Source organism: Oncorhynchus keta, chromosome 25 (genome assembly GCF_023373465.1).
Source record: "Oncorhynchus keta strain PuntledgeMale-10-30-2019 chromosome 25, Oket_V2, whole genome shotgun sequence".
Lineage (NCBI taxonomy): Eukaryota > Metazoa > Chordata > Actinopteri > Salmoniformes > Salmonidae > Oncorhynchus > Oncorhynchus keta.
Window position 1 is genome coordinate 33,587,850 of NC_068445.1, and position 134,963 is coordinate 33,722,812.

The window sequence follows — 134,963 nt, forward strand, 5'->3', positions numbered from 1 at the left end:
TGGCACTTGTTTTTTTATTCACCGAATATTTTTGGGGCAATTTAGCAATTATGATTCGTTATCTGTAATGGTTATGATAAATTAGACATTGTTGCACACTGTTGGCATATGGATATATCAGCACATATCTTTTCCCCAGCACGGGCCTTGCGTTAAAAAAAATGAAAACCAGCAGCCTAACTCTAATCCAGAGATAAGGACACTTGTCCCTAGACCTACAAGACAATTGTAAATAATTCACCTTGCCCACTTTCCTTTTTAACAAGGTGAAATCAATGCTTTAATCTGGTCCTACATTTCTCATTAGAAAAGATATCGAGCTATTAAATTTGATTTCTCCACACAGTTGGGGAGAGAAACCCCAGTGAGATAATGAGAGTCTTCTACGGAGAGGAGAGAGGGAAGTTTCCCTGGCCTTCTTAATAGAAGGCCAAATTAATGACAATATCAGGCCAACACAATGAGTGCGGCTAGACATAACAACTCCTAAAAATATTCACAACCCACTTCTCTCTGGCACAATATAAAGAGGAAGCCAGAAAACCTTCCAGCAGTCTAATGTCTGAAAAATGACTGTCTGAAATTGATCCCGCAACATTAGAAATATTATTAGCGCCGAAATTAATCTCTCACCTCACTATAATACCTATTTTCATTACTATTATGGTGATGAATGAGATTTTAACCAACTGAGCTACTGTTAAACAACTTTAAGTGGAACTAATTAATCAAGAGCATAACCAACCTGAGAGGAGAGAGAATATTTAGAGGAAAGGAAGGCAAATGCATTAGGTTAGAGAATAATGAGGATTATGATGCAATGCTGCAAGACCTAGATAGACTTGGAAACAGAAGTCAATTGCACATCTCAATACATACAGTACATATCCAGGAAAGCTTTGCATGGAACTGCCAAATGTAGCGGATTCTAGCCGGCCACTGAGGCTTAGTTAAAATCATTTTAAAAATGATCTGACCCATGTATCAAGCCTCTCACAGAGTAAGACCTGTTGACTGTCCGCGTCCAGTAGTGGAGTAACTGTGTCCTCCAGTGGTGGAGGAGAGACAGTGTCAGGGATATTTCAGAAATTACACTGCATGACTGCCGAGTGCCAAGGCAACATGTAAAACTGGGTAGGCTATAACAGTCCTCAAGTGTTCCAGTCGTTCCTAGTCTTTTTGATAGCCTACTTTGGGAAAGAAGTGGACATAAACTTAAAATGGGGCCAGAGATTCAGGAAGTCAGGATGTCCAAATCCCCTGCAGAACAGGAACACAACCTCGACACTTGCAGAGTAATGGTGTCTAATGAAAGTGACCAAGACCCCACCACAACACAACCAGCTAACACGGGAAGCTAGAGATCACAGAGTGTGTGTGTGTGTGTGTGTGTGTGTGTGTGTGTGTGTGTGTGTGTGTGTGTGTGTGTGTGTGTGTGTGTGTGTGTGTGTGTGTGTGTGTGTGTGTGTGTGTGTGTGTGTGTGTGCGTGCGCGTGCGTGCGTGTGCGTGTGCGCGTGCGTGCGTGCGTGCGTGCGCGTGTGTGTGTGTGCGCGCGCACTAGGAGATGAATGTAAAATCACAACAGTGGATCCGGGGGGTATTCATTATAAAGCCTGCATTGTCAGCTGGCCTGGCACACAACCCCAGGGTGTTGAATATTCATCTTTACTTGTTGTGTTTATACAGACCCCCCACCCCCTGTCATCACACTGCACTCTAACAGGGACTGTCCCCAAAACACCCTGAAAGCACCAGCCCAAACACACAGCAACAATCATACACACATTTAGTCATGGCCAAAAGTGTAGAGAACGACACAAGTATTAATTTTCACAAAGTCTGCTGCCTCAGTTTGTATGACGGAAATTTGCATATACTCCAGAATGTTATGAAGAGTGATCAGATTAATTGCAATTAATTGCAAAGTCCCTCTTTGTCATGCAAATTAACTGAATCCCCACAAAAACATTCCCACTGCATTTCAGCCCTGACACAAATCAAATCAAAATCAAATCAAATCAAATGTATTTATATAGCCCTTCGTACATCAGCTGATATCTCAAAGTGCTGTACAGAAACCCAGCCTAAAACCCCAAATAGCAAGCAATGCAGGTGTAGAAGCACGGTGGCTAGGAAAAACTCCCTAGAAAGGCCAAAACCTAGGAAGAAACCTAGAGAGGAACCAGGCTATGTGGGGTGGCCAGTCCTCTTCTGGCTGTGCCGGGTGGAGATTATAACAGAACATGGCCAAGATGTTCAAATGTTCATAAATGACCAGCATGGTCGTATAATAATAAGGCAGAACAGTTGAAACTGGAGCAGCAGCACAGTCAGGTGGACTGGGGACAGCAAGGAGTCATCATGTCAGGTAGTCCTGGGGCATGGTCCTAGGGCTCAGGTCCTCCGAGAGAGAGAAAGAAAGAGAGAATTAGAGAGAGCATATGTGGGGTGGTCAGTCCTCTTCTGGCTGTGCCGGGTGGAGATTATAACAGAACATGGCCAAGATGTTCAAATGATCACAGGAGCAGCTGACATCATGTCAGTGATTATCTCATTAACACAGGTGTGAGTGTTGACGAGGACAAGGCTGGAGATCACTCTGTCATGCTGATTGAGTTTGAATAACAGACTGGAAGCTTCAAAGGGAGGCTGGTGCTTGGAATCATTGTTCTTCCTCTGTCAACCATGGTTACCTGCAAGGAAACACGTGCCGTCATCATTGCATAAAAAGGGCTTCACGGGCAAGGATATTGCTGCCAGTAACATTGCACCTAAATCAACCATTCATCGGATCATCAAGAACTTCAAGGAGAGCGGTTCAATTGTTGTGAGCAAGGCTTCAGGGCACCCAAGAAAGTCCAGCAAGCGCCAGGACCGTCTCCTAAAGTTGATTCAGCTGCGGGATCGGGGCACCACCAGTACAGAGCTTGCTCAGGAATGGCAGCAGACAAGTGTGAGTGCATCTGCACGCCCAGTGAGGCGAAGACTTTTGGAGGATGGCCTGGTGTCAAGAAGGGCAGCAAAGAAGCCACTTCTCTCTAGGAAAAACATGAGGGACAGACTGATATTCTGCTAAATGTTCAGGGATTGGACTGCTGAGGACTGGGGTCAAGTCATTTTCTCTGATGAATCCCCTTTCCGATTGTTTGGGTCATTTGGAAAAAAGCTTGTCTGGAGAAGACAAGGTGAGCGCTACCATCAGTCCTGTGTCATGCCAACGGTAAAGCATCCTGAGACCATTCATGTGTGGGGTTGCTTCTCAGCCAAGGGAGTGGGCTCACTCACAATTTTGCCTAAGAACACAGCCATGAATAAAGAATGGTACCAACACATCCTCCGAGAGCAACTTCTCCCAACCATCCAGGGACAGTTTGGTGACGAACAGTGCCTTTTCCAGCATGATGGAGTACCTTTCCATAAGGAAAAAGTGATAACTAAGTGGCTCGGGGAACAAAACATCGATATTTTGGGTCCATGGCCATGAAACTCCCCATACCTTAATCCCATTGAGAACTTGTGGTCAATCCTCAAGAGGTGGGTGGACAAACAAAACCCCACAAATTCTGACGAACTCCAAGCATTGATTATGCAAGAATGGGCTGCCATCAGTCAGGATGTGGCCCAGAAGGTCTTGAGAAAGAAGGGTCAACACTGTAAATATTGAGTCTTTGCATCAACTTCATGTAATTGTCAATAAAAGCCTTTGACACTTATGAAATGCTTGTAATTATACTTCAGTATTCCATAGTAACATCTGACAAAAATATCTAGACACTGGAACAGCAAACTTTGTGGAAATTAATATTTGTGTCATTCTCAAAACTTTTGGCTACGACTGTACATGTCATCCAAAATGCACACAGTGCTCTCCCTTAGCCTGTGCTTCTTTGCATGTTTTCAACAGATTTTGTTTTGAGTTTGGGATTTGCGTTCCATTTGAAACAGATGTACCACGATCCCAACAGCAAAAATACCCCACCAACCCACACACAGTAAACACACATCCCAAATGAAGCTGCTACACGACACGGAGACACCACTCAAAGTTTATCGAGCCTTTGGGACCTTCCAGAACATTTCCTATCCCTTTCATGGGTTAAAATTCAAATGTGAAGGCAACGTTTCCCCTACCACTACAGAGACAGAGCGTTGATCTGCCAAGTTCTGCAGGCCAACTGGTGTCAACTGAACACTGATGTTCTGGTAAGGGAACTCACCATTTTGTTCTCCTGCATGTAGATTCTCTGTAGCTTGGGACATCCCTTGGCCAGAGACACCATCCCCTCATCAGTTATACTGTAGCACTGGCCGAGGTGGATATCCTTCAGCTCTGAACCGTGCTCTCCCATCTTGTGCCACGAGAGAGGGAGGGGAGGAGGAAGAGAAAAAGAGGGAAAGTAACACTTGTTAGCAACACTTGTTGCAAAACTTGGTTGATCGATTGAGTGGAGAGCGAGAGAGAGGAAATAAGGAGGAGGAGAGAGAACCTTTGAGTGCTTCGTCCATCAGTTTGTCCTGGTTGCCCACATGGACCTTGGCCAGCAGAGGGCAGTGTGAGGCCAGGGTGCTGAGAGACAGGTCACTCAGCTGTTTACAGTGTACCTCTGAAGGCTGGAGCAGTGGGTTGCCAAGGAACACACACCGCGGTCCTGCACGCCACAACAGTCTGAGATGGTCAACTCCGTCACATTTCACCAGGAGGTCATCATTTACCTGAGGGTGAGCAAGAGAGAGATATTATAGCTCAAGGTAAGGTTTGATGAGAAAGTGTTCCTTATATTTAAATAATACACTTTTTATAAAATACATGAACATTACAAAAGAAGAGGTTTACAAACATTGTCTTGAAAATTCAATGTCACCTTGAAAAAATGCTCAAATATTCTACTCACTCGTTGTAGGCCACTGATAACGATTTGCTTCCAGAACTGGAAGCCTAAGCAGAGGTCCCCACCAGTACTTACAGACCAGCGAGGCACACAGACAATGCTCCTTCACCGACAGGTGGGAGAACAGCTGTGATGAACAGAACACACAATAACATTTACAGATTGTGCATCCACCCACATCCAACCCATTTCAATTGTGTTTTTAGACTAAAAGGATTTTGAAAGCATCTAATCAGGCCTCCAAAAAGAAACTGCACCCTAATGGTAACATCCTACTTTGAGCAGCATGGAGGAGGGGAGGCGGTTGACGCTGGATGTGTCAATCATGTCGCAGCCCGTTCCCTGGTAGTCGTCACAGTCATGTGGGCAGAAGGTTGAGGAGTCTGAAGCGAATCGCCATCGAGAGCCATTCCAGAGCAGCCCTCGGTAGTCGAGGAGGAGGAGGGCAGGGGACAGAAGTGGAGTGAGCAGTGGCCATTCCCAGGGTTAGAGGAGGCATCCCCACCTCATCCTCTGTTCTCCAGCCCTCCCTCAGGGACGGGGAAGGCACATCGCGGCCGCTTACAGAAAGCACATCCGCACCTCCGAACACTTCCTCTTACACACCTAGGAGAGAAAGAAGGACCAGACACAGACCAACGAGAACCACATGAAGAGGGATTAGACAGATGATATTAGAAGCGACACCAGGACGTATTATGGTACTGGAGCAAACTGCTCAGACAGTGCCGGGTGATTTTCATCCTTCATCTCTAATCAGGGACTGATTTAAACCTGGGACATCAAGTCAATGGATACTCTGGCCAATCAATGACATAATTAAACAATTAACTAATTCAGCAGCACTATGAATAAACCCTTTGTAGTTTCTCACCATCTCAGCGTAGTCACTGTCACTACTAGCCACATACATGGGCACAGCTACAGCTTGATCTGCAACGCCTGCACTCTGGAACAGCGCTGGTGGTGGAATCAGCTTAGCCAGCACAGCCGACAGTAGACTCCTCCCCTAGCCCGGCCCTCCCAGATAGCTAGTTCCCGTGGCGACAGCATGAATTTGGCACAGTCCTCAGGGGAAGTGAGAGCAGTGTATCGCCCGGTGAGCTCCGAGGCGGCTGCCGCTCCAAATACATTATTTCCGATTCCTCCGCTTACGGTACCACTTGTGTTACTATGACAACGTCCTCCAATTCCGATGCCACTGTTGACGCCCGCTGTTGTTGTGGACGATGAAGCAGAGCATGCACAGCCCCTGGAGGAAGCAGTTCCTCCTCTTCTTCTTGTGGTGCAGCTTGCACATACTCTTCTTCAGGCGGTAACCATTTTTCGAGAGAAGATGGCCCATATAGATGAGACTCTGGGTCGGGAAAGAGAGAAGGGCATAAATGAACATAATTTAACACAACACTTTATATTAAACTGTACATATGATAGATATGTCTTGTGTGGAAGAGATCTAACACAGCTAAACACTGCAGCGCCACATAGGTATGAAAAAAAAACACTTTAAAAGTGTTACCAAAGACTGTTACGAATGTTGCTAAACCAAAATGTCTGCCTTTGAAATGTGACCCAGATGAATTTGGGCTATTCAGAGCCGGAACACCATCTACGGGGATAGAGAAGTGTGATTCCAGTGAGTCTAACTCGAGACCCAGAAACAGAATGCGTTGAGATGGAGTCAGGCAGCTCTTGTTCTATTTCCTATGAAGCCTAGAGACTGAGTATGGGAGACCAGAATGTATGCGTGTAACACTGCTTGCCCCCAGCCCGTCGAATATAATAGCCGGTAGCTTGTGGGCATTCTGAATTCATAGACTTGGACGTGTTTGCTGAGGACACATAAATATAGAACAGGGTGTCCAAGTCCAGACCCCTTCTCGGAACCAGGAAATACTGGCTGTACCAGCCATTCCGGATCCGACATAGACACCACTCGGATTGGCCTCGTCTGGAGACTAGAGGTCGACCGATTATGATTTTTCAGCGCAGATACTGATACCGATTATTGGAGGATCAAAAAAGCCGATAGTGACTAATCGGATGATTTTTTTGTTTTTTTGTAATAATAACAATTACAACAATACCGAATGAACACTTATTTTAACTTAATATAATACATCAATAAATCAATTTAGCCTCAAATAAATAATGAAACATGTCCAATTTGGTTTAAATAATGCAAAACAAAGTGTTGAAGAAGAAATTAAAAGTGCAATATGTGCCATGTAAGAAAGCTAATGTTTAAGTTCATTGCTCAGAACATATGAAAGCTGGTGGTTCCTTTTAACATGAGTCTTCAATATTCCCAGGTAATAAGTTTTAGGTTGTAGTTATTATAGGAATTATAGGACTATTTCTCTCTATACCATTTGTATTTCATTAACCTTTTACTATTGGATTTTCTTAGGGCCACTTTAGTATTGCCAGTGTAACAGTATAGCTTCCGTCCCTCTCCTCGCCACTACCTGGGCTCAAACCAGGAACACATCAACAACAGCCACCCTCAAAGCAGCATTACCCATGCAGAGCAAGGGGAACAACTACTCCAGGTCTCAGAGCCAGTGACGTTTGAAACGCTATTAGCGCGCACCCCGCTAACTAGCTAGCCATTTCACATCGGTTACACCAGCCTAATCTCGGGAGTTGATAGGCTTGAAGCCATAAACAGCGCAATGCTTGAAGCACAGCGAGGAGCTGCTGGCAAAATGCACAAAAGTGCTGTTTGAATGAATGCTTAAGAGCCTGCTCCTGCCTACCACCGCTCAATAAAATCCCAGACTTAATTATAACATAATAACACACAGAAATATGAGCCTTGGGTCATTAATATGGTCGAATCCGGAAACTATCACCTCGAAAACAAGACGTTTATTCTTTCAGTGAAATACCGTTCCGTATTTTATCTAAAGGGTGGCATCCATAAGTCTAAATATTCCTGTTACATTGCACAACCTTCAATGTTTTGTCATAATTACGTAAAATTCTGGCAAATTAGGCGGCCCAAACTGTTGCATATTCACTGACTCTGCGTGCAATGAACGCAAGAGAAGTGACACAATTTCACCTGGTTAATATTGCCTGCTAACCTGGATTTCTTTTAGCTAAATATACAGGTTTAAAAATATATACTTATGTGTATTGATTTTAAGAAAGGCATTGATGTTTATGGTTAGGTACACATTGGAGCAACAACAGTCCTTTTTCACAAATACGCACCACATCGATTATATGCAACGCAGGACACACTAGATAAACTAGTAATATCATCAACCATGTGCAGTTAACTAGTGATTATGATTGATTGATTGATTGTTTTTTATAAGATAAGTTTAATGCTAGCTAGCAACTTACCTTGGCTTACTGCATTCTCCTCATGGAGTGCATTATAATCAGGTGGTTAGAGCGTTGGACAAGTTAACTGTAAGGTTGCAAGATTGAATCCCCGAGCTGACAAGGTAAAAATATGTCGTTCTGCCCCTGAACAAGGCAGTTAATCCACCGTTCCTAGGCAGTCATTGAAAATAAGAATGTGTTCTTAACTGACTTGCCTAGTTAAATAAAGATTCAATAAAGGTGTAAAAAAAAAAAATCTGTGCACAAAATACCGATTTCTGATTGTAATGAAAACTTGAAATCGGCTCTTATTAATCGGCCATTCCGATTAATCGGTCGACCTCTACTGGAGACAGGAGGATATTCCTTCTCTCAAAATGGGCACTGAGGCCTTGGTAACAGTTGACGTGAGGACACAGCAGAAGTGTGGGTGAAGCGCAACAAACTGTAGCCTGTACCCCAAAGAAATTCAAAGAAACAGTGCGCATGTGTGCCATTGGTTGGAGCAGACACCGAGCCTCCAGTCAAGTGCCATCTGAAGATGTGTGACGCTATGTTGTGGACTGGGGGAGATTGGTTCTTTTTCCCATTCCACCACGTGTCTGAATGTGGAGAAGAGACACTTGACACTGTGGAACTTTGTTTTGACACAAGTGTGTTTATGCACCAAGGTTTGCCTAAAAAAAAGACCCATGAAAAGACTGCTATCATGAAGGTTATCATACCCAAAAGGCATAGGTACCGGTGCCACAACACCTTGCAACAATCAATCAATCAATCAATCAATGTATTTATAAAACCCTTTTTACATTAGCAGATGTGACAAAGTGCTGTACAGAAACCCAGCCTAAAACCCCAAACCCCAAAACCACAAACAGCAAGCATTGCAGATGTAGAAGCACGGTGGCTATGCACAGTGGCCTAGGCAGGAACCTAGGAAGAAACCTAGAGAGGAACTTCTAGGCTTCTGGCTGTGCCGGGTGGAGATTGTAAGAGTACACGGCCATTAAGGCCCGATTGTTCTTCAAGATGTTCAAATGTTCAAAGATGACCAGCAGGGTCAAATAACAATCACAGTGGTTGTAGAGGAGTAAATGTCAGTTGGCTTTTCATAGCCGAGCATTCAGAGGTCGAGACAGCAGGTGAGATAGAGAGAGAGAGTCCAGGACAAGGTAGCACGTCCGGTGAACAGGTCAGAGTTCCATAGCTACAGGCAGAACAGTTGAAACTGGAGCAGCAGCACGACCAGGTGGACAGGGGGCAGCCAGGAGTCATCAGGCCAGATAGTCCTGAGGCATGGTCCTATGGCTCTGGTCCTCTGGGAGGGGATGGAGAGGTAGAGAGGGAGAGAGAGTCAATTACAGGGAGCATACTTAAATTCACACAGGACACCAGATAAGACTGGTGAATAACACCAGATATACCAGAGTGACCCTAGCCCCTGGCACATAGACTATTGCAGCATACATACTGGAGGCTGAGACAGGGGGACGAGGTCAGGGGACACTGTGGCCCCGTCCGACGATACCCCTGGACAGGGCCAACCAGAATAAAACCCCACCCACTTTGCCAAAGCACAGCCCCCACACCACTGGAGGGATATCAACAGACCACTAACTTACTACCCTGAGACAAGGCTGAGTATAGCCCATGGAGATCTCCTCCACCGCACAAGCCCAATGGGGTGCAAAACCGGACTTGAAGATCACGTCTGTGACTCAACCCACTCTTGTGACGCACCCCTCTGAGGGACGGCATTGAAGAGCACGAGTAAGCAAGTGACTCAGCCCCCGTAACAGGGTCAGAGGCAGGGAATCCCAGTGGACAGGGGAGCCGGCCAGGCAGAGACAGCAAGGGCGGTTTGTCGCTCCAGTGCCTTGCTGTTCACCTTCACACACCTGGGCCAGACTACACTCAATCATAGAACCTACTGAAGCGATGAGTCTTCAAAATATATCATCCAGGAGGATCCTCTTGATGGGGCTGTCCATATCAGCAGTCTGTGATATGGCCATTTCTTGGAAAGTTTGACAGTCCCCCTCCAGGAGACTGTCAAACATGACAACACCTCCCCAACGTGTGTTGCTGGAAAGCTTCAATGCCGTGCTCTTATTCGTATCACTTTGCTTGGTGAGGTAGATTGCTGCTATAACTTGATGACCCTTCACATACCTAACCATTTCCTTGGCTCTCTTGTAGAGTGCATCCATTGTTTTCAGTGCCATGATGTCCTTGAGGAGCAGATTCAATGCATGAGCAGCACAGCCAATGGGTGTGATGTGAGTGTAGGACTCCTCCACTTTAGTCCAAGCAGCCTTCATGTTCGCAGCATTGTCTGTCACCAGTGCAAATACCTTCTGTGGTCCAAGGTAATTGATGACTGCCTTCAGATCATCTGCAATGTAGAGACCGGTGTGTCTGTGGTCCCTTGTGTCTGTGCTTTTGTAGAATATTGGTTAAGGGATGGAGATGATGTAGTTAATTATTCCTTGCCCACAAACATTCGACCACCCATCAGAGATTATTGCAATACAGTCTGCTTTCTCTATGAATTGCTTAACCTTCACTTGACCTCTGTTGAACTCTGCATCCAGCAAATGAGTAGATAAAGCATGTCTGGTTGGAGGCGTGTATACTGGGTGAAGAACATTCAGAAATCTCTTCCAATACACATTGCCTGTGAGCATCAGAGGTGAACCAGTTGCATACACAGCTTGAGCGATACATTCATCAGCATTTCTCTGGCTATGTTCCTCCATTGAGTCAAAACAAATTCGGATTCCAGGAGGACCATGAGCTGTTGCTATCGATAAGTTCTCTGATTCATCGTTTTCACCTCAAATGGAAGTAGAGGGACTTTTGTCAGAGGTTGCTTGTTGTGAGCACTGAGGGAACTTTATGCACTTGGCCAGATGATTCTGCAATCTTTGTTCTTTGTTGCATTCTTCACATATTATTTGGCACAGTATTTGAAAATGTACACAGATTTTCCTTCTACATTTGCTGCATTGAAACGTCTCCACACATCATATAGTGCCCGTGGCATTTTCCTGTAAAGATTCAACAAAAAAATAGAAAAACAATATTTAAAAAATACAATTCCATGTACAGATAAATAGTTAAGAAGTTAGAATAAACAACTCCTTTGTAAGATAAATGGTTTCAAATGAAACATGTATGGAAACAGGTAAATTAACAATTAGCAGGCTCAAGCAAGCTAAAACCCACACAGTAGCAAAAACTAACTAGCAGAAATGATTAACAACTAAGAAATGATTCAAACACAATTTGCTGTAGGCTACAATTTATTAATTAACAAAATATGATGTATGTCATCAAATATATTCACCCCACCCAGTATTGTAATCAAAACTTACCAGAAAGCATGTAGTCCTCAGACAGTGTAGTGGTGTGGGCTCAATAGCATCTCATTAGTGTGCAAGATCTTGAGAATCAGCTGTACATGTGATGGAAGTGTGGGCTCAATAGCATGTGTGATGGAAAATGCACTGTGCATGCAGAGGGTTGCAATTCCATTGAATTGGGGATAGTTTAACAAAAATATGCCACAAGACCTAGAATTGCCTTATGTATCCCACAAAAAAAAGGGTCACAAAGGTTCACTATTATAAGCTAACTTTTTTGGATGAATTTAAGCAACATTTCCCAAATTCCTGGACTTCCCATAGAAAATTACCGGAAAGTTTCCAACCCTTTTGCAATAGGCTACATGGTAAGATTGACTGATAGTAGACCGAGGTAAAGACAGTTTCAGGTTGGATATTCGATGGATATTCGCCTGTATTTTTCCTTACGCCCACCAACAGCAGCAGTGACAAATCAAATCTTTCTAATTTCAATAGCTCTTTAACCATTACTCCTAACACTTTCAAAACTGGTTGGAGCTAACCCGATGGCATAGACACACATTGCACACTCTTTAGTTTGTCCATTTTCATCTCACATGATTTTACATTAATTTTTCAAAATGTAGAATTTTAATAGCTCCTTGGTCATTTGACCTAGTGACTTCAAACAAGGTTCAGAATATCCACTCAGTGGGCCGACACATTGCACACCCTTTAGTTTGTCTAATTTCATCTCACATGATTTTACATTAATTTTTCTAAATGTAACATTTCAATAGCTCCTTGGTCATCTATGACAATAGAGAATGAATTGTAAGCACCAAAGTGTGTTTGTCAAAATAATATCTGAAAATGTCAGTTGTTGAACATAATACTTTGCCAGTTGAGAACAAGTTCTCATTTACAACTGCGGCCTGGCCAAGATAAAGCAAAGCAGTGAGACACAAACAACAACACAGAGTTACACATGGAAAAAACAAACATACAGTCAATAACACAATACAAACGTCTATATATAGTGTGTGCAAATTAAGTAAGATTAGGGAGGTAAGGCAATAAATGAGCCATAGTTGCGAAATAATTACAATTTCGCAAAAAAACTCTGGAGTGGGATGTGCAGAAGATGAATGTGCAAGAAGAGATACTGTGGTGCAAAGGAGCAAAAAATATATATGTATATACAGTGCCTTGCGAAAGTATTCGGCCCCCTTGAACTTTGCGACCTTTTGCCACATTTCAGGCTTCAAACATAAAGATATAAAACTGTATTTTTTGTGAAGAATCAACAACAAGTGGGACACAATCATAAAGTGGAACAACATTTATTGGATATTTCAAACTTTTTTAACAAATCAAAAACTGAAAAATTGGGCGTGCAAAATTATTCAGCCCCTTTACTTTCAGTGCAGCAAACTCTCTCCAGAATTTCAGTGAGGATCTCTGAATGATCCAATGTTGACCTAAATGACTAATGATGATAAATACAATCCACCTGTGTGTAATCAAGTCTCCGTATAAATGCACCTGCACTGTGATAGTCTCAGAGGTCCGTTAAAAGCGCAGAGAGCATCATGAAGAACAAGGAACACACCAGGCAGGTCCGAGATACTGTTGTGAAGAAGTTTACAGCTGGATTTGGATACAAAAAGATTTCCCAAGCTTTAAACATCCCAATGAGCACTGTGCAAGCGATAATATTGAAATGGAAGGAGTATCAGACCACTGCAAATCTACCAAGACCTGGCCGTCCCTCTAAACTTTCAGCTCATACAAGGAGAAGACTGATCAGAGATGCCGCCAAGAGGCCCATGATCACTCTGGATGAACTGCAGAGATCTACAGCTGAGGTGGGAGACTCTGTCCATAGGACAACAATCAGTCGTATATTGCACAAATCTGCCCTCTATGGAAGAGTGGCAAGGAGAAAGCCATTTCTTCAAGATATCCATAAAAAGTGTTGTTTAAAGTTTGCCACAAGCCACCTGGGAGACACACCAAACATGTGGAAGAAGGTGCTCTGGTCAGATGAAACCAAAATTGAACTTTTTGGCAACAATGCAGAACGTTATGTTTGGCGTAAAAGCAACACAGCTCATCACCCTGAACACACCATCCCCACTGTCAAACATGGTGGTGGCAGCATCATGGTTTGGGCCTGCTTTTCTTCAGCGGGGACAGGGAAGATGGTTAAAATTGATGGGAAGATGGATGGGGCCAAATACAGGACCATTCTGGAAGAAAACCTGATGGAGTCTGCAAAAGACCTGAGACTGGGACGGAGATTTGTCTTCCAACAAGACAATGATCCAAAACATAAAGCAAAATCTACAATGGAATGGTTCAAAAATAAACATATCCATGTGTTAGAATGGCCAAGTCAAAATCCAGACCTGAATCCAATCGAGAATCTGTGGAAAGAACTGAAAACTCCTGTTCACAAATGCTCTCCATCCAACCTCCCTGAGCTCGAGCTGTTTTTCAAAAAGGTTTGAAATATCCAATAAATGTTGTTCCACTTTATGATTGTGTCCCACTTGTTGTTGATTCTTCACAAAAAATACAGTTTATATATCTTTATGTTTGAAGCCTGAAATGTGGCAAAAGGTCGCAAAGTTCAAGGGGGCCGAATACTTTCGCAAGGCACTGTATATAAATTAAATAAAAAACAATATGGGGATGGGGTAGTTGGAGGGGCTATTTACAGATGGGCTACGTACAGATGCAGTGATCTGTAAGCTGCTGTGGGTGGGTGCTGCTATGGTGACCAGTGAGCTGAGATAAGGCGGGGCTTTACCTAGCAAGGACTTATAGATGACCTGGAGCCAGTGGGTTTGGCGACGAATATGAAGTGAGGGCCAGCCAATGAGTGCATACAGGTCGCAGTGGCGGGTAGTATATGGGGCTTTGGTGACGAAACGGATGGCCCTCTGATAGACTGAATCCAGTTTGCTGAGTAGAGTGTTGGAGGCTATTTTGTAAATGACATCGCCGAAGTCAAGGATCGGTAGGATTGTCAGTTTTACGCGGGTATGTTTGGCAGCATGAGTGAAGGATGCTTTGTTGCGAAATAGGAAGCCGATTCTAGATTAAATTTACGACTGGAGATGCTTAATATGAGTCTGGAAGGAGAGTTTACAGTCTCCTTCCAGACTCATATTAAGCTTGGCCAGGTCAATGGATACGGCGGCATAGTTTTGTCTTTTGTTGATGGCGATTATGATATCGTTTAGGACCTTGAGCGTGGCTGAGGTGCACCCATGCCCAGCTCGGAAACCAGATTGCATAGCGGAGAAGGTACGGTGGGATTAAAAATGGTCGGTGATCTGTTTGTTTACTTGGCTTTCGAATACCTTAGAAAGGCAGGCTAGGATAGATGGGGGGTGCAGAGCTGTTGACCGGGGTAGCGGTAGCCAGGTTAAAACCAAGCCAACCGTAGACAAATGCTTATTTAAGTTCTTGATTATCGTGATCTATCGGTGGTGACAGTGTTTCATAGCCTCAGTGCAGTGGGCAGCTGGTAGGAGGTGCTTTTATTCTCCATGGACTTTACAGTGTCCCAAATCTTTTGGGAGTTTGTGCTACAGGATACTGTTTGGAAAATTGAAAAAGCTAGCCTTTGCTTTCCTAACTACCTGTGTATATTGATTCCTAACTTCCCAGAAAAGTTACATATCGCAGGGGCTATTCGATGTTAATGCAGTACACCACAAGATGTTTTTGTGCAGGTCAAGGGCTGTCAGGTCTGGAATGAACCAAGGGCTATATCTGATCCTGGTTCTACATTTTTTGAATGGGGCATGCTTATTTAAGATAGTGAGGAAAGCACTTTTAAAGAATAACCAGGCATCCTCTACTGACGGAATGAGGTCAATATCTTTCCAGGGTACCTGGGCCAGGTCGATTAGAAAGGCCTGCTCGCTGAAGTGTTTTAGGGAGCGTTTGACTGTGATGAGGGTTGGTCATTTGACCGCGGACCCATTACTGACGCAGGCAATGAGGCAGTGATCGCTGAGATCCTGCTTGAAGACAGTAGAGGTGTATTTAGAGGACAGGTTGGTCAGGATGATATCTATGTGGGTGCCCGAGTTTACGGATTTGGGGTTGTACCTGGTAGGTTCCATGATAATTTGGGTGAGATTGAGGGCATCTAGCTTAGATTGTAGGACGGCCGGGGTGCATATCCCAGTTTAGGTCACCTAACAGTACAAACTCTGAAGATAAATGGGGGGCAATTAATTCACATATGGTGTCCAGGGCGCAGCTGGGGGCTGATGGGGGTCTGTAACAAGTGGCAACAGTGAGAGACTTATTTTTGGAAAGATGGATTTTTAAAAGCAGAAGCTTGAACTGTCTGGGCACAGACCTGGACAGCATGACATAACTCTGCAGGCTGTCTCAGCAGTAGATTGCAACTCCACCCCCTTTGACAGTTCTGTCTTGGGGGAAAATGTACACACATACTGTACATGAAGGCATTTTTCAGCTATGATTTTACCACTCAGAATCCAGAATGGATATGACAATGGGGCAGCACAGGATGTAATACACCCTGACAACAATCTACTTTTTGTTCTTCTTCACTTGTTATCTGGTAAACTGCTACTATGTGTCAAGAAAAGAGCCCCAACTAGTGGTTAGTGTACTCCAGTAAAAAAAGTGCTGGTTTAGATTATAAACTATTGCCCTGTGTCCCCGTTCATAGGGGCATGAGTGACTAGTCAGTGGTAGAATTGAGTTGGCACTTTATTGGCCCAAACACCCACAAACCCACGAGGTTGAGGTTACTCATGGACAGTAATTAGTAATAAATAAATAAAATTGCATTGATGCATTGTGTCTTCTAACTGTCCAAGAATAGGATCCAAAGTGTTTACAGAGAACCCCTGTCGTTCAAGTCTGCTCTGCACATGTCTGAAAGTGACAGAGCAAGCAGCCAAAAGAGTTTTTCACAGTATGTCATAAAAAAGTATTACACTAATGAATGTATGGAAAATGCTAATATGTATTAGATCCAGTACAATGGAATAACTAAGACCTGAATTTGATTGCAGCGTGTTCCGATTCCTCCTTCTATTTCTGTCCAGCTGAATACTTTCGCAAGGCACTGTAAATGACCCATATCACAACCTTCATACCTCTTCACAAAAATGTACCTAAATCAATTTTGGAAAAAGGATTTTACTCACAAAAGACGTAGGAATTTATTTTCCCAGTTAGAAAATAACTATTTTCATCAGAATAACGAACCCTCAAATGCAATATTGCATTTTGTAAGTTGTCTGCGGGTGACTTGTTGTGAATGCACTCAAATATCAAGTCATTATCAGGTTATGTAAACTGCGTTCTAATTCTCAACGTAGAAGGATTTGTCTTAATGTCAGTATATAAAAGTGATGCTATGAAAAGGATTCTTTCACGTTATCAAGCTCACTGTGACTGACAAATCACTGCCTATTACTGTGATTAAAAAGAGCATATGAAACAGTTTTTCATGAGGCCTACCTGTGACTGCTTGTTCAGCTTGCTAGCTAAGATTTTGAAGGTATGATATTGACATCAGTCCAATCAAAGCTGCGGTAGATATAACGTGATTTGACATTATTTTGTCTGTGGCCAATGGCCTTACCTTCTTGGATGGCCTTCTTCTTCTAGTGTATCTCCATGGCAGCACCCAAGGGGTGTGAATTTTCAAGCTCTCCCCATAGATTTTGCAGTGACGTAGTGTAGCCATGAGTGACAAAATACTGAGCCAATCACAGCGCAGCTAGAGAACATTACCAACCCTACGCTCTGTATTTTCTGCTGGCTGCCCCACCACCACAGAAAGCACTGAGCTAGGCTGAAACACCTGCATTTTGGAGCTGATTTACTCAAGAAAGCAAAAAAGAGACTATGTTTGTATGCAGTTTATTTTTGTATTTTTTTACATTGTTTGCAAACTTATATGTGACACGTATTGATGCCAAAATAACATGCAAAACAGTTTTTATTTTTTAGCTAAACAGGTGGGGCTCACCACCTTCCCTGAATGACGGGTCACCACTGTTTTATATTATGATGTATTTATTTTGTATATCACATTTCGCCAACAAGTGTTATTAAATTGGAAATTGGCATATAAACACAGCTTCACTCCACTTAACACACCGATATGGAATAATAATCATATTCATTTATTTAACTAGGCAAGTCGGTTAAGAACAAATTAGGTCCTCTGTGAGGGGCCAAACCCGTACGACACTGGGCCAATTATGTGCCGCACGATGGGACTCCCAATCACGGCCGGATGTGATACAGCCTGGATTCCATCCAGGGACTGTAGTAACACCTCTTGCACTGAGATGCAGTGCCTTAGACTGCTGCGCCACTCAGGAGCATTTGAATGAACAAAAATATGTGGTCTGTTTTTTTTACCTTTATTTAACTAGACAAGTCAGTTTAGAACAAATTCTTATTTACAATGACGGCCTACATCGGCCAAACCCGGACAACGCTGGGCCAATTATGTGCCAAAAAAATATATATTCAGATGTGTCTCCTTTTCTACCATCTTTATATAGTGAACAGAAATATAAACCCAACATGTAAAGTGTTGGTCCCATGTTTCATGAGCTGAAATAAAAGATCCCAGAAATGTTCTATACACACAACAAGCTAATTTTCTAAATTGTTGTGCACAAATTTGTTTCCCTCCCTGTTAGTCAGCATTTTTCCTTAGCCAATATAATACATCCACCTGACAGGTGTGGCATATCATGAAGCTGATTAAACATCATGATCATTACACAGGTGCACCTTGTACTTTGTCACACCACACAATGCCACAGATGTCTCAAGTTTTGAAGGAGCGTTCAATTGACGTGCTGACTGCAGGAATGTCCAACAGAGCTGTTGCCAGAGAATTTAATGTTCATTTCTCTTCCATAAGCCGCCTCCAGTGTTGTTTTAGAGCAGTACGTCCAACCAGCCTCATAACTGCAGAACACGTGTAACCATGCCATCCCGGGACTTCCATATCCAGCTTCTTCACCTGCTGGATCGTCTGAGTCCAGCCACCCGGACTGCTGGTGAAAACTGACACATTGATGAAAATAATCATGGCCTCTAAACCTTCAAGCTGCATACTGGACCCTATTCCAACTAAACTACTGAAAGAGCTGCTTCCTGTGCTTGGCCCTCCTATGTTGAACATAATAAACGGCTCTCTATCCACCGGATGTGTATCAAACTCACTAAAAGTGGCCGTAATAAAGCCTCTCTTGAAAAAGCCTAGCCTTGACCCAGAAAATATTTTTTAAACTATCGGCCTATATCGAATCTCCCATTCCTCTCAAAAAAAATTGGAAAACTATTGCGCAGCAACTCACTGCCTTCCTGAAGACAAACAATGTATACGAAAAGCTTCAATCTGATTTTAGACCCCATCATATCGCTGAGACTGCACTCATGAAGGTGGTAAAATATATTTTAATGGCGTCAGACCAAGGCTTTACATCTGACCTCGTGCTCCTAGACCTTGGTGCTGCTTTTGACACCATCGATCACCACATTCTTTTGGAGAGATTGGAAATCCAAATTGGTCTACATGGACAAGTTCTGGCCTGGTTAAGATCTTATCTGTCGGAAAGATATCAGTTTGTCTCTGTGGATGGTTTGTCTTCTGACAAATCAACTATAAGTTTCGGTGTTCCTCAAGGTTCCATTTTAGGACAACTATTGTTTTCACTATATATTTCATCTCCTGGTAATGTTATTCGGAAACACCATGTTAACATTCACTGCTATACGGACGATACACAGCTGGACATTTCGCTGGAACATGAGGTGCTAGTTCTAGGTCCCAAGAAACAAAGTGATCTTTTGGTTGTACAGTCGTCTCAAATAACACTGTTAAGGATCTCGACACTACTCTGGACCCTGATCTCTCTTTTGAAAAACTTATCAAGACTATTTCAATTACAGCTTTTTTCCATCTATGTATCATTGCAAAAATCAGAAACTTCTGCCCAAATATGTGGCAGAAAAGTTCATCCATGCTTTTGTCACTTCTAGATTAGACAACTGCAATGCTCTACTTTCCGGCTACCCAGATAAAGCACTAAATAAACCTCAATTAGTGCTAAACACGGCTGCTAGAATCTTGACTAGAACCCTAAAATTGTATCATATTACCTCAGTGCTAGCCTCTCTACACTGGCTTCCTGTTAAGGCTAGGGCTGATTTCAATGTTTTACTGCTAAAGCATTACATGTGCTTGCTCCTACCTATCTCTCCAATTTGATCCTGCCGGTTCCCCTCTCTCCACCGGGATTCTCTGCCTCTAACCCTATTATGGGGGCTGAGTCACAAGCTTACTGGCGCTCTTCCATGTCGTCCATAGGAGGGGTGCATCACTTGAGTGGGTTGAGTCACTGACGTGATCTTCCTGTCCGGATTGGCACGCCCCTCGGGTTTGTGCCGTAGGTGAGATATTTGTGGGCTATACTCCTTGTTTCAGGGTAGTAAGTTGGTGGTTTGAAGATATCACTCCAGTGGTGTGGGGGCTGTGCTTTGGCAAAGTGGGTGGGGTTATATCCTTCCTGGTTGGCCCTGTCCAGGGACATCGTCGGACTGGGCCACAGTGTCTCCCGACCCCTCCTCTCTCAGCCTCCAGTATCTATGCTGCAATAGTTTGTGTCGGGGGGCTAGGGTCAGTCTGTTATATATGGAGTATTTCTCCTTCTCCAGTCTCCTGTGTGAATTTAAGTATTCTTCCTCTAATTCTCTCTCTCTCCCTCTCCCTCTCCCTCCCCTCACAGAGGACCTGAACCCTGGGACCTTGCTTCAGGACTACCTGGCCTGATGACTCTTTGCTGTCCCCAGTCCACCTGGCCGTGCTGCTGCTCCAGTTTCAACTGTTCTACCTACGGCTATGTAACACTGACCTGTTCACCGGACGTGCTACCTTGTCCCTGACCTGCTGTTTTTGACTCTCTCTCTACCGCACCTGCTGTCTCTAACTCTGAATGCTCGGCTATGAAAAGCCAACTGACATTTCCTTCTGAGGTGCTGACCTGTTGCACCCTCTACAACCACTGTGATTGTTATTATTATTTGACCCTGCTGGTCATCTATGAACGTTTGAACATCTTGGACATGTACTGTTATAATTTCAACCCGGCACAGCCAGAAGAGGACTGCCCACCCCTCAGAGCCTGGTTCCTCTCTAGGTTCCTTCCTAGGTTCCTGCCTTTCTAGGGAGTTTTTTCTAGCCACCGTGCTTCTACATCTGCATTGCTTGATGTTTGGGGTTTAAGGTTGAGTTTTTGTATAGCACTTTGTGACATCTGCTGATGTAAAAGGGTTTTATAAATACATTTGATTGATTGATTGATTGATTGATTGATATTATTGATTGATTGATTGATTGATTGATTGATTGATTGATTGATTGATTGATTGATTGGGTTTATGCAGACGAATAATTTCTGCACAAACTGTCAGAAACTTCTCAGGGAAGCTCATCTGCATGCTTGTTGTCCTCACTAGGGTCTTGATTTGACTACAGTTCGGCGTCGTAACCGACTTCTGTGTGCAAATACTCACCTTCAATGGACACTGGTACACTGGAGAAGTGTCTTCTTCATGGATGAATCCCAGTTTCAACTGTACTGGGCAGATGGCAGATGTCGTATGGCGTCGTGTGGGCGAGAGGTTTGCTGATGTCAACGTTGCGAACAGAATGCCCCATGGTGATGATGGGGTAATGGTATGAGCAGGCATAAACTACGGACAATGAACACAATTGCATTTTATTGATGGTAATTTGAATGCACCGAGATACCGTGACGGGATCCTGAAGCCCATTGTCGTGCCATTCCTCCCCGACCATCACCTCATGTTTCAACATGATAATACACGGCCCCATGTCGCAAGGATCTGTACACAATTCCTGTAAGCTGAAAATGTCCCAGTTCTTCCATGGCCTGCATACTCACCAGACATGTCACCCTTTGAGCATGTTTGAGATGCTCTGAATCGACTTGTACGACAGCGTGTTCCAGCTCCGCCAATATCTAGCAAATTCGCACAGCTATTAAATAGGAGTGGGACAACATTCCACAGGCCACAATCAACAGCCTGATCAACTCTATGTGAATGAGATGTCACTCTGCATGAGGCAAATGGTGGTCCCACCAGATCTTGACTGGTTTTCTGATCCACGCCTGTGCCTTTTTTTAAAGGTATCTGTGAACAACAGATACATATTTGTATTCCTAGTCATGTGAAATCCATAGATTAGGTGTCACGTTCTGACCTTTGTTTTGTCTTTGTTTTAGTATGGTCAGGGCATGAGTTGGGGTGGGCAGTCTATGTTTGTTTTTCTAGGTTGGTTTTTGAGTTTGGCCTGGTATGGTTCTCAATCAGAGGCAAGTGTCATTAGTTGTCTCTGATTGAGAATCATACTTAGGTAGCCTTTTTCCACCTGTGTTTCATGGGTGTTTATTTTCTGTTTTGTGTGTCATCACTAGACAGGACTGTTTCGTTTGTTCGTTCTTCCTAGTTGTTATTTTGTTTAGTGTTCATTTTTTATTATATTAAAAATCATGAACACTTACCACGCTGCACCTTGTTCCTCACCTTCTTCCACCGACGACGGCCGTTACATTAGGTCTTAATGTTTTTTATTTAAATTGACTGATTTCCTTTTAAAAAACTGTAACACAGTAAAATCTTTGAAGTTGCTGCATCTTGCATTTATAATTTTGTTCAGTGTACATAATGACTGTTGTTTAGGGGATAAGAAGTATAACAAACATGTCAGACAAGTTATTTCCAAATAATTATTCCTACAACCGTTAATTCAAAAGGAATTATATCTGTCAAATGTTTGATGCATCTGTAACCAAGAAAACAAGAACAACATATTTGTCCTATACCACTGATGGCCAAAGAGAACCATTTTAAAATTCGACATATTTATTCATCAAATTAATTTTAAAGATTGAAATTCAATGTAGAGTGTAATGACTGTACATTTTGTGGGAATGACATTGAAACTACTGAACATATTCTATTTTGCTGTGATCGATCATATCACCTGTTTCTGGGTGGAGATATTTTCAAAGAATATGAATTTTGCCAATTTCACAGACAATGATGTCAAATTTGATTTATTCTAAGATGTCAATTATTTACATTTTATAGACAGTAATGTCATAGTATTAGCCAAATTTGTATATTCAAATGTAGATATTTGAAGACTATCTTATTATTGATAAGAGAGCTTTATATTTTTTTGCAATCATTAAGATTTGTTCAAAACAAACATGCCCTGAAACGCAGTGCTGCCTTTGATACATACAAGCTGATATGATATATAATATATAATAATAATAATATATGCCATTTAGCAGACGCTTTTATCCAAAGAGACTTACAGTCATGTGTGCATACATTCTACGTATGGGTGGTCCCGGGAATCGAACCCACTACCCTGGCGTTACAAGCGCCATGCTCTACCAACTGAGCTACAGAAGGACCACAATATATATTATATATATATATATATATTATATATATATAATGGTATGTATAGTATACAGTATAAGACCCCTGTGACGTTTGTAATATATATTATTATTTTTATTAAACCTGTGTTCTTGGTTATGTTATTTTCTAACATAACCAATGCATTTTGAATGTATAATTAAACTTCCGTATATGTTTGTACAGATTGACAAGTTTAATACAAATGAATCAAATGTGCCCAAATGTAGTATGGCTGACGCGCGACCAACTTCGAGCTGCTGGTGTGAGCCAGACGTGCCTAAATGAATATCTCCCCTAGACTTTGCACACAGCGGTCATAGGATGAAACCCCGGTCACAGTTGTTTTCTCTCCTTCTATATGCTAGAAATTACACACAGAGAGACACAGGTAGGCCTATTCTTTTCGCCTTTCGGGTTGCCCAAATTGGTCCATATGCCTGCTTTGTTAAAAGTGGCCTATAAAATGAACGTGTGTGGTGAAAGTCTAGCCTATGGGCAAATAAGAGACATTCGAGGCAAGACTGCACACGAAAATGGGCGTGAATAGTGTTCAGTAGCCTACTCCTGAACTGAAGCCAGATAACGCTTCAACCGCAAGTCCCAAAATAGCATGGGCAGGGCGGCCTTGGAAAAATGAAGCTACCATGAACTGCTGTGATGGCGACAGATCCACCTATAACGCAACAAATAACGAAGGATCATCGAGAGATCAAGAGACCACCCGTAAATGTTCGTCTTGAGGATGTAGAGGACTGTTTGATTTATGACCGACATGGAGTCTCAACTTTCTTCAAAGAGTTATACCAAGACAGGAAATCAGTCGTTATTTTTGTTCGGGTAGGGAATAGTAGGCTATTTTACGGTATATTCACATTACACTTTACAAAACATTTAGACTATCCTACATAGCCTACACTCAGAGGTATTTATGCCGTTGGGGCTAGGTTTCTAAACCTTATATATTGATCTAATAGTTGAAAAGGCTAAATGCTTCTGGCAGCACTGCGCAGGCAACAAAGTAGCCTAGCTAGCGTACTGTTCAGCGCAGTCAGACTAGACAGATTTTGAGGACACGACATGCACAGGTGTTCACTGTTCAAAGAGGGGGAGACTATTAGAACGAATAACAGCAGACACGCTTCAAATTCCTAAAGAAACTCTGTATTTCGACAGAATTTCTTGTGCCACACCTGCAAAGAATATGTGGATGATTTGAGCAGAATACCCGCGGAAGTTCTAAAGGTGAGTGGTGAAGAGTTGTTTTTTCTTTGACGTTTTCAATTTCTAATAGGGACACGTTTCCAATTGCTACTTTCTTCAGTCTATAACTGTCTTTAATGAAAAACATTTGTAGTATTAGATAAACTATCATTTTAATCTAGATACTTTAATAATGTTTACATACTGTTTACCCACTATTCCCTACTCTGACATTTCACGTTCTGACATTTCTTAATTTCTTTCTTTTTACTTTTTGGATTATGTGCGTATTGTTTTTTATTGCTAGGTATTAGGCCTATTACTTCACTGTTGGAGCTAGAAAAACAATAATTTCGCTGCACATGCGATAACATCTCTGAATGTAACTAATAAACTTGGATTTGGTTTCAGTGACAAATGTGACATAGCCAACAATATAGGCTATAACTTGTTATGTCTAACTTGATTAATATTTTCATATATTCAATGCAGGAAGCTGGTCTCAGACTGGTTGTTATTGGACAATCATCTCATCATCATATTGAGGTAGGCATATTCAATGTGTCATTCTGCAATTATGTCAATAATACTTGTAAGCGTCTTGTTTGTTGTGTTGTCGTGCAGTGTCTGACGTGTGTTTTCTCTGTGTGATGTAGTCATTCTGCTCACTGACTGGCTACCCTCATGACATATACGTCGACCCAGAGAGATGCATATACAAAAGACTGGGGATGAGGAGAGGAGAGATGTCTGTGGAATCAGGTGAGACATTCATTCTGTCTTTTGCTGTATTCCTGAAATTGCAATAGTCTACTCTACATAAAAGCTGTAATAAAATTCAATGTAAAATAATGTCTGTCTGTCTGTCTAGCCAAACCTAGCCCTCATGTGAAGTCAGGTATGCTGGTGGGCCATATGAAGAGCATGTGGAGGGCCATGACCAGCCCTATATTTGACTTCCAGGGAGATCCTCGACAGCAGGGTGGAGCCATAATCGTTGGCCCAGGTAACTGCATTGTGCTATTACAGTGTTGTTGATAGTATTAGCTATAGCTTACAAATAGCCTACTGTAGTACATGTGATTCACATCTTGGGCTATTCTGTAGGTTTTATGCACAGTGGTATATCCCTTTAAAAAAATGTATTTGTCTAAAATTGAGTTTGGTCAGTATCCAATATGGCATATGTTGTGAAGATTTTGCTCTGTCTAATAGTGTGCAAATCTGTCATTCTGCCCAGGCTCTGAGGTCCATTTTGCCCATTTTGATATGAACCGGCTGGACCACATGCCCATCAACTGGTTGCTACAGCTGTCCGGAGTACAACACACACTGGACCTCAGTGATAAGCCAAAGATCATTGTTGTGTAGCCCACTTGTGTATCCTGCTTTGTTTTTGTGCCATGATGAAAAACATTAATCTCATGTCAATAGTAAAAAAAAATGTTTTGAATACAAAAAACAGTCAGCCACCCAGGCTTGACACTGTGTTGGAGATGCATGCTTAATTGTCTGATTATAATCATTTACATAAAAATACTTTCTTTTTCACTGCTGCATCTTAGTCATAATTGTCATAATTCAATGGCTGACCAATAGGCTTAGGCTATATATCACCCCATCAGACATCAAGTCCTCTACACATTAATTCTACATCATTCTCTAAAACACCATCAGATGACACCTTCTCGATAAAAGATTGTTATTACATTGTAATAACGTATCAGCCTATTCTATTTAGGCTATGCCAACCTTTATGTGTATTTTTGTTTTTTTATAGTAGCCCAACTTCATTGTGTAGCACTAGTGACTAGTGAGGGGCTGGCAACCTCTTACGTCACAGAAGTCGGATTTAGAAACTGGCCCCGTTCACAGACGTCACCAGAGGAAAAATTGAGGGAGAACGAACAACTGTGTTTCGGATGACACTAGCTAAAGAGCAAAAGAGAGCATCAAATAAAGCACCGTAAACTAGGACAACCCCACTGCAGACAGGATATCTTATTGCGCGATTTGGAGATGCTGGCAGTGCATGCTTAAAAGCGAGAATGAAGCGCAAAAGCGAGAAGAGGCGACCCGAGTCAAGGAAAAAGCGTTTTGCAGCTCAAAGAGAGGAGGCGGAGCCAAAGTCAGATATTTACATTAGTATAATATCAGGTAAGAGACTGGGGGAATGGATCTCGTCGTAGGCTACTTACTCTGTTTAGAGCAAGCTTTGTGCAAATACAATAGGCTACCTGGCCTTGCGGTGTCTACATGCAGATATTAAGATGTGGCTGACTGTTAGACGTACAATTGATTTTCCTGCAGCTGTTTTGACCTAAAATGGCGACACCATCGGTTCCAAATCGCTAACGCATTGAAGTACAGTATTGACTACATATTATCGTTGGGACACTACGTTGTCCGCCTTTTGATGGCATGTCAGACATGACAGCCTGAATGAAAAACAACTCATTTAGAGCTTCTATGATGCAGGCTATATTCCTCTTGTGACTTTTCCTAATCTACATTTGGATGCATTTTTATGCTGCTGCGTAAATGCAGTGACCAATGCTGCAGTCAGATCACATATACCCCAATTTATTCATTTTCGTCTAGGCCTATTTCTATATTGACCATGAGCATCAGAAAAACCCAGAAACCTTTATGACCCCGAAATGAGAATAGGCTCAAATAAATCTGAATCAAAAGGCTGATAATTAGGCTGTTTTTATAAACCGAGCAGCACTAAATTAAGTTGTCTCACTTGTTATTTTTCATTGAGTTTCTTGCACACAGAAACAATACGTCAATTGTAGGCTATTTGTTAGGCTACCTCCTGCATGATAGGCTACAGTCCTGTAGAACCAACCAAACATTATTGTTCTGTTATAGCTTGGTAAGAAAAATTGTTGCAATCAATTCAACACATCGCTTGATCTAACGTGCCCATTCCTCACTTGAGGACTACGTTGGAAGTGTTCCGTCAAAGTAGGAAATATATTTCTATTGGCCAAGCGAAACTAATCTCCTAGCAACGGCTTGGGCAGCGTTCCAATTAGAATCTCAAATGAACTTTAAAAATCCTCAAGCTAGACTGTAGGATGATTGGCCTGCCAACCATGCAACTGTGTAGCGGGTTTACCGTTTCCTTGAACCAATAACGTTACGCGAGAGCGTTACATTGTTGCAGAGGGGGCGTTTATGAGTTTCCTTCGTAACTCGGTTTGAGCAGAGTACGTAGCACCTCTCCTATGCGGGCATTTATTTTTTCGTCGCTAAATCAGTTCACGTTTTATTTGTCATATCAGTATATATTGAGAGATTTCGTTAACTGAGACGGACGGCAGACACATTTATAGCCCTTGCCCAGCAAAGCATTTATGTTAGGCTATTTTTTTTAAATTGTCACACTTTCTATGGTTTCTGAGTGGTAGTCTATACCACATGCAGTTCGCTTCAGTGGAGCGTTTTCATTTCACGAGATATAGAAAATATATTTTGTTTAACCTACAGAGTGTGTATGTTATTGTGCTGGTCTGTGCCTATGACAGACGTTTAAGTTATTATTTAGGTGCGTCTATAAAGTAAAGACAGCAAGCAATTGCCGTTGAACTTGATTTGGTAACTTATTGTTGGCTCAAGTCGCTATCAGAATGACCGAGGACAATGTCACAAGTAAAAGCATTGAAATCGTCAAAGGTAAGTGCTTTTCTGAAAGGAAACAAAACCTGCAGATTGCAGACATTAGTCCGTCGAGGCATTTCCGGGGGAATTTCAAATTCAAACTGACACGTGTGACGTGTAGGATGTGTTACATTTGTTTTGACCATACATTGTCCCAATTAACATACATTCAGTCGTAGCTACGTTGTACGTCTGTTTGACTGTCCATATGCCAAGCAAAGATTTTTAAACCCACTTTCTTGTTGTATATTTTTTTTTTCTCAAGATCAACTGTATTTCGCCATACTGCAGCAGAAGATTAAAAGCACAGCTGACAGACATTTCTTCTGCATAGATGAAGAGCTGTCATATGAGAAGTGGGTACTTTATATTACAGGATGTTTGTAGACCATATCCAAAAGACTGCCATTTGCAGTTCACTAGTATATTGTTTTGAAATCTGCTCAGTCAGTTTTATAAGTCATTTCAGATGCATTATATATTAATATTTTTGATGTGTCTGTATTCTGTAATTCAGAGGTCATCTATAAAAGAGACCTTGGTCTCAGTATGGCTCCCTGATGAAAAGGTTACATAAAACAAAGATGTATTTATTTTTCAATCATGAAAGGGAGTTCATGTTGTCAATTGTATCTTACCTTGGTCCCACTAATAGTAGGCATACTGTATTGTTTTTATGAGCTCTAATAAAACTTCACTATAAAAAGTTTAGAACACTGTCTGATAGAAGGTGTGGTGTATGACTGTTCATCAGCTAAGAGTGAAGTTCACATAGTGAAACAGGCTCTGAAATATGGTTATTGTCAATAAATGTCTCCACCCATAGGTCTTCATCTGGGGCTTAATTTTGGGTAGTGGATTAATTGGTTAAATCAGTTGGTTTAAAAGACCGGTGCAACATTACAGAACACTCTCATATTAATATATAATGTAGATAAGGTATTGTCAAAGAGAATAGGTGGTCATTCAAAAAATAACAATTTTTCTATCCGTAACGTTTTCAATGTTTGACTTTTCTGAATAGTCTCTAATGAAACTTGCCTTTAACAGTCAACCTAACCTGTCTGTGCCTTGTTCTCTCTATCTCTCCCAGCTTCTATGCAGACTTTGGCCCGCTCAACCTGGCCATGTTCTATCGCTTTTGTTGCAAACTCACTAAAAAGCTCAAGGTAAAGAAACTCAACCTCAACACACACACTGACAGAGAACTGACAGTTAATAGTCAACAGTTCTCTCAGCCTAACCAAATAGAAGTTATGTCACACTAGTCAGAGAAGGGGTTAATGCTTGTATATTCTGAAGAGAATGTTGGCAGGGTTTTAGATGTCCAGGCCAAGTAGTGATAGTGATGTGTGTCGTGATGTGCAGAATTCTAAGCATGGCTAACATTGTTATTTTGTTTTCGTTTCACCACATCTGGAGCAGTCATTCACACTAGCAAAGAAGAAGATAGTCTTCTATACCTGTGGAGATAATAAGAAACAAGCCAATGCTGCCTATCTTATTGGTTCATATGCAGTAAGTATTTCTCACTCAGCAGAGAAGTCATACCCGTTGATAGCCCTGAGTCATATTACATGTTACCGTACACTAAAAGTGCTTGTGTATCTTCTTTTAAAATGTTGCTATCCATTAGTAGTTTCTCCATAATACTGGCCTGTTTGTTTCAAGGTGATGCATTTGCAGAAGACGCCAGAGGAAGCCTACAGTCTACTGGTGTCCAGGAACTCTACCTATCTGTCCTTCAGGTACACACACACTGAAGGAGAACTTCACAGAGTGAGGAACTTCTCAAGAGCACATGTTAGAAAGTAGTGTCTATGACAATTGATCAATGTCATTAAGTTTTTATCATGCTGTGTGGAGCTGTAATTTGATATGTATTTGTACCTTATAAATAGTGATGCTCCGATATTTTCCTTGTTTAAAAAACGATGCCGATAACCGAAATTTACAATTTTATTGGCCTTTGAAGCATTCTAGTACAGTTAAATAGTTAAAAATCACACATGGACCACCGGTTTAAAGCACTGCATCTCAGTGCAAGAGGCATCACTACAGTCACTGGTTCAAATCCAGGCTGTATCACATCCGGCCGTGATTGGGAGTCCCATAGGGCGGCGCGCAATTGGCCCAGCATGGTCCGGGTTTGACCAGGGTAGTCCGTCATTGTAAATAAGAGTTTGTTCTTAACTGACTTGCCTAGTTAAATAAAGGTTACACACACCACACTGACCAAAAAGTTATTTTGTTGGCATTTATGTATGTTCCCATTACCAGTAAAACATAATCAAAACCTATTTCTTTCACTTACTTGCTGTGCTGTTTCATTGTTCATTTGTTCAGTCGTTTCATTTTCAACCAGGATTTCTATGGAACGCTGTTTAGGTCTTTGCTATGGAACGCCGTTGGGTCTTTACGTGTCAAAAAATACTATTTAACACAATTTGACGTGTCAAATAAGCTTGTTGACCAATCAGGACCTGAATATAACTGCACGTCACATTATAATTTTAACGGGTTCATACATTTTTTACGTAGTTATTACACATTGATCACACTATCACTCGTATTTCATATGTCACAACGATTCATCGATACATATCGTCATTAAAAAAAAGCTAGCTTGCTTATGGATGCAAACAATGTTCTTCCCCAAAAAACATAGCAAAACGACAATCTGTTTCCGTAGCTATAGTTGACTAGCTAACTATATAGCTAGGTGTCATCTGAAATAACCCTAATTTATAAGACAGTTATTATTTGATTAATGGTGGTCGGACCCATCTATGTGAAGCTAGCCACAATAAGGATTAGCCACAATAGTAGCTAATCCGATCCAAAATTAAATCTAGAATCGGCTTCCTATTTCGCAACACAGCCTCCTTCACTCACGCCGCCAAACATACCTTCTTAAAACTGACTATTCTACCGATCCTCAACTTCGGCGACGTCATTTACAAATTAGCCTCCAACACTCTACTCAGCAAACTGGATGCATTCTTATCACAGTGACATCCGTTTTGTCACCAAAGCCCCATATACCACCCACCACTGCGACCTGTATGCTCTTGTCTGCTGGCCCTTGCTACATATTCATCGCCAGACCCACTGGCTCCAGGTCATCTATAAGTCTTTGCTAGGTAAGCTCCGCCTTATCTCAGCTCACTGGTCACGATAACAACATCCACCCATAACACGCGCTCCATATCTCACTGGTCATCCCCAAAGCCAACACCTGCTTTGGCTTCCTTTCCTTCCAGTTCTCTGCTGCCAATGAATGGAATGAATTGCAAAAATTGCTGAAGTTGGAGACTTATCTCCCTCACCAACTTTAAACATCAGCTATCTGAGCAGCTAACCGATCGCTGCAGCTGTACACAGCCCATCTGTAAATAGCCCATCCAATCTACCTACCTCATCCCCATATTGTTTTTATTTACTTTTTTTGCACACCACTATTTCTACTTGCACATCATCTGCACATCTATCACTCCAGTGTAAATTTGCTAAATTGTAATTATTTCGCTACCATGGCCTATTTATTGCCTTACCTCCTCATGCCATTTGCACAAACTGTATATAGACTTTTTTTCTGTTGTGTTATTGACTGTAGGCTTGTTTATTCCATGTGTTACTCTGTGTTGTTTGTGTCGCACTGCTTTGCTTTATCTTGGCCAGGTCACAGTTGTAAATGAGAACTTGTTCTCAACTGGCCTACCTGGTTAAATAAAAGTGGAAAAAAATAGAAATTGTGGCCTTTGCGGTTAGCCTTAAAAATAAAAGTAGGGCATAATTCTACTATATGTAATAATTTGCATTACTGTTAATTACATACTTTTATTTTGAAAGCAAACCGCAAAATCCACTTGTGCCTAATCCTTATTGTGGATATTTTCACAACACATAGCCTGGTGCGGTCAAGCCTCACTAGCCCGATGAAGCTAGCTGGCTGCTTATAACGTTATCTTTGGCCAACAGAGTTAAGTAGCTGGCTACATATTAATTTTAATGAACTCAAGTTCAATTTCAATAGGTGAACAACAAGTGGCAACCTAGCTAATACTTCCTCACAACGGTTCCTAAATCATTGCTAAGAATAATGAAAATGACTGCAGGTTCTACTGATCATTGTTTTCAGGTTGGTTGTATTTGTGCTAACTAGGTACCAAGCTAAAGCGAGCTTCCCCAGAAGTTGCGGTCGAACAAGTTATACTTTATTACCAACGCGGTATTGTAAACACATGGTTTGTGTCCGGTGTTTGCTTGTTTGCAGACTTTTTTTGTACAGCTTTGACAGTGCTGCTGTATCTTTTTTGACATGCAAAGACCCAAACGGTGTTCCATGGTATGCATGTCGTGAAGCTAATAGCAGTGACGCTATTACTGTGTTAACTCCGGTAGGGCAACATCTGAAAAATAGAGCACTTGGTAGTGTGTACCGGTGCTTGACCAGCCGGTGAAAGCCAACATCTCCCACAACAGAGAATGGTTGATTGTCAAGGGCAATGAAATCCATTATCTTGGCTTTAATGGATTTAGCCTTTGAGTTGTCTCGTTGAAATTGTGTTACTCTTTCAAATGACTGCTTGACTGCTCGATCCACACAGCAGACATTGTGGGCTAGGTTAGGAATGCTGTGTTGCACGTGAAGCGCATCATTTTCCGTGGCGTCATTACGTCATGTATGTACGTTATATAGGTCTGCACGTCAGCTTTGACATCGGTTTTGCACATCAGGGTGTTAAACTAGACATCGGCCAATACCGATTGGAATTTTTAGATAATATCGTCCGATTCCGATATGTTCACTGATATATCGTGCATCTCTACTTATAAATGTGGTATGAATGCTTTAAAAATATGGAGTTGATTTGGATTGTTTCTGGTTTGCTTTAAACAGAGATGCCTCTTTTGGAACATGTATGTACAATCTGAACATTCTAGACTGCCTGCGCGCCATATACAAGGTACACTGCTTCAGTCAGTCTGATGTTAGACTAACAAGTTAATTTGCAGCAGCACAGTTATGACATTTAAGAAATATTGCGTTATTTTATTTGGAGCATTGAACTCTTAACTTCCATTAATTTTCTCTTCAGGCTCTGCAGTTTGGCTGGCTTGATTTCTCCCAGTTTGATGTGGAGGAATACGAGCATTATGAGGTACGTTTTCATTATCATACTTCAGAATGCAAGTTGATGAAACATCAATAAGTGATTCATAATTCTGTCCACATCTCTTTTTTGCAGAGAGCAGAAAATGGAGATTTCAACTGGATTATTCCTGGGAAGTTCCTAGCCTTCAGCGGCCCTCATCCAAAAAGCAAAATAGAGAACGGTATGTGAAACCCTCCACATTAGCTTTCTGCAATCTGAGATGTAAGGACATGCTGCCAAATTGGGATATTTTCCCTACTGAGAATGACTGGGAAATGACCTCCCTTATACTGTGTAGAAGCCTATACTTGCAAAGTGGATATCGAATAACATGCAATATTTCAGTCACAGACCGTAATCAAATAATTGTTTGTTTTACAAGTATACACTGTGCGTACACTTCAGCTACACATCTGTGCACAAATATGTTACTTCAGGTGTACAGATTTTTTTGTATGTATTTTTTTTCAATTACATCTTTCTACAAAACCCTTGTTCTCTCTTCAGGTTACCCTCTCCATGCCCCCGAGGCCTACTTTCCTTATTTCAGGAAACACAACATCACAGCCATCGTCCGTCTCAACAAGAAGATGTACGATGCCAAGCGCTTCACTGACATGGGCTTTGAGCACCACGACCTCTTCTTCGTGGACGGAAGCACGCCAAATGATGCCATCGTCCGGAAGTTCCTCAACATCTGTGAGAATGCAGATGGAGCTATCGCTGTTCACTGCAAAGGTACAAGACCTCATTATGTTATCCTTTTATACCATCTGGAGTTGAGTGGAGGCCATATTTCCCCAAAAATGTATAGGCCTCTGTCCCAAACGAATGGGAAAGATTTGCACGAAAAGTCTGATCAATAACTATGTATTTAACCAACGCCAACATTTTTCAGCGGGTCTGGGACGAACAGGCACTCTGATAGGCTGTTACATGATGAAGCACTACCGCCTGACTGCGTCTGAGGCCATCGCCTGGATGAGGATCTGCCGGCCAGGATCAGTCATCGGACCACAACAAAACTTTGTGGAAGAGTATGTGTCTGATTTTTATCTAGATTCAATCCATTGTTGTGATGGATTTTACTGGATTTTTTATAGATCAGTGGTCACCAGGGGAGCCACAGGCATGCTTTTGTTCCAACCCAGCACTAACGCGCCAGATTCAACTCAAGTGTTTCAGTTCTGGGAGCTCTTTGATTGAGTTGGGGGTCAATTGTTGATCAGTAACCAATTTGTTTGTAGGGAGATGTACAACTTGATTGCTGTTTTTTCTCACGATGCTGCAGTAAGCAGATCAGCTTGTGGTCGGAGGGAGATGTTTTCCGGGAGAAGATGAACGAGCAGGAGAACGGCAAGCTGGCCGTCACCAGAATCCTGTCGGGGGTTGATGATATCACTATCAACGGCAGCAACAAAAGCAGGATGTCCATAAAGGAAGAGGCAGAACTGGTGAGAATTTTAACTGGTTTTATTGGATATGCAGAAATTGAATATACCTTCACATAAAGAACGGAGGGAATGGTAAGCAAATGTATTCGTCTCCTTTTCTTTTTTTACACATTCTTTGAATGTTTATCTCCCTCTTCTATCTTCCTCAGTATAGTGACGATGAGGAGAGGAATGGCATCACCCAGGGTGATAAACTGCGAGCCCTGAAGAGCAAGAGGCAGGCGAGAACAACTACAGGTTCCCTTTCGTAAGTCTCCGATCTGCCTACAACTCCCACCATGCATCACACTGACTTGTTTCGGGGGGATAGGAGCAGCCTGTGTAGTCAGTTTAGCCAAGTCATTTTGATGATTAGAGGAAGTTGAGGTTTCATCTGGATTATGACTTGAGATCCTTTGATATTGTTGTAGGGTGTCCTTTTCTCAGGTCATTTCATGCCCCACCATGCATTCTTGGGTGACAAGTATTTGATTTTTGCCTCAAGATAGCTGGCCCATTATACCCATCTACTATGGGTTTCTACACTGGTTTGGGATGAATGGAGTTTAGCTTAGTTTTACAGCTTTAATTACCTTAATATAACAGTCAGATTGTTCTGTTTGTACCATGTATTTGGTCTAGTAATCATGGCTTATTTTCCACTGACTGCCTCAGAACCATATCATATAGCTGCCACTCAGGATCCTAACACGAATTGATTGTTGATTATACTGGCTATGTTGAATGACTGAAAGTAGTCATTCAAAGTATGCCTAGTAAAGTATGCATAGCCCATGTGGGCTAGGCATACTTTACTATTTTAATGAGTGCCATATTTGCAATTTAAAGGGTCCCATGTTGGCACATCCAATGAGAATCCAAATGAGAATGTTGTTGTTGTGGAACATTTGGTGCCAACATGGACAGTTTGCAGGCAACTGTGTACACCTATGGCTGTGGGTTTTGTTATCCCGTGGCAGGCAAGCAGTAGTACATTGCTGGAGCCTCTTAGGCATCGTGTGGCCAGAGTGCTGTCTGGAGTGTCTGCATTTTAAAATGTAGCAGAGAGACAGAGGGTTGGAAAAAACACAGAGAGAGAGGAAGTGAGGTTTTGTATAATGGAGGTAAGTGCATGTCACTTCCTGTCTGACTAGCTTCCTCTTCCTGTATAAATTGTGCCATGCCAATGGATGTGTGGCTTTTGGGTGACCGCAGTAAGATAAAATAGGCAGTGGATGGATGCATAATGTGATTAATGATTTTGGCCACCTGTTCTGGCACGTGCTGCTTTGATCTGCACAGGCTAGCAAGAGTGAGAATCCACTGTAGGACTACTTGTACTATTGATGTGAGACAGAATGTGGTTTCTCCATCATGGACACACCAATATGCTCTGAGATGCTGTGAATCGCAGGCCAAACCTTACACTCCTAATAAACTGAATCATAATCTAGCTACCTATTTTTTTATTTATTTTTTTCTCACCTCTGTGAAAGGGACTAAAATGCACATTGCAACATTGACTGTGGGCACGTGTGATCTGTTTTTTTTACCAATGCACGACTAAAAGCATGATGTAACCTTTGACATGCATGGCCTCTGTATTGTATGTGTGTAATATGTATTAAGTGTTGGGCCGGGTTGAATATAAAATGCTGCAAATGTATATTTTTCCATTGTGTTTGTGACTGGGCACTGACGGGGGAACTGTTCAAGCCTGGCTTCCTCCTGCTTAAAAGTCCTCTATTGAACCAAGCTCACATCTGTCTTGGAAGAATCCCTCGGACTCTTGTGGTAGTAAAGGTTCGAGCACCAAAGGCTACTTCTGTCCCTTGTACTCTTGTACTCTTGTCTTTTGAATTATATTGCTCTTATTGCCAGTAAGTCTCAATTTATATCCTTAATTGACCACTATCTGCCACAGGCACCTTTACAGACTTATGAGAGTAGCCTACATGTGATTGTGACATGCCCTTGGTGTTCTCTGTGGGACAACATTTGGCAGATTTTTATTTATTACTTTAATAAAAAAGAATTAGGTGATTTGTATTCTCACACACATTGAAGTCAATCTTCAGGTGTGTAGGCCTATATATATCTCAGCAAAAAAAGAAACGTCCTCACTGTCAACTGTGTTTATTTTCAGAAAACGTAACATGTGTAAATATTTGTAAGAACATAACAAGATTCAACAACTGAGACATAAACTGAACAAGTTTCACAGACATGTGACTAACAGAAATGGAATAATGTGTCCCTGAACAAAGGGGGGTCGAAAGCAACATCTCAAGAGATCAGTCAGGAAGTTAAAGCTTGGTCACAAATGGGTCTTCCAAATGGACAATGACCCCAGGCATACTTCCAAAGTTGTGGCAAAATGGCTTAAGGAGAACAAAGTCATGGTATTGGAGTGGCCATCACAAAGCCCTGACCTTAATACTATAGAAAATTTGTGGGCAGAACTGAAAAAGCATATGCGAGCAAGGAGGCCCACAAACCTGACTCAGTTACACCAGCTCTGTCAGGAGGAATGGGCCAAAATGCACCCAACTTATTGTGGAAGGCTACCTGAAATGTTTGACCCAAGTTAAACAATTTAAAGGCAATGCTACCAAAAACTATTTGAGTGTATGTAAACTTCTGACCCACTGGGAATGTGATGAAAGTAATAAAAGCTGAAATAAATCATTCTCTCCACTGTTCTGACATTTCACATTCTTAAAATAGGTGGTAATCCTAACTGACCTATGACAGGGAATTTTTGCTAGAATTAAATGTCAGGAATTGTGAAAAACTGAGTTTTTAAATATATTTGGCTACGGTGTATGTAAACCTCTGACTTCAACTGTGTGTGTGTGTGTGTGTGTATGAAGCTATGACTAGGCTTATATATGCATCGTGTCTTTGAATTCAGTCTTACAGAACTAGAAGCAAGCTTTCATGTTTCCCCAGTTTTAAACCACTCTTAGGCCTATACCTCTGCAATTATAGAAGATGGTAGACTCTGAAAGGTGCTATTATCACTGCATAGTGTCAAAGGCCCAGTCCACCGTTTGGGAAACACTTTTAGCATGCTGTGGAAAACAAGTTGTCTAAAATCAATGCCAGAACTTAGGTGAGGCTTGAGTAGTTAGTGAAAACCTTGCAGGTACCCCTTTCTGCTGTGGTGTAATGTGAAAAGGCTTTACTTGTTAGCCTGGTTCTGCTATTGAATATGTAGCCTGGGTGCCTAACAGTTTCAGCATGTAATAATACCACTTTCTTACTTTTGTCAAGCAAGACAATCAGATGGCTTTAGTAGAAAGGGTCTGTCACCCAGGCTAGTGGATGTGTAGGACTCATGACGGGGCGTTTCTGTTGGCTGTGCCTGACCCAGTCCGTGGGGAGGAGAAAAAGTGAGATTCTCTGTCTATCCTTCCTTTCTCTCTGTCATGTTTTTGTTTCTGTTCTGTTTGTTGGATGTTTTCCCCCTCCTCCTTTTAGATGGTTGGTAGCCATGCTGCTCTCGTCCCTGTGTAGCCTTGCCCTGTGGTGGATTGTGTATGGCTTCCCTTCTTCCATCCTGCATTTCTGTATAGACGGGTTAGGATTTCACTGAGCTCTCCTGCCAGTCTGTCCCCCAAACCCTTCCCCCTTCTGGAGTCTAACTGAGAATGCTGTAAGTGTATCCCTTCCTTTATTTACCCCCTCCTCAACACCAGTTTATGTGCCTGGCCCTGTCTCCCGCCCACCATCCTCACCTAACTTTACACTTCTAAACCGGCTACATGTTTGTCACCCCCCGGTTGCAAAGGAAGTTTATGTTTTTGAAAATGAGGAGGGCAGGAATCACGTTTCGATCTGTTATTTTTAACGCTGTGTCCTCCTTGGCTGACAATGGTTGTCCTGAGGTTTAACTTTAGGTACCACAAGTAATAACCATAGCCTTTACATTTCACTCCTTGAATCTCTGTTTTGGAATAATGGTTCCCTTCGCTGCAAAGCCAATGCAAATCCCTTACACACACCACTAAATGTTGCACTTCAATTAATTTATCAAAGGAGATATTTATGAAATGAATAATTAATTGCCCTAATGAATCAACTAGCTAATATTTTACCTCTCAGGCCTCCAGAACCTGAGCAAACAACAATGCTATTATTGCCTCACATTCCACTTGCTTTGCGTCAAACTTTTAAAGTTGGGGATAACTAATTTGAACCTCTCAGAGCCTTAGGTTAATGAATGAGGGTCCATTGCATTACAAGAATAATTAAATGTACATGGATCAATGATCTTAGAATTCTGGAATATTCTGCAGTTGCTGCCTGTTTGCTCTCTCCCTCCCACCTTCAGTCTTGGCATCTCCTCCTGTCTTTCCCCCTCGCTTGCTGTTGGTGTTGAAATATTGTGTGTGTTTGTGTTTATTTACAGACAAGAAGAGAACAAGATTCACACCAGGTCCTCATCGCAGTCTTTAAGGTACTTAAACACATCCTGAATGTCTCACACACTCACTTTTTAAATACATGCCCGTTGAGCATCACCATTAAAGTGTGAGTTGTGTGTCTGCTTCAGGATTCTCCTGCAGTCTAGTGGGCCTGATGCCTCAGACAATAGGAAGAGAACCAGAACCTCGCTGCCTGCCAACAGTGTGGGGGGCAGGTTAGTGGCAATGTCTCCAATGAGCCGTCCTAGAGAATTCAAACTACTACTTTCATTGACATGATTTATGTGAAAGTTTATATTGGGGGTGTGTAACTTAAGTTTTGGCTCGGGCACTATTTCTCATATTTACTAGCTGTATATTCATATTAAATGGCTTGCATTGCAACTCTTTGTTTACTCAGTCATACAGAAAAGAGTTGACACGTGTGTAAAGTAAACTGGACAGAACCAGCCATAGCCATTCATGGTTCCAATAACCCATTCCCTCCTCTCCGCCAGCTCCCCATGCAGCTCCAGACTAGCCAGGTCTCTAGGCAGCATGCATGTAGTGGCCAGCGACAGAGAGCCAGTGTGCTGTGAGTCCAGTGGCTGCCATAGAGACACAGCCAGCAACACAGGCAGCACAGGCAACCTACCCAACCTAAACATGCTGCAGGCCCCTCAGAAGGCAAGCCCACCTAGCCTCTCCTCAATCTCTTTCTCTGGGCTCAACCTCATTCTCTCCTACTCCGTTGGTCCTCCACATACCAAGGTCTGCTTAACTGAGTCTTTTGCATTTCACATGACCTTCCAAAAACGTTCAAGCTCTCAACGCTCCAGCTCAAACACTTGGAATACTCTCTGCAGCGCTTCACACTCCCTATGGCTCCGTGCATGTTCTATTAGAATTGCTGATCCAGAAGTATGACTGGCTATAGCTTCTTCTGGACTTTACTGCTCACACGGTCTCCTTGCTTTCAGACACTGGCATCCTGTCATAAGCTGTTTGGGATTCTGCTGACATGAATCATTGTTCTACAAGGGGAATCACGTGTCCCTTTCCTTTCCCTTGTTTTCTTCTTTGTAATTTCCCTCTTAACAGACGCACTGTGTCCAGAGGACGGAAAACTCGATGTTCTTTACAATCAATGCGCTTTACGAGACTATGGTATCTATTTCCTTTTTCTATCCTCGTCTCACTGCTCTGTTCTATGCTATTGTTAGTGTGCAAAATGTCTCCAGTCAACCTCTTCTCCTTTTCATTTAGTCCTTTATTACTATTATAATGGAAAGACTGCATGCATAGTCAAATCTGGCACATTTTTGTTTACCCCTAGGGTCTAATGAATAGAAGCTAATGTAGTGTTATTGAGCATTTTGAGGTGTATGATTTGTATGTCCCATTTCTCTCTTCCTGGGTGTAATTGTGTGCTTTCTGTCCCTTCAGTCACTCCATACCCAAAGCTAGAGCTCCTCTACTGCGCTGAGCATGAGGTTCTGGAATTCTAAGGGAGTACAGTCTACCTGCAGCTCCTGCAAATGGAGATTTTTGTTTTCATTTCTTAAGAGGGACTGGGTTTATTTTACTTGAACCAGTCCAGTCAATTGCTGATTTTAAGGGATGTTGATGAGGAAATGTTTTTCTTCCCATTCAATCAGATGTAAACCATGTTCAGTTAGTTTGGAATTAATTTGCCATCCCTTTTTATTACTATATATGTATGTATGTATGTATGTATGTATGTATATATTTCACTGTTTATATCATGAAACAAAACTGTGTCCTGGCCATAAGTAGTGGGAATAGTGCCATTTCAAATGTAACTGCCAAAATAAAGGAAACCTTAAGTAACTGAGGGATTCAAAGTATATTGAAAGGGGGGCAGCTAGCTTCTGTTTGCTTCACATTCCAGCTCACAGGCTGACTACAATGCTTGCGTGGCAAAATAAATGTAGAAATCTATATTATTCAATTATTGCACCCACACTGCTCAGGAGCATCTGTGTTGCCATGGGCTAAAATAGAAGTCAGTTCTATTTGTGACGCAGATCGCGCTGCAAGTCCTGCCTCTCCCATCTCCTATCTCCTGATTGGTTTATAGAAGCAGGTACCCATGTACCATCTCATTGGATATACCCACGTGACTGAAAGACGAACGAGGTCAGTGGCATTAATGCACCTAATTTATGAACGTTGCCAATCGCAATATAAAGTCAAAAAAAGCCTAGGATGAGAGATGACTAGAAACTATTCAGTTGACCGTTTTGTGTGGATTAATTGTCGGAGGAGTGGACCTTGTGCATTTCAGGTAGAATTAGGACAAATTAGCTAGCTAATAAATAGGACAAATTAGCTAGCAAGCTAAATTGCCATAAATGTTTAATGCTTTTGACCTGTCCCCAAATTTTATGTAATTGGTTCAGTGTTTTGATATTTTAACCTGTGTGTCGTGATCGCGTTTGGTGTGGGGCGACAAAATACATTTATGCACGATGGCGCAGGCGCGCATCCGGTTTGGGTTCCGTGTTAGCCGTGCAGGAGCGTGCGTGGGTAAATTCACTGAGGAAGCCAAGCCAGGGGAAAAAAGCCATATTACAACCTATGTTGTGATAAGTGTTTGCTTTTAACCTATTCGTTCACTAGGCTACCCTGGGGCGGCAGGGTAGCCTAGTGGTTAGAGCGTTGGACCCCAGAGTTCAAACCCCCGAGCTGACAAGGTACAAATCTGTTGTTCTGCCCCTAAACAGGCAGTTAACCCACTGTTCCTAGGCAGTCATTGAAAATAAGAATTTGTTCTTAACTGACTTGCCTAGTTAAATATATTTTTTTAAATACACCGTGATACAGTGCATTCGGAAATAATTAAGACCCCTTCACTTTATCCACATTTCATTAGGCTTATTCAAATCTACACCCAATACCCCATAATGTATTAATTACATAAGTATTCAGACCCTTTACTGTGAGACTAAAAATTGAGCTCTGGTGCATCCGGTTTCACTAATCCTTTTATAACAAACATTTATCAAGGGAGGCCAAATGCTTGCTGGCATCAAATTATAAAAATACATGAAATAAATTATTTTTGGGGGGGTCAAATATTTGGGGAAGCCTGGCATTAAATATAAAGGTGATGACACAATGTTTGAGGGAGGGAATCTATTTCATTGGTCCTAAACTTAAGGCTCAGACAAGTATTAGTGGAGTTGAGTCATTCATTGCAGCATAGTGCCTGGCTAAAAGATGAGCCACTTCTGGTTATCCCGAGTTGGAAGTTACCTCCTCAAACCAGGCACGTAGTATACGCCTCAGGTTTGAGTTAATTAGGCAATTTAAATACCCAGTGATTTTGAAAGAGGGGTCTCAGCGGGTGTGCGTGTCTGTCACCAGGTCCACTCTTGTAGAATCTATGCCCAGGCACATTGACACCATTTGGGTGGTCCTATAAAACACTTGAGGTTCCTTTATTTTGGAAGTTACCAGTACATAAGCGTTGCCTGCTTGTTTACGTTGAATGTTGCCAGACTAACATCTTATTTGCTTGTTGACAAAGGTCCGTCAGCACTAGGCACCGCTCAGATTTAACCTTTAATGAGAAGTTGTGAAAAACCTAGCTCAAGTCAATTCTTGTTCAAGAGGGCTGTCTAGTCTAGGCGGTATCTTTCTGAATGTTGCATATAGGAATGTAACTAGTGCCACCCTGAATATCTGATTTGCCTGAATTTCTATGCCCTTTTACCCAGTGAAGCATTTCATCTGTATTTTTGTTGAGATGCTGTACTTAACTGTAAATAAGTCACATTTGATACCCTGAAAACATTTGATTTGTACTTTGTAAATATTTTTGTACTTGTGAACCATACAATCAGAAGTATTACAGAAAAATAAGTCCTAAAGGGACACCTCATTCGTGATTATCATGCACATGGCGTATACCAGCTTTGAAATAAAATCCCACCACTTGTACTCACCATTGTCTTATTCTAAAAATTACATGTGACAAACTGAACTCTATTGGACACATGACTAGTGCCAGTCATGGTTTTCCAAGCTTTGTACTTAAATCTTACACTTAATTGTGCTAGACAAAAGCAGAGAACAGGTGTAGATAGTTTATCACAGGAGAGAATTGTTCAGTGTCTGCAGATCATAAAGTCACCACAGAACACCCTTAACTGGTAAGATGCAAGTGTGTAAAGCACAAGACAGATTAACAGGAACAGCCTGCCGTTCACAGTAGGTCACACCTGGGTGTCGAACAGTAGCTATTGAAAATGTAGAATCATTGGAAAATTGTAAGAAAATGGACTGCCAATATTCTGTCTGGGGCAGGACACCCTTACTGTTGGGCTGTTGTGTCCTTAAGAGGAACAGAGTAAGACAAGACACAAGCCATCAGTGCATTCACAGGTCTTATTGAACATTGCTTCAGTCAGAATCCAAGCCAGGAGAAAAAAAACAAATGTACACAAGACCAGTGTGTTGTCATAGCAACAAACCAAACAGTGCTTATTAGAGAGCAACCCATTTCACAATCTCAAGGATTAATTGTATTACAAGGAATTCCCTATATATAAAAAGGCACACTAAATTCCCAAAATTGTGTTAGATTATATAGTGAGTAACCTATCTCCCCACAGTCAATGCAGGGAAGTCATCAGGGTCTTCTGGGTTTGGGGCTAGGACGTAAGCCTGGAGAGAAGCACAACAGGACATTAATACAAGTGGGACAGGATAAATTGTTTCATGCTTCTGTAATAAGTTCTAACAAAATGGTCAGATTATTTATTTGTAATTAGTCATTGTATTTCATTTTAAAAATCATGTTTTTACCAGGAAATGGTCAAACTGTTGCCAGCAGCTTTCACTTCAAAATAAAACTGGTCTGTATAGAACTCAAAACACCCTGCCCTAATGTAACGGTTTCCAGCATCAAGTCTAAAGGAGAGAAGACTTACCCTTTCAGTCACCCCCCCTCTCTCCCCCCTGCCTTGTCCCTTCCCCCCTCGGCTGGGGCGCAGCAGGCTGTCAAAGTTGAACTCCACGTGGGAAGTGATGTCATTGGCAGACCTGCGCAGACTGGAGAAGTGACAGTCCTCTTCCTGTTCCTCCACAGACACCACCTTCAAGTTCTAGGAGAGGAAATGCCAAATGTAGACAACAGAAACACGTCAACTTTAACAGAAATAAATGCCAAATTGTTTATGAATGTACGGGTCCTGCCAAAGGTCAAGATCCACAGCTCTAATCTGAAGTGGTCATTCACCTCAATGCGTTTGGACTTGTGTATTACTCTGGCCTTGGAGGGCACCTTGCAGTCCAGTTTACGGAGGTTAAACTCCACCTTGGGGCGACGCCGCTCCTGCAGGGCCTTCCACTCGTCCAGAGACATCTCCATGGCAACTTGGACCACCACATCCCCCTCCACGTCTGATAGGCTGTGATGAATGGCAGGGATAAATAAAACTGCTAAAAACAAATAAACCTGTTGCACTGTGCATCTTCCCAGTATCTATCAATGTTGTTATCACCCCCAAAAGTTGAGTTGTTGTGGAGGTGCGGTGACTCACTGATTCTCTCCCGCCATCTCTGCTGGCTGTTGGCCGGCCTCAGGTGGGATGCCTCCTGCATCAGGCTTCACATTCACCCCTACATCACTATAGATAAGATCGTAACCATGCTAAACCATCCATCGCTAGGATTTATAATGTAAAAGAGTCAACAGGTTTACTATTGTAACTTCTCCATGTGGTAGTAAACGCACCCCCTGGAAATAGGGTCTTGAACACAGCCCCTGTTCCAGGACCCACGTCCTCCTCTCTTCTCCTCAGGGGAGACAACTCTGAAAGACAAGAAAACTTCACATTTACCATGTGGTAAACAATGACATTACTTTTACACAAGTCTCATTTGCAACATTGATAAGCACTCACGTTCCACTGTGGCGTTCATATTCTCTCTTGCCCCTCAGGTTGAAGCTACCGGTAGTATCCATGTTTCTGTAGCCGCCACCTTGAACTTGGCCATAAGCATAATGAGCTGGCCTGGGAGAACATAAGTGGAGAAAGTTAATCAAGGTCCTAATGATGGCCATATGAGAACATAAAAATAAAAAATTCACAAAGTAATGAAATAAAGTTTCATTTGAGCATGGCATTTGTAGTGTCAAAATTGTAGGCTTCTTTGGCCAAGCTCATAGGATAGCCACACCAGGAAGGCGATGGAACAAGAGAATGTTCCATTTGTCACGTCTCCACAGAAAGGGGACCTACTTCTGGATGGAGTACTCCGGTGGGTGTTCCTCTTGGTTGGTCCTGCATTCCCCAAGAACACCTCGCCTTGTGCCACGCTCAGCCTCCACCAACCTTCTGGTCTCATTCTGGACCCCTCCCCCTCGGGCAGACCACTTACCACCTGAAAACAGAGATTGAAATGGAATTGTCAAATTTGTCATGCATCATCGAAGGCAAATTTACTGTAGACAGTTTGAGTGGACAATAACATTGTATGCCAATATATCATATGCCAATATATCTAGTCTACTGAAACATTACCCAATTGTTCTGCCACTTATTCTGAATTACATTGACGCTGAAAGCACCTAAATCAACTGAAAGCTGGATTTACACGATTTAGAAATAGGACTAGGCAGGCCTGACTACCAGAATTACGCAGTGGCATTAAGTTATTGTCAGGGTAGAATCATAGCGCCCTCTGCTCGTCAATGCAACCATACCGTGGTATAACTTGTGGAACGGTCAAACAGGAAGGAATCTGTTAAAAATTGTAAATAACCAGGTTGCCGAAAAAACGCATACAAAGTTGTAAAGCGGCTGAATAAGAAACTGCCATTTCATAATTCACTCACCACGTTTATTCTGAAAAATGTCTGTCCTCACTCTGGTAGCCTATGGACAAGCATTAAGAAAAACTACGAGGGTAGTCGATGCCTATTCGGCAGCTAGTTGGCTAGGTGAATTAATCATGCTACTTTGTATGCGTTTTTGTCAGCAACCTTGTACCTTACGAAGTTTCTGTAACAGATTCCTGTTGGAACCTTACACATTATACCCACCCACCCCAACCATACCACAGGAGAGACTTGCAGTAGGGTGCATCTCTATAGTCTGCTGCAGCGGCATCCTTTCCCTTCGGCAGGGAAACTAGAGCGGCAGGGAGCGTTGGACTAGTAAGCGGAAGGTTGCGAGTTCAAACCCCGAGCTGACAAGGTACAAATCTGTCGTTCTGCCCCTGAACAGGCAGAACGACAGAGGCAGTCATTGAAAATAAGAATTTGTTCTTAAATGACTTGCCTGGTTAAATAAAGATACAATTAAATAAAATAAAAATGTATTGACGTACATTGACTCGGAACCAGGCTTTACCAAACTTTCTTTGGTGTCGAGCTAGTAGCCATTTCATTAAATGAATCCATGTGCACTACACATAATTTCCCAATTTCCCTTTGACAAGCGCTTTCATTAGCTAGCCAATTAGGCAGTGCCAGCCATTAGTTAACTTTGCTAACTAGCCTACTAAACTAGCCACCTGCCTGTTTCATTTCCTGGCAGGTTGTCTTCTCGGTCGGCTAAAACGGGGACCCGCCGATCTTTCTGGGACTCTCTCTGTCCAGGTTTTTTGGGCTTCACCGTCATTTGGTTTGCTTTCTTTTTCTTCTCCTTCTGTACCTCGGCATGTTTTATAAAGTCGAACGGGTCGGCATCGTCATCCACAAGCTGACAGAAACGATTCGCCACCATACAACCGTAGTCGTCGGGGAGCATTGCTGCATTTTCGGAAACGCCAATCAACTTCAAAGCCATGGAAATGTAGCTTGCTAATTTAGCTACAACACAGTACTCATAAAGTAGCGAATATAGTTAAACTGCTGAAGTCAACCCACACGTTGTTAAGGTATAACGAGCATTTTACACGAACTTGCTAAACACCAAGTAATAATAATAATAATAAATAATAATAGTAAGCTCATATAGTTTGGTCGTGAGTTTAAATGGTTCACGTGGGGAACTAGAAGAGACCTCGCCCATGTCTGTTTAATATTCATGACTCTTAAAGGAGAAGTTTTCTTTTTTTACAACCATCTCTATTTCTCCAGAGAGGACAATAATCAAATAAATAATTCGTAATCTGAACATAATAATGATCTCATGATCACAACATAACAAAAGTTGTTTTATCAAGATCATGAGATAAACTATAAATAGGAGTGGACATATTGATGACAGCAGTGTCATAGTCACTGTGTTGCCCAAAGTCGGTCCTGGGCACCCAGATGCAACATTTTGGTTTTACCCAAAGACTACACAGCTGATTCAAATAACCAACTCATCATCAAGCTTTGATTATTCGAATCAGCTGTGTGGTGCTATGGCAAAAAAACTAAATGTGCACCCAGGGAGGCCCCAGGACAGAGTTTGGGGAACCCTGGATTGGAGCACATAAACTCATCAAAAAAATAAATGTCCCTTTTTCAGGACCCTGCCTTTCAACGATAATTCGTAAAAATCCAAATAACGTCACAGATCTTCACTGTAAAGGGTTTAAACACTGTTTCCCATGTTCAACGAACCATAAAAAAATTCATGAACATGCACCTGTGTAACGGTCGTTAAGACACTAACAGGTTACAGACGTTTGGCAATTAAGGTCACAGTTATGAAAACTTAGGACACCAGAGGCCTTTCTACTGATTCTGAAAAACACAAAAAGAAAGATGCCCAGGGTTCCTGCTCATCTGTGTGAACGTGCCTTATACATGCTGCAAGGATGCATGAGGACTACCGATTTGGCCAGAGCAATACATTGCAATGTCCGTACTGTGAGACGCCTAAGACAGAGCTACAGGGAGACAGGACAGACCGCTGATTGTCCTCAGAGTGGCAGACCACGTGTAACAACACCTGCACAGGATCGGTACATCCGAACATCACACCTGCGGGACAGGTACAGGATGGCAACAACAACTGCCTGAGTTACACCAGAAACGCACAATCCCTCCATCAATGGTCAGACTGTCCGCAAAATGCTGAGAGAGGCTGGACTGAGAGCTTGTAGGCCTGTTGTAAGGTAGGTCCTCACCAGACATCACCGGCAACAACGTCGCCCATGGGCACAAACCCACTGTAGCTGGACCAGACAGGACTGTCAAAAAGTGCTCTCCACTGACAAGTCGTGTTTTTGTCTCACCAACGATGATGGTCAGATTCGCGTTTATCATCAAAGGAATACTGAGGCCTGTACCCTGGAGCGGGATCGAGGTGGGGGGTCCGTCAAGTTCTGGGGCGGTGTGTCACAGCATCATCGGACTGAGCTTGTTGTCATTGCATTCAATCTCAATGCTGTGCGTTACAGGGAAGACATCCTCCTCCCTCATGTGGTACCCTTCCTGCAGGCTCATCCTGACATGACCCTCCAGCATGACAATGCCACCAGCCCTACTGCTCGTTCTGTGCGTGATTTCCTGCAAGACCGCAATGTCAGTGTCCTGCCATGGCCAGCGATGAGCCGGGATCTCAAGAACTGGCAAATCTGGTGTAGTCCATGAGGAGGAGGTGCACTGCAGTGCTTAATGCAGCTGGTGGCCAAACCAGCTACTGACTGTTATTTTTTTATTTTGACCCCCCCCCCCCTTTGTTCAGGGACACATTATTCCATTTCTGTTTGTCACATGTCTGTGGAACTTGTTCAATTTATGTCTCAGTTGTTGAATCTTGGTATGTTCATACAAATATTTACACATGTTACATTTGCTGAAAAATAAACACACTTGACAGTGAGAGGACGTTTCTTTTTTTGCTGAGTTTGCTGAGTTTGTTCTAAGTAGCCATGTGCTTAAAGGCCTGGGCCTTCTTATCAAAGCTCCAGCAATACAATGGCAAAATGAGGAATTACAAACTGCACCTGTTACACCATGTCTAGATTTTCATAACATTTTCCCACCATTTGTGGCTGAAATGACAAGTGGACTGTAACCTACACTACTGTTCAAAAGTTTGGGGTCACTTAAATGGTGTTTTTGAAAGAAAAGCAACAATTGTCCATTAAAATAACATCAAATTGATCAGAAATACAGTGTAGACATTAATGTTATAAATGTCTATTGTAGCTGGAAATGGCAGATTTTTTTTATGGAATATCTACATAGGTGTACAGAGGCCCATTATCAGCATCCATCACTCCTGTATTCTAATGGCACGTTGTGTTAGCTAATCCAAGTTTATCATTTTAAAAGGCTAATTGGTCATTAGAAAAACCTTTTGCAATTATGTTAGCACAGCTGAAAACTGTTGCGCTGATTAAAGAAGCGATTAAAACTGTCCTTTAGACTAGTTGAGTATCTGGAGCATCAGAATTTGTGGGTTCGATTACAGGCTCAAAATGGCCAGAAACAAGAAGATCTTCTGAAACTCGTCAGTGCCTAGGTCAGCATCCCAGAGTCACCTCTTCACTGGTGACGTTGAGGTGTGTGTGTGTGTGCGGCTGACTCAACACTATACACATAAGCTACTACAGTGACTGAAATGACTGCAACACTTAACAAAGCGCTGCAGTTAGTTTCAGAATGGGTGGCAAGAAATAAGTTCGTCCTAAATATTTCCAAAACTAAAAGCAATGTATTTGGGACAAATCATTCACTAAACCTTAAACCGCAACAAAATCTTGTTTTGAATAATGTGGAAATTGAGCAAGTTGAGGTGACTAAACTGAATGCAAACAATCTTTCCAACACTCCCCCACGATAACCACCAAGCCACAGTGTGAAATAGAACATTGTCTTCCTCTGATCACATATCTCCACACAGTTTGGCGAACAGGCGTGCGAGCAGTGGATGTCGTTTGTTGTTTACAAACTAAGTTACCTGCTGCAGTATACAGTCTCTCCAAATCCTGTGCTCAGCTCTTTTGCCGCCAGTTGCTCTCGGTGTATCATACAATACATCCATATGGCAGAGCGAGATCTCTACATTACTCCCTTTTTGTTTACAAGGCCCCACTTCATAAACTTCTGTCTCATCTAACTTTGCTGTTGAAGTATAGACACTTGAATTGTCTAACCCGTTCACAGGATTGGTTAACTATTGAGGTTCCTAGGGTCTCCACCCAGCTAGGTAAATCTGCTTTTAGTTTTAATGCACCTTATTGCTGGAACAAAATTCAAAATACATTTCATGTTGATGTTCTGGGGCAGTTTAGGCAATTAAAAGCATTGACTGGGGACTTATTTGTGGAGGAATATAAATGTTTTCAGATTGATTTGTGATATTTTATTTGTGCTTCCCATGGCTGTGTTTTTGTATTTTATTGTATTTGTTTCCTACTAAATATTTGCCAACTTTAACAATGCCATCGTATTCCCATGCCACTATGAGAAACAGCATGGGTGAAAGTAGATTTGATTTCTTACCAGTAGGGGAATTTAATTAATTTCATATGATCTCTGTGGGCCTAGTAAAAGTTTATCATATCACTTTTAACATGTATTTGTCACGCCTTGATCTGTTTCACCTATCCTTGTGCTTGTCTCCACCCTCTTCCAGGTGTCTTCCATTATACCCTGGGTACTTTTATCTGTGTTCTCGGTTTGTCTGTTGCCAGTTCGTCTTGTTTGTCAAGTCAACCAGCGTTTTGTCTCAGCTCTTGGTTTTCCCCAGTCGCTCTTTTTCTCGCTCTCCTGGTTTTGACCTTAGCCTGCTCTGACTCTGAGCCCGCCTGCCTGACCACTCAGCCTGCCCCTGACCCTGCCTGCCATCCTGTGCCTTTATCGACCCCTGCCTGCCTTGACCTGCCGTTTGCCTGCCCCTGTTGCTGTAATAAACATTATTACTTCAACACAGTCTGCATTTGGGTCTTACCTGAAACGTGATAGTATTAGCTTTTACAGTGGCATAAACACAACCAGTCATGATGTTTTAATCTGATTGTCAAACAATCACTTCAAAATGGCGCTCCTGTAGGCTACCAGCCCACGTTTGTCCACTCACAAAATAATTCTAGCATCCAAACTGAGCTGTGCACCCGCAATTTGATGAATAGAAAGAGAAATGTGTTACAAAACACCTAAACATGTATTGTTATTCTGCGATTGTCGTTAGCAGGCCTACAATTGTAGTCTGAATTGATGCTTTCACTGCTGTCTCCATGTCTCGGTCTCGTCTCAGCCACTCATCTTCGCCTTGGAAAAATGTCAAACCACAACACAATTTGGAGCGTATACCACTCGGTTTCAAGCCATCTCGCTCATTTTTCATGTGGCTGACAGGCGGTAATGTTTAAATAATGGTGTAGTAGCCTATAGCTTTCTAGGCATTTTGTGTTCATTATTGTGATAGGCTCACGTTTTACCAGTACGGCGTACCTCACTATTTATTTTGCCAGCAAGCCGTCCCGGACCGGATTGACTTACTTTCACCCCTGCGAAAGTCACATTCGCCTCTGAGGAGAAAACCATGTCTAGGGCACAACTAAATGCTGTATGCAGCTATGGTGGTACTAGCTAACTCATGACTACAACAGTGTACATACTAGCAGCAACAAACCCAAATTAATCCAGGGCTAAAGTAAAACATATCACAATTGGTTACCCGGCCTGAATCCAATCTGGAGCCAGTCAGTCTACATCTATAAAGCATAGAATTAGCTTCCAAATGAGATTACGTTATTTCTCAAGCTATGTTTATAATTGAGGGTTGATGACAATCGTTGATCCAATTTTTTTGATGAACAAAGTGCACAGTTGGTTGTCAGACTGATCCCTTGGTCATGAACGGATGCCTGGACCTACCAGAAGGAGCAAAGGTGGGTATCATAACATGTCCACCAATCTGATTGCAATGGTTTAGCGACCTCCAAAAATGCAGCTTTGAAAGTCCCCAAGAACACAGTGGCCTCCATCATTCTTAAATGGAAGAAGTTTGGAACCACCAAGACACTTCCTAAAAGGCACATGATAGCCAGCTTGGAGATGTCAAATGGCACCTAAAGACTCTCAGACCATGAGAAACAAGATTCTCTGGTCTTCTGAAACCAAGATTGAACTCTTTGGCCTGAATACCAAGAGTCACGTCTGGAGGAAACCTGGCCTCATCCCTACGGTGAAGCATGGTGGCAGCATCATGCTGTGGGGATGTTTTTCAGTGGCAAGAACTGGGAGACTATTGAGGATTGAGGGAAAGATGAACGGGGCAAAGTACAGAGAGATCCTTGATGAAATCTTGCTCCAGAGCACTCAGGACCTCAAGCTGTGGCGAAGGTTCACCTTCCAACAGGACAACGACCCTAAGCACACAGCCAAGAAAATGCAGGAGTGGCTTCGGAACAAGTCTCTGAATGTCCTTGATTGGCCCAGCCAGAGCTGGGACTTGAACATCTCTGGAGAGACCAGAAAATAGCTGTGCAGCAATGCTCCCCATCCAACCTGACAGAGCTTGAGAGGATCTACAGAGAAGAATGGGAGAAACTCTCTAAATACAGGTGTGTCAAGCTTGTAGCATCATACCTAAGAAGATTCGAGGCTGTAATCGCTGCCAAAGGTGCATCAACAAAGTACTGAGTAAAAGGTCTGACTACTTATGAAATGTGATATTTCAGAATTTTGTTTTCCATAAATTTGCTAAAATATCTAAATCTGATTTTTGCTTTGTCGTTATGGGGTATTGTGTGTAGATTGATGAGGAGGAAAAAAATATTTAATCCATTTTAGAATACGGCTATAATGTAACAAAATGTGGAAAAAGTAAGTTCAGCAATTTAATTATTTTAATATTACTCTTTAGGCTACTCTGTGCAAGAAGAGTGCCGTCCTTCTGCATTGCCTATAATTATTTACCCATGAGGCAAACTCTGTCATATCCAGGATGTCATTCACTCCATACCTCCTGCCCCCTGACTAGAATCTGTAATATATTATATAGATGGAAGGGACTTCATCACCCACTGGAGACTTGAAGACAGAACCTCACCCAAGAGAGCTGTGCATGTCAGTGTGTTAGACAGCCAAATCCATAGATTTGGGCAAATAGAAGATATAAATAGAAATGCCATTCTAGTTCTGATTAAACTGCTGAAGTTGTACTCTACACACAACTGATTTTGATTTGTTTCGGGGGAAGTGTAGGCATACATTTGTTATAAGCACATCAATATGATATTTACAGCAGAAAATGTTTTGACTTTTTAAGACAAACAAATCCATCGTTCTTTTTGTTGATGTATCTACACTCAAGCTGGGTGATGTTTGTGCAGGGATATTAGTTCTGGGATTTGTCTCCCAGGAAAGATCTAACAGCTGACATAAGGAGAGATGAGACGAGACCGAACTAGCCAGTTATAGAATATTGTGTTGTCGGAAAGCTGAGGTGACTGAAGACCGTGCACGGGCATTCAACTCACAGTAATTGATATCGTTTACACAATAAAATGTATTTACATGAGGTGATTATTAAAACTAAGTAAGAATGAGTGTCTTGGTGTAACGGATGTGAAACGGCTAGCTTAGTTAGCTGTGGTGTGCGCTAAATAGCGTTTCAATCGGTGACGTCACTTGCTCTGAGACCTTGAAGTAGTGGTTCCCTTTGCTCTGCAAGGGCCGCAGTTTTTGTGGAGCGATGGGTAACGATGCTTCGTGGGTGACCGTTGTTGATGTGTGCAGAGGGTCCCTGGTTCGCGCCCGGGTATGGGCGAGGGGACTGTCTAAAGTTATACTGTTACATTGATGCTGTTCCTCATGGCGACTGGAACATGTCCCCACTTGTCCGAATGTTCCTTGTTTTACTATCCTTGTGAGGACTTCTGGTATCAACAAGGATCGTTAAACAACACACACACACACACACACACACACACACACACACACACACACACAGGTGAGTCCATTACCTATTGAACTATAATTATTTACTCCTCCCTTACACAAAACATGTCCACAGATAAGGACAAGGCAATGTGCAATATGCACCCAGGGTAAAGGTATTCAGTGGTTTTCTGTATATTTTTTTAAAATGTTACAATGCCAGTCTTCTTACATAGGACAAAATGTATACTCCTCTGATAAACAAAATATAACTTTAATTATATAGGCCCAGTGTATTAATATAGTAATAACAACTGTACTGTAGTGCATAGGTTAAATGACTGACTGCAACCTTTGTTTCAGTATCGTTTCTCTTTCTGGCGGTTTGATTACGTAACTTCGGCGCCATTGACTCACCCTTTCCCTTTAAATCGTCCCAAAAACGTAATATATTAACATAGGCTGCTGTCTGCGCGGGAGAGGCTTTTGATCGACAGTGGTCCAATCCCAGTCTACTGTCAAATGAACCGCCCTTTAGTACCATTGGTTGTTTCGTCCAATATACGTAGCGGATTCATTTGCGTTATCTACATTGGTTCAATCTGCTGTCAGTCCGGAAAGGCGCGCTCAACAACGTTTAAAACTCATTGGATAAAAAGTACCAACCAATCAGCGTACTTTGAATGTTCCGATGATGACCATTGGTTACTGTTTTGCGCTCGTTCGGGTTTACCTCATGCTTTGGCTCTTATAATAGGTTATTTCCCATACATGTGGTAAAAGGATTTATGAACCGCCCAGGCGCGATTTGCAACGCGGGAAATACTTGCAAAAATAGGAGCACACATTGTATCCACATTGACAGTGTGAACACAATTTGTGTAAATTCATGAATTTTTGTACCATATTTTTTATAAAGAATTGTGGCACGGTTTTCTACGTCTTTGGAAATGAATCCTATTTTCACTCCTGATTGAATAGCTGAATTTTGTGGGACACTTTCGGTCTTATAGCTACCGAACCCAACTTTTTGCTAAAGTTAGGTTACTTGATAGCAAAGCTGGGTAAATATCTATTTCTTTAGATGGCAAGTGATTCCTGAGCATTGTGATACAATTTGAGATTTGATCAGCTTTTGACACATTCGTCTTTCATCTCAACGATGGCCGAGAACAAGCATCCTCAAGTTATTTTTTGCAACGACTCTCCAAAGAGGGTCTTGGTGTCTGTGATCAAAACCACCCCGATCAAGCCCAGGAAGAACGAATCTCTGATAGCGACCAGCCCTGGATTCAGCGACTTCATGGTGTACCCGTGGAAGTGGGGGGAGAACGCCCATAATGTGAGCCTGAGCCCGGGCTCCGTAAACGGGGCTGCCTCCCCTACCGGGACCAACACTGCCAGCGAGGCGGACATGGGTGCCTCCCCAGACCAGATGAAGGTAGGATCATTTTGAGGTTGTTTTTCATGTTGTTTAGCCTAATAGTAATTGTGTTGTGTTGAAGTTTAAATCCTATCCGGTAGGCTTCTTTAGACCGTGCATGAATTATGTGTCTGATATGACGCTGTAATAACTGAAACATTAGCATTTATTTGCATGTAACTCTCAATTATTTGTTGTGTTAAATAGTCTTGCAATGAATAATGAGATTATCGGTTACATTGCTTCAACTTTAGAATCTTAGTGATCATGTTACATTCAGAGGATTCCTAGGTCACTGGCCAGCTAAAAGTTAACTTTACACTACATCATTGAATGATGCAATCTAGTGGCAATCTGAATAGCTGTTCAAGTTTTTTTAAGAGTCCGTATCTTTGAGTGCTTGCAATAAAAATAACGTGTTTTGAGTGAAACTGAAGCTCTGAAAAGTGTATTTAAAAAAACGCCCGCGCTCACTGTGTGACATGATGGATTTTAAACCCCAGGCAGCTGTCATACGTGACGTAGCGTCGCCCGCCAAAAATGTTTCCGGATGTGCTTGGAATAAATTAATACATGCACCTTGCGGCACCATTAATTGAACAAAATATAATGTAGCAATTATTTGATATTGGACTGGACAAGAATTGAACAGTCACATGTCACCATGCATTAGTAAGTTTTACTTAACCAATGACCACATTAACTTTAGTTTTGCATAATGATAGGCCATACAATTTATTTAAAGGTTGATATGGAATAATGCTGCATTCTAAGCAGTTGTAAGCCTACCTACATTCACTATTCAGAAAGTAAATAAAGGTGCATTTATTAATATAACTGTAGGTAACTTTGTTTCCACTTGGTTTTCAGGACAGTAAAGAGGACGCTATTCGGCGTGGCCGCCCGCGTGCTGACACTGTCCGTGAGTTGATTAACGAGGGGGAGAGTTCCTCCAGCCGCATCCGCTGTAACATCTGCAACCGTGTGTTTCCTAGAGAGAAATCCCTACAGGCCCACAAGAGAACACACACAGGTGAGAAAAGTCTCTACGGGCCCACAAGAGAACACACAGGTGAAAGCAGAGCACAGATGGCACATTGACACCCAAACTACCAGGACACTATGCGGTTCCCTGTGTTACAACACCAACACTGCTCACTTTTATAGGCATCTGCTAGAAAAATAGAACAATTACAAACGAATAACTCTCCCTGTGTTCTCTCCCAGGGGAGAGGCCTTACCCTTGTGACTATCCTGACTGTGGCAAGGCTTTTGTCCAGAGTGGCCAGCTAAAGACTCACCAGCGCCTTCACACCGGAGAGAAGCCCTTTGTCTGCTCTGAGAAAGGTGAGCACACAACTAGACCTTCCCTTTTGAGATTATACCATAAGGCCCTTTATTTATTTATTTAACCTTTATTTAACTAGGCAAGTCAGTTAAGAACAAATTGTTATTTACAATAACGGCCTGCTTTACAATGACGTCCTACCAAATATAGGTGGTACCTTTAGATCTTTCTCATAGGAGGGGTGCAGAATCCACCATATAGAAAAGAATGACACTAACTCTGATATCCTTGTTCTCTCCCAAGCCTGCGGGAGTCGCTTTACCCACGCTAACCGGCACTGCCCAAAGCATCCATATGCCCGTTTGAAGAGAGAAGACCCCAAGGAGGGACCAAACAAGGCCCAGTCTGTAGACAACAAGGCTGTGGCAGAGTGGCTGGCAAAGTGAGTGGCTCTGGAGGGAGGTGGATAGGCAGATCAGATGGATAGTAAAACAAGTGAAGCAATTGAGGGATCTCACCTTATTCTGCACACCCCAATTCTCACCATATCCCCCTTTGACTCTCTGTTGTGGCAGGTACTGGCAGACCCGTGAGCAGCGTGCCCCTGTGCCCACCAAGGGGAAACCCCAGGGCAAGGGCGGGGTGGAGGACCAGGAGCAGCAGGACCCCCGGGAGTTTCTCCAATCAGATGAGGAGGAAGAGGAGGAGCCAATGGAGGAAGAGAAGTGCAACGGGGGTGGGGCTGCCAAACGGAGTCTCCAAGAGCAACGGGAGCGTCTCCATGGTGCCCTGGCGCTCATTGAGCTGGCTAACAACCTGTCTGCCTGAAACCCTACCCATATCCCAGTGTTGAAACCCTCCCCAGTCACTCCCCTTCTGCCTCCCTGCACAATGTGTTCTGGGTAGAAGTTGTCTGTAGGGAAACATCTAGGATAAGCTTACCCTCCCCAAATACTTAACCATTAATGGGGGGAAATTCTAAGCGGAACTTAGATCAGTATCTGGGGTTCTTCTCCATGTACATTGTGGGGCAGGCACAAGCTAAAAGCACCTTATCCAGCTTCCAATTGTATCCTTATTAGGCTGCTAAGATTGTAGATCACAGGTGGCTGGTGGCACCTTAGTTGGGGAGGACAGGCTCATAATAATGGCTGGAATGCAATAAATGGAACATTCCATTCTCTACATTCCAGCCATTATTATGAGCCTCCCCTCACCAGCCTCCTGTGTTGTAGATGTCAATATATGAAGAACGTTTCACTTTCCTCTGCCTTCTAAAGACTGGAGGAGATGACCTTTTAATGTTTAGTTTGTTTTGTTTGCACTTTGGTGGTAACGAGTTATTTGTTATGTCTTTTACTTTTGACGATAAAGTATATTGTGTGAGTATGTTTATATAATGGAAGTCTATGTAGATTTAGCTCAGATGGATGGAGTGATACAGGGTGCGGTCAGTCATAGGACAGTTTAAGTGTATCTAAATACTGGAAAGTGGATTCCTCTCCTGATTCTCTGATCTGGACTGTGACACGATAGGTGAAAATGCAATGTGGTGGAAGCCTATCAGGGGATTTCGCTTCCACTTGTCTAGTTCTTTCAGATCAGTGCAGGTGAAGGAGAGTAGATGAGGGGAGGAAGTCACTGTAGAGACTATTGAGATGCAACCCATTGCAAGCCTAATCTACAGTAGTGGCTAGCCACAAGCTTTCACAAAAATTCAATCTCCAACCCCTTCACCTATTAAATGTATCACACCCAGAACTGTAGCTATAACCCTGGAGGGACAACTCTTGTCCTGGAGAGCCGCAGCTCCATATCAGCCCTTAACAAACCTGATCTAGATGATCATCTTATCACAGGGATTTAGACCACAGTTAGTTGGGTCAGGTGTGTTAGAGCTGGGCTGGAACAAAAGCCTGCCCATGCTATGGCTGTGCAGGCCTGGCGTTGGCCTTCTCCACTCTAACCAAATTACATGGCCAGACATACGGAAGAGGAGTATTTAAAGTCATTAGTGTCGCCACCTTTTATATTAAAAGATGCTGGCTGATTGGAGATACGGACTTGTAGCCCCATTGGTGGTGTATGTACAAGTCTTCTCTATAATCAACATTTCATAGGTATTTATTTCATCATGTTTTTTTGTCCTTTTTGTTAACGATCTGCTATCACAAGCTGTCTCCGAGTACTGACAAATAGTTCCATTGAAGAATATATTGATCATCGCCTCCCTAAAATGATTTAGTATCTATCGACGTCAACTTCTAGCCGTAAGAATTGTACTCCCCTTTGCAGCAGCACGTGTATCTACAATATCTGCTACTAAGTTTTGCATTCATGGATTAAGCTTGCAATGTAACATGTTTCCACCTATTAGACCAGTCTAGAGAAATGGGACATGTTTCCACCTATTAGACCAGTCTAGAGAAATGGGACATGTTAGACCAGTCTAGAGAAATGGGACATGTTTCTACCTATTAGACCAGTCTAGAGAAATGGGATATGTTAGACCAGTCTAGAGAAATGGGACATGTTTCTACCTATTAGACCAGTCTAGAGAAATGGGACATGTTTCTACCTATTAGACCAGTCTAGAGAAATGGGACATGTTAGACCAGTCTAGAGAAATGGGACATGTTAGACCTGTCTAGAGAAATGGGACATGTTTCCACCTATTAGACCAGTCTAGAGAAATGGGACATGTTAGACCAGTCTGGGGAAATGGGACATGTTAGACCAGTCTAGAGAAATGGGACATGTTTCTACCTATTAGGCCAGTCTAGAGAAACGGGACATGTTTCTACCTATTAGACAAGTCTAGAGAAATGGGACATGATAGACCAGTCTAGAGAAATGGGACATGTTTCTACCTATTAGACCAGTCTAGAGAAATGGGACATGTTAGACCAGTCTAGAGAAATGGGACATGTTTCTACCTATTAGACCAGTCTAGAGAAATGGAACATGTTTCTACCTATTAGACCAGTCTAGAGAAATGGGACATGATAGACCAGTCTAGAGAAATGGGACATGTTTCTACCTATTAGACCAGTCTAGAGAAATGGGACATGTTAGACCAGTCTAGAGAAATGGGACATGTTTCTACCTATTAGACCAGTCTAGAGAAATGGGACATGTTAGACCAGTCTAGAGAAATGGGACATGTTTCTACCTATTAGACCAGTCTAGAGAAATGAGACATGTTAGACCAGCCTAGAGAAATGGGACATGTTTCCACCTATTAGACCAGTCTAGAGAAATGGGACATGTTTCCACCTATTAGACCAGCCTAGAGAAATGGGACATGTTTCCACCTATTAGACCAGCCTAGAGAAATGGGACATGTTTCCACCTATTAGACCAGTCTAGAGAAATGGGACATGTTTCCACCTATTAGACCAGCCTAGAGAAATGGGACATGTTTCCACCTATTAGACCAGTCTAGAGAAATGGGACATGTTTCCACCTATTAGACCAGTCTCGAGAAATGGGACATGTTTCTACATAAAGGAGGGTGTAATGAATACTTGGCGTTGGCAATGTTTTATTATTTGTTAGCATCACTACATCTCTTAACATTGTGTAAATTGCCAATTGTTTTTATATATATGTTTTTGTTGTTTTCATTAGGTTTGTGCTTCCTGCAACACCCAGATGCTTTGTTGGCCATATGTGATTAAGTGTTGTATCCCACTGGGCACATACTGGTTGAATCTACGTTGTCTCCAAGGCATAAAAAAAAAAACGATGTTATGACATTGAATCAACGTGCAAAACTGATTAGATTTGGAAAAAGTCAAAAGACTTTAGGGAATATTTGTCTATTTCACCCAGCTTTTAACCTAAACGACATGGTTCAAATGTTTGTTGATATATATTTCTTGACAACTCAATCGAATATAAATCTAAACTAAACTCAGCAACAACAAAAAAACGTCCTCTCACTGTCAACTGCGTCTATTTTCAGCAAACTTAACATGTGCAAATATTTCTATGAACCTAACAAGATTCAACAAATGAGTCAAACAGAACAAGATCCACAGACATGTGACTAACAGAAATTGAATAATGTGTCACTGAACAAAGGGGGGGGGGTCAAAATCAAAAGTATCAGTCAGTATCTGGTGTCGCCACCAGCTGCATTAAGTACTGCAGTGCATCTCCTCCTTGTGGACTGCATCATATTTGCCAGTTCTTGCTGTGAGATGTTACCCCACTCTTCCGGTGATATCTGGTGAGAACCTACCTTACAACAGGCCTACAAGCCCTCAGTCCAGCCTCTCTCAGCCTATTGCGGACAGTCTGAGCACTGATGGAGGGAGTGTGCGTTCCTGGTGTAACTCGGGCAGTTGTTGCCATCCTGTACCTGTCCCGCAGGTGTGATGTTCAGATGTACCGATCCTGTGCAGGTGTTTTACACGTGGTCTTCCACTGCGAGGACGATCATCTGTCCAGCCTGTCTCCCTGTAGTGCTGTCTTAGGCCTCTCACAGTACAGACATTGAAATGTATTGCCCTGGCCACATCTGTAGTCCGCATGCCTCCTTGCAGCATGCCTAAGGCACGTTCACGCAGATGAGCAGGGACCCAGGGCATCTTTCCTTTGGTGTTTTTCAGGGTCAGTTGGAAGGCCTTTTTAGTGTCCTAAGTTGTAATAACTGTGACCTTAATTGCCTACCCTCTGTAGGCTGTTAGTGTCTTAACGACCGTTCCACAGGTGCATGTTCATTAATTGTTTATGGTTCATTGAACAAGCCTGGGAAACAGTGTTTAAACCCTTTACAATGAAGATCTGTGAAGTTATTTGGATCTTTACAAATGATCTTTGAAAGACGGGGTCCTGAAAAGAGGACATTTCTTTTTTTGCTGAGTTTAATGTTGAATTGACATCTGTGTCCAGTGGGATGACATGTCCAATATTTTTTTTTGATAGAGCACAGGCTAAACTGGAACTTAGTTAATAATCAAAACAACCCAAGTGTAGTGTATATATCTTGATGTATTTTGAACACTTTGTTGATTATTTGGTTAAAAAGTTAAGTTTTGGCAGTTAATATATTCCACAACTTGTTTGTTTGAAAAAGAGAAAACAAATCTCCTGCACACAATCTACAGTACAAGAGCTTTGAAGTTGATGTTTAAATGATGATGAAATTCACTCTCCCTCACACCATGTTAACAGACCATAGCATTGTGCGTTTTAGGCCTTAATATGAAATGTTCTGACTTGCTTTGCAGAGATGACATTGTTGATGTTTAAAACAGTTTCTCTTTATAGGCAGTCCACACTGTTGGTACTTGTTGGTCTTCAATAAACACCATCAATGATCATGATCCAGGAGACGGGTTCATTCCTTCTAGTTTATTGCTATGCTAATGGTTGGTAAGAGCTTCATCATCACTACACTGCAGTTCAGTTGTCCTTGAACATACAGCTCAATACACTACATTACGTCTCTCAGTACACACATTGGTTTCACGGGTTGCTTAGTAACCACTAGTGGCCATTGCTATTTACACATGTACTAGTATGTATGTATGTATGTATGTATGTATGTATGTATGTATGTATGTATGTATGTATGTATAGATAGTATAACACCACTTGTCTTGACAACACAATTAAAATTACAGGTTTAAACTTGCAACACAAATAATAAACATTGTCAAAAGTATGATCATAATTTTTCATAAAGTTACATTAAAATGTAAGAACGTCTGCTACAATATGGAGCAGTTACAAAGGGTTGTGCTTACAGTACAGAAAATAAACTATGGCATCATGACCAGTTGTATCGCAGGTGTATTCACTTACAAATTGTGTTCACGCAGAGCTCCCTTCAAAAAGAGGCCTTGGTCTCAATGGGACCCTGATAAAAGGTTAAATAAAGAGAACTTATTTTACAAGGAGTCTGTCTGTGGAATCTTCCATAATGGGAATCTTCAGCTGATCCTGTTTTTTCTGGATTCTGCTTCCATTGCATTGGGATGGTTTGCTGCTGCTGTGGAACGTCAGGTAGGAATACACAAGTCCCCCTGATATACTGACGAGAAGAGAGAACTACAGAGTTGGACATTGGCAAAAACAGAATAGAAATGGTATAGCAACAGGTTTCTTTTGCTAATGTGTGAATAAAACATTCATCTATTCTTACCAAATATTCAAGCCCAGGAAGTTTGTCCATGAAAAGAGGTAATCTCCACCTAAAAACATACCGATGTAGGCTACAGCAACATTCTGAGGAAAACAATTGATACACTATATAGTTGACTTGACATGATATTCATGGGTATGTGGACTCATGAGATGGAAATGATCAGAATACGATTCCCCACAGGCATTCGCATCAGGGTTGCATTTGAAAACACGTTTTTCCCCTTTTGTGCTCACTGACCCTGACCCAGCTGTGTCAATATAACCCTAAATGTTAGGAACAAACATATTGACCCACATGTTACTGGTCCAGTTGTTCTTCTTACCTTAATTGCTCCCACCACTGTGGTGGTGAGTGCTGAGTTGTAGTGGCTACACAGCACTATTGAATACATCAGCACAAACCTGAAACAGAGAGAAGCACAAGATCTTCTTATTAAGAAGGCCATCACCACCCTCTACTGGGGGTATATTTAATGTTCTGATATGTCCTGAGAATTGTTAGAGGAAGTTGTCGGCAACAATGGAGCCCAGTGGGACCACGCCAAGGCTAAGATGGGGCGTGTCTCAGTGTTCTGCTCTGCCTCTGGTTGGTAAGGAAGTATATCCTCATTCAGTCTACACTTCATTGCTCTTACAATGCTGAACATCAACATACTATACTGCCTAGTTTAGGTGGAACAATGCCTCTTAACAGCCATAGAGAAAGGGATATGCTGGCAGTTTCTCTTTCAGTAATGTGTACACTCACCCCATGATGCAGGACATAAGGAAGCAAGAAACAAAGGGGGTGTTCAACCAGTGTTCATATGTAATGGCCTGTCAACACAAAACCACACACACAGGCAAGGTCAGACAGGGATTAGCTGATCCTAGATCTGGGCCTAAAATCAACGTATATCCAGAGAAAAAGGGAAATGCATTTACCTTGTGTAAATCCCCAGTGAAAGCACTAGCCAAAAGAGTTGGAATGAAAATGATGAATGCATTGTAAAATAAGATCCCATATTTTCCAAGACCCTTTAAAGAAAATAGAAAATACAATTTTACGTGAGTCAGTATTACACAAAACAGTTAGCTATTCAACTTCTCAACTATAAGAGGAGAGTGTTGCTGGAGCTTAAAGGTAAAATGATCAACCATGGTAGGCATACTGCACTGTTTACTTTACCAGTGTGCATCCTAACAAATGAATCAACATCACTTAACCTGGCCACAATTAGGTCATTATCATGCAAATTCAGACCCTACACAATGCAACCAATAGAGCTCAGGTCAGCAATACCTCACCTCCTCAACCTTTCCTCACATGGCTGGAACGTAAACATACATGATGTCTGGATTCATCCAAGCTGCCTTAGAAATATGTATGCAGTCTCCTGTGTCTGTTAAAGAATAACTTCATCTGAAAACTGGAAGTATCTACCTGTAAAGAGAATGTAGTATCAGGTGCTTGGTATTTTCAAAGTATCCAGAACCATTCTGGGATTTTATTAGAAAAAAAATAATTAAACAAGTTTACGTGCTCAAATCAAGGTGTTATCTCTTATTATTATAGTGTGGCAAGAATGTGTCCTACCTCAGTTCCCAGTTTCTTCTTGGTGTACACACCACTGGCAGCAGTGAAGACATCATTAAGCAGAATGAATGTGTAGCCCTCGGCATCAAAGGCCAAGTCAGAGCTATAGGAGAAAATAAAGGGAACATTTTATTCATAATGGTAATGAAGACTTCCTTCAAAGTATCTTTGATGTTTTCAGAAGTAATATCAAGCAGAGAAGAGTAGCTCATTCAACAGGAATTTGTTAACAGTGTGAACATTTGAGTTGCAACTTACCTTGCTGCCACCAATGCTCCAAAAACGATGGCCAAAACACTGTAGATCAGACGACTAGGGATTTGTTTTCTGGAGAGGATATTGAAATTCACATGTTAATACTGTAAGGCTGAACTGAACTGTAAATTAGCAGTTGATGACAATAAAATATACAGATGTGAAAAAATGGCCACAAACTTCAATATCCTTGCTTCCATGATCATTGTCATCAATATGGTGAACTTCCTTAACACTGTGAACATGGGTAAACTGTAAAGGATTAAATTGATCAATCACATTTGTCTGCTTTTTTATAAATGCATTTGTCAGAGTGCTTGGCAACACTGGTCTAAGTCCCTATGAGTGGTGTTTAAGTTGTACATACTGTAATTGAGAGGATATCTGAAACTAATGCATTAAGTTTCACTCTTGAATTTAGACTCCATTGTACCTTAACTTCTTTGTACCCGCCAGTCCTGTTATGTGGTTTCCAACATACAGCAGAGGTAGAGGGAAGATCTGTATAGCAATCATTCATTTAATGAATTAATTCAAGATGTTATATTGATGGCAAACTGCAAAAATACATCTTGGAACATCTGACTATTTTTTAGACTTATTGTGGTTCACCTTTTGTTGTATGCATCTGTGACAGACAGGCATAGGATTGAAACAAGAATATAACACACTTCACTTAATAAAAACACTTACTTTGATGAAAATGCTTCTGTCAAAGTCTTGAAAGTGAACTGTTTGGTTAATTTTAGCAGCATAGAGAATGATGATTGTAGTGGCCATCTGGAAAAAGGGGGAAATCAAGAGGGGGTTCGTTATTTATGAGAAGATGGCAATTTTGCGTTACTGACATTGAATCAGATATTTTTTACATCAACAATTTGGTTTGTTGGTTGTGATGATATGAAGGTAATCTGAGGGTATATCTGTTGTGCAACTTCTACCTCAAGAATCCTGAATTGAGGTATATTACCTGTCCAATTCCTAGAAACATGTACGAGGGAAATCTAAGAGAGAGAAAAGAGATGTTATTGGTCAATAAAGAAGACGTTTTACTAAACTGTAACAACCCCATAACAACTGTCTGCCTGTTGGAGCTTCAAGTTCAGTGTTGCCTGGGGAAGTAGGTATACTCTAATTTTGCTCAAATATTCAAAACGGCCAACCCGGCGAAGGAACGGCACCCTATGTGAAGAAAAATTACATGACAAATTGTGACATACACTCTTAATAACCTAAAAATATCAGATACCTTTGCTTCCATATCGGTCTTGGTAGGCTAATAGTAGGCATATTATTGAAACAGATAAATGGAGACTCAACTGAGACAGAAATTCACAGGTTTCAAATTTCCACCATTCTTTTCAATTGGTCGCACTTTTTTAAATAGAACAAGAACAAAATAGGATGTTCTAAGTCCACAACAATCCTTAGATCACATCAGCAGACCACTTTTGAGGTCAAGGAAAAATCTAAGATATGTAGGTTTGAGTGAAGTTACCTTTTAATTCTAGACATGCTCGTTTGGTTACTGGTGTTTGTAGCGCACATGAGACAGAGTTTGGTAAACAAATGCCCACTGGATTGGTGAAAATAATCATATAATTCTGCCAGATAGCCACAGGCTACTTTGTAGCTATGCTGAACAAAAATATAAAACGCAACATGTAAAGTGTTGGTCCCATGTTTCATGGGGTGGGTATAATTTATGGAAACTTCCAACAGAAATCTGTTGCAAAAACGTTGTAAAATAACAAGGCTGCCAACAAACAACGCATACGAAAGTTGTATAGCGGCATAATAAGACACAGGGTAAGGAGTGGGCTATTTCATTACGTTTTTCACTCCCATCGTTTATTCTGAAAAATGTCTGTCCTCACTCTGGAAGCCAATGGACAAACATTAAGAATAAGCTATGTGGTGAGTTGATACCTACTTTGTGTACGTTGTTTGTTGGCAACCTTGTACTTTACGAAGTTTTTGTTACAGATTCCTGTTGGAACGTGACACAAATTATACCCACCCTATTTTATGAGCGGAAATAAAAGATCCTGGAAATTTTCCATACGCACATAAAGCTTATTTTTCTCAAATTTTGGCAACAACTATGTTTACATCCCTGTTAGTGAGCATTTCTCCTTTACAATCCATCCACCTGACAGGTGTGGCATAACAAGAAGCTGATTAAACAGCATGATCATCACACAGGTGCACCTTGTTCTGGGGACAATAAAAGGACACTAAAATGGGACAATACCACAGATGTCTCAAGTTGAGGAAGTGTGCAATTGGCATGCTGACTGCAGGAATGTCCACCAGAGCTGTTGCCAAAGAGTTGAATGTTCTACAACATCCTCCAACGTCGTTTTAGAGAACATGGTAGTACGTCCAGCCGGAGACCACGTGTAACTACACCAGCCCAGGACCTGCATATCCTGCTGGAGACTGAGACCAGCCACCGAGACAGCTGATGAAACAGTTTGTACAATCAAAGAATTTCTGCACAAACTATCAAATCTAATTTTATTTGTCACATACACATGGTTAGCAGATGTTAATGCGAGTGTAGCGAAATGCTTGTGCTTCTAGTTCTGACAATGCAGTAATAACCCATGAGTAATCTAACCTAACAATTCCACAACTATTACCTTATACACACAAGTGTAAAGGGATAAAGAATATGTACATAAAGAAATATGAATGAGCGAATGAGCGATGGTACAGAACGGCATAGGCAAGATGCAGTAGATTGTATAGAGTACAGTATATACATATGAGATGAGTAATGTAGGGTATGTAAACATTATATGAAGTGGCATTGTTTAAAGTGGCTAGTGATACATTTGAAGAAAAAAAAATCCAATATTAAAGTGGCTGGAGTTGAGTCAGTATGATGGCAGCAGCCACTCAATGTTAGTGGTGGCTGTTTAACAGTCTAATGGCCTTGAGATAGAAGCTGTTTTTCAGTCTCTCTGTCCCTGCTTTGATGCACCTGTACTGACCTTGCCTTCTGGATGATAGCGGGGTGAACAGGCAGTGTCTCGGGTTGTTGTTGTCCTTGATGTTCTTTATGGCCTTCCTGTGACATCGGGTGGAGTAGGTGTCTTGGAGGGCAGGTCATTTGCCCCCGATGACGCATTGTGCAGACCTCACTACCCTATGGAGAGCCTTACGGTTGTGGGCGGAGCAGTTGCCGTACCAGGCAGTGTTACAGCCCGACAGGATGCTCTCGATTGTGCATCTGTAAAAGTTTGTGAGTGCTTTTGGTGACAAGCCAAATTTCTTCAGCCTCCTGAGGTTGAAGAGGCGCTGCGGCGCCTTTTTCACCACGCTGTCTGTGTGGGTGGACCAATTCAGTTTGTCCGTGATGTGTACGCCGAGGAACTTAAAACTTTACTACCCTCTCCACTACAGTCCCGTCGATGTGGATAGGGGGTGCGCCCTCTGCTGTTTCCTGAAGTCCACGATCATCTCCTTTGTTTTGTTGACATTGAGTGAGAGGTTATTTTCCTGACACCACACTCCGAGGGCCCTCCCCTCCTCCCTGTAGGCTGTCTCGTCGTTGTTGGTAATCAAGCCTACCACTGTAGTGTCATCTACAAACTTGATGATTGAGTTGGAGGCATGCATGGCCACGCAGTCGTGGGTGAACAGGGAGTACAGGAGAGGGCTCAGTACACACCCTTGTGGGGCCCCAGTGTTGAGGATCAGCGGGGTGGAGATGTTGTTACCTACCCTCACCACCTTGGGGCAGCCTGTCAGGAAGTCCAGTACCCAGTTGGGCAGGGCGGGCTCGAGACTGCTTGATGACGAGTTTGGAGGGTACTATGGTGTTAAATGCTGAGCTGTAGTACAGCATTCTCACATAGGTATTCCTCTTGTCCAGATGGGTTAGGACAGTGTGCAGTGTGGTTGCGATTGTGTTGTCTGTGGACCTATTGGGGCGGTAAGCAAATTGTAGTGGGTCTAGGGTGTCAGGTAGGGTGCAGGTGATATGGTCCTTGACTAGTCTCTCAAAACACTTCATGATGACGGACGTGAGTGCTACGGGGCGGGAGTCATTTAGCTCAGTTACTTTATCTTTCTTGGGAACAGGAACAATGGTGGCCCTCTTGAAGCATGTGGGAACAGCAGATTGGGATAAGGATTGATTGAATATGTCTGTAAACACACCAGCCAGCTGGTCTGCACATGCTCTGAGGACGCGGCTGGGGATGCCGTCTGGGCCTGCAGCCTTGCGAGGGTTAACACTTTTAAATGTTTTACTCACGTCGGCTGCAGTGAAGGAGAGTCTACAGGTTTTGGTAGTGGGCCGTGTCAGTGGCACTGTATTGTCCTCAAAGCGAGCAAAGAAGTTGTTTAGTCTGTCTGGGAGCAAGACATCCTGGTCTGCGACGGTTTGATTTGATTTGGCTGGTTTTCATTTTGTAATCCGTGATTGACTGTAGATCTGCCACATACCTCTTGTGTCTGAGCCGTTGAAATTGCGACTCTACTTTGTCTCTATACTGACGCTTAGCTTGTTAGATTGCCTTGCGGAGGGAATAGCTACACTGTTTGTAGTCGGTCATGTTTCCGGTCACCTTGCCCTGGTTAAAAGGAGTGGTTCGTGCTTTCAGTTTCGCGCGAATGCTGCCATCAATCCACGGTTTCTGGTTTGGGAATGTTTTAATAGTTTCTGTGGGTACGACATCACCAATGCACTTGCTAATGAACTCGCTCACCAAATCAGCGTATTCGTCAATGTTGTTGTTTGACGCAATGCGGAACATATCCCAATCCATGTGATTGAAGCAATCTTCAAGCGTGGAATCAGATTGGTCAGACCAGCGTTGAAGAGACTGGAGCGCGGGAGCTTCCTGTTTAAGTCTGTGTCTATAGGCTAGGAGCAACAAAATGGATTCGTGGTCAGCTTTTCCGAAAAGAGGGCGGGGGAGGGCCTTATATGCATCGCGGAAGTTAGAATAACAATGTTACAGGGTTTTACCAGCCCTGGTAGCACAATCGATATGCTGATAGAATTTAGAGAGTCTTGTAGAATGTATGCACACATGACTAAGTCGCTTTGGATAAAAGCGTCTGCTAAATGGCATATATTATTATTATTATTGTTTTCAGATTAGCCTTGTTAAAATCCTAGCTACAATTAATGCAGCCTCAGGATGTGGTTTCCAGTTTACATAGTCAAATAAAGTTTGTTCAGGGCCATCGATACATCTGCTTGGGGGGGAATATATGCGGCTTTGATTATAATCGAAGAGAATTATCTTGGTAGATAATGCGGTCGACATTTGATTGTGAGGAATTCTAAGTCAGGTGAACAGAAGGACTTGATTTCCTGTATGTTGTTATGATAACACCACGTCTTGTTAATCATAAGGCATACCCCCCTGCCCCTCTTCTTACCAGAAAGATGCTTGTTTCTGTTGGCGCGATGCCGGAAGAAACCAGCTGGCTGTACCGACTCCAATAGCGTGTCTCGAGTGAGCCATGTTTCCGTGAAGAAAAGAAAGTTGCAGTCTCTTATGTTTCTCTGGAATGCTACCCTTGCTCGGATTTCATCAACCTTGTTGTCAAGAGACTGGACATTGGCAAGTAGTATGCTCGGGAGCGGTGCGCGATGTGCCCGTCTCAGGTAAGCTGTATGCTCGTTGTTCTCACCAGGGTATTGCCCTGACTGCAGTTCGGCATTGTAACCGACTTCAGTGGGTAAATGCTCACCTTCGATGGCCACTGGCACGCTGGAGAAGTGTGCTCTTCGCGGATGAATCCTGGTTTCAACTGTGCCGGGCAGATGGTAAACGTGGTGTGGGTGAGCGGTTTGCTGATGTCAACGTTGTGAATACAGTGCCCCATGGTGGCGATAGGGTTATGGTATGGGCAGGCATAAGCTTCAGACAACGGACACAATGAATTGTATCTATGGCAATTTAAATACACAGAGATACTGTGATGAGATCCTGAGGCCCATTGTTGTGCCATTCATCCGCTGCCATCACCTCATGTTTCAGCATGATAATGCACTGCCCCCTGTCACAAGGATCTGTACACAATTCCTGGAAGCTGAAAATGTCCCAGTTCTCGCATGGCCTGCATAATCACGAGACATGTCACCCATTGAGAACGTCTGGGATGCTCTGGATCGACGTGTACGACAGTGTGTTCCAGAGGCCACAGGCCACAATCAACAGCCTGATCAACTCTATGTGAAGGAGATGTGCAATCAACAGCCTGATGAATTCCATGTGAAGGAGATGTGCAATCAACAGCCTGATCAACTCCATGTGAAGGAGATGTGCAATCAACAGCCTGATCAACTCCATGTGAAGGAGATGTGCAATCAACAGCCTGATCAACTCCATGTGAAGGAGATGTGCAATCAACAGCCTGATCAACTCCATGTGAAGGAGATGTGCAATCAATCAACAGCCTGACCAACTCCATGTGAAGGAGATGTGCAATCAACAGCCTGACCAACTCCATGTGAAGGAGATGTGCAATCAACAGCCTGATCAACTCCATGTTTTATTTTTTATTTTATTTCACCTTTATTTAACCAGGTAGGCTAGTTGAGAACAAGTTCTCATTTGCAACTGCGACCTGGCCAAGATAAAGCATAGCAGTGTGAACAGACAACACAGAGTTACACATGGAGTAAACAATTTAGCAAGTCAATAACACAGTAGAAAAAAATGGGCAGTCTATATACAATGTGTGCAAAAGGCATGAGGAGGTAGGCGAATAATACAATTTTGCAGATTAACACTGGTGATAAATGATCAGATGGGCATGTACAGGTAGAGATATTGGTGTGCAAAAGAGCAGAAAAGTAAATAAATAAAAACAGTATAAAAACAGTATGGGAATGAGGTAGGTGAAAAGGGTGAGCTATTTACCAATAGACTATGTACAGCTGCAGCGATCGGTTAGCTGCTCGGATAGCTGATGTTTGAAGTTGGTGAGGGAGATAAAAGTCTCCAACTTCAGCGATTTTTGCAATTCGTTCCAGTCACAGGCAGCAGAGTACTGGAACGAAAGGCGGCCAAATGAGGTGTTGGCTTTAGGGATGATCAGTGAGATACACCTGCTGGAGCGCGTGCTACGGATGGGTGTTGCCATCGTGACCAGTGAACTGAGATAAGGCGGAGCTTTACCTAGCATGGACTTGTAGATGACCTGGAGCCAGTGGGTCTGGCGACGAATATGTAGTGAGGGCCAGCCGACTAGAGCATACAAGTCGCAGTGGTGGGTGGTATAAGGTGCTTTAGTGACAAAACGGATGGCACTGTGATAGACTGCATCCAGTTTGCTGAGTAGAGTGTTGGAAGCCATTTTGTAGATGACATCGCCGAAGTCGAGGATCGGTAGGATAGTCAGTTTTACTAGGGTAAGCTTGGCAGCGTGAGTGAAGGAGGCTTTGTTGCGGAATAGAAAGCCGACTCTGGATTTGATTTTTGATTGGAGATGTTTGATGTGAGTCTGGAAGGAGAGTTTGCAGTCTAGCCAGACACCTAGGTACTTATAGATGTCCACATATTCAAGGTTGGAACCATCCAGGGTGGTGATGCTAGTCGGGCATGCGGGTGCAGGCAGCGATCGGTTGAAAAGCATGCATTTGGTTTTACTCGCGTTTAGGAGCAGTTGGAGGCCACGGAAGGAGTGCTGTATGGCATTGAAGCTCGTTTGGAGGTTGGATAGCACAGTGTCCAATGACGGGCCGAAAGTATATAGAATGGTGTCGTCTGCGTAGAGGTGGATCAGGGAATCGCCCGCAGCAAGAGCAACATCATTGATATATACAGAGAAAAGAGTCGGCCCGAGAATTGAACCCTGTGGCACCCCCATAGAGACTGCCAGAGGACCGGACAGCATGCCCTCCGATTTGACACACTGAACTCTGTCTGCAAAGTAATTGGTGAACCAGGCAAGGCAGTCATCCGAAAAACCGAGGCTGTTGAGTCTGCCGATAAGAATTTGGTGATTGACAGAGTCGAAAGCCTTGGCGAGGTCGATGAAGACGGCTGCACAGTACTGTCTTTTATCGATGGCGGTTATGATATCATTTAGTACCTTGAGTGTGGCTGAGGTGCACCCGTGACCGGCTCGGAAACCAGATTGCACAGCGGAGAAGGTACGGTGGGATTCGAGATGGTCAGTGACCTGTTTGTTGACTTGGCTTTCAAAGACCTTAGATAGGCAGGGCAGGATGGATATAGGTCTATAGCAGTTTGGGTCCAGGGTGTCTCCCCCTTTGAAGAGGGGGATGACTGCGGCAGCTTTCCAATCCTTGGGGATCTCAGACGATATGAAAGAGAGGTTGAACAGGCTGGTAATAGGGGTTGCGACAATGGCGGCAGATAGTTTCAGAAATAGCGGGTCCAGATTATCAAGCCCAGCTGATTTGTACGGGTCCAGGTTTTGCAGCTCTTTCAGAACATCTGCTATCTGGATTTGGGTAAAGGAGAACCTGGAGAGGCTTGGGTGAGGAACTACGGGGGGCGGAGCTGTTGGCCGAGGTTGGAGTAGCCAGGCGGAAGGCATGGCCAGCCGTTGAGAAGTGCTTATTGAAGTTTTCGATAATCATGGATTTATCGGTGGAGACCGTGTTTCCTAGCCTCAGTGCAGTGGGCAGCTGGGAGGAGGTGCTCTTGTTCTCCATGGACTTCACAGTGTCCCAGAACTTTTGGAGTTGGAGTTACAGGATGCAAACTTCTGCCTGAAGAAGCTGGCCTTAGCTTTCCTGACTGACTGCGTGTATTGGTTCCTGACTTCCCTGAACAGTTGCATATCACGGGGGCTATTCGATGCTATTGCAGTCCGCCACAGGATGTTTTTGTGCTGGTCGAGGGCAGTCAGGTCTGGAGTGAACCAAGGGCTGTATCTGTTCTTGGTTCTGCATTTTTTGAACGGAGCATGCTTATCTAAAATGGTGAGGAAGTTACTTTTAAAGAATGACCAGGCATCCTCAACTGACGGGATGAGGTCAATGTCCTTCCAGGATACACGGGCCAGGTCGATTAGAAAGGCCTGCTCACAGAAGTGTTTTAGGGAGCGTTTGACAGTGATGAGGGGTGGTCGTTTGACTGCGGCTCCGTGGCGGATACAGGCGATGAGGCAGTGATCGCTGAGATCCTGGTTGAAGACAGCGGAGGTATATTTGGAGGGCCAGTTGGTCAGGATGACGTCTATGAGGGTGCCCTTGTTTACAGAGTTAGGGTTGTACCTGGTGGGTTCCTTGATGATTTGAGTGAGATTGAGGGCATCTAGCTTAGATTGTAGGACTGCCGGGGTGTTAAGCATATCCCAGTTTAGGTCACCTAACAGAACAAACTCTGAAGCTAGATGAGGGGCGATCAATTCACAAATGGTGTCCAGGGCGCAGCTGGGAGCTGACGGGGGTCGGTAGCAGGCGGCAACAGTGATAGACTTGTTTCTGGAGAGAGTAATTTTCAAAATTAGTAGTTCAAACTGTTTGGGTATGGACCTGGAAAGTATGACATTACTTTGCAGGCTATCTCTGCAGTAGACTGCGACTCCGCCCCCTTTGGCAGTTCTATCTTGACGGAAGATGTTATAGTTGGGTATGGAAATCTCTGAATTTTGGTGGCCTTCCTGAGCCAGGATTCAGACACGGCAAGGACATCAGGGTTAGCAGAGTGTGCTAAAGCAGTGAGTAAAACAAACTTAGGGAGGAGGCTTCTGATGTTGACATGCATAAAACCAAGACTTGTGAAGGAGATGTGCAATCAACAGCCTGACCAACTCCATGTGAAGGAGATGTGCAATCAACAGCCTGATCAACTCCATGTGAAGGAGATGTGCAATCAACAGCCTGATCAACTCCACATGAAGGAGATGTGCAATCAACAGCCTGATCAATGTTTCGCTGCATGAGGCTAATGGTCAAATCAGAAACGTTCTAATTTTCTGATCCACGACACTACCTTTTTTAAAGGTATCTGTGACCAACAGATGCATATCTGTATTCCCAGTCATGTGAAATCTATAGATTAGGGCCTAATACCAACCCATGATAGCTGTTGTTTCTTTAGATCACCCCTCTTTCTAAATTTCTAAGGGATATTTCCATCTCTGTCCACGAAAGCGCTGGTATGTACCGTACGCATTTATAGAACGGTGTTTTCCAGCCAATTGCATTTTGGAACATTTGCTCGTAGGCCTACCGATGTGTGCACATTGGCACAATTAAAATGTTAATAAATAATTGTTTATCAACAATTTAAGCTAAACATTCTGATCTGTTCCTTCAGCCTTATTAATTGATACGGTGTATACCTCCACTACACTTTGATACGCATGGTGAGGATTAAGACGTGGAGTATAGGCAATGGCCACAGAAAAAGTGGAAATACGGCGTATACCCAACCACTGCACCAGCTGCTATGCTCATGCCGCGTTAAAAACCCATGGGAACTCGGAAATATCTGAGTTCCCACTACATGCGTTCAAGACCACTGGGAACTGAACTAGGAAAAAAAAAGATTTGAACGGTCATCCAACTCGAAGTGCCAAGTCGGGAACTCGGGACTCTTTCTGGAGTTACGACCTTCCCGACCTAAAGATCACTTACGTCATGATTTACCCTCGATTGTTTTCGAGTTCCCAGTTGTCTTGAAAGCACCACTTGCAAAGGATTTCAAGCGAGTGACCTCTGCAAAGTAAGTACTGCAGTGACGAAACGATCTTACCTGTAGTTTGTGAGAATCGTTTTGTTAACAACAATGATCAAGAATGAACTGACGGCGTAGAACGCAGCAGAGAGAAACTTCAACAACCCGGAATGTTCGGCTTCTGGCAAGTTAGCTGAGGTAGACATTACTTCAAGAATAGTTGTAATCGTCAACATGTGAAATGAACTCCGCTGCTTTCACTTTGGTTTTGTCACGATCGTGTGGAGGAAGTGTTTGTTAGACTGGGCGGGGATTGTTCAAACAGGCAGCGATTATTTTTCGTATTTGTTTTATGTTTGTCACATACACCGTATAGTTGCTGTGAAAAAGTGTTATTAAGGAAATGTGTACAATTGCATAATTCTGGAAGATTATAAGCAATAGGCCTATCTGTACTTTTACCTTTTGCATAGAAGGGAGGAGAAATACATATAGTACCAAATAGACGTAATGTCATTTTGCTGAATCATATGGACTGCTGCATGATTATTCACAATTCATTTCCAGTGATGGTCAACTTCTAGGCTATAATATAGACCTAATCTTTTGTTTGTAGAATGACATGTCATTTTAATTGCTCCTGTAAATCGCTCAGCTAAATTACCAAAAGGTAAGTCCATTAGAGGATGCCATTGTGGAATTTGTTTAAAAACTTGATCTGTTCCCAGGCTAGATCAAACTGTATTTAGCTGTGTATCTGTGTATATGTTTGTTTGTCTGTCTTGAGTCCACACAGGTCACATTCTCCCTGCTGGAAGTCATTGCTCTTGGAGCCAAATGGATATTTAGTGAATGTAACTGGATAATACAATTAGAACAGTTCCTCATATGTGTACTTGGCTGCTTTTATGACAAAATCTAGAAACGTTTCACTGAGTCCATTTTATTCTACACAGGTTTGTAGGCAGGCGATAAGAGAGCTGAGCTGAAGCTTTGTTTTACTCTGCTCAGTGGCTCTTCTCTCCCTCTGTTTCCTCCCTCTCCACTTAATCCTTCTCCGCTTACTCCGTCTCCACTTCCTCTCTCCGCTTCCTCCGTCTCCACTTCCTCTCTCCGCTTCCTCTGTCTCTGCTTCCTCCGTCTCTGCTTCCTCTCTCTCCGCTTCATCCCTCTCCGCTTCCTCCGTCTCCACTTCCTCTCTCCGCTTCCTCCGTCTCCACTTCCTCCGCTCTGCTTCCTCCGTCTCTGCTTCCTCTCTCTCCGCTTCATCCCTCTCCGCTTCCTCTGTCTCCACTTCCTCCCTCCGCTTCCTCTGTCTCCGCTTCTTTCTCTTTCTCCGCTTCCTCCTTCTCCAGTCTCACAGACTTCAGCACATCTCTCTCCTTGGAAGACAGGATGTAATACCAAGTAGGCATCACATAGTCTATATAGTGGCTTCCTGTGAAACAGTAAGTCAGTAAGCAAACCCTCTTATCTAAAGCAATGCATTCATTTTATGATAGATACAAAAGTATGTGGGCCCCTGCTCGTCGAATATCTCATTCCAAAATCATGGGCATTATTATGGAGTTAGTCCCCCCTTTGCTGCTATAAGTCTCCATTCTTCTGGGAAGGCTTAGATAATTAGATAATTAGATAATTAGATAATGGAACATTGCTGTGGGGATTTGCTTCCATTCACCCACAAGAGCATTAGTGAGGTTGGGTACTGATGTTGGGTGATTAGGCCTGGCTCACAGTCAGCATTCCAATTCATCCCAAAGGTGTTCGATGGGGTTGAGGTTAGGTCTCTGTGCAGGCAAGTTCTTTCACACCGATCTTGACAAACCATTTCTGTGTGAACCTCACTTTGTGCACAGAGGCATTTTCATCCTGAAACAGGAAAGGGTCTTCCCATAAACTGTTGCCACACAGTTGGAAGCAAAGAATTGTCTAGAATGTCATTCTATAATGTAGCATTAAGATTTTCCTTCACTGGAACTAAGGGGCCTAGCTCAAACCATGAAAAACAGTCCTAGACTATTATTCCTCCTCCACCAAACTTTACAGTTGGCAATATGCATTTGGGCAGGTAGCGTTTTCCTGGCATCTGCAAAACCCAGATTCGTCCGTCGGACAGCCAGATGGTGAAGCGTGATTCATCACTCCAGAGAATATGTTTCCACTGTACCAGACTCCAATGGCGGCGAGCTTTACACCACTTCAGCCGATACTTGGCATTGCGCATGGTGATTTTAGGATAACTTTTAAAAGTGTAATAAATCCATGTAATATAGCCTACCCCATCACAATAAATACATGATTTATTTTAGACAGGTCGAAAGAAACATGATATGAAAAAAATGTAGTCTATTTCAGAAGAACAGAATACTCTGCTTTGTCCTTATGTTAGGCCCTGATCTGGCTATTCCACATGGCTGTGGGCTACGCTAGTTCATTTAGCAGACAATATTTGCTTAGAATTACAGCATTATTTTATATTATTTTATAGTATGAAGAATACAATTGAACAAAACTGAATAAAATAGAAAGGATATTTTCTCCAAACGATTTGAGGGAGTGCGCATGCGGTTAACAAAGAAACAGAAACTCCTATATACTTAATTTAGTTATTTTTGTAACTTTATGTTTTGATTTTAATACATTCTAAGGCTGCATGATGTGACTAATGATGATTTGAAAAAAGTTGCATGAAAAGCATGAGCACTGCTTTGTTTTTTTGCGCAGGCTATACACACTTCATCATTCTCTTTTTCTCACAGGCTACAAATGAAGACAGACACATCGGGGACGCAACTGCGTGCATCCTTGTGCAATTCCAAGGCGTATATTGAAGATGTTGGAAGAACTGTCCACATTTACTTTTTGTCAGCCAACAAGATGTGTAGGCCTAACGAACAGCAAAAGCACTAGCCTATGTCAATCTACTACCCCTCAAAGTACAAAAGTTGACCTATTCTGGCCATGAATTAAATATTCCAAACATAGTCCGGGACAGTTGTGGGATGCAATAGATCCCAAATTAATACAACCACTAGCATAAAAAAAACTGTTTTATGCAATCAGCCTGTCGCAACAGATGAGAACGTTTAGCTTAAAATGTTGATAAGCTATTAGGCTATTTCTTCACATTATGAGCTCAGCAATGTGCACACAGCAGTAGGCTATAAGTGTGAATGTTCCATTAGCACCATTCTCAAAAGTGACCACAAATTCAATTATGCATGTAATGCTTTTAATTATAAAGGTGCATTTTTACCATAAAAATGATCTTCCCCCCGTAACTCGGGCGCAGGTCCTACATCCATTGTAAAGTGGATTTATGTAGTTCCTTTTAAGAGTTTGGCCACTTTTTAGCAGATTGGTAGGAATGTCCATAGATGTCTTCACGCAGCACTTAGGAATGCCACCTGCAATGTTTACCATCAGTTGTAAGAGTTGCAGTATGGTGTCCTTAGTGATGGTAGTGGTCATTGCAGTAGAGGAAGTTGTAATAGTGGCTTCAGTAAGCATGGGAATAAAGTAGTAGTAGTAATAAAATAGTAGTAACAGTTGTAGTGGTACAGGTGGTAGTGTTCTTTCAGAGAACAAAGAGTTGGAGAGGTAGCCAGTGCTTGACATGGGCAGGAGCTCATCGGAGCTGACACCTCAAATATTCTACTGCTTGAGCTCCTGTTCCTCTTATAGAATATCAGCTCAAAGTATTGTGGAGCTCCTGCACCTAAACATAAACAGTACCGACACCCAAAATGAGTACCTGGAACCTATTTCAATCTAAGTCGAAAACTGGAGGTAGCTGAAGTACTTCTGAGAATTACACTCATAAATGTTCCTTAAAGTCAGGTGATCTGTGTTGTTTTATACTGTGACTATAGAATGACCGTAGAATGGCAGCCTAGTTGTTGATGAATATCAACTGAAAGTCAGCAAGTCACAACAGATACAATCCACTAATTATAAGCCTGCCTGTGCTACTAAATAAACAACTTTCAGCAATACCTGTTAGGGGACATAACTGCCAATTATAGTTACTGCCAATTTTGATCTCTTTCTTTCTCATTCTCTCTTTCAATGTCTCTTACGTGCATGCATGCATGTATACACACACACACACTAGAGTTGAATGGTTGGAACCCGGTTACCGAGATTTTACCGCCCAAAACCACTCCCCTTTCCCGGGATAAATAACTGTGAGAAACCGGTAAATTATAGTAAATTATTTGTATGAAGAGCATGGCGTGAAATTGAACTCTTTTCAATTATATGCAATGTCTAAATTTGGCTTCTCTACGGCCTCTGCATGATGAATTGTCAACTCACAGGGTGGGGACAGACAGCCCATCTCAGATTGAAGCACAGTTCACAATGCATGTTGATCTATCCTCTCATCATGGTAACTTTTTTTTCTTGTGACAGGTAGGCCTACATTTTCTGCAGCATAGTCTATAATATAAAGACCGAATGCGCCTCTAATTTACCCATCTCCATCTAGCTTTCGGGGGTCCCATTTTTTTTATTGTAAAGATATGTATTTTTAAAACAGCCTGTCACTCAAATATTGTTTTAAATTACTGCACGAGAGCACTTTCTCTGTCTTTCTCACTCCATCAATTCCATTCAAATTGCATCCAAAATATATAATCCTGTTCTAGATTGATATATAGCCCTAGACAGTGGGGCAAAATAATTTAGTCAGCCACCAATTGTGCAAGTTCTCCCACTTAAAAAGATGAAAGAGGCCTGTAAATTTTCATCATAGGTACACTTCAACTATGACAGACAAAATGAGAACAAAATCCTGAAAATCACATTGTAGGATTTTTAATGAATTTATTTGCAAATTATGGTGGAAAACAAGTATTTGGTCAATAACAAAAGTTTCTCAATACTTTGATATATATACCCTTTGTTGGCAATGACAGAGGTCAAACGTTTTCTGTAAGTCTTCACAAGGTTTTCACACACTGTTGCTGGTATTTTGGCCCATTACTCCATGCAGATCTCCTCTAGAGCAGTGATGTTTTGGGGCTGTTGCTGGGCAACAGACTTCAACTCCCTCCAAAGATGTTCCATGGGGTTGAGATCTGGAGACTGGGTAGGCCACTCCAGGACCTTGAAATGCGTCTTACGAAGCCACTCCTTCGTTGCCCGGGCGGTGTGTTTGGGATCATTGTCATGCTGAAAGACCCAGCCACGTTTCATCTTCAATGCCCTTGCTGATGGAAGGAGGTTTTCACGCAAAATCTCACGATACATGGCCCCATTCATTCTTTCCTTTACACGGATCAGTCATCCTGGTCCCTTTGCAGAAAAACAACCCCAAAGCATGATGTTTCCACCCCCATGCTTCACAGTAAGTATGCTGTTCTTTGGCTGCAACTCAGCATTCTTTGTCCTCCAGACACGACAGCTCCCTTTGCTGTTTCCTGAAGTCCACAATCATCTCCTTAGTTTTGTTGACGTTGAGTGAGAGGTTATTTTCCTGGCACCACACTCCCAGAGCCCACACCTCCCTGTAGGCTGTCTCATTGTTGTTGGTAATCAAGCTGTTGTATCACCTGCAAACTTGATGATTGAGTTGGAGGCGTGCTTGGCCACGCAGTCATGGGTGAACAGGGAGTACAGATGTGGGCTGAGCATGCACCCTTGTGGGGCCCGAGTTTTGAGGATCATTGAAGACGTGTTGTTTCCTACCTTCACCACCTGGGAGCGACCTGTCAGGAAGTCCAGGACCCAGTTGCACAGGGCGGGGTTCAAACCCAGGGCCTCGTCCTTTATGATGAGCTTGGAGGGTACTATGGTGTTAAATGCTGAGCTATCGTCAATTAACAGCATTCTTACATCTGTATACCTCTTGTACAGTTGGGACAGGGCAGTGTGGTGGCGATTGCATCGTCTGTGGATCAATTGGGGCGGTAAGCAAACTTAAGTGGATCTAGGGTGGCAGGTAAGGTGGAGGTAATATGATCCTTGACTAGTCTCTCAAAGCACTTCATGATGACAGAGGAGTGCTACGGTGCGATAGTCATTTAGTTCAATTACCTTTGCTTTCTTAAGTACAAGGACAATGGTGGCCATCTTGAAGCATGTGGGGACAACAGACTGGGATAAAGAGATTGAATATATCTGTGACCACACCAGCCAGCTGGTCTGCGCATGCTCTGAGGACGTGGCTAGGGATACTATCTGGGCCGGCAGCCTTGCGAGGGTTAACACGCTTAAACGTCTTACTCAAGTCGGCCACAGAGAAGGAGAGCCCACAGTCTTTGATAGCGGGCCACGTCGGTGGCACTGTATTATCGTCAAAGAAAGCAAAGAAGGTGTTCAGCTTGTTTGGAAATAAGACGTTGGTGTACGCAATGTGGCTGGTTTTCTGTTTTTAAACCGTGATCGTCTGTAGACCCTGCCACATACATCTCGTTTATGAACTGTTGAACTGGGACTCAACTTTGTCCCTATACTGTTTAGCCTGCTGATTGCTTTGCGGAGGGAATAACTACACTGTTTGTAATTCTTCCATATTCCCAGTCTTCTTGCCCTGGTTAAATGCGGTGGTTCGCGCTTTCAGTTTTGCTCGAATGCTCCCATCTATTCTGATTCGTCAGACCAACGTTGAATAGTCCTCACCACGGGTGCTTCCCGTTTGAGATTCTGCCTATAGGAGGGGAGGAACAAGATGGAATCGTGGTCCGATTTGCTAAATGGAGGGCCTTATGCATTCTGAAAGGTAGTATAGCAATGGTCGAGGGTTTTAGCATCACGAGTATAACAATCAATATGTTGATAGAATTTCGGGAGCCTTTTCATCAAATTTTCTTTGTTAAAATCCCCAGCTACAATAAATGCAACCCCAGGATATGTGGTTTCCAGTTTGCATAAAGTCCAGTGAAGTTCTTTGAGGGCCATCGTGGTGTCTGCTTGACCGATCTTCGAGGTGCTCTTCTGTTTCGGTAGGTAGTACGGTCAGCATTTGATTGTGAGATATTCTAGGTCGGGTGAACAGAAGGACTTGAGTTCCTGTATGTTATCACAGTTACACCATAAGTCGTTAATCATAAAACATATACCTCCACCCTTCTGCTTCCCGGAGAGATGTTTGTTCCTGTCGGCGCGAAGTACTTAGAACCCAACTGGCTTTATAGAGTCAGACAGTATATCTCGAGAGAGCCATGTTTCCGTGAAGCATAGTATGTTACAATCCCTGGTGTCTCTCTGTAAAGCAACTCTCGCCTTGAGCTCATAAATTTTATTATCTAGAGATTGGACATTAGCGAGTAAAATAACCAGGAGCAGTGGGTGGTGTGCACGCTGGTGTACCTCTTCTCCGCCGGCGTTGTTTTGGGTCAGCCTCTGGAATAAGTTAATTGCTTTGGGGAGAGCAAACAAAGGATCTGCTCTAGGGAAGTCATAATCCTGGTCGTAATACTGGATGTTCTGGTGAGTTACCGCCTCTCTAATATCCAATAGTTCTTCCAGGCTGTATGTAATGACACAACAATTCCTGAGCTAATAACGTAAAAAATAGTACATAAACAAAGCAAATACTGCAGAGTTGCTTAAGAGCTAGTCACCATGCTGCCATCTCCGCCATCATACCACTCATCTACTCCGATTTCAGAGCACTCTCGTCTGAGTGTGCCAGAGTGCAGAATAACTGATGAATTTACAAACGCTCAACACCTGTTGAATATCACCAGCGTCAGTAAAAATTGGCAAAAATACAAATAAAATGGTTGCCAGCAGAACAGTTACCAGCACTCTAGATATCATGAAAACAGCCTAACCAGCTCTGCTAGGGCGAGTAAAATGGTCAGTGAGGTGTTCTCTCATTTGTGTTTGGAAGTAGCTAGCAAGTTAGCCAGTTAGCTTGGGTGCTTGACTGCCCTTGTGAGGTCAGAATGCTCGGATTTACCCTAGTTCTCGTCCAGTGTCCAGTGTGCGCTCTGAACACTCCTAGAGCGAAACTCTGAATTTAGGAACTAACAATCTGACAACGCTCTTAATTCACTAACGCCCAGAGCACTCGGTGGCACTCCAGAATGAATTTACAAACACACCCAGTATTCCACGTCCACCCATGTCTGAGGATGTCGGGAGATGACTTTGAAACCGGCCACTAGGAGCAACAGTGAGCACTGTTACCTTCAAGTCGATTCCTGTAAGCATCTGCCTGATTCCAAAGGTTGTAGCCTAAGTTTGAATCCAGTGCTGGAAAGTTGTTTTTGAGATTGTTTTAAAACCTATCGCAAACTTGAACTCTTACCCTAACCATTCAGAGTTAATGCCTAAACATAACCTTAAACACTTTTGATATTTGCAACAACTTAAAAATGTGTATGAATGTCTAATTCTGAAGTGAGACTGTGAGAGCTAGTTGCTCAAACTACTATTGACTTGCATATGTTCCACACCTTCTCACTCTCGCTCACCACAGGGTAACTTGCTATTTTCTTAAAGCAATATCACATACTGGTCTTCTCAAACCTCAGACCAGTTATTATTTAACCATCAATACACTGTATAATTAACCATCCAGGTATTGAATGTGACTTTGGCTCCTGGTGTCATTATAACACACACACACACACACACACGTTAGAGGAGGAGGAAATAAAACACCTTTCACCAAAGTTATGTGACAGGTGTAATTACTCTTAAAAAGTACCAAAACCTGTCTTGGAACTGGGTAGAAATCACAACCGACCAGTTGGTCAGTGGTGTGTACAATACCTATAACTATTGAGGCATTATGAAATAAAATGTCTTGTAGAATTAAATAATTCAATGTGTAGGTCTACTGTATGTATCTGTATATACATCCTTGTGTGGAAAAACAATGTCTTCTTCACAGTTCATAACTTGTATCCTTTTTCTCCTTTTGTTATTTCTGTCAGTGGTTTAAGCATTTTTCCCAATTCTAAATGACCCCTGGCCATACAGCTAGAGCTAGGTACATTGTATAGATGTAAAACACTTTGATAGTAGTGGTCAACAACATAGCGAAATCTCCATCAGTTGGCAAGGTGGAACAATTACCATATAGCTGATACTTGTCCAATCTTGAAGAAGTGTGAAAGGCTAGTAAGTGTTGATTTGGAATCATTCAAATGTGAGCGAGTCCAGAGTGAGATTGTTAGTATTCACCCTGCCCCCTGGTGGCAAAGTGTAGTAGATGCATCAGCAGTTCCTCCGATGAGTTTCTTGTGGCTCCGGAGCTGTGGTCCGCTGGAGAGTGGTACGGACTCTCCCCCAAAACAGTGTGAGTCTAGAACACAGCTCTCTGTCAACAACAGACATGTAATGATATGGATTAGAAATATATATAAACATATAGCCGTTACGGGTAAGCACACAAACACCGATGAAACACACCAGACAAAAATACACATTGACACCTACCGTACCTGAGTCATAGCAGACTCCCGTTGCGGCACAGCGTTCTACTTCAGATCCACAGGGTCTCCCTCCCACCTAGCAGGGGGTGGGCAGGTAGGTATCCTCCAGACAGCGTGCTGTCTCTAGGGAGCTCCGTCCTTCCCCACTGCTATATAAAATAATACACTAAAATAGTTGTGACAGTATGTGTGTTTTAAGCAGTACTGGAAGCACAGATGAGCTCCCCTGAAAAATATACATTTCATTCCGTAATTATTGTTACAATATATATATATATATTTTTAAATAGTTGTCATTGTTAACATAACACAGCTTAGCCTTTAGATAAACAACAATTGTAAATTGCATGAGAAAAACAACATGTATGTTTTTCTTAGTTGTGAAATAACAAACAACAAATACATATTCTCTGAATATCTTGACACTTTGGATGTGTGCATGCACACCCGGTCATTTTCAATGGTTCAAGAACAGCTACCAGCCCACTCAGATTCATCTTCCCACTATTCTCAAACCCGTTGTAGCCTACATTTCAAACACAATGGTCTAAAACCTTTATGGAACAAAAAAATGTTAGGCTAGCCTAGCTACTCTGTAAAAAAGAAAAAATAATAGACATCGCCAACCAGCCTTCCTTTCAACGCACAGCTGAAGCATGGAATGTGGCATTGCGATTGGTCAGAAAAGGAGCACCTGTAGTCATCCTGCCTTCCACTTCAGTCTCAATGTGAACAAGCGACTCCGGGATGCTGGCCTTCTAGGCAGAGTTCCTCTGTCCAGTGTCTGTGTTCTTTTGCCCATCTTAATCTTTTATTTTTATTGGCCAGTCTGAGATACGGCTTTTTCTTTGCAACTCTGCCTAGAAGGCCAGCATCCAGAAGCTGCCTCTTCACTGTTGACGTTGAGACTGGTGTTTTGCGGGTACTATTTAATGAAGCTGCCAGTTGCGGTCTTGTGAGGCTCTTGTTCTCAAACTAGAAACTAATGTACTTGTCCGCTTGCTCAGTTATGCACCAGAGCTTCCCACTCCTCTTTTTATTCTGGTAAGAGACCATTTACGCTGATCTGTGAAGGGAGTAGTACACAGCGTTGTACGAGAAATTCAGTTTCTTGGCAATTTCTCACATGGAATAGCCTTCATTTCTCAGAGCAAGAATAGACTGACGATTTTCAGAATAAAGTTATTTGTTTCTGGCCATTTTGAGCCTGTAATCGAACCCACCAATTCTGATGATTCAGATACTCAACTAGTCTAAAGAAGGCCAGTTGTATTGCTTCTTTAATTAGACAGTTTTCAGCTGTGCTAACAATTGCAAAAGGGTTTTCTAATGATCAATTAGCCTTTTGAAATGATAGACCATTTCCGGAGACCTTCTCCCTTACCTCACCTCGCTCATCAACTCATCCCTGACCGCTGGCTACGTCCCTCCCGTCTTCAAGAGAGCGAGAGTTGCACCCCTTCTGAAAAAACCTACACTCGATCCCTCCGATGTCAACAACTACAGACCAGTATCCCTTCTCTCTTTTCTCTCCAAAACTCTTGAGCGTGCCGTCCTTGGCCAGCTCTACCGCTATCTCTCTCAGAATGACCTTCTTGATCCAAATCAGTCAGGTTTCAAGACTAGTCATTCAACTGAGACTGCTCTTCTCTGTATCACGGAGGCGCTCCGCACTGCTAAAGCTAACTCTCTCTCCTCTGCTCTCATCCTTCTAGACCTATCGGCTGCCTTCGATACTGTGAACCATCAGATCCTCCTCTCCACCCTCTCCGAGTTGGGCATCTCCGGCGCGGCCCACGCTTGGATTGCGTCCTACCTGACAGGTCGCTCCTACCAGGTGGCGTGGCGAGAATCTGTCTCCTCACCACGCGCTCTCACCACTGGTGTCCCCCAGGGCTCTGTTCTAGGCCCTCTCTTATTCTCGCTATACACCAAGTCACTTGGCTCTGTCATAACCTCACATGGTCTCTCCTATCATTGCTATGCAGACGACACACAATTAATCTTCTCCTTTCCCCTTCTGATGACCAGGTGGCGAATCGCATCTCTGCATGTCTGGCAGACATATCAGTGTGGATGACGGATCACCACCTCAAGCTGAACCTCAGCAAGACGGAGCTCCTCTTCCTCCCGGGGAAGGACTGCCCGTTCCATGATCTCGCCATCACGGTTGACAACTCCATTGTGTCCTCCTCCCAGAGCGCTAAGAACCTTGGCGTGATCCTGGACAACACCCTGACGTTCTCAACTAACATCAAGGCGGTGTCCCGTTCCTGTAGGTTCATGCTCTACAACATCCGCAGAGTACGACCCTGCCTCACACAGGAAGCGGCGCAGGTCCTAATCCAGGCACTTGTCATCTCCCGTCTTGATTACTGCAACTCGCTGTTGGCTGGGCTCCCTGCCTGTGCCATTAAACCCCTACAACTCATCCAGAACGCCGCAGCCCGTCTGGTGTTCAACCTTCCCAAGTTCTCTCACGTCACCCCGCTCCTCCGCTCTCTCCACTGGCTTCCAGTTGAAGCTCGCATCCGCTACAAGACCATGGTGCTCGCCACGGAGCTGTGAGGGGAACTGCACCTCAGTACCTCCAGGCTCTGATCAGGCCCTACACCCAAACAAGGGCACTGCGCTCATCCACCTCTGGCCTGCTCGCCTCCCTACCACTGAGGAAGTACAGTTCCCGCTCAGCCCAGTCAAAACTGTTCGCTGCTCTGGCCCCCCAATGGTGGAACAAACTCCCTCACGACGCCAGGACAGCGGAGTCAATCACCACCTTCCGGAGACACCTGAAACCCCACCTCTTCAAGGAATACCTAGGATAGGGTAAGTAAGGGTAAGTAATCCTTCTCACCCCCCTTCTCCCCCCCCCCCCCAACAAGATTTAGATGCAAGTGGCTGTTCCACTGGTTGTCATAGGTGTTTGCACCAATTTGTAAGTCGCTCTGGATAAGAGCGTCTGCTAAATGACTTAAATGTAATGTAAATAACATTTACATTAACATTTAAGTCATTTAGCAGACGCTCTTATCCAGAGCGACTTACAAATTGGATACATTTGGATTAGCTAACACAACGTGCCATTGGAACACAGGAGTGATAGTTGCTGATAATGTAGATATTCCCATTAAAAATCAGCCGTTTCCAGCTACAATAGATACATTTACAACATTAACAATGTCTACATTGTATTTCTGATCAATTAGGCTATTTTAATATGGGGGGGGGGGAAATTGCTTTTCTTTCAAAAACAAGGACATTTCTAAGTGACCCTAAACTTTTGAACAGGCGTGTACATATTTTTTTTTTGGGGGGCTTGCCTGTTTTGCTTATTTTGGCATTAATACATGTCACATATCAGTTTGCAAACCATAAAAAAAAAAAAAAAAAGAAAGTAATTGAGTTAATAAAGCTGCTTACAAATGCAACAGTATAGCTTCCGTCCCTCTTCTCGCCCCAACCTGGGCTCGAACCAGGGACCCTCTGCACACACCGACAACAGTCACCCATGAAGCATCGTTACCCATCGCGCAACAAAAGCGGCTGCCCTAGCAGAGCAACAGAACTACTTCAAGGTCTCAGAGCGAGTGACGTCACCGATTGAAACACTATTACCACCGCTAACTAGCTAGCCATTTCACATCGGTTACACTCACCCCCTTTTGACCTCCTCCTTTTCCACAGCAACCAGTGATCCAGGTCCACAGCCTCAATGCAACAGTATAGCTTTCATCCGTCCCCGAACCAGGGACCCTCTGCACACAGACAAGTCACCCACAAAGCCTCGTTACCCATTGCCTCGTATCCGCTTGTTGTCCCCTTATGTCATAGTTTGTACATCTCAATTGTCAGTAGAAATCACATTTGTTTAAGCAAGTCAGCCATATCAGCTATGTTTTTTTAAAGGCAGTAAATGAGGCTGAATGAACTGTTTCGCTGCCAGATAAGGCTCCGCTGATAGCCAGGTGTAGCAGTGGTAAGGTGTTGGGACTGTGTTGGGACAGCTTTATGTATGCCCTAACAGTTTGTGGGCACCGTTTGTCACCATTATAGTACAATTAATGTATTGTTTAGTGTTGTGTTGCTGCTTGGCTGACATGCATCCCACATTTTGTTTGCCCCATCAAGATTTACATGCTAAAATCACCACTGGGTGTAGAGTAGTTCCATGTTGTACTGGCCTCCTGCTGTCAGTTGAGATGGAAGACAGGAAGAGAGGGAGCAGAGAGATGTTCATGTTGTACAGGCCTCCAATGGTCAGTTCAGTTCAGCACATGGTTCTACCATTTGTTTCCTCATAATGACACATCAGCTGAAGGAGCACTCTGTTCACTCTCCCTCTTTCTACACCTCTCACTCTTTCTTCTCTTGCCTAAAAGGTTGGAAGTGTTTCAGCCTTCAGCAAACAACTCAAAGGGTTTCTGTAATGGCATGTGTGAGAGGATGAATAGAGGAGGCAAGGAAGAAGTATATAGCTACATTTATTCACCTATGAATTCCCTGTCGATCACCTACCGTCGCTAGTTGAAGTCTACACACCCACTGCAGTCTTGACATTTTGCTGCCTTAAAATTAAATATAAAAATGGAATTAGATTTTTTACCCATCGATCCACACAATGTACTCCACATTTTCAAAGTGATTGCCAATTACTAAGAAATACAAAATGAGTAGACATTGACTGCAAATGTCTTCACACCCCTGACTTAATACTTGGTGGAAGTACATTTTAAGCCATTATAGCTGTGAATAACTGACTCCACCAACCTTGCACAACTCTTACGGTAACATACAGTGCATTCGGAAAGTATTCAGACCCCTTGACTTTTTCCACTGTGTTACATTACAGCGTATCCTAAAATCGATTAAATAAAAACATTTCCTCAATATACACACAATACCCCATAATGACAAAGCAAAAACAGGTTGTTAGAAATTAGATTTAAGAAAAAAAAAAAAGTGTAATAAATTAAGTATTCAGACCCTTTGCTATGAGACTCAATTGAGCTCAGGTGCATCTTGTTTCCATTGATCATCCTTGATGTTTCTACAACTTGGAGTCCACCTGTGGTAAATTCAATTGATTGGACATGATTTGGAAAAACACACAGCTGTCGATATAAATGTCCCACAGTTGACAGTGCATGTCAGAGCAAAAACCAAGCCATCAAATTGAAGGAATTGTCCATAGAGCTCCAAGACAGGATTGTGCCGGGGCACAGATCTAGGGAAGGGTATCAAAGAATGTTTGCTGCATTTAAGGTCCCCAAGAACAGTGGTCTCCATCATTCTTATATTGAATTAGTTTGCAACCATCAAGACTCTTCCTAGAGCTGGCTGCCCAGCCAAACTGAGCAATTGGGGGAGTGACCCGATGGTCACATCGACAGATCTCCAGATCTCTGTGGAGAAAGGAGAACCTTCCAGAATGACAACCATCTCTGCAGCACTCCACCAATCAGGTCTTTATGGTAGTGGCCAGACGGGCCACTCTTCAGTAAAAGGCACATGACAGCCCGATTGGAGTTTGTCAAGACACCTAAAGGACTCTCAAACCATGAGAAACAAGATTCTCTGGTCTGATGAAACCAAGATTGAACTCTTTGGCCTGAAGGCCAAGCGTCACGTCTGGAGAACACTCTAGGGATGGTCCCAGGTTAAGCATGGTGGTCGCAGCATCATGCTGTGGGGATGTTTTTCAGCAGCAGGGAGACTAGTCAGGATTGAGGGAAAGATGACGGAGCAAAGTAGAGTGATCCTTGATGAAATCTTGCTCCAGAGCGCTCAGGACCTCAGACCGGGGCGAAGGTTCACCTTCAACAGGACAATGACTATGCAAACAGCCAAGATAAAGCAGGAGTGGTTTTGGGACAAGTCAATGACCTTGAGTGGCCCAGCCAGAGCCCAGACTCGAACCCGATCGAACATCTCCGGAGAGACCTGAAAATAGCTGTGCAGCAACGCTCCCCATCCAACCTGACAGAGCTTGAGAGGATCTGCAGAGAAAAAAAATGGGAGAAACTCCCCAAATACAGGTTTGCCAAGCTTGTAGCGTCATACCCAAGAAGACCCGAGGTTGTAATCGCTGCCAAAGGTGCTTCAACAAAGTACTTAGTAAAGTGTTTGAATACTTATGTAAATGTGATTTTAATACATTTGCCAAAATTTCAAAATCTGATTTTTGCTTTGTCATTATGGGTTATTGTGTGTAGATTGAGTGGGAAAAAACGATTTAATGCATTTTAGAACAAGGCTGGAACGTAACAAACTGGAAAAAGTCAAGGGGTCTGAATACTTTCCAAATGCACAGTATATCCATTGTTTTTGTCAATTGTTCAAGCTCAGTAAATTTGGTTGAGAATCGTTGGCGTTTTTTAAGCAGATTTAAGTCACATGGAGACTGGACCATTAAAGAACACTCAACACCACTTGCAAAGCCATTCTGGTGTCTTTGGAATAAAAATTTGGGTAATTATGCCGTGGAAAATGTTTATTCTATACCAGGATTTTCAGAAGACTGAGGCAGGTTTTCCCTCTAACTTTTTACCTGGACTTTGCTCCTTTCATATTTATTACAATTTGTACAAACTCCCCAGTCCCTGCTGGTGACAAACATACCCATATTCATGGGTGCTCCCAGGATAGAAAATAAAACAAATCCACTAAATTAGATTACTCCTTCAAGTAGGGATTTATTACTCCTGTATGAGTGGACAAAAATACTCCTAAGCCACCCACCCCCATATGGCTATGACCATAAGTTGATGCTAGCACCACTCTACATTACTGGCCTGAATAACAAAGGGAAAGGAAGCCTGTTAAACACACTAAATTCATCAATTCAGTTTGCAACAAGGACATTAAGTAATACTTAGTGGTGAAAAAGTATCAAGTTGTTATACTTGAGTAAAGATACCTTAATAGAAAATTGATAAGTGTGTGAATTGGACAATTGTGCTGTCTTGCTAAGCATTTGAAATGCACAAGTACTTTTGGGTGTCAGGGAAAATGTACAAAAAAAATGACATTTTCTTTAGGTAGTCAAAAATATAAATAATAAAGTACAGATACCAAACAAAACTACTTAAGAAGTACTTTAACATATTTTTACTTAAGTACTTTACACCACTGGTAATACTGCAAGACATTACCTGTATGGTCTAAATTAAAAACTACAGGTTTTGGTCATATCCAAATACAACACAGTGAAACCCTCTGTATTTAAGTATTGTGGTAGAAGCATCATGTTATGGGTATGCTTGTCATCGGTAGGGACTGGGGAGTTTGTATCAAAATAAATGTGAAAGGAGCAAAGCCCAGGTAAAAAAGTTAAACAAAAAAACCCACCTGAGTCTTCTGAAAACCTAACCCTGGGATAGTTTTATTTTTCAGCAAGATATTAACAACATTTTTATACCAAAGACACACCAAAATGGCTTTCCATGAGGTGTTTACTTTTTCTGAGTGGTCTTAGTCTATCCTCACTTAAATTTGCTTGAAAATCAGAGACAAGGTTTGAATATTGCATCCATCAATGATTCCCAACCAAATTTACATTTACATTTTACCAACCTTGAGCAATTTTGACCAGAACAAATGGACATATGTTGCCCTAAGAGTTGTGAAGAGTTGGAAGAATAATATTCTAAATGATTCACAGCTGTAATGTCTGCCAAAGGTGTTCCCACCAAGTATTAACTATGGGGTATGAAGACATATGTAATCAAGACATATTCGCTTTTGATATTAATTTATAACATATTTTTAACTTTCTCATTTTGAATATGGGGAGTAGGTTGTGTAGTTCTGTAGGAAAGAAATCTAATGTAATCCCTTTTTAGATGTAATTTTAAGGCAGCAAAATGCAAAGACTGTGCAAGGGGTATGTCCACTCATGAGGCACTGTATGTATGAAGTCCCTGTCAATCGTCAATGGACGTGTTTATGTCCATGTTTAGAGTATTGCTGCAAAATATATTTCCCCTCTGGGACAATTAAGTTGAGACTAGGGAAAACAAGTAGGAAGAGGGGGAGCAAAGGTAGGTTTGTTCTGTACTGTCCACTTCTCAATGAGACAGCAGCCTGGCCCAACACTTCTCAATGAGACAGCAGCCTGGCCCAACACTTCTCAATGAGACAGCAGCCTGGCCCAACACTTCTCAATGAGACAGCAGCCTGGCCCAACACTTCTCAATGAGACAGCAGCCTGGCCCAACACTCTTCTCTCCTAACCATTCTTTGTGACTGAACACACTTTTCCATTCCTCTCTGTACAGATCTACAATGGCAGCTGTGACACACTGACGCTACACTCTAGCCTTGGTTTAGCAAGACAAGTTGGAAAAGCAGAAACAAACACTCCCCAACCAAGCAAAGGGTTAAAGTTAAGTTATGACAGTTGGGTGGGTATAAGTAGAACCCACATCACCACAGTGAATAATACAAACTAAAACACATATTTCAGAAGATGTCTGTAAACGTTTTAATGAGTTCTGTTGGGGACAGGGGTAGAGAAGCAGGGAGGGATTTTAAGTCATTGTTCATCAAGGCCCAATGGACAATAAAGAGTCCCATTGTAATCTGTTTCCTCCAATGTCCACCACTATTCTGCTGCTCACATGTGCAGTGAAGAGCACAGGCAGAGTGAGTGGGTGACTGCGTATCCATTGGTGGTTAAGAGCACACACATTTTCAGTGAGCTGCAGTAGGGTTGTTCAGTTCGTTTACATTTTAGTCATTTAGCCGACGCTCTTATCCAGAGCAACTTACAGAAGCAATTAGGTTTAAGTGCCTTGCTCAAGGGTACAGACAGATTTTTCACCTAGTCGACTCAGGGATTTGAACCAGCAACCTTTCAGTTACTGGCCCAACACTCTTAACTGCTAGGTTACCTGCCGCCATAGCCTGTTCAGTGGTTAATGCGACACAAATCTTTCCATTCAGTGATGCACGTGTGTGATGTCACTAGAAGCGGCAGGGCTATGGCAGGTGGGACAGAGGATGTGATTGGGCATTGCTGTAGTGACAAGTGGGCGGGACTTCCTGTGTAGGCAGGGGCGGCACAGGAAGTGACCACAGGGCAGGCGATATGCTGATGGAGAGGTCGAGTAGACTGATAGAGAGCAGGAACAGGAACCACACCTGTTCTCACCTGGGAGAGAGAGAAAGGGAAGTGGGGAGAGAAGAGGGGGAAAGAGAGAAATAGGAAAAGCTAGAGGGTGAGAAAGAGGATGAAGGAGAGAAAGAGAATGCATGTATTGAGCAGTATGTACACCTTGAATGAGTGTTCACAGTTTGTATTTTATACTCCCTGACTGACCACTTAATACTCCAACAACAAACACTATTTTAAAAAGGCTCTATCAACAAACTACATTAATTACAGCAATGGGAAGGAAGTTTGTATGGCGAGTCGAGGAGGATGAAGTATAAAGACAGATGTTAACCTATCTCTGCAAACCTGGGGTCACTGTTGGTAATGGCAGACCCTGGCCGTGACCCCACTCTCTGAGGGCTTCTCAGGGAGAGTGGGCTATGCAAAAAACACATTTCCAATTCACACATGCGTATTAACAAACACTTGTGCATGAGTGAAACAGGAAAAATAATCACCCACCAAACTCTTATTGCACTGTAGGTGAACATAATAACGACTAGAAAATAGTTGGTACAGTGTAATGAGGCTGAACGTCCTTGGACCGCCTCTGACAAAGTGTTTTTCTCCCGGATACCTAGGCAACGTCGCACTACTTTACCATCTAACTTGTTCAACCAATGACTAGTCAACTCAAGAACTTCCCCGTCATGCATTCATAATCCAAGGAAGGGTTCAAACAGAGCCGCGAGAGGCTCTTCCTACCTGTTGGGGTGTCAGCAGGTGTGTCTGTGTGTTTGTGCTGGAGCTGGGGGGTTTGGGAGGGGTAGGAGGTAAAGGAGGGTCGACCCTGCAGGGCTGAGAGAAGGGCCTGGTCTAGACTGGCAGACAAACGCTGTTCTTGGTCTAGACTGGTAGACAAACGCTGTTCATAGTCTAGACTGGCAGACAAGCGCTGTTCATGGGAGCTACTGCTAGGAACTGTGGCTGGAACAAGAGGAATAACACAAAAACACTCGTAAGTGACACACATTCAAACACTTGACACAGCCAACCCTAAACAATGGCCTTTTGACTAAACGGCAGAATGCAATGTTTTTGTTCTCACACTTTTCGCATTTACCACTCACCTGAGGAGATAGTGGGGTTTGCATCTGTTCTTGGTCTTTTCAAGTCAGGAAGTAGCTCCTTGGAGTGACCAGCACTAGCAGAGGCTGCTTTGGGTCCGGTGGGCTCACCCTTTCCCTTAGAACGGATCAGAGTGGCCCAAACCTCAAGCTCTCTCTTTCTCCTTGTCCCCAAGTCTGGCCCTCCCTCCTGGGAACTCACTCTATCCAATGCCCCTTCTTTAGGGCCAACTTTACCAGCGCACCGATCCTTCCCATTCCCATTCTTCGCCCTGTTGTTAAAAGTCCCAGTCCCCCTGTACTGCGTAAGCTGGCTCCTCTGTGTAATAACACTTTCTGCCCCTTTTTGGTTAGTCTGTGTGCGAGTCCCACTGTTTCGGTGGTGGTTGGCTGACTCTACAGCAGCAGCAGTGGTAACAGCGGAGTCCCTACTCTCTCCAGTCCTCTGTGGAGGTATGAGTCTGGAGGGCTGTGGACTCTCCCCATGGCCCTGCCTCCCAACCGCTCCATCCCTGACCTCTAACCCTGTCTGGAGCAAGAAGCGGTCGATGCGGCTCTTCAGGTGGGGGTTGGGGAGGGCCTGTGACTCAGGGACGAAGGGGACACCGGTGAAGGGGTCGTTGGGGACACGACCCCAGGTAGCCTCCCTCCTCTGGTACTCCTCCAGAGTAGAGCTGTCCACAGACACTCCACTGGGCAGCAGCATGGGCAACAACATCACTTCCTGGGTCAGCGGGTCCAGGAACTCCTCAGGTACTTGCAGGAGGCTGGGGGTCAGAGAATAGAAAAGAGGAGAAAAATACATTAATATCCTCCCACAGATGACAGTTTTGCCTTTGGCTTTGTGAAAAGAGTTGCAATTCATCTGCCTCATACATTGTGTTGAAAGCAGTCATTGTTTTATACACATTGTACCTAGTTGCTGTTGTCGTCTGTGACAGTCCCGGGGGTTGATTGACAGGTGAAGGCTGAGCTGATGCCAAGTGGCTGAGCCGTGGCACTGGTCTCAGGCTAGCGTTCTCATGAGTTATCCTCACTCTCTCCACCTCGTCCGGAGGGCAGCAGCGAGAAGGCAGCCCCCACACTGCCAGTGCCTTGAGCCCCATCGCGGAGGCACCCGCACCGTACGGCACTGTCACACGGAGCTGCTTCACAGAGCCTAGTGAGAGCGGGCCCCTGCTCCACAGCTCCTCTTGTCTACACCCCTCACGGGGTGCCGGGGGCAGGGAGGAGAAGGGAGGGCGCGGGCGGAAACAGGGATGGGAGAAACTGACGTGGGTCTCTTCTGTTAGTTCACAGCGTCCGACCAGGTGAAAAGCCCCCTGGCTGGTGTCTGTGTGGCTGTGCGTTTGGCCACGTTGGGTCCATTGCTGGCTCTTCTCCTGGCCTTGTAGACTATATTGTTGGGCCTGGAGGCTCCATTGGTGGCCTTTGAACTGGGCCTTAGCTTGGTCCCATTGCTGGCCCTTCTCTTGGCCTTGCTGGGCCTGGGTTTGGCCCTGCTCTAAGCTGTGATTGTGGGGGAGTGGGGGGTCAGAGCTGGTGCTGATCTCCAGCCTCTTGCAGGCCTGTCCTCGGTCCATGCCCCAGGGCCACAGCTCCACATCCACCCGACACACTTCCACCTGGAAGCCAAACTGCAGTGTCACCTAGAGTCAGACAAAGGTAGATTAGACAGATATACCCACCATGACCACTTCTCTAGAAAGAGATGAAGAAGAATAGGACAGTGATGTCATAATACACATCTCTAAATATTCTACAGCGTCAGCTCACCTGAACAGGCGGCCGCAGGAAGTACTCCAGCTTAAAACCCCGCCTCCGGACTGCTGGGTCGGCCGATAGGAGGTTGGTGACGTCGTACCCATCTGCACATAGCTAGATGAGGGAGGGAGGGAAAAGAATAGGGGCAGAGTGAGGAACGTGAGAGGGAAGGAATTGGAGGAGAGGGAGGTAGGGTTGAGGAAGAAGTATTTGGTATTTTATTAGGATCCCCATTAGCTGTTGCGAAAGCCGCAGCTACTCTTCCTGGGTTGCACACAAAACATTAAACATGACATGAATGCAGAACATTAATAGACAATAATAGCTCAAGAACAGAACTACATACATTTAAAAGCAGTGAAGTGATGAGGGGAAGGAGTGAAGGAAGAGGCGACGGAAAGAGCAAATAGGAGAGGTGGAGAGTGAAAGGAAAGAGGTAAAGAGGGTGAAAAAGTGGAAGACTTATTCCCAGAAGAAGAATAACACCTAGCGAAGTGAGTATCAGACAACCCATAATATAAAGACCGGAACATAGCAAGGTCATCTGTGATTCAACCTCCCACACAGCACCTTGCTCCTCTCCTTCTCCTCTGCCACCTCCATCCTTCAACCCTTTTCTCCTCTTCTCATTCAAGCACACATCTCTCACCCTTTCTCCTCCCCCTCTCCATAAAACCCAGAGGACAGAAAATGACCACAGTAGGTGAGAAGGACAGGGGGGGTGGCGAGACAAAGGGAAGATTGGCTTTGTGTTGTAGTCCGGAGGAGGAAGAGGTAGAGTATGGAGTAGAGGAAGTGGTAGAGTATGGAGGAGAGGAAGTGGTAGAGTATGGAGGAGAGGAAGTGGTAGAGTATGGAGAAGAGGAAGTGGTAGAGTATGGAGAAGAGGTAGAGTATGGAGAAGAGGATCTACATTTTTCCAATAAGAATGTTTATTTTAGATGTTAATTTAGAAGCATTTTCTCCCATTTGCTTTGACTAGGAATATAACCATTTGTTCAGATTGTTACACATCGAACCAACGTTAGTCAACAATCTATGGAGGGACATGGGGGATAATGTCAGCTCTGGTCCTTGCCAAACCTCGACTTGAAGTTCAGTGCGTACGCTTTTGGAGCCATATCCTGGGTTTGTCACCGCAGTGCAAGCATTATGGGTGATGACCGTTTTGACTTGACAACAAGGTACTGAACTTCAAGTGGCGTTTTGGCTACTCCAGTCCATAAAACTCAAATTGTTTTGTACCTTGTCACACTGGATGGTGGTCTTGAAATGTGGTAGGCAGAGATTCACCACCATGGTCTCACACCTGCTGAAATAAGAAACTAAAATCAATGTTTTCATCTTCTACACTGGACATCCTACTCATGCTGTGGAATAGTCTAGTCATTCAGACAGCCAGAGCTTCCTTGCTGTGAACTCTGTGAAGAACCCTACCAATCACGTGTGGATGTATGACAGAGATTATTCATAATCTATTAAATTCAATATGCCTAGATCTTTATTATCCGCTAAGGACAACGCTTGTGCAGCATTAAAAAATATATACATATATACACACAGCAAATAAACTGACAATGGGAATAATAAGATCAGGGTGTTGTGAATCATACACATGACAAAGTTCTATACAGGCAATCCTACAGGCCGGTGGGTATAATTTGTGGAACGTTCCAACATGAATCGGTTCCAAAAACGTCGTAAACAACAAGGTTGCCAACAAACAACGCATACAAAGTTGTTTAGCAGCAGAATAAGATACCGGGTAGGAGGCGGGCTATTTCATTAGGTTTTTCACTCACCACGTTTATTCTGAAAAATGTCTGTCCGCACTCTGGTAGCCTATGGACAAACATTAAGAATAAACTATGTGGTGAGTTGATGCCTATTCGGCAGCTAGTTGGCTAGGTGAATTAATCATGCTACTTTGTATGCGTTGTTTGTTGGCAACCTTGTACTTTACGAAGTTTCTGTAACAGATTCCTGTTGGAATGTTCCACAAATTATACCCACCCCGACAGGCTGAACGACATTGCTTCTTTTCAGAATTGCAATAACACTTGACCTCTCTCCACTGTGAGTTGTCAGTTGACCTTGCTTTAGAACGGGTGAATTTGATTTAGTCTCACATCACAATAATAGTTAGCGTCAGGGGCTATTTCGGTAGTCTTTTGAGACATTGGGCAAGGGAGTCAACAATACAGCCCAACGTCCCAAAAAAACTCACGCAATTACTTGACTCAAGACAAGACAACAATCTCATGGGAAGCAATGTGTGATGATACCATAATGTTAGTTGACCCCGCCGTACTAACGTTACTATGGATGATTAACGACTGCGTTAACATTACATCCCAGCAATCCAAAGGATGACACACTACATTATAATAGAACACAAAGACAAAATGTAATGGCTTTCAGTCGAGAAAGCAATATATATATATAATACGATTGTATTCAGTAGACTAAAGTAGCTATCTGGAGTTCAATCGAGTCATGTTATTAGCTATTCCTCCACCACACAGATGAGTTAGCATATAGCTAGCTTACGTTACACAGAGCCATAAGTAACGCGTTAGCCTTCGTACACAGTAGTTACCATGTTTTATTCCACACACAAACTGCTGACTTATGACAGTATTCTGTACCTTATTTTGGCCCTCTCATCTCTAAAGCTAGCTAGCTAGCGGTAGCTAGTACTTCATTGGTTACTTCCTAGCCGAGACCCGACGACTGGGTAATATAGCATGGCTAATTGCTTCATTGCTTGCTAACTGACGCTAGCTAGTTTTTGTTTACTGAACCCAGTCTAATTTCTTGCAGAAAGTTTGCCAGTCCGCTAACGGAGCTCACCGTGTTTCCTAATGTTCTTGTAGACCAGCTCACACGAACTGTCTGAAAGAAATTCAAACGATGCAATCACTGGAACTTTTCTCTGGTTGGACCACTTTACATTTAGCCAAAACACTGGCTAGCTAATGGAAGGAAAGAGAGAAGGGACATATTACGGCGTCAACTATTTTCGCGATTGCCTGTATGATGTGGCCGAGATCCCCTGCTGCGTTCTCAAAAATCGTCTCTAGCACTATGATGCCGAAAGCATGTAGGCCTACAATGTAAAATCTGTTCCTTCAGCTTTTCTGCAATGAATGAAAGTATTTTCCTACATTGTAAATGGTTAATAGTTTCCATGTGGCAACAGAAGAATCAGAAAAGCAGCAGTGCCTTGGCAGATTTATTAAGCAGGGTGCAACTGCAGCCCGCAATTCTGGGCGTTCCTGCACGTGGGGATTCATGCATCTGCCGGAACCTCTCTTTATACTTCTATTGGTACATTTTAAGCTATGACTCCAGTACGTAGGCAGGGGACAGAGCCGCTCCAGTACAGTAGTATCTGCTGATCGTGTCAGAAATACAGTGAGGCAAATGGAACAGGAGTGAGAGTTCAGATCTAGGACTAATGCCACAGGGAGAAAGACAGAGATGTAGTTAAGCCAGGATGTCATTGGGCCGCAAGCAAAGTTGGGAGAAGAGGAATATCGGGATTTCTGAGGAGGAATGGAGGGGGGAAATTAGTAAGAAGAGGTTGATTTGAATTTGAGGAAGATGGTGATAAAAATGTAGATGCAGTGTCAAAGAAGATTGGTGTCAAGCGCAAACAGAGTGAGCCGTGCGCCAGCCTGAGTTCTGGAAGTGAATGAGGACGATTTAAATGAGGTGGAAGGTGTGGTGAAAAGCTTGGAGGCCTGAAAATGGCATTGATGGACATGATAAAGAAGATTCTGATCCAGTAGGAGTGACATTTTTGGAGAAAGTGGATCCTAGCCTTTTGGCGGATCCATTTGTGGTTTCAGAGTGGGTGGAAAAGGAGTTGGGTGCAGTTGAATCAGTAAATAGGTAACCTGCAGTGGACTTGTAATATTTGTTTGTGTTTCTTCTGATCAGAGGTAGCGGGCGCTCCATGTCACGCAACTTGGGTGCAGCGAGCTTCTGAGTTAAGCGTGCGGGTGTTACGAAGCAGCGCGGCTTGGCGGGTCATGTTTAGGAAGAGGCATGATTCGACCTTTGCCTCTCCCGTACATGTTGGGGAACTGCAGCGATGGGACAAGATCGCAATTGGATATCACAAAATTGGGGAGAAAAAAGGGGTAAAGAGAGAAAAAAATAGTTGAGCAGGTGTTATATGCTGAGGCAGTGAAGAAAGTAAAGGAGGATGGGTCAAGGGTGAGGGATTCTGAGAGGATCCGTGTGAATAGTACATCTGTGCTTGCAACAGAAGGATAAGCCAATGAGTGATATACAGTGCATTCGGAAAGTATTCAGACCTCTTGTCTTTTCCACATTTTGTTACGTTACAGGCTTAAAATTGATTAAATAAAAACAAATCCTCATCAATCTACACACAATACCCTGGAATGACAACGTGTAACAGGTTTTTAGACATTTTTGTAAATAATAATAATAATAATATATGCCATTTAGCAGACGCTTTTATCCAAAGCGACTTAGTCATGTGTGCATACATTCTACGTATGGGTGGTTCCGGGAATCGAACCCACTACCCTGGCGTTACAAGCGCCATGCTCTACCAACTGTGCTACAGAAGGACCACAATGTATTAAAAATGTACATAGGTATTCAGACCCTTTGCTATAAGACTCAAAATTGAACTCGGGTGCATCCTGTTTCCATTGATCATCCTTGAGATGTTTCTACAACTTGATTGCCCCTTACACTTCACTGTTGTGATACCTGTGGTAAATTCAATTAATTGGACACGATTTGTTAAGGCACACACCTGTCTATATAAGTTCCCACAGTTGACAGTGTATGTCAGAGTAAAAACCAAGCCATGAGGTCTGTAGAGCTCCGAGACAGGATTGTGTTGAGACACAGATCTAGGGAAGGTTGAAGGTCCCCCAAAAACCGTCATTCTAAAATGGAAGAAGTTTGGAATCACCAAGACTCTTCCTAGAGCTGGCTGCCTAGCCAAACTGAGAAATCGGGGGAGAGGGGCCTTGGTCAGGGAGGTGACCAAGAACCCGATGGTCACTCTGACAGAGCTCCATAGTTCCTCTGTGGAGATGGAAGAACCTTCCAGAAGGACAACCATCTCTGCAGGACTCCACAAATCAGGCCTTTATGGTAGAGTGGCCACACGGAAGCCACTCCTCAGTGAAAGGCACATGACAGCCCACTTGGAGTTGGCCAAAAGGCACCTAAAGGACTCTCAGACCATGAGAAACAAGATTCTCTGGTCTGATGAAACCAAGATTGAACTCTTTGGCCTGAATGCCAAACTTAACATCTGAAGGAAACCTGGCATCATCCCTAGGATGAAGCATGGTGGTTGAAGCATCATGCTGTGGGGATATTTTTCAGAGGCAGGGACTGGGAGACTAGTCAGGATCAAGGGAAAGATGAACGGAGCAAAGTACAGAGGGAGGAGGAAACCTCAGACTTTGGCAAAGGCTCACCTTCCAACAGGACAACAACTCTAAGCACACAGCCAAGACAACGCAGAAGTGGCTTCAGGACAAGCCTCTGAATGTAGTTTTTTTAACATGTATTTTAGAGGCTAAATCAGCTTTAATATTGCAGATAGATTGTAGCTCCCATCAATGTAATTGTCTGGAGCACTTCCAATCCCCCATATATTTTTTTGCTAATATATATACTATATAGTACCAGTCAAAAGTTTCTACACACCTACTAATTCAAGTTCTTTAGTTTTACTATTTTCTACATTGTAGAATAATAGTGAAGACATAAAAACTATGAAATAACATGTATGAAATCATGAAGTAACCAAAAAAGTGTTAAACAATTATTGTTTCCAGTACTTGCCTTATATCTATCATGTATCGTCCTTGTAAAAGACCTGTCTGATTAGAATGAATAATGTCCGACAATACCTTTTTAATTCTATGAGCTATACATTTTGCTTGAAGTTTTGCATCACAAAACTGAAGTTTAAGGGGCCTCCAATATTTTAAATGGACTGGATCTTTATATTTCCCACTTGTATCCTGTTTCAGGAAAAATGAAATCAGACCTTCTTGTTGAGTGTCTGATAATCTACCATTTACATTCGAGTTGTTAAAACATGCCAGGTCCTCTGAGTATATCAAAAAAGGTTTTGTAGTCCAAATTCCCTGTCCACATGTCCTTAACCCTATTTGACCAGGCACTGGCAGGATAACCAAAAGTTACAGTAAGCAGTTTCCTTGAGGATGACAATGTGTTCTGGACGCCATCATCACCGCTGTTGATATGAACCTGTTTGTATGTTGCCCTATCCAGGTCCTTCTGCTGTGGTGGAAGAAGAGGAGTGACAGACAGAGAGACACGCAGTAAACAACAACAACAACAGACAGAACCACTGTGGTTTACATCAGCCACATTTATATTTACAAGCATACATACATTTTTGGGGGGTCCATTATTCACGTTTAGTAAGCTAAACATCTAATCTTCAGTCCTTCCACGTCTCAGAAAGGCATGTTTGAAAGCATTGTAAGAAATACTGGTATGGAAACATTTTGAGAATTCCAAATGTATTGATTACATCACTTCTTTATTGCTCTGTACATATAAAACAATACAACTATGAACATGTGTCAAATAAAAACAAACAAAACGTGTTCACTTAACACTTACTTACTTCTGTTTCTGAGGAGCATCATGCTGTAACAGTGTCATACATAAAACCCAGTGTTTAGTGGGCTGCAGTCAGAACAGGAAGTAGGAAGAGGTAGACAGGAAGTCAAGCAGGGAATTGGGGGGGGGGGGGCAAACGTAAGCACGCTAACAGCTATTATTCTGATAAACAAACTGATTAAAAGGTTAAGAAAATAAAGTTATTTTTACCAGTTAGGGGCTGGACACCATTACAAACATGCTCTTTCTTTAGTCAAGTTCTGAATAATTTTTCGACAAACAGAGCTGTGCTTCAGATGGGTTCAAACTGGGAAATATGTGGCGTCATCAGTGAGGCATATCAGCCATATGTCTGCAGCCGTATGACAGTTTAACACACGCTGCATCCCAATCAATAAATGGTGTCTGCTGGTGACACCATAGAAATGAGTAGGGATCTTTATAGATGGCATATTGTCTTAGCAAATTAATATTGATCATCTCAAATGTACATCCTAAAGTGTAAAAAACAAAAGAAAGCAACAAGAAAATGTAAGAAAAAAGATTGAAACGAAACCTTGAACGGGTTCATTGTGAAGGCATTCAGCCGGTCTCTCTCTGCCACAGACAGAGGAAGACAGAGCCATGACATCAGGCTCCAAATAAATACCCTCTAGAAATATGAGTAACATCCAATCCTCGTTTGTCTGTTACCCTATTATTTCATAGGGTGAAGGGGATAAGGGGGAGCTTTTCCAGTTTGACAAAAATCAGCGCACATCTAAAATAAAACCCTATTCCCCATACAGTGCACTACTTGTGGCCAGAGCCAAGGCAGTGTATTTATGGGGAATAGGGTATGATTTGAGATGTCGCCCCGCTCCCACTTCATACAGCAATGGCCGGTTGCGAATCCTCCTCCACCTCCACCTCGCTCCCCTCCACCTGGATCTCAGAGTTCACCTGTCCCTCTGCTGACACCTGCAGCACCCGGATCTCAACACCCGCTTCCTTCAGTCTCTCTATGTCCTCCTCACACATCTCGGTCACCTCCCCATCCACCAACATGGCTGTTTCCACCAATGCTACCACACCTACGGGCTCCACGGTAACATGCTCCACGCTTATCCCGTCCTCTAGTAGAAGGGTCTCCCTCTTGCCTCCCTTCCCCTCCCTGGTCACATCCTCTTGCGTTGTAGCGGCGGCAATGACCAGTTCCTGGGTTATCAGCTTGTCGTCTGTGACGCCGTGCAGGTCGCGGAGATGTCGGCGGAGGTCGTCGGGCTGGGTGAACCAGAGGTCACACATGGTGCAATGGTTAGGCTTTTCTCCCGTGTGTGTCGTCAGGTGGTCTTTAAACAGCTCCCAGCTGTTGAACACACTGCTGCACACCTGGGGGGGAAGAGGTCATTTTACAATCCAGCATATACCCTACTCAGGGATGTGATGGGTGATTTTGACTCCTTATAAATCAGGAAAAAACAAGAAAGTTCTCTGCACCTGACATTCGTAGAGTTTCTTGCGTCCCTTCTTGGCCCCGGCGCCGTTCTGACAGGCAGCCATGTGACATTTCAATGTGCTGTTCCTGGCAAAGCGCTCATGGCAGTCTGGACATGCAAACGGTTTCTCACCTACACACACAAGGGATAAACTACTTATTACACCCACTGCATAACACAGGAGATCCTATTAAGGTGGTCTGATTTATATTCACCTCACAAGAACAGGTCACTCACTCATCAATGCACAATCAAAGATGACACTCAGAGAGAAGAAAGGTGTTGTTGATGTGCAATGAAGTGCTGTTGATGCTATGTTTTAGTCTGCCTAGAAACTACAAATGCACATCAGCTATACAAAACACTAGGAACACCTTCAACAGAACAGCCTCAATTTCGTCAGAGCATGGACTCTACAAAGTCCATGCCAGGGATGCTGGCCCATGTCGACTCCAATGCTTCCCACAGTTGTGTCAAGTTGCCTGGACGTCCTTTGGGTGGTGGACCATTCTTGATACACACGGAAGACTGTTGAGTGTGAGAAACCCAGCAGTGTTGCAGTTCTTGACACAAACCAGTGTGCCTGACACTTAGTACCATAAGCCGTTCAAAGACACACATCTTTTGTCTTGCCTATTCACCCTCTAAAAAGGCACACATCCACAATCCATGTCTCAAGGTTTAAACATCCTTCTTTAACCCTTTTACTCCCCTTAATCTACACTGATTGAAGTGGATTTAACAGGTGACATTAATAAGGAATCATAGCTTTCACCTGGATATCTATCTGGTCAGTCTATCATGGAAAGAGCAGGTGTTCCTAATGTTTTGTACACTCCGTGTATAGTTAACCCAGGCACTTCTACAAATATGAACCCCTGAATGAATCCCTCTTGGTTTGATAACTCTTACCAGTGTGCTTTCGTAAGTGCTCCTTGAAGTGTCCAAAGTGGTCAAACTGCTTGTCACAGTACTCGCACACGTGTGTCTTCTTCTTCTGGGACTGGCTGCGCGACAGCTCCTCCGCCTCATAATGTAACGTGTTCAGGTGCTGTTTAAGCGCCCCCTCCCGCGTGTACGCCTTCCCGCAGTGGCAACACGCATGAGGCTTGTCCAGCGCGGCCATGTGGGCGCGCATGTGCTGTTTAAGATGATAGTAGAGGCGGAAGCTGCGGTCACATTTGTTGCAGCGGAACATCTTGTCCAGCTGAGAGATCTGGACCTCGACCATCTCCAGACTCTGGAGAGTCTTGGGAGGTGTCACCGTCTCCTCCTGATACACCATCTCCTGGATCACACACACACACACACACACACACACCAACCATGATGTATGGATGCATTGAGATGAAAGGATGACTTGTTTTGAGAAAGATTGGAAACGTCAACAAAATATATTCTTATATATAATAGTTTTTTTGTTTTGAATCAAAGTTGGTCATGGTCCTTCCAAGTGTGGTTTTTACATGTGCAACAGAGAAACAGAGTGCCTTGTTTACCTCCTTCAGTCCTTCCTTCTTCAGGACGTGCAGCGTTAGCCCCCCTTGCTGGTACTTGCTGGTAATGTCAGCAAGCAGAGCCAGGGCAGAGTCATCCGAGACTGCCTGGGTGTTCCGAGCAGCGTCCACCACCTCCTCCAGCCCAGTCTCCTCCACCTCAATGGTACCCTCTCCGATCTCCACCTCAATCTCCACCTGCAAGGACAGACTTGGGTCAGCACAGCAATACATATCAGGAGGAAAGGACAGATGATGAAGAGGATGATGAGGATAATTTGGGACACTTTTTTGCACTTTATGCGATTTTATGTTATAACAACTACAAACATAATGTGCCATTGTAGATCTCCAACCTGCTCCCCCTCCACTGAGGGAAGAATCTCAGATATCTTCCTCTTCTTGGCCTTGCTATTCCCCGCCACCAGAGTCTGGGATAGCTGGAAGAGGGTGCCATCACCCAACCTATGGAGAAAGAGAGAGAGAAAGGGTTATATTCATTGAAAGTACTTTACATTCCAACAGATACCATTAAACAAGACTAGAAACCAACACCACACAAAAAGGGGGCTAGCCTTCAGAAAGTGTTCACACCCCGTGACTTTTTCCACTTTGTTGTGTTAGAGCCTGAATGTAAAATGTTTCATTTTTGTTTATTGAATGTTTAAAACATATAATATACTTGCAGTCAAGCCACTCAACAACTACATCACATTAGTAATCTAACAGACTCCCATCCAGAATGACCTACAGAAGCAACCAGGGCAACACCCTGGTCAAGGGCACGTCGACAGATCTACCACAAGGTCAAAAAACGGGGACCAGAAACAGCGATCCATCAACCAACAACCCAAGATCCCTCCCCACAGTTCCTCAAGAGCAGCCCCTCAACCATCTGAGACCCCCTCCCCCAGTAAAAAAATAATATTTAAAAAATCCCATTCCCCATCCCTAAGACCCCCCATGCTCCAACAACCAACAAAATATATTTTTTTAAAGAGAAAGACAAAGCAAAACAGAAAACAACAATGCAAAAAACAACAAAGACATCAAGGACAACAAAAATCATGACCACAGGGCCAACTGAATATGTTTGAGTGCATACATGGCACTATTTACCTGCGTGTGTCCGTGTATGTGCACATTTGAATGAGAGTGGGAGTATATGCACGTGTACAAACACCTGCACAGCATCAGCCTCAGGCAAACCCGGCATTAGCTGTAAAAACACTGTCCCTCGGTGTCATTCAAGCAAACTTTTTGTTTTATACTTTTATCTTTGACCATCATTCTATACCCCACCCAACAACTCCACTCCCACTTGTCTCCAATTCCACATCCCAACCCTCAGCCCATCCCATCTATCTCTGCTGGTCACCCTCTTTGGATTTCTACACACCACACATCTTTCAACTATGCTGTGATGTTTAACATAGAAATTATAATCTAAATCTAATTGAATCCACAGACTGCGAGTTGAAGATAAATACTTTTACTAAGAGTATTAGTATATTATCAATTGACTGACCCGGTCTCTCCAGATCTCCCAACAGTAAAACTCAGCAAAAAAATAGAAACGTCCTCTCACTGTAAACTGCGTTTATTTTCAGAAAACTTAACATGTGTAAATATTTGTATGAACATAACAAGATTCGACAACTGAGACATAAACTGAACAAGTTCCACAGACATGTGACTAACAGAAATGGAATAATGTGTCCCTGAACAAAGGGGGGTCGAAATCAAAAGTATCAGTCAGTATCTGGTGTGACCACCAGCTGGAATAAGTACTGCAGTGCATCTCCTCCTCATGGACTGCACCATATTTGCCAGTTCTTGTTGTGAGATGTTACCTCACTCTTCCACCAAGGCACCTGCTAGTTCCCGGACATTTCTGGGGGTGTCCCTAACCCTCTGATCCAACAGATGGGATTGAGATCCGGGCTCTTCGCTGGCCATGGCAGAACACTGACATTCCTGTCTTGCAGGAAATCATCCACAGAACGAGCAGTATGGCTGGTGGCATTGTCATGCTGGAGGGTCATGTCAAGATGAGCCTGCAGGAAGGGTACCACATGAGGGAGGAGGATGTCTTCCCTGTAACGTACAGTGTTGAGATTGCCTGCAATGACAACAAGCTCAGTCCCATGATGCTGTGACACACCGCCCTAGACCATGACAGACCCTCCACCTCCAAATCGATCCTGCTCCAGAGTACAGGCCTCTGTGTAATGCTCATTCCTTTGTCGATAAAACGCAAATCCGACAATCACCCCTGGTGAGACGAAACCGTGACTCGTCAGTGAAGAGTGCTTTTTGACAGTCCTGTCTGGTCCAGCGACGGTGGGTTTGTGCCCATAGGTGACATGGTTGCTGGTGATGTCTGGTGAGGACCTGCCTTACACCAGGCCTACAAGCCCTCAGTCCAGCCTCTCTCAGCCTATTGCGTACAGTCTAAGCACTGATGGAGGGATTGTGCATTCCTGGTGTAACTCGGACAGTTGTTGTTGCCATTCTGTACCTGTCCCGCAGGTGTGATGTTCGGATGTACCGATCCTGTGCAGGAGTTGTTACACGTGGACAGCCACTGCGAGGACTATCAGCTGTCTATCCTGTAGTGCCGTCTTAGGCATCTCACAGTACAGACATTGCAATTTATTGTCCTGGCCACATCTGCAGTCCTCATGCCTCCTTGCAGCATGCCGAAGGCACGTTCACGCAGATGAGCAGGGATCCTGGGCATCTTTCTTTTAGTGTTTTTCAGAGTCAGTAGAAAGGCCTTTTTAGTGTCCTAAGTTTTCATAACTGTGACCTTAATTGCCTACCCTCTGTAAGCTGTTAGTGTCTTAACGACCGTTCCACAGGTGCATGTTCATTAATTTTTTATGGGTCATTGAACAAGCATGGGAAACAGTGTTTAAACCCTTTACAATGAAGATCTGTGAAGTTATTTGGATTTTTACAAATTATCTTTGAAAGACTGGGTCCTGAAAAAAATGGTTCCCAAAAGTGGCTCCCAAAAGATTATTTTTTTACAAAGTCTATTTCTTGGGTAAATTTTAGATCAATGTTCTGCATTTTCAGCCATTCCTGAACCAAATGGTCTATTGATTCTGTATCCTCACAAAAAATCTGCAGAGCTTCGATGATTGAATGCCACATTATTTAACATTCTGAAAAGCACAAAGTCTTGAATCTTGCGTCATTATTTTATATATATATATCACCTGATACACCCTGTACCATGGAATCGGTACATCATAAATCTCTTCCCAACTATTTTGCAATCTGTATGGCACAGTTGTCAACATCCTTGGTCCTCAAATGAAACTGGTATATTTTCCTATTTATGCTATTTGTATTCCTCTGTCAGTTGATCCTTTATATTGGGCAGACAGACCAGTTCCCTACCTCCTTCCGCTGCCAACTGCCTCATCCATTTTTGGGGTAATGCTGTAATCAATTGGTTGTAATCTTGGATTGAGCAGATCGTCCCATAAAATTCTATTAACTCCATGAAAGACAACTCTACCATAACAATTTACAATATAATTTACAAACCCTTTTCAAACATCTTTCCCATAAATACAGGTATTTTATCAACCAGCACATTTGAGTTCAGCCATAATATTTATTGCATTCAAAATGTATTAAAATTGAGATTGTGTAGGCTAGTGACACAATACCCTATAAAGTGTAATTGTGTTTTTAGAAATTTTCACAAATTGTTAAAGAAAAAAAAAAAGAAAAAAATGCTGAAATGTCTAGAGTCAATAAGTATTGAATCCCTTTGTTAGGGCAGGTCTAAATAAGTTCAGGAGTAAAACATGTGCTTAACAAGTCACTTAATAAATTGCATGGACTACCTCATCTCTGTGCATCACACAATTATCTGTAAAGTCCCTGAGTCGAGCAGTGAATTTCAAACACAGACTGAACCACAAAGACCAGGGAGGATTTCCAATGCCTCACAAAGAAGGCCACCTATTGGTAGACGGGTAAAAAATAAAGGAAACATTGAATATCCGTTTGAGCATGTTGAAGAAGTTATTCATTACACTTTGGATGGTGTATCAATACACCCAGTCACTACAAAGATACAGGCATCCTTCATAACTCAGGTGAGTGGCCTAGTTACAGTTGACTGAAATCAGCTTGAAAATCTATGGCAAGACTTCAAAATGGCTGTCTAGCAATGACAGACGCTGCTCAGAACACCGAGACAACTAACTTGACAGCTTGAAGAATTAAAAAAATAAATGTGAAAATATTGTACAATCCAGGTGTGCAAAGCTCACTTACCCAGAAACACTCACAGCTAGAATCACTGCCAAAGGGGATTCTAACACTCAGGGGCGTGAATACTTTCTGTATTTCATTTTCAATACATTTGCTAACATTTTTATAAACATGTTTTCACTTTGTCATTATGGTGTATTTTGTGTGGATGGGTGAGAGAAAACAATCTAATCCATTTTGAATTCTCTAACACAGTGGTTCCCAGACTTTTTATAGTTCCGTACCTCTTCAAACATTCAACCTCCAGCTGCGTACCTCCTCTAGCACCAGGGTCAGAGCACTCTCAAATGTTGTTTTTTGCCATCATTGTAAGCCTGCCACACACACACTATAAAGATACATTTATTAAACATAAGAATGAGTTTGTCACAACCCGGTTCGTGGGAAGTGACAAAGAGCTCTTATAGGACCAAATAATAACGCACCACAGGTTAATGAGAAGGGTGTGCTTGAAAGGATGCACATAACTCTGCAATGTTGGCTTGTATTGGAGAGAGTCTCAGGCTTAAATCATTTTCCACACACAGTCTGTGCCTGTATTTAGTTTTCATGCTAGTGAGGGCCGAGAATCCACTCTCACATATGTGTGTGGTTGCAAAGGGCATCAGTGTCTTAACAGTGTGATTTGCCAAGGCAGGATACTCTGCGCACAGCCCAATACAGAAATCTGGCAGTGGCTTCAGATTGAAATACATTTTCACAGAACCACTTGTTGCAATTTCAATGAGGCTCTCTTGTTCAGATATCAGTAAGTGGACTGGAGGCAGGGCATGAAAGGGATTATGAATCCAGTTGTTTGTGTCATCCTTTTCGAAAAAGTACCTGCTTAATTGCGCACCCAGCTCAGGTGCTTCGCTATATCACATTTGACATTGTCCGTAAACTTGAGTTAATTTGCACACAAAAAAAAAATTATACAACAATGAAAAGACCTGTGTGTTGTTCTTGTTAATGCAGACAGAGAAGAGCTCCAACTTTTTAATCATGGCCTCAATTTTGTCCCGCACATTGAATATAGTTGCGGAGAGTCCCTGTAATCCTAAATTCAGATCATTCAGGTGAGGAAAAAAAATCTCCCAGAAAGGCCAGTTGTGTGAGAAACTCGTCATCATGCAAGCAGTCAGACAAGTAAAAATTATGGTCAGTAAAGAAAACTTTAAGCTAATCTCTCAATTTAAAAAAACGTGTCAATACTTTTCCCCTTGATAACCATTGCACTTTTGTGTGTTGTAAAAGCGTTACATGGTTGATGCCCATATTGCATAGTGGAGAATATACACGAGAGTTCAGGGGCCTTGCTTTAACAAAGTTTTTAAAAATTCACTAGTGTCCAAAACGTATTTCAAGCTGTCAGACATTTCCTTGGCAACAAGAGCCTCTCGGTGGATGCTGCAGTGTACTCAAGTGGCGTCGGGAGCAACTGCTTGCACTCGCGTTACCACTCAACTATGTCTCCCTGTCATGGATTTTGTGCCATCGGTACAGATACCAATATATTTTGACCACCTAAGTCCATTTGATGTCACAAAGCTGTCCAGTACTTTAAAATAATCCTCTCCTGTTGTCCTGGTTTCCAGTAGTTTGCAGAAGAGGATGTCTTCCTTAATTGATCCCCCATAAATGTAACGGACATACAGTATACCAGGAGCTGTGCCAGGCCCGCCACATCTGTTGACTCATCCGGCTGTAAGGCATAAAATTCACGGGCTTCTATGCAAAGCAGCAATTGTTTCAAAACACATCCTGCCATGTCACTGATGCGTCGTGAAACAGTGTTGTTTGATGAAGGCATTGCCTGTTCTCCCAGCATTGTCCCAGCCATAGCCATGGTAGCAGGAAGAATTCAAGTCCTCCACAATAGTATAGGGCTTGCCTGTCCTAGCCACTAGGTAGCCCACCATATAAGACGCTTCTAGAACCTTCTTATTAATGGTATCTGTTGCTTTTATTCATGTCTTACTACTCGAAAGTCGTCTTAATTCTCATTCAAAAAACTCCTGTGGTTTATTTTTAAAATTGGCATGTTATGTTTCTAAATGTCCGTGCAAGAGTGAAGGTTTCATCGAGTTGTGAGATAGTACTTTTGCACAAATAACACACTGTGGCTGAGGAAAGGCACTACTCCCAACATAATACATGCAGTCAGTCAGGAAAACTAAGGCCAGCTTCTTCAGGCAGAAATTTGCATCCTGTAGCTCCAATTCCAAAAAGTTCTGGGACACTGCAGTCCATGGAGAACAAGAGCACCTCCTCCCAGCTGCCCACTGCACTGAGGCTAGGTAACACGGTCACCACCGGTCACCAAATCCAAGATTATCGAAAACTTCAACAAGCATTTCTCAACGGCTGGCCATGCCTTCCGCCTGGCTACTCCAACCTCGGCCAACAGCTCCGCCCCCCCCCCGCAGCTACTCGCCCAAGCCTCTCCAGGTTCTCCTTTACCCAAATCCAGATAGCAGATGTTCTGAAAGAGCTGCAAAACCTGGACCCGTACAAATCAGCTGGGCTTGACAATCTGGACCCTCTATTTCTGAAACTATCCGCCGCCATTGTCGCAACCCCTATTACCAGCCTGTTCAACCTCTCTTTCATATCGTCCGAGATCCCCAAGGATTGGAAAGCTGCCGCAGTCATCCCCCTCTTCAAAGGGGGAGACACCCTGGACCCAAACTGTTACAGACCTATATCCATCCTGCCCTGCCTATCTAAGGTCTTCGAAAGCCAAGTCAACAAACAGGTCACTGACCATCTCGAATCCCACCGTACCTTCTCCGCTGTGCAATCTGGTTTCCGAGCCGGTCACGGGTGCACCTCAGCCACGCTCAAGGTACTAAACGATATCATAACCGCCATCGATAAAAGACAGTACTGTGCAGCCGTCTTCATCGACCTTGCCAAGGCTTTCGACTCTGTCAATCACCATATTCTTATCGGCAGACTCAGTAGCCTCAGTTTTTCTGATGACTGCCGTGCCTGGTTCACCAACTACTTTGCAGACAGAGTTCAGTGTGTCAAATCGGAGGGCATGCTGTCCAGGCCTCTGGCAGTCTCTATGGGGGTGCCACAGGGTTCAATTCTCGGGCCGACTCTATTCTCTGTATATATCAATGATGTTGCTCTTGCTGCGGGCGATTCCCTGATCCACCTCTACGCAGACGACACCATTCTATATACTTCCGGCCCGTCCTTGGACACTGTTCTATCTAACCTCCAAACGAGCTTCAATGCCATACAACACTCCTTCCGTGGCCTCCAACTGCTCTTAAACGCTAGTAAAACCAAATGCATGCTTTTCAACCGCTCGCTGCCTGCACCCGCACGCCTGACTAGCATCACCACCCTGGATAGGTGTCTGGCTAGACTGTAAACTCTCCTTCCAGACTCATATCAAACATCTCCAATCGGAAATCAAATCTAGAGTCGGCTTTCTATTCCGCAACAAAGCCTCCTTCACTCACGCCGCCAAACTTACCCTAGTAAAACTGACTATCCTACCGATCTTCGACTTCGGCGAAGTCATCTACAAAATAGCTTCCAACACTCTACTCAGCAAACTGGATGCAGTTTATCACAGTGCCATCCGTTTTGTCACTAAAGCACCTTATACCACCCACCACTGCGACCTGTATGCTCTCGTCGGCTGGCCCTCGCTACATATTCGTCGCCAGACCCACTGGCTCCAGGTCATCTACAAGTCCATGCTAGGTAAAGCTCCGCCTTATCTCAGTTCACTGGTCACGATGGCAACACCCACCCGTAGAACGCGCTCCAGCAGGTGTATCTCACTGATCATCCCTACAGCAAACACCTCATTTGGCCGCCTTTCGTTCCAGTTCTCTGCTGCCTGTGACTGGAACGAATTGCAAAAGTTGCTGAAGTTGGAGACTTTTATGTCCCTCACCAACTTCAAACATCTGCTATCTGAGCAGCTAACCGATCGCTGCAGCTGTACATAGTCTATCGGTAAATAGCCCACCCATTTTTACCTACCTCATCCCCATACTGTTTTTATTTATTTACTTTTCTGCTCTTTTGCACACCAATATCTCTACCTGTACATGACCATCTGATCATTTATCACTCCAGTGTTAATCTGCAAAATTGTAATTATTCGCCTACCTCCTCATGCCTTTTGCACACAATGTATATAGACTCTTTTTTTTCTACTGTGTTATTGACTTGTTAATTGTTTACTCCATGTGTAACTCTGTGTTGTCTGTTCACACTGCTATGCTTTATCTTGGCCAGGTCGCAGTTGCAAATGAGAACTTGTTCTCAACTAGCCTACCTGGTTAAATAAAGGTGAAATAAAAAAATACAAAAATAAGTGAACCCCAAATCAATGTAGTTCTCATCATATTTGCGCCTCTTCGATGATCCAATGACCCTGTCTGTTTTTCGGTGCTTTCCTGGGTAAGAGGTCAGTAGCTCTTCGGCTGTATCAGATTCACAACTATCAGTGTCCATGTTAGCTGGGCTAACAACAAATGTAGAATTACTGATGCTAGCATTGGATGTGCTCGTTGAAGGAGAACAACTTCTGTTGTCGATAGGTGCAGGTGTAGTTCTGCTGGTAGTAGCAGGTCTACCAGTAGAGCTGGTACACGTCTCTGGTATGTGTGACTTTTAACCATTTAACCATTTATGCATCTTCGAGCAAACGAAATGAGCAGCAGCTACGTTTGGCTACATATGGACCGTTAGCGGAATTCTCGCAGAAGAGTAACGTTTAACGTGATTGGATGTTAAAATTATTTTTTTTTTTTACCCCTTTTTCTCCCCAATTTCGTGGTATCCAATTGTTTAGTAGCTACTATCTTGTCTCATCACTACAACTCCCGTACGGGCTCAGGAGAGACGAAGGTTGAAAGTCATGCGTCCTCCGATACACAACCCAACCAAGCGCCATCCAACCCGGAAGCCAGCCGCACCAATGTGTCGGAGGAAACACCTGGCGACCCTGGTTAGTGCGAACTGCGCCCGGCCCGCCACAGGAGTCGCTGGTGCACCATGAGACAAGGATTTCCATACCGGCCAAACCCTCCCTAACCCGGACGACGCTAGGCCAATTGTGCGTCACTCCACGGACCTCCCGGTCGCGGCCGGTTACAACAGAGCCTGGGCGCGAAACCAGAGTCTCTGGTGGCGCAGCTGGCTGGATGTTAATTATTTGACAAGGCTACCTGTATTTGACATTGTGTTGTTAATTCGCTGAACACAAGCTGGTTTAATTTTATTTCTTTTTGGCAGTGAAACGAGGCTAATCAGGCGACAAAAAATCTCACCCAAATGTATAGCCCTGTTGGAAAATATAAATGGACTGTTTGAAAATATATATATATTTTTTTTAAGTAAATAAATAATATAAATAATATATATTGATGTTGAGAATATATATATATATATATATATATCTTTAACTTTTTATGGCTGCAGGGGCAGTATTGAGTAGCTTGGATGAAAAGGTGCCCATTGTAAACGGCCAGCTCCTCAGTCTCAGTTGCTAATATATGCATATTTTTATTAGTATTGGATAGAAAACACTCTGAAGTTTCTAAAACTGTTTGAAATATGTCTGTGAGTATAACAGAACTCATATTGGAGGCAAAAACCTGAGAAATTCCACTTCCTGTTTGGATTTTTTTCTGGGGGTGGCAGATCTTCAACCAAGCCCTCATTGAAATTACAGCGAGATATGGATGCGTTTTCACTTCCTACGCCTTCCACTAGATGTCAATAGAACTTTGTCTGATGACTCTAATGTGAAGGGGGGTCGAATGAGACAGGAAATAGTCACCACTGCCACGAGTTGACCATGCTTTCACTATGCGCGTTCACAGGGGAAGGACCAGCGTTCCACCGGTCATCTGAAGTCATTCTAATTCTCCGGTTGGAATGTTATTCAAGATATACGTAAACAACATTCTAAAGATTGATTCAGTACATCGTTTGACATGTTTCTACTGACTGTTACGGAACATTTGGACATTTCATCACATTATTGTGGACGCGCTTCGTGACTTTGGAATTGTTTACCAAACGCGCTAACCAAAGTAGCTAATTGGACATACATAATAACGGACATTTTCGAACAAATGAAGTATTTATTGTGGACCTGGCATTCCTAGGACTGCATTCTGATGAAGTTCATCAAAGGTAAGGAAATATTTATCATGTATTTTCTGGTTTCTGTTGACTCCAACATGGCGGCTAATTTGGCTAATGTTCTGAGCTCCGTCTCAGATTATTTCATGGGTTGCTTTTTCCGTCAACTTTTTTTGAAAGGAGAGGTATATCTATAATTCCATGTGTAGAACTTGTATTATCATCTACATTTATGATGAGAATTTCTGTTGAAACGATGTGGCTATGCAAAATCACTTGATGTTTTTGGAACTAGTGAATCTAATACGCCAATGTAAACTCAGATTTTTTAATATAAATATGAACTTTATCAAACAAAACATGCATGTATTGTGTAACATGAAGTCCTATGAATGTCATCTGATGAAGATAATTCAAGGTTAGTGATTCATTTTATCTGTATTTCTGCTTTTTGTGAATGCTATATTTCGCTGGAAAATGGCTGTGCTTATTGCGGTTTGGTGGAGACCTAACATAATCGTTTGTAGTGCTTTTGCTGAAAAGCATATTTGAAATCAGACACTTTGGTGGGATTAACAACAAGATTACCTTTAAAATGATATAAAACACATGTGTGTTTTGAGAATTGTAATTATGAGATTTCTGTGGTTTGAATTTGGCGCCCTCTATTTTCACTGGTAGTTGTCATATCGATCCCGTTAACGTAAATCACATTTTTATTTGGAGTACCCCCGACAGCATTGCGCGTACCCCTGGAAATTCCAGTATGGGAATACCTGCTCTAACACAACAAAATGTGGAATAAGTCAAGAGGTATGAATACTTTCTGAAGGCACCGTAAGTAGTAAGGGACTATATTAGTAGTAAGGGGGTCCAGATGTTATAATGGCCGTCCAACCTGTTGTTGAGGGCCTTGATGGCCTCCTGCATCTGGAGGTACTCTGCTGCCTTCCACACGTCGTTGACCTCCTCTGGCCCACTGACAGCCAGCGTAGCTGTGTACGTAAATTCCATCAGCTGGCGGAAAGCTGAGTTACTCACTCCTGCACAACACAGGGGATTGATGGGTACATTGGGTTATTGTGTGATAGTCTTATAGTTATTGTCAGAAGTGGATGTAAGCCTTGTTTTGTTTCTCAGGGTCTATAGCGCTATCGTTTATTTTCTTGATTGATGACAGACATACGTCAGTGGATGCATCAGTGGTTCAGCAGTACATACCTTCAATCTCCACTAGTGGCTCCTGTGTGAAGTCCTGGAAGAACTTGTGGAAGAACTGACTGCACGCTGCTAACACTGCCTTATGGGCCCTGAACTGGTGTCCTACAGACCAGAGGTAAGATGAACGCATGAACGGTACAGCACATAATAGAATACTTCATACAATGTGGCCATTTTTCCCTTAACACAAGGATATTAACCTACACGGCTGAAACAAGGCTGTTTTTGTATTAACAAAATATATAATTAACTTTTAGTTGACAAGCCAAAGCTGCACCTTCACTTTCTGCAATTCAACAAACATCACTGAGGATGAGCTTACCGTCTACTATGAGAGTGATGTCTGTGAACTGGTCCAGCTGTCTCTGTTCATTCAGTTTGTCCAGCATGACTTTATAATGGTCTGGGAACTGACTACCACACCCCTCACCCTTATCTGCCATGGCTCAGCCCCTCACCTGCACACAAGGAAGAAATCCATGTAGAGATGACACACAGTTCACATCACCAGTAATGACAGACTATATGGACTCAGTGTACAATTACATCTGGGCAAACAAGTTAAACATGAACAACATGCTCACAGCATATTGATGCACAGACAGTAATGTGATTTTAACATAGATTTAAATATAATGTTATCATTGGGCATTCTGCAGCTTTTATGAATATTTATAGTACCAGTGAAAAGTTTGGACACCTACTTATTCCAGGTATTTTTCCTTTATTTTTTTACAATGTAGAATAATAGTTAAGATATCAGAACTATGAAATAACACATATGGAATCATGTAGCAACCAAAAAAAGTGTTAAACAAATCAAATTATGAGATTTTTCAAAGTAGCCACCCTTCACCTTGATGACAGCTTTGCACTCTTGGCATTCAATCAGCTTCATGAGGTAGTCCACTGGAATACATTTGAATTAATAGGTGTGCTTTGTTAAAAGTTCATTTGTGGAATTTCTTTCCTTCTTAATACGTTTGAGCCAATCAGTTGGTTTGTGACAAGGTAGGGGTGGTATACAGAATATAGCCTTACTTGGTAAAATAGCAAGTCCATATTAGGGCAGGAACAGCTCAAATAGGCAAAGACAAACAACATTCCATATTTTACTTTGGAAAGTTTCTTCAAGTGCAGTTGCAAAAACAATCCAGCGCTATCATGAAACTGGCTCTCAGGAGGACCGCCACGGGAATGGAAGACCCAGAGTTACCTCTGCTGCAGAGTATAAGTTCATTAGAGTTACCAGCCTCAGAAATTGCAGCCCAAATAAATGCTTCCCAGAGTTCAAGTAACAGACATCTCAACATCAACTGTTCAGAGGAGACTGCGTGAATCAGGCCTTCATGGTCGAATTGCTGCAAAGAAACCACTATTAAAGGACACCATTAGACTGGTGGAAATCTGTCCAAATGCAAGATTTTTGGTTTCAACCGACATGTCTCTGTGAGATACAGAGTGGGTGAACAGATGATCTCCGCATTTGTAGTTCCCATTGTGAAGCATGGAGGAGGAGGTGCGATGTTGCTTTGCTGGTGACACTGTCTGATTTATTTAGAATTCAAGGCGCACTTAACCAGCACAGCTACCACAGCATTCTGCAGTGATATGCCATCCCATTTGGTTTGCGCTTAGTGGGACTATCATTTGTTTTTCAACAGCACAATGACCCAACACACCACCAGGCTGCGTAAGGGCTATTTGACCAAGAAGGAGAGTGATGGAGTGCTGCATCAGGTGACCTGACCTCCACAATCACCTGACCTCAACCCAACTGAGATGGTTTGGAATGAGTTGGACTGCAGAGTGAAGGAAAAACAGCCAACAAGTGCTCAGCACATGTGGGAACTCCTTCAAGACTGTTGGAAAAGCATTCCAGCTGAAGCTGGATGAGAGAATTTTCTCTAAATATGTTTTTATTTTTAATCCCAGCCCCCATCCCTGCAGAAGGCCTTTTGCCTTTTGGTAGGCCATCATTTTAAGTAAGAAATTAGTCTTAACTGCCTAGTAAAATAAATCAAATAAAAAAAATGCCAAGAGTGTGCAAAGCTGTCATCAAGGCTAAGGGTGGCTACTTTGAATAATCTCAAATGTATTTGGATTTGTTTAATAATTTTTGGGATACTACATGATTCCATATGTATTATTTCATAGTTTTGATGTCTTCACTATTATTTTACAATGTAGAATATAGTAAAATAAGGAAAAATCCTTGAATAAGTAGGTGTCCAAACTTTTGACTGGTACTGTATATTTTCATCTTTATCTGTTAATTTTGGCAATATCGCTGTTCATCGTATGTTTGTGTTCGCAACACATTGGACCGACAGTATTTCAGATTTTTCTTCATGAAATATGATAACGTTCGAGGCAGGAAAATCGCGTCAACCTCATGTGTTATCCAATAGAATGTTAACGATGCAAAGAGAAGACGTCGAATTCAGCCAATCATGCGTTTGACAGCAGTGTGATTGGCATCAAGTTGACCAATTGAAAATAGCAGACAATGCTAACGGTAGCTAGCATGCTTAGCTGCAGCAGAAGGCCTCGGTCTATAATTGAGGGCCGTAAAATCAAACTTAACGATATATTTAATCAGAATGTTTACCTAATAACACCAACGCCAAATACATAATGGGTTATAAGAAGCAGCGAACAATCCAGATAACGTTCGCCAACAAGTTACAGAAGCTAATCCTTTCAAATAGGCCCGTAAATGCTCTCCCCATTTCGAGTTTGACCATCGCCAGTACGTCATCAAATCGCGCATTAAAATACACTTTTTCCTGAGACATTTCCTAATTTAGACATAATTTGCCTGAAATATTTCACATCATACATCTGAAAACATACCTCAAGTTACGTTCTGCCGCTTTATTAAGTTATTTTTGCGTATAGCTCTTTCCCGACACTTGCAGCGTTGCTCTTCTCTCGTTCGTCTAAAAAGGGCGGTCGCTCAGTCGGGCCTCAGATTCCCAGCAGTCACTGCAAACTCCAGAAGACGCCGAGGAGCGTTACTAGGCAACAGATGGTTGTCTCCCGTTCGGTTTATCGAAACCCTGGCCCCTTAGTTCGGTTCTCTGGTCCAGTACCATTTCGGTACTCAGCCCCTTCCCCCTTTTTTTGATATAGACAATTTATTTCATTCTTCATATTCAACACAAAACAACCATACAGTACACCAAAATATACAGAAACACACCAAAATACAATGGAGAGAATGTTTTGTTTTGTTTGTTTTTTCTGCTAATAGGTGACAGGCTATTTCATGGCCATGATATTATTTTATGTGCTTTTAATGAACAACAACAATCTTTCCCATATCTTTTGTGAGTCTGTCTGTATTATTTTCTCCAGTCTGTGCTAACATGATTTCATGTCATATTGTTTTAATCAACATATTCATCCATTCCATAAAACATTGGATTATTAAAGATTTTCCAATACATGAGGACTAGTCTTAATTAACACTGACACAATACCAAAGCATAATATATTCAATTATGTTAGGTTACGTCGCGTTCACATGCTAATCAGATCTAGGAAACTGACATTTTCGACTTGTTAACTGCTTATAAACGTGCTGCGTACACAACCAGTTAACAAGTCAGATATTTTCAAGTTTCCTAGTTCCGACGAGAACACAGCATAAACCCCTGTCTTTTCCATCCTGTCACTTACCACAGGGTTTCCCAAACTCGGTCCTGGGTCCTCCCCTGTTCGCAAGTTTTGTTTTTTTCCCTAGCGCTATACAGCTGATTCAAATAATAAAAGCTTGATGATGAGTTGGTTATTTGAGTCAGCTGTGTAGTGCTAGGGCGAAACCCAAAACGTGCACCCAGGGGGGGCCCCAGGACCGAGTTTGGGAAACTTAACAGATAATGGGCTTGTTTGAGTGGTAAGGGTGAAGCAACCGACTGCAGATGAAAGTCATTGGGTTCAATTCCCTACTCAACAAATTGGATGCAGTCTATCACAGTGCAATCTGTTTTGTCACCAAAGCTCCATATACTACCCACCATTGCGACCTGTACGCTCTCGTTGGCTGGCCCTTGCTTCATACTCGTCGCCAAACCCACTAGCTCCATGTCATCTACAAGACCCTGCTAGGTAAAGTCCCCCCTTATCTCAGCTCGCTGGTCACCATAGCATCACCCACCTGTCGCACGCTCTCCAGCAGGTATATCTCTCTGGTCACCCCCAAAACCAATTCTTCCTTTGGCCGCCTCTCCTTCCAGTTCTCTGATGCCAATGACTGGAATGAACTACAAAAATCTCTGAAACTGGAAACACTTATCTCCCTCACTAGCTTTAAGCACGAGCTGTCAGAGCAGCTCACAGATTACTGCACCTGTACATATAATAATGAATAATATAATAATAATTATTATATATATAATTATAATAATAAATAATATTATATATAATAATAAATAATACACCTATAATTTAGCCCAAACAACTACCTCTGTATTTATTTTATTTATTTATTTATTTTGCTCCTTTGCACCCCATTATTTTTATTTCTACTTTGCACATTATTCCACTGCAAATCTACCATTCCAGTGTTTTACTTGCTATATTGTATTTACTTTGCCACCATGGCCTTTTTTTTGCCTTTACCTCCCTTATCTCACCTCATTTGATCACATCGTATATAGACCTGTTTCTACTGTATTATTGACTGTATGTTTGTTTTACTCCATGTGTAACTCTGTGTCGTTGTATGTGTCGAACTGCTTTGCTTTATCTTGGCCAGGTCGCAATTGTAAATGAGAACTTGTTCTCAACTTGCCTACCTGGTTAAATAAAGGTGAAATCAAAAATAAAAAAATAAATAAAAAGTTGAGGAGTGAAGTTGGGGGAGGTGCATCTGCTACAGCTGAAAGTCAGACACTGATGTGGTTTTCCAACAGCATTAAGGCTCAGTGCAACATGGCAGTGTTGCCATTGTTTGTAAAAGTTTTGCTTTACACACTCCAACCAACCCCCATATCTCACACTCATAAATTAATATATGTGTGTATATTCAGTGTACTACATTGTACTATCAATTGGGGTGAGAAAGCCTCAAATATCACATTTATTTGTGTAATTACCGATGCTGAGTCGAGAAGCAGGTACGGGGAGTCAACATTTAATTAGGTACAGACACGGAACAAGACAGGAACAGGGCCAGCACACCGGTATACAAAGACAGGCGACAAGCAATGCAGCAGCGGGGAACAGAGTTGGGGAACTGACAAATATAGGGGAGGTAATAAACAGGGGATTGTGTCCAGGTAAGTCCAATAATACGCTTGCGTTGACGGGGGAAGGCAGGTGTGAGTAATGATGGTGACAGGAGTGCGCAATGCTGGGGAGGCTGGTGCCCTTGAGCACCTGAGAGGAAGAGCGGGAGCAGGCGTGACAGTACCCCCCTCTAGGGTCGCCACCCGGCATCCCACCTGGGCGAGCCTGACGGGCCGGCCGAGGCACTGGCGCTGGACAAGCCGGCTGGGCGTGAATTCCAGAAGAATCGGCAGAGGCGTGAGAGCCTCTCGAAGTTGGCTGAGGCATAGGAGCCTGACAATCTGGCTGAGGCATGAAGGCCTGTCAATCCTGCTGAGGCTTGGGAGCCGGATGATCTGGCGGAGGCGTAGCAGGAGTGTACATATCCACTGTAATTGTGGAAAAGTTGCATCACAGATAGAACCAGTGGTGACCCGTCATTCAGGGCAGGTGGGGCAGAGCCTGTTTTGAGCCCCACCTGTTTTGCATGTTATTTAGACATTCATACGTGTCACATATCAGTTTGCAAACAATGCAATAAAATATATATCATTGAGTTAATAAAGCCTCATACAAGCATGGTCTCTTTTTTTCTTTCTTGAGTAAGGAAGCTCCAACATGCAGGTGTTTCAGCCAAGCTCAGTTCTTTCTGTGGTGGTTGGGCAGCCAGGGGAAAATACAGAGAGTAGGAGTTGGTAATGTTCTCAAGATGTGCCGTGATTGGCTCAGTGTTCTGTCACTCATGAGGACACTACGTCACCGCAAAATCTACAGGAGAGCTCAAAAATTCAAGCCCCTTGAGTATTGCCATAGAGATACACAGAAGTGCCCATCCAAAAAGGCTCAAGGTCATTGGCCACAGATAAAATTATGTCAAATCACGTTATATCTGTCACGCCCTGGTCTAAGTATTTTGTGTTTTTCTTCATGTATTGGGTCAGGCCAGGGTGTGGCATGTAGTTTTTGTATTGTGGTGTGTTTTGTCTTGGGGTTTTGGTGTGTATGTATTTGGGATTGTAGCTAGTGGGGTTATCTAGCAAAGTCTATGGCTGTCTGGAGTGGTTCTCAATCAGAGGCAGGTGCTTATCGTTGTCTCTGATTGGGAACCATATTTAGGCAGCCATATTCTTTGAGTTTGTCGTGGGTGATTGTCCTGAGTGTCTTGACGTCCTTATGCTGTGTTAGTTTGCACCAGTTTAGGCTGTTTCGGTTTTCATTACGTTTATTGTTTTGTAGAGTTTGTGTTTTGGATTCGTGTTACGTTGTGTGATTAAACATGGATCGCAATATACACGCTGCAGTTTGGTCCGACTCTCCTTCACCACATGAAAACCGTGACAATATCTACTATAGCTTTGATTGGACTGATCATGTCAACATCATACTTTCACAATCTTAGCTAGCAAGCAAGACAAGCAGTCATCATCATGACTCATGTTGACAATCTACAGGCAAATCCTTTTCAATCCTTGTCGTATGAAGATAAATGTCAGATAAAACGTATCGGTGCTCATTGGCCATTGGACATAAACATTACACAACAAGTTAGAAAATGCAAATTCAACAATGAGTGGTTTGGAAGGAATCAGTGGCAAACTGCAAGCGTTGCTGTAACGACTCTTCTATCTCCTCTGACGAAGAGGTGGAACAAGGATCGGACCAAAATGCAGCGTGATGATGATTCATGATATATTTTAATAAAGAAAAAACGATACATGCAGAAACTACAAAAATAATGAAATGAAATAAAGAACTGAAACAGCCCTATCTGGTGCAAACACAAAGACCGGAACAATCACCCACGAAGCACTCAAATAATATGGCTGCCTAAATATGGTTCCCAGAGACAACTAAAATCACCTGACTGATTGAGAACTGCCTCAGGCAGCCATAGACTACGTAGACACCCCACAAAAACACACCACAATAACCCATGTCACACCCTGGCCTAACCGAAATAAAATGAAGAATAAACATAATATATTTCGACCAGGGCGTGACAGTTGCAAAACAATCACTAGCCTGCAATTCCGTGGATAGGGTGTGTGGTCCAAGTCTGGGTTTAACGGTCTCTTTTCCAAGTTTAAAAGTATAAACATTCAACACCATGTGCCAGAAAAGCTTGCATGCTGTCAATCTATCATGACTTCTATCATGACTTCTGTCGAGTTCAAAACAACTGGAAACTCGGAATGCTCTGAATGGGAAAATAAGTTTTGAACGGTCAACCAACTCGGAATTCCAAGTCGGAAACTCGGGCCTCTTTCTAGAGCTCCGATCTGAAGATCACTGACCTCGTGATTCAACTTAGTTTTTTCCGAGTTCCCAGTTGTCTCGAAAGCACTATAAATCCAGAGAATGCCCGACTTTGATGACGAAGTTTGATGACAAAATGTTCCCAAAAGGACTGCCTCGCCACCTTCCTGTTCAAGTGAGCATAGAACAACAAGGTGAATCCAAAAATATATTTTATGCTGCTGCATAAAGTATGTAATATTTTTAAAATGGATTTCACCTTTATTTAACCAGGTAAGCTAGTTGAGAACAAGTTCTCATTTGCAACTGCGACCTGGCCAAGATAAAGCAAAGCAGTTCGACACATACAACAACACAGAGTTACACATGGAATAAACAAGCATACAATCAATAATACAGTAGGAAAATCTATATACAGCATGTGCAAATGAGGTAGGACAAGAGAGGTAAAGGCAATAAATAGGCCATGGTGGCAAAGTAATTACAATATAGCAATTAAACACTGGAATGGTAGGATGTGCAGAGGATGAATGTGTCTTTCAACCTTCGTCTCTCCCAAGCCCGTACGGGAGTTGTAGCGATGAGACAAGATAGTAGCTACTAGAACAATTGGATACCACCAAATAGGGGAGAAAAAAATGAGTAAAAATTTAAAAAACAAACAAAAAAAACATTTCTATATCCTCCTACCTAACTCAGTACTTTTGGGACAATATAAAGAGCCCTACTAACTTCTAATAGACCCATCCTCAAATTACCTAACAACCCCTCCCAACATTTTCAACAACCATGTAGTAGATACGTTGGCAGTGTAATGAGTGGAGGGTTGGTAGTAGATACGTTGGCAGTGTAATGAGGATTGGTAGAATATTCAGAGAATGCTTACTGGAAGATGTTCTGAATGTTCCTTTCAAGTGTGCGTGGTTGGTTGTCTAAATTAGTGCCTCCGTGAGAGAGAGAAAGTGAGAGAAAGAGAGAGAGGGCGTGAGAGAGAGAAACTGGTTTGGATTCAAGCAGCTTGGAATCAATTCAAGTTTTGTCCAACTTAATTAAGAATCATGGCAGCACCGTATTTGTCTCCAGCTTCACTGAATAAAAGCTATTTACAGTAGCAATCATTGGATTTGTTTATAATGAATATAAAGATATTCAAGAAAAGACTATAGTTACAATTGAGTGACTATCAATCTCCTAATTCATGTGAATAGGGTGTAGTTGAAACAAACCCTGGATTATTTAGGATATTAAGAAAAGGAATGACTGTGGGTTGTTGGTATGCATTCGTCCCAGTCTCAACCCCTCAAGACCTGTTGCAGCTTGTGGTTTTCTCTGGGTCTGTACTTTCCCAGGTTAATAATTAAGATGTAAAATAACTTGCAAAGTCAACCATTCACAGGTCAATTTCTGTGATATCAGTTAATGAGCAAATACAATATCAGAAGAGAAAGTTGTCTCACACATGTTGTATCCCAGAAAGCGACACCAGCCAACCATCTACAGGATATGCCAGACCAGATCCATGAAATCTTTCACACAAGTTATTATGGTTCAGTTCTTAACCATCTACAGGATATGACATGCTTGTTGATGCTTGTTGAGGGCATGTCATGGAGTGGGACGCAAAGCCCTGTTCCTTTTTGAAACCAGGAAATACTGGCTGTACCCGTCAACCTGGATCTTCTACAAAGGAACCACTCGGATTGCCTGCTTCTGGAGACCGGATTGGCTGCTTCTGGAGACCGGATTGCCTGCTTCAGGAGACCGGATTGGCTGCTTCTGGAGACCGGATTGCCTGCTTCAGGAGACCAGAGGATATTTCCTTCCTCAAAACAGGCGCTGAGGGGACTCACAACAAATTGTAGCCTGTAACCTGACTTCTCTGTTAGCATGATCCAGGGCGACACTGCACATGCGCACCATTAATCGGAGTAGACAGCGAGCCTCCCATGAAGTGCTATCTGAAGGGGCCGGATGCCACCTTGTGGACTGGGAGAGGTTGGTTATTTTTCCATTTCTACCATTCTTGACAACGGTGTGTCTGAATGTGGAGAAGGGACACTTTTCATTGAACATAAATGCACAACACTTTGGACACCCGTGAACACGGTGGAACTTGCAATTGAAAAAAAAAACAGTGCCCATCCCACTCCGAGTTCCCTGCCCACTCTGGGTACAAGGGCTCCGGAATTCAGTGACATCCCCTGATTGTGCCACCTGGGGATACTGTTGTCACAACAAGCCTCACTCGGTTTAGGAGGTCTGGAACCCAGCAGTGGACCGAACACATAAAAAATAAACCCAGGGAAAATACTTTATCATGGAGGTTATCCTACTGACCAGTCATATGTGCTGGCGACAAAGTGCCTTGTGACCTAACTGAGAATGGGACAGAATTTAATTCCTAGGAATGAAAAGCTTTGAGCTGTAGAAAGACAGCTCATTTCGGGGTTCATATGAACCACAAGGACTGTGTGGGATAATAGCATGGTCGTGTTCAACCCTTCTTGTTCCCTCGACTCTGCTACCAACAAACAATTTTCACAGAGCCCATAACCTGTATCTCTAGACAGCTCATAGGGACTAGTGAGCTAGTCCCTACAGGCAAGAATAAGCAATCAATCCCAGTAATGCTCCACCTATGGGGAGGGGTGCCTCCTTGTGGACAGAGAGTGATTCATCCAATTTATTAATCACACCCTAGGGAGATCGTTATACCCCTTGAACCCCGTGAACACCATGGTACATAATGTTGCTGCTACCGTCTCTTATGACCGAAAATAACTTCTGGACATCAGAACAGCGACTACTCACCTCGAACTGGAGAAAGATTTTTTCTTTAATGAGTCCGACGCGAAGGATATACTGCTTTCTCGGGAACGGGCCCAAATCCAAGTCATTTGTAGGCGAGTGAGTAAACTTCCACTGCAATCCGTTCTATTGGCAAACGTGCAATCATTGGAAAACAAAATGGATGATACACGATCAAGACTATCCTACCAACGGGACATTAAACACTGTAATATCCTATGCTTCACAGAGTCGTGGCTGAATGACGACACGTATAATATAGAGCTGGCGGGATTTTACATTTACATTTACATTTAAGTCATTTAGCAGACGCTCTTATCCAGAGCGACTTGCATCGGCAGGATAGAGAAGCTATGTGTCACGCCTTGGTCATAGTGTTTTGTGTTTCGTTATATATTTGGTCAGGCCAGGGTGTGACATGGGTTTATTTTGTGGTATTTCTTATTGGGGTTTTGTAGTTATTGGGATTGCGGCTGAGTAGGGGTGTTGCATAGGCTTGGCTACCTGAGGCGGTTCTCAATCAGAGTCAGGTGATTCTCGTTGTCTCTGATTGGGAACCGTATTTAGGTAGCCTGGGTTTCACTTTGTATTTCGTGGGTGATTGTTCCTGGCTCTGAGTAATTTCACCAGATAGGCTGTAATTAGGTTTCACGTTCCGTTTTGTTGTTTTGTATTTGTATCAGTTATTTCATGTACCGCGATTCATTCATTAAAGACATGAGTAACCACCACGCTGCATTTCGGTCTGACTCTCTTTCAACAAACGAAGAACGCCGTTACAGAATCAACCACCACACACAGACCGAGTGGCGTGGTAACAGGCAGCAGGAGCAGCGAAGGGAGGACGTTATGGACAGCAGAGGTATGGAGTGTACTACGTGGGAAGAAATAGACAGGTGGGCGGTCGACCCAGAGAGAGTGCCGGAGCCCGCCTGGGATTCGCTGGAGCAGTGCGAAGAGGGCTATAGGAGAATGGAGTCGAAGAGAAAGACACGGCGGCGCAGAAGGAAACCCGAAAGTCACCCCCAAAAATGTATTGGGGGAGGGCTCAGGGAGAGAGTGGCAGAGTCAGGAGTCAGACCTGAGCCAACTCTCCCTGTTAATCGTGAGGAGCAGCGATCAAAGGACTTCTGGACTTGGGAGGAGATATTAGACGGAAAAGGACCCTGGGCTCAGCCTGGAGAATATCGCCGTCCCAAGGAAGAACTGGAGGCGGAAAAAGCGGAGAGGCGCTGGTATGAGGAGGCAGCACGGCAACGCGGATGGAAGCCTGAGAGTCAGCCCCAAAAAATTATTGGGGGGGGGGCTTACAGGGAGTATGGCTATGCCAGGTAGGAGACCTGCGCAAACTCCCTGTGCTTACCGGGGGGCTAGAGAGACCGGGCAGGCACCGTGTTATGCTATGGAGCGCACGGTGTTTCCAGTGCGGGTGCATAACCCGGTGCGTTTCATACCAGCCCTTCGTATTGGCCATGCTAGAGTGGGCATCGAGCCAGGTAAGGTTGGGCAGGCTCGGTGCTCAAGAGCTCCAGTGCGCCTGCACAGTCCGGTCTATCCAGAGCCACCTCGACACACCAGTCCTCCGGTAGTGCGTGTCCTCGATCCAGTATCACCAGTGCCAGCACCACGCATCAGGCCTACAGTGTGCCTCGCCTCTCCTGTGCTGTCGGAGTCTCCCGCCTGTTCAGCGCTATCAGAGCCTTCCTCCTCTACAGCGCTGCTGGAGTCTCCTGTCTGTTCAGCGCTACCAGAGCCTTCCTTCCCTCCTGCGCTGTTGGAGTCTCCCGCCTGTTCAGAGCTATCAGAGCCTTCCTCCTCTACAGCTCTGCCGGAGCCTCCTGCCTGTTCGGAGCAGCCTGAGCTGCCAGTCTGCATGAAGCAGCCAGAGCTGTCAGTCTGCAAGGAGCTGCCAGTCTGCAAGGTGCTGCCAGTCTGCATGGAGCAGTCAGAGCTGTCAGCCTGCATGGAGCAGTCAGAGCTGTCAGTCTGTATGAAGCACCCAGAGCTGTCAGTCTGCAAAAGAGCTGCCAGTCTGCAAGGAGCTGTCAGTCTGCAAGGAGCTGTCAGCCTGCATGGAGCAGCCAGAGCTGTCAGTCTGCAAGGAGCTGTCAGTCTGCAAGGAGCTGCCAGTCTGCAAGGAGCTGCCAGTCTGAAAGGAGCTGCCAGTCTGCAAGGAACGGCCAGTCTGCAAGGTGCTGCCAGTCTGCATAGAGCAGCTAGATCCGTCAGTCAGCCATGATCTTCTAGATCTGCCAGTCAACCAGATTCTTCCAGATTCTTCCAGATCTGCCAGTCAACCAGTCTCTTCCAGATCTGCCAGTCAACCAGAATCTTCCAGATCTGCTAGTCAACCAGAATCTTCCAGATCCGCCAGCCAGCCAGGATCTACCGGAGCTTACTACCTGCCTGAGCTTCATCTCAGTACTGGGCTTCCCCTCAGTCCCGAGCTGCCCCTCAGTCCCGAGCTGCCCCTCAGTCCCGAGCTTCCCCTCAGTCCCACTATGTTTGGTAAGACAAGGTTTGTGCGCGATGTCTAATAGTCTTGGTTGTCTCATAAGGTAGAGTACCTTTTGATAGGCTGTAGACCACACTATCTACCAAGAGAGTTCTCATATATATTATTCGTAGCCATCTATTTTTCGGGATCAGTGTCTCATCCATGGGACGGTTGAGCTAACATAGGCTAATGCGATTAGCTTGAGGTTATAAGTAACAAGGAAATTTCCCAGGATATAGACATATCCGATATTGGCAGAAAGCTTAAATTCTTGTTTATCTAACTGCACTGTCCAATTTACAGTTGGGATTACAATGAAAGAATAACATGCTATTGTTTGAGGAGAGTGCACAGTTTTGAACATGAAAAGTTATTAATAAACAAATTGGGCAAATTTGGGTAGTCTTGATACAACATTTTGAACAGAAATGTAATGGTTCATTGGATCAGGATAAAACTTTGCACATACACGGCTGCAATCTAGTGGCCAACATCTGAATTTCACCTGGGCTGGAATAATACATTGTGGCCTTTGTATTGCATTTCAAAGATGATGGTACAATTTTTTTTTCTTTTTCCTATGTATTATCTTTTACCAGATCTAATGTGTTATAGTCTCCTACATTCCTTTCACGTTTCCACAAACGTCAAAGTGTTTCCTTTCAAATGGTATCAAGAAAATGCATATCCCTGCTTCAGGGCCTGAGCTACAGGCAGTTAGATTTGGGTATGACATTTCAGGTGAAAAATGAAACAAAAAGGGCGGATCTGTTTTACCTCATTTCTACCAGCATGTTACATGTGCAACCACAGAGGGAAAAAAACTCTACAGCACTTTTACTCCACACACAGAGATGCATACAAAGCTCTTCCTCACCCTCAATTTGGAAAATATGACCATAATTCTATCCTCCCGATTCCTGCTTACAAGTAAAATCTAAAGCAGGAAGTACCAGTGACTCGCTTAATACGGAAGTGTCAAGTGTCTTCACTGACATTTTCAACCTCTCCCTGACCGAGTCTGTAATACCTACATGTTTCAAGCAGACCACCATTGTCCCTGTGTCCAAGAATGCGACAGTAACCTGCCTAAGTGATTACTGCCCCATATTATTCACGTTGATAGCCATGAAGTGATTTGAAAGGCTGGTCATGGCTCACATCAACAGCAGCATCCTGGATAACCTAGACCCACTCCAATTCGGAAACCGCCCCAACAGATCCACAGATGATGCAATCAAACTCCATATTGCCCTTTCCCACCTGAACAAAAGGAACACCTATATGAGAATACTATTCATTGACTAGAGCTCAGCCTTCAAAACCATAGTGCCCACAAAGCTCATCACTAAGCTAAGGACCCTGGGACTAAACACCACCCTCTGCAACTGCATCCTGGACTTCCTGACGGGCCACCCCCAGGTGGTAATGGTAGGCAACAACACATCTGCCATGCTGATTCTCAACACTGGGGCCCCTCAGGGGTACATGCTTAGTCCCCTCCTGTGTTCCCTGTTCACCCACGACTGTGTGGCCAAACACGACTCCAACACCATCATTAAGTTTGCTGACGACACAACAGTGGTAGGCCAGAATACCGACAACGATGAGACAGCCTATAGGGAGGAGGTCAGAGACCTGGCAGTGTGATGCCAGGACAACAACTTCTGCCTCATTGTGAGCAAGACAAAGGAGCTGAAAGTGGACTACAGGAAAAGGCTGGCCCGAACAGGCCCCCATTAGCATCAACGTGACTGTAGTGGAGCGGGTGGAGAGTTTCAAGTTCCTTGGTGTGTACATCACCAACAAACTACCATCGTCCAAACACACCAAGACAGTCGTGAAGAGGGCACGAAAACACCTTTCCCCCCTGAGGGGGAAAAAAGTTCTACAGTGTCACCATTGAGAATACCCTGACCAGTTGCATCACTGCCTGGTATGGCAACTGCTTGGCATCTGACCATAAGGCGCTATAGAGGGTAATGCGTAAGGCTCAGTACATCACTGGGACCAAGCTTCCTGCCATCCAGGACCTCTATACTAGGCAGTGTCAGAGGAAAGACCAAAAAATTGTTAAATACTTCAGCCACCCAAGTCATAGTCTATTCTCTCTGCTACCGCAAGGCAAGCAGTACCGGACCGCCAAGTCAAGGAAAATAAAAGTCTACTAGCTTGTACCCCCAAGCCACAAGACTGCTGAACAATCAATTCAATGGCCAATCGGACTATTTACATTGACACCCCCCCATTTGTTTTTACACTGCTGCTTCTCGCTGTTTATTATCTATGCATAGTCACATTACCCATATCTACATGAACAAATGACCTCGACTAATCTGTAACCCCGCACATTGACTCGGTACCGGTACCGCCTGTATATGGCCTCGTTATTGTTATTTAATTGTGTTACTTTTAATGATTATTTACTTTAGTTTATTTGGTCAACTCTTTCTGGTAACATTGATTTGATTTGGTAAACGCAGTCTAGGGATATCGTAAGCGTTTTGTTCTATGAGATAATCTTCATCAGCTAACGTTACATTTTGTGAATTTTGAAGGATAAATGTAAACACAAAAAACACATAAAGCACATAAAGGCTTCATTATTCATTAAGGTCATGTTAACTGATCGATGTTATCTCAGAGAACAAAACGTATAAGATCTCCTATGCATGTGTTAACCTCAGACCTTATTTTCGGTGTTTATCCCCAAACCGTTTTCTTTCCCCATTCATTTTACCCGTAGGACTGGCTGAACAAAGCAGAGGTAAATCATTTCCAGTTTTTAGGACTACAAGCTGGTGAGATCTTTAGAAAGGACTAGAATCAACTAATCTCTCATGGGCAAATTCTGATAAGGAAGCTGACCAAATTTAGCAAGAAGGTTGAAAGATTATTTGAATCTGTGTGGGTAGCTGGACAGGTAGGGTGACTGACAGTGAAGGTGAACAGGTGGTCACGTGTCAGGTGACAGAGGAATGGATGAGACTGAGGCAGGAATTTGTGGATTCATGGACGCACAGAACTTCTGGATGAGATGGAGTTAAGGAAGAGAAAGCAGCGAGATCAGGCGATGGCAATTTCCTCCTTTTATGGAGTTGAGAACTGTCTGACATTTCCACCTGACCTAATTAAAGCGCCCCTGGCCCAGCTGAGTAAATGGCAATGAATTAAAGGAGTATTCCACCAACTCCATGGGCCTTCTCTACAAGGTACTTCCGGGTTAACAAATCTAGAACAAAATCAGATCAAATCAAATCAAATTTTATTTGTCACATACACATGGTTAGCAGATGTTAATGTGAGTGTAGCAAAATGCTTGTAGGGAGGAGGTCAGAGACCTGGCAGTGTGATGCCAGGACAACAACCTCTGCCTCATTGTGAGCAAGACAAAGGAACTGAAAGTGGACTACAGGAAAAGAATGGCCGAACAGGCCCCCATTAGCATCAACAGGGCTGTAGTGGAGCGGGTGGAGAGTTTCAAGTTCCTTGGTGTGTACATCACCAACAAACTACCATCGTCCAAACACACCAAGACAGTCGTGAAGAGGGCACGAAAACACCTTTCTCCCCTGAGGGGGAAAAAAATAACTATTAACAATTTTGTGTGGTCTGCCTTTCTGCCTATTTCACATAGAATATATTACTTGTCTGCAATGGAACAACTTGTCTCAAAGGTTTTCAAATGAACCTACACAGCATTTGTAATCTGTGTTTGTAATACACCTTTTGAATTTGCAGACAAGACAATTTTCTAAGTTAATCGTTTACGCTTAAGATAGTATCATTGAGTTCAGTTCAAGTTCAAGTTTTTTTTGTCACATGCACAATTACATTGAAGTGCTTAACTTGCAAGCTCAACCCAAAAGTGCAGTGATCAATATCAAAATAGTAATTCATTGTTATATACCAGTCAAAAGTATGGACACACCTACTCATTCCACTATTTTTCTTTATTTTTACTATTTTCTACATGTAGAATAATAGTGAAGACATCAAAACTATGAAATAACACATATGGAATCATGTAGTAACCAAAAATGTTTTAAACAAATCTAAATATATTTTATATTTTAATTTCTTCAAAGTAGCCATCATTTGCCTTGATGACAGTTTTGTACACTCTTGACATTCTATCAACCAGCTTCACCTGGAATGCTTTTCCAACTGTCTTGAAGGAGATTCCACATATGCTTAGCACTTGTTGGCTGCTTTTTCTTGACTCTGTGGTACAACTCATCCCAAACCATCTCAATTGGGTTGAGGTCGGTTGATTGTGGAGGCCAGGTCATCTGATGCAGCACTCCATCACTCTCCTTCTTGGTCAAATAGCCCTTACACAGCCTGGAGGTGTGTTT

General features: G+C 43.1%; 7 protein-coding genes and 1 pseudogene across 18 annotated transcripts; 3 read left to right on the forward strand and 5 right to left on the reverse strand.

Annotated features, from left to right (window-relative positions):
• Positions 1 to 6,355, reverse strand: part of LOC118357951 (F-box/LRR-repeat protein 17-like) — a 650,863-nt pseudogene extending 644,508 nt beyond the window's left edge.
• Positions 6,356 to 23,635: 17,280 nt separating this feature from the next.
• Positions 23,636 to 25,883, forward strand: prxl2c (peroxiredoxin like 2C). The gene is made up of 6 exons (XM_035736490.2): positions 23,636 to 23,963; positions 24,300 to 24,368; positions 24,819 to 24,872; positions 24,983 to 25,088; positions 25,198 to 25,332; positions 25,567 to 25,883. The coding sequence occupies exons 1-6, from the start codon at positions 23,784 to 23,786 to the stop codon at positions 25,695 to 25,697; spliced, it is 675 nt and encodes a 224-aa protein (XP_035592383.1). The 5' UTR covers positions 23,636 to 23,783; the 3' UTR covers positions 25,698 to 25,883.
• A 303-nt stretch (positions 25,884 to 26,186) lies between these two features.
• Positions 26,187 to 42,962, forward strand: LOC118358542 (dual specificity protein phosphatase CDC14A-like). Of its 7 annotated transcripts, none has more exons than XM_035736485.2 (17): positions 26,188 to 26,483; positions 28,261 to 28,351; positions 29,089 to 29,164; positions 29,421 to 29,513; positions 29,667 to 29,743; positions 32,899 to 32,965; positions 33,098 to 33,160; positions 33,248 to 33,335; positions 33,662 to 33,892; positions 34,053 to 34,191; positions 34,446 to 34,608; positions 34,758 to 34,855; positions 39,002 to 39,049; positions 39,146 to 39,232; positions 39,515 to 39,683; positions 40,098 to 40,163; positions 40,443 to 42,962. In XM_035736485.2, exons 1-17 carry the CDS (start codon positions 26,375 to 26,377, stop codon positions 40,461 to 40,463), a joined length of 1,686 nt encoding a protein of 561 aa, XP_035592378.1. In that variant the 5' UTR covers positions 26,188 to 26,374; the 3' UTR covers positions 40,464 to 42,962. The 7 variants fall into 7 exon arrangements, with proteins under 7 accessions (XP_052335085.1, XP_052335087.1, XP_035592378.1 ...); XM_052479124.1 differs by lacking the exon at positions 26,188 to 26,483 and adding an exon at positions 27,410 to 28,010; XM_052479125.1 differs by lacking the exon at positions 39,146 to 39,232 and having other exon boundaries at positions 26,187 to 26,483.
• A 429-nt stretch (positions 42,963 to 43,391) lies between these two features.
• LOC118358544 (intracellular hyaluronan-binding protein 4-like) lies at positions 43,392 to 47,028 on the reverse strand. 2 transcript variants are annotated; one of them, XM_035736491.2, is made up of 8 exons: positions 46,549 to 47,028; positions 45,269 to 45,410; positions 44,930 to 45,040; positions 44,761 to 44,838; positions 44,567 to 44,653; positions 44,263 to 44,434; positions 43,955 to 44,128; positions 43,392 to 43,688 (listed from the first exon to the last, which is right to left on the reverse strand). In XM_035736491.2, the coding sequence occupies exons 1-8, from the start codon at positions 46,817 to 46,819 to the stop codon at positions 43,623 to 43,625; spliced, it is 1,101 nt and encodes a 366-aa protein (XP_035592384.1). In that variant the 5' UTR covers positions 46,820 to 47,028; the 3' UTR covers positions 43,392 to 43,622. The 2 variants fall into 2 exon arrangements, with proteins under 2 accessions (XP_035592384.1, XP_035592385.1); XM_035736492.2 differs by lacking the exon at positions 46,549 to 47,028 and adding an exon at positions 46,087 to 46,312.
• Positions 47,029 to 54,560: 7,532 nt separating this feature from the next.
• On the forward strand, positions 54,561 to 61,849 carry znf367 (zinc finger protein 367). Its single transcript, XM_035736494.2, has 5 exons — positions 54,561 to 55,246; positions 56,099 to 56,261; positions 56,456 to 56,575; positions 56,820 to 56,958; positions 57,092 to 61,849. Exons 1-5 carry the CDS (start codon positions 54,968 to 54,970, stop codon positions 57,342 to 57,344), a joined length of 954 nt encoding a protein of 317 aa, XP_035592387.1. The 5' UTR covers positions 54,561 to 54,967; the 3' UTR covers positions 57,345 to 61,849.
• A 13-nt stretch (positions 61,850 to 61,862) lies between these two features.
• Positions 61,863 to 75,429, reverse strand: LOC118358547 (UDP-N-acetylglucosamine/UDP-glucose/GDP-mannose transporter-like). 2 transcript variants are annotated; one of them, XM_035736495.2, is made up of 12 exons: positions 75,210 to 75,428; positions 65,474 to 65,507; positions 65,197 to 65,283; positions 64,937 to 65,004; positions 64,684 to 64,755; positions 64,507 to 64,575; positions 64,249 to 64,351; positions 63,597 to 63,689; positions 63,421 to 63,488; positions 62,996 to 63,074; positions 62,671 to 62,753; positions 61,863 to 62,559 (listed from the first exon to the last, which is right to left on the reverse strand). In XM_035736495.2, exons 1-12 carry the CDS (start codon positions 75,365 to 75,367, stop codon positions 62,412 to 62,414), a joined length of 1,062 nt encoding a protein of 353 aa, XP_035592388.1. In that variant the 5' UTR covers positions 75,368 to 75,428; the 3' UTR covers positions 61,863 to 62,411. The 2 variants fall into 2 exon arrangements, with proteins under 2 accessions (XP_035592388.1, XP_035592389.1); XM_035736496.2 differs by having other exon boundaries at positions 62,411 to 62,559; positions 62,671 to 62,719; positions 75,210 to 75,429.
• Positions 75,430 to 92,984: 17,555 nt separating this feature from the next.
• On the reverse strand, positions 92,985 to 99,716 carry ubox5 (U-box domain containing 5). Of its 3 annotated transcripts, none has more exons than XM_035736499.2 (7): positions 99,365 to 99,716; positions 97,757 to 97,823; positions 96,524 to 96,625; positions 95,663 to 96,396; positions 94,751 to 95,514; positions 94,386 to 94,607; positions 92,985 to 93,737 (listed from the first exon to the last, which is right to left on the reverse strand). In XM_035736499.2, the coding sequence occupies exons 2-7, from the start codon at positions 97,808 to 97,810 to the stop codon at positions 93,466 to 93,468; spliced, it is 2,148 nt and encodes a 715-aa protein (XP_035592392.1). In that variant the 5' UTR covers positions 97,811 to 97,823; positions 99,365 to 99,716; the 3' UTR covers positions 92,985 to 93,465. The 3 variants fall into 3 exon arrangements, with proteins under 3 accessions (XP_035592392.1, XP_035592391.1, XP_035592393.1); XM_035736498.2 differs by having other exon boundaries at positions 97,757 to 97,820; positions 99,365 to 99,715; XM_035736500.2 differs by lacking the exon at positions 99,365 to 99,716 and adding an exon at positions 99,160 to 99,277.
• A 3,353-nt stretch (positions 99,717 to 103,069) lies between these two features.
• On the reverse strand, positions 103,070 to 120,883 carry LOC118358549 (zinc finger protein 131-like). Of its 2 annotated transcripts, none has more exons than XM_035736501.2 (9): positions 120,627 to 120,883; positions 118,093 to 118,228; positions 117,771 to 117,872; positions 117,448 to 117,592; positions 106,502 to 106,610; positions 106,149 to 106,343; positions 105,562 to 105,937; positions 104,651 to 104,781; positions 103,070 to 104,542 (listed from the first exon to the last, which is right to left on the reverse strand). In XM_035736501.2, exons 2-9 carry the CDS (start codon positions 118,211 to 118,213, stop codon positions 104,039 to 104,041), a joined length of 1,683 nt encoding a protein of 560 aa, XP_035592394.1. In that variant the 5' UTR covers positions 118,214 to 118,228; positions 120,627 to 120,883; the 3' UTR covers positions 103,070 to 104,038. The 2 variants fall into 2 exon arrangements, with proteins under 2 accessions (XP_035592394.1, XP_052335088.1); XM_052479128.1 differs by lacking the exon at positions 120,627 to 120,883 and adding an exon at positions 120,382 to 120,452.
• Positions 120,884 to 134,963: the final 14,080 nt, after the last annotated feature.

Bases quoted from the DNA above. Each gene is read 5' to 3' on its own strand.
- LOC118358547 (XM_035736495.2), bottom strand. From the start codon at position 75,367: ATGTTGACGATTACAACTATTCTTGAAGTAATGTCTACCTCAGCTAAC. The intron at 65,005-65,196 runs GTAAGTGTTTTT...ATTGCTATACAG, and splicing joins ACAGAAGCATTTTCATCAAA to ATCTTCCCTCTACCTCTGCT. The intron at 63,075-63,420 runs GTGAGTGTACAC...TCTCTGTTTCAG, and splicing joins CTTATGTCCTGCATCATGGG to GTTTGTGCTGATGTATTCAA.
- LOC118358549 (XM_035736501.2), bottom strand. From the start codon at position 118,213: ATGGCAGATAAGGGTGAGGGGTGTGGTAGTCAGTTCCCAGACCATTAT. The intron at 104,782-105,561 runs GTAAGAGTTATC...TTGTGTGTGTAG, and splicing joins GCACTTACGAAAGCACACTG to GTGAGAAACCGTTTGCATGT. The intron at 104,543-104,650 runs GTGCAGAGAACT...CTTCCCCCCCAG, and splicing joins AGAAACTCTACGAATGTCAG to GTGTGCAGCAGTGTGTTCAA.
- prxl2c (XM_035736490.2), top strand. From the start codon at position 23,784: ATGGCGACAGATCCACCTATAACGCAACAAATAACGAAGGATCATCGA. The intron at 24,873-24,982 runs GTAGGCATATTC...TGTGTGATGTAG, and splicing joins CATCTCATCATCATATTGAG to TCATTCTGCTCACTGACTGG. The intron at 25,333-25,566 runs GTAACTGCATTG...CATTCTGCCCAG, and splicing joins AGCCATAATCGTTGGCCCAG to GCTCTGAGGTCCATTTTGCC.
- LOC118358544 (XM_035736491.2), bottom strand. From the start codon at position 46,819: ATGGCTTTGAAGTTGATTGGCGTTTCCGAAAATGCAGCAATGCTCCCC. The intron at 45,411-46,548 runs GCAGGTGGCTAG...CTCTGTTTTCAG, and splicing joins CCTGCCAGGAAATGAAACAG to GTGGTAAGTGGTCTGCCCGA. The intron at 44,654-44,760 runs GTGCGTTTACTA...TCTTATCTATAG, and splicing joins CAAGACCCTATTTCCAGGGG to TGATGTAGGGGTGAATGTGA.
- ubox5 (XM_035736499.2), bottom strand. From the start codon at position 97,810: ATGGTGGTGAATCTCTGCCTACCACATTTCAAGACCACCATCCAGTGT. The intron at 96,626-97,756 runs GTACAAAACAAT...TCCCTCATCTAG, and splicing joins CCACCATCCAGTGTGACAAG to CTATGTGCAGATGGGTACGA. The intron at 94,608-94,750 runs GTGAGTGGTAAA...CTCTTGTTCCAG, and splicing joins AAACCCCACTATCTCCTCAG to CCACAGTTCCTAGCAGTAGC.
- LOC118358542 (XM_035736485.2), top strand. From the start codon at position 26,375: ATGAAGCGCAAAAGCGAGAAGAGGCGACCCGAGTCAAGGAAAAAGCGT. The intron at 29,744-32,898 runs GTACACACACAC...TGCTTTAAACAG, and splicing joins TCTACCTATCTGTCCTTCAG to AGATGCCTCTTTTGGAACAT. The intron at 34,609-34,757 runs GTGAGAATTTTA...TATCTTCCTCAG, and splicing joins TAAAGGAAGAGGCAGAACTG to TATAGTGACGATGAGGAGAG.
- znf367 (XM_035736494.2), top strand. From the start codon at position 54,968: ATGGCCGAGAACAAGCATCCTCAAGTTATTTTTTGCAACGACTCTCCA. The intron at 55,247-56,098 runs GTAGGATCATTT...CTTGGTTTTCAG, and splicing joins CCTCCCCAGACCAGATGAAG to GACAGTAAAGAGGACGCTAT. The intron at 56,959-57,091 runs GTGAGTGGCTCT...CTGTTGTGGCAG, and splicing joins GTGGCAGAGTGGCTGGCAAA to GTACTGGCAGACCCGTGAGC.